Source organism: Tympanuchus pallidicinctus, unplaced genomic scaffold, assembly GCF_026119805.1.
Source record: "Tympanuchus pallidicinctus isolate F22 unplaced genomic scaffold, pur_lepc_1.0 scaffold41, whole genome shotgun sequence".
Lineage (NCBI taxonomy): Eukaryota > Metazoa > Chordata > Aves > Galliformes > Phasianidae > Tympanuchus > Tympanuchus pallidicinctus.
In genome coordinates, this window is record NW_026294760.1 from 179,706 (window position 1) to 318,897 (window position 139,192).

At 49.7% G+C, this 139,192-nt stretch overlaps 7 protein-coding genes and 1 non-coding gene across 10 annotated transcripts; 4 read left to right on the forward strand and 4 right to left on the reverse strand.

Moving 5' to 3' along the window:
- The first annotated feature begins 42,307 nt into the window (after positions 1-42,307).
- Positions 42,308-55,057, forward strand: LZTS1 (leucine zipper tumor suppressor 1). Its single transcript, XM_052701827.1, has 4 exons — positions 42,308-42,415; positions 51,568-51,986; positions 52,125-52,946; positions 53,200-55,057. Exons 2-4 carry the CDS (start codon positions 51,639-51,641, stop codon positions 53,842-53,844), a joined length of 1,815 nt encoding a protein of 604 aa, XP_052557787.1. The 5' UTR covers positions 42,308-42,415; positions 51,568-51,638; the 3' UTR covers positions 53,845-55,057.
- A 3,543-nt stretch (positions 55,058-58,600) lies between these two features.
- Positions 58,601-67,259, reverse strand: ATP6V1B2 (ATPase H+ transporting V1 subunit B2). Its single transcript, XM_052701828.1, has 14 exons — positions 67,117-67,259; positions 64,768-64,823; positions 64,218-64,316; positions 63,455-63,548; positions 63,277-63,354; positions 62,922-63,061; positions 62,709-62,810; positions 62,532-62,629; positions 62,148-62,271; positions 61,606-61,756; positions 61,130-61,212; positions 60,935-61,039; positions 60,438-60,567; positions 58,601-60,315 (listed from the first exon to the last, which is right to left on the reverse strand). The coding sequence occupies exons 1-14, from the start codon at positions 67,223-67,225 to the stop codon at positions 60,173-60,175; spliced, it is 1,512 nt and encodes a 503-aa protein (XP_052557788.1). The 5' UTR covers positions 67,226-67,259; the 3' UTR covers positions 58,601-60,172.
- Positions 67,260-69,590: 2,331 nt separating this feature from the next.
- On the forward strand, positions 69,591-76,866 carry SLC18A1 (solute carrier family 18 member A1). Its single transcript, XM_052701835.1, has 16 exons — positions 69,591-69,665; positions 70,591-70,767; positions 71,027-71,384; positions 71,640-71,698; positions 71,903-71,986; positions 72,069-72,161; positions 72,369-72,458; positions 73,243-73,286; positions 73,378-73,438; positions 73,539-73,634; positions 75,086-75,164; positions 75,244-75,295; positions 75,428-75,491; positions 75,568-75,687; positions 75,863-75,996; positions 76,201-76,866. The coding sequence occupies exons 2-16, from the start codon at positions 70,644-70,646 to the stop codon at positions 76,312-76,314; spliced, it is 1,572 nt and encodes a 523-aa protein (XP_052557795.1). The 5' UTR covers positions 69,591-69,665; positions 70,591-70,643; the 3' UTR covers positions 76,315-76,866.
- Positions 76,867-77,225: 359 nt separating this feature from the next.
- On the forward strand, positions 77,226-80,361 carry MAK16 (MAK16 homolog). Its single transcript, XM_052701831.1, has 10 exons — positions 77,226-77,349; positions 77,646-77,695; positions 77,768-77,877; positions 77,995-78,059; positions 78,177-78,328; positions 78,656-78,710; positions 78,795-78,869; positions 79,078-79,188; positions 79,410-79,466; positions 79,742-80,361. The coding sequence occupies exons 1-10, from the start codon at positions 77,335-77,337 to the stop codon at positions 79,928-79,930; spliced, it is 879 nt and encodes a 292-aa protein (XP_052557791.1). The 5' UTR covers positions 77,226-77,334; the 3' UTR covers positions 79,931-80,361.
- TTI2 (TELO2 interacting protein 2) lies at positions 80,323-83,878 on the reverse strand. 2 transcript variants are annotated; one of them, XM_052701829.1, is made up of 7 exons: positions 83,233-83,877; positions 82,685-82,871; positions 82,107-82,199; positions 81,607-81,791; positions 81,378-81,521; positions 80,723-80,885; positions 80,323-80,458 (listed from the first exon to the last, which is right to left on the reverse strand). In XM_052701829.1, exons 1-7 carry the CDS (start codon positions 83,799-83,801, stop codon positions 80,378-80,380), a joined length of 1,422 nt encoding a protein of 473 aa, XP_052557789.1. In that variant the 5' UTR covers positions 83,802-83,877; the 3' UTR covers positions 80,323-80,377. The 2 variants fall into 2 exon arrangements, with proteins under 2 accessions (XP_052557789.1, XP_052557790.1); XM_052701830.1 differs by lacking the exon at positions 81,607-81,791 and having other exon boundaries at positions 81,378-81,541; positions 83,233-83,878.
- Positions 83,879-84,196: 318 nt separating this feature from the next.
- Positions 84,197-84,291, forward strand: LOC128090014 (small nucleolar RNA U13). The gene has a single exon (XR_008210761.1). It is a non-coding gene; the product is annotated as a small nucleolar RNA U13 (small nucleolar RNA).
- Positions 84,292-84,511: 220 nt separating this feature from the next.
- RNF122 (ring finger protein 122) lies at positions 84,512-89,910 on the reverse strand. Of its 2 annotated transcripts, none has more exons than XM_052701834.1 (6): positions 89,784-89,910; positions 86,634-86,790; positions 85,768-85,813; positions 85,361-85,402; positions 84,980-85,059; positions 84,512-84,906 (listed from the first exon to the last, which is right to left on the reverse strand). In XM_052701834.1, exons 1-6 carry the CDS (start codon positions 89,806-89,808, stop codon positions 84,792-84,794), a joined length of 465 nt encoding a protein of 154 aa, XP_052557794.1. In that variant the 5' UTR covers positions 89,809-89,910; the 3' UTR covers positions 84,512-84,791. The 2 variants fall into 2 exon arrangements, with proteins under 2 accessions (XP_052557794.1, XP_052557793.1); XM_052701833.1 differs by having other exon boundaries at positions 84,980-85,062.
- A 750-nt stretch (positions 89,911-90,660) lies between these two features.
- Positions 90,661-94,834, reverse strand: DUSP26 (dual specificity phosphatase 26). Its single transcript, XM_052701832.1, has 4 exons — positions 94,585-94,834; positions 92,434-92,706; positions 91,945-92,153; positions 90,661-91,424 (listed from the first exon to the last, which is right to left on the reverse strand). Exons 2-4 carry the CDS (start codon positions 92,610-92,612, stop codon positions 91,225-91,227), a joined length of 588 nt encoding a protein of 195 aa, XP_052557792.1. The 5' UTR covers positions 92,613-92,706; positions 94,585-94,834; the 3' UTR covers positions 90,661-91,224.
- Between the last annotated feature and the right edge of the window lie 44,358 nt (positions 94,835-139,192).

Sequence of the window (139,192 nt, forward strand, 5' to 3'; positions counted from 1 at the left end):
ATCACCCTCCCTGCTATAAGCACCTCCAATGGACCCAACTCCCTGCAGTGTGACTGCATCAGGCTCTGCCTCCCTGCTCAGCAGCTAAATAATCTATTTCTTGTTCCCAGCTACCCCAGGGTCTCATCTCCCCCTCTTTCTGCTGCCATGCCAGCTGCTGGCAAAGGGAGAAGTCAGGAGGCAGCAAGCAGCAGTGGCTGCTTCACCCCGTGCTGAGGGAGGTCAGCAGGGAGCTGGCAGCACCAGGAGAGCATCAGCATTGCAAGCACACCGCTGCCCTCACCTCGCCTGCAGCAGGTTTGGAGAAGTCATGCAATTGTGCTGAAGGAGGGGTTTTTCTAACAAGCCTGGGCTAAGGGGAAAAAAAGCACAGCAAAAACAACAGACATCCAGATCCATCCTAAGGTATAAAAAAAAATCAGCGCAGCCGTAAAGAAAGAGGGAAAAAAAGAGAAAAACCTGAGTGCCTTTGCTTCTCATTGGGGCGTCAGGGGTGTCTTGGCTTGCTGGCTTTGCCTTGTTGCTGGTGTTCTGTACAGCATAAATACATGCTAAGGGGCCAAAGTGAGTCTGCAGCTGGAGCAGATGGCTGGGAAGGGAGCAGGTGGAGCACACTGATGCATCACATCCCCTTGTGCATTGCATCCTCCCCAGTGCAATGGCACAGGGAAGCAGAAGGGCTGGTGTTACAGGCTTGGAGGTGGAGGAATGCCAGGGCACAGCTCCCTGGGTGCTTGGCTGGCACAAAGCAGGCTGGCAGCAGCCAAACTGTACAAGTTGAGACCCTCATGCATCCAGCCTTCAGTGCTTGGATGTTAAGCTTCATCTCAGAGCCAGCACCCAGGTGGCAGAGCAGAAAGAGACCCACATCTGGGCCACGGGATGCTCTGCGCCCAGCAGATCTGTCCCCTTCCTGCAGTGACACCCAGGGGCAGGTGGGATGGGGACAGCAGACGGTGCCCACCCTGCTCCCCCCCCTGGGATGACACACACAGGCTTTGTTTCTACGCACTTCCCTCGAATCAACTCGTTATTTCCTATGCAAACATAATAAAGACGGCATAATGACTTCCTGGAACATTCGCATTTTAATAAAAATTATAGAGGGGAAGAGATATGATGTGGCACCTGAAATTGAAACCCAGCTATTTCTTCCATCTTTATCATCCCCCAAAAATGTAATATTTTGACATTTATAGAGAATTGCAGCGTTGTTATTTTTTTTTTCTTCTTTTATCTTTCCCAGTATGATATGAGGCAAACTCTTCTCCATTTTCTAATTTCATTAACCAGCGCTGAGAATAAACCCCTTTATTTCCACCTGAATCCACCCACTCAACATTTTCTCCTTTCAGCAGAGACCCACACACACGTAAGGCATTTTTCAGTCTGATTGCTCAGAGAGAAGCAGGCGGAGAGCAGTGATGTGAGCCCATGGAGCATCCCTGGCACCAGGGCAGGACACCACAGGGCTCACAAGGAAAAGATGAGCTCATAAGGAAACAGTGCCAAGCTCGCAAAGCACTCTCTGGAAGGGGAAAAAAAACAACCCAAAACCAATCCAACCCCATGCCAGGAAGCGATGGGACAGGGAGAGCAAAGCAGCAGGAGCCTTATCTTCATGTCAGCCCTGCAGAAAAGCACTTGTAAGGGCCCTGATGTGTAAGGAGCTCTGTGATATATGGCAAGGGCTGAGAGCACCGTCTCATCTCGCTTGTTTGTGTTTAAAGGAGAAGTCGCAGCTCTCGGGGATGACAGGTTTTATTTTTAAGCTTTGGCATAGCAGGATGGCGCGGCTGCTCCTGTGGGGCCCCGGAAAGGCGCAGACGCACGGAGTGCTGCCTTGAGCTTTAATGAGGGGGGACAGAGAGGAATCCTTCACAGGAGCACTTTTATCTGTGGGATCTTCAGCTCTGGAGCTGAACGGGTGGTAACAAAAACAAGCCTGAAGCAAAACCCGTCGTCGGCGCTCACCGTTTGCAAGGCGTTTCAACACTGACATCCATCTAATAGAGCCATCCCTATTGGAAGGGCCTTATTTTATGGGATGGGACCACAGCTGCGTGACGTTTTCCATGCTCAGGACCACACAAAACACACACTGCAGCATCCCCAGACCCCTGCACGTGTTTGCTTAAAAGGGATCAGCTACTGAACTCCCTTTGCTTTGTGGCTGCGCAGCGGCTGCAGATCTCAAAGTACGACGCATCCCCAACCCAAGGTGGGATTTGGCACAGCTGAGCTGCAAAAACCCACCTGCGCTCCCCAGATCCACATTACGCCCATGTTCGTGGCTCGGCAGCCTAAAAAAGACATCAGGGAATTAGGAAGAGTAGTGAGCTGGGAGGAGGAAGGAGAATGATTAATGCTGCGGAGGGGACGGGGTATGATATGGTGAAGTAATAAAAGAAATACAGATGGAATAAAATCCTCCCTTGAAGTCTCATTCATCCAGATCTAAAAAGGTGGAACCTTGCCACTTAAATCATGGGTTTCTTGGCCAGAAGGGCAGAAAGATAAGTAGATGGATAAGGTTCCTGTTCTATCTCTCTCCCCTCCCTCCTCTCCCTGGGTCACAGTGAGGTTTATCATGCACACTGCGCCAGCTCCTGCGTGTCCCATGTTATCCATCACTCCAAAGCAGCACAAAATAGCAGCCATGGTTCTGCCACTGGCAGAATTTTGAAGGATTGCTGCCTTCAGACATCGAGCTTTGGCCAAGAGTCCAAGGATGGGGTAACAGGGCAATCGGAGGGGCAGTTCATGCTACATCAAGGAGGCCTGGCAGCCTGGGAAGTAAACAGATCTCTATTTTGTAGGAAATCATGGTATTCCAAGTCATTCTCTGGCTTCTCATTGAAATAAGTTAGAAATTCCCATCCTGGGAATGGATCTTCTGGAAGAGCAGGGTTGGAAAGTTGGGATGGGAAACAGTAGCATCAACCCTTCTGTTCCTGTTCAAACCAACTCAGATTTTCTAAGGCAGCATCAGATGGTTGGACCTGATGGTCTTAGAGGACTTTTCCAACTGTAATGATTCTATTTGGAAACCCCACTCTGTTTCGGGGCTATTTTGAGAAAGCAAAAATCCACGTGCTTCCGATGTAACAGCACTAACCACAAACAGCCAACAGACACCACATCTGTATTCCTCTCTCACGGAATCCCTGAGGTCAGAAAAAACCTCTAAGACCATCAAGCCCAACCATCCACCTACCACCAATACTGAGTGCTGAACCTCGTCCCTAACGAGAACGAACTGAAGCCACGAAGTTGAAACAAAGCATTTTTGTTTCCTATTGCTTCCACTTTGGGGTTTTGAGTTGAACCTCAGTGGCCGGGCTGTGGGAGCACAGCAGTGGGATGAAGCATGGGATGTCACCACTGAAGAACCCCCCAAGCCCTGCATACAGGCAGCATTTGCCCTGGGAACCCCATTGATTTCTCTGCTCCGCTTTCTGATGCTACACACAGCAGCGCTGGCGTGGGGATGGGGATCGATAAGACAAGGAGCTTCTATTAAAGCCAACACAAAAAACTACATTTTTGAGGCAGGGGGTGTGTTGTTGGTTTTTTCTTTTGCACTTCAGGAAAAGCCTCTTTTCCACCAATACCAAACAAACCGTGGGAAGAGACGCTTTGAACGGTGGCAGCTGAGGAAGTGTAATTTGCCAAGCAGGAGGAAAGAGACATGGAATGGAATAAAGCAAAATAAAACAAAACCCAGGTTGACAGAGCAGGCTTCCTGCTCACCCAGCAGGTGCTGCCTGCCTTCTCCTGCCATAGAGCTGCCAGCCCAGCACCCCACACATCCTCACACTGAGGTCTCCCTGCAGGGGTGCAGGTTTGGCTCTCACTCACACACATCCTGGACAGGTGTTTTTCCCAGCAAATCAACAGCTTTTAACCAATTTGCTCAGATTTTTCCCAATCTGCCCAGCCCAGAGGGGCTGTCCCAGTAGGAAAGGGCAACAGGGGCTGCAGTGTCCTGCTGAACGCTGCCTGTTGGTTTTGGTGATGGGGTGATTTATTGCCACCATTTGTGTGGTCGTGGAAGACAAATGGAGTAAATAAAGCCACCCATCTCTACCAGGGACATTTCTTGCAGTGTTGATGCAATCCTTCCCTTAGCTGGGATGCAGCCAGAGCCTCTCATCCCCAGCATCCTCCCACCCCCCACACTCCCTTCAGCATGGGGATCCCCCTGAGGTTGTGCAGAAAGCGACGGAGCAAGAACAGAGTGGAGCACCAGCCTTTCCTTGCTTCTTTTCAGAAGCCTGGACTCACATTTTGGCAAAGTGTGAGAGCAATTTGGCATCGCTCTGCCCACGCTGGACCCAACAGAGGAGCTGAGCCCATTGCTGCAGCTTTTCCTGAGACAGAGACACGACAATAGCAGCGCAGCCCTCAACAGCCTCCGATAGGGATCTTAATAATTCTATTCCCACTAATCCCCACGAATTAGTAAATACAGCTTCATCCTATTTGGAGATATTGCACTACCCAGGGGTTTCTAATAAGCTGATAGAAAGAAAGAGCCAAAGTAGCTCAGCTAACCGTGCTTCTGAATAGCAGCATCAGGTAGTGTGTCTAATAAGCCCTTCCTGGTCCAAAGGGAGCCCCTGATCAATCCACATTAGGCAATTCCCTGCGTTACTTTCCGTTTACCTCTTCAATAATCCCCTCCAGCAGTTAATCAGTGCTTCTCGTTCGGAGTCACTTAAGTTCCATTGGCTTTTCCTAATGTTGCTGGCACATTTATATGTAATGCCGTCGCGCTGCACCTTCTTGGAGCCAACGGATCTGGGATTTTGTTCAACTGGAGCTTTTGTTTCAAGGCAAAGCCAATGGGTCCCAGGAATAGATTCTGGGTACAATGGCAAACAGCCTCAAACAGCAGCCGTGGGCAGGCTGAGTGACCATGGGACTTCTTCAGAACCTTTCCAGGGTTCCTCTGCATCACTCGAACGCCCCACAACGTTGGGACCCTTGCAGAGCTCAGTGACTGCACTCAGACAGGACCCCCACCCCCATTGCTCTTCAGGGATACAAGGTGAAAGAGTCTCAGAAAAGCAGGATTTGGGTGGATTTGTTGCATCAGCGTTGCACTGAGCCCACATTTCAGCATCAGCCGTGCCATCCCAATGGGACACCCCCATCCCTTCCCAAAATGAGAGATATTTAGGGCGAGAAATACATTATCCAGCTGCAACAATGACCTATACCAGATACGAACTGAGAAAATGAACGTTTTAATTTTAGGTATCCCCTCTTTCTCCGTTTCCCCCAACGCTTCTTTTCAAATAAATATGCCAGCATCTTTCGAATGGGGTTAGAAGCGTGGGGCTGAGCAGGTTGATCTAATCTCCAGCTCCCCCCCAATCTTTGCCAAACAGGAAATCTCTCATCTGTGGCTTGCAAATCTTTGCCAAGGGAAGGAGGGAGGATCAGGAGCCCGTCCGTCGCTCTCTTCCTTTCTCATATTCTACTGGAAGTCCTTCAAGGGACGTTCTGAAAGCGTGATTCATTCTTTTTAATCTCTCTTCTCCCCTCCCTGCTGAGTCTCATTAACTCTTTGCCACACAAGCCCTCAACCCCTTCTGCAGCAGCATTCCCCCACTTGGGGTTGAACCCTGAGCTGACGTAGAGATGTTGGGAACAGCAAGATAGTCCAATCCCTTATAAAACTCCCATTGCAAAGCCTGGGGAGCACAGGGAGGAGCCACCAGGACCCCAGCCAAGCTGACCTGCAGCACAGTCCTGAGAGCAGAGCTCAGCACTCAGCTCTGCTCCTGCAAAGGTGTTGAAGAAGGGATGCAACGAAGGAGAATCATTTGTGTTTAATCCCTGCAGGACGAAAAATAAAATAGCAACAGGAATGGAGGGAGAGGGTGAAGAAAGCGTGGAGATCCGTACAGAATTAACAGCGCTGGAAAATCTAGATAATAACCATGCAGCTCGATAAAAACCTGCTGGAAAGCCTGAATCAGCAAAGCCCTTAAGTCTTTGAGTGGTCAGCTGGAGCCAATGGGGCTCTGTGTGCTGAAAGCCCCTCTCAGTGTCAGCTGCTGCCAAGCCGGGCTGGAAGCAGAGCAATCTTCCACTCTTTTTCCTTGGCTTGAAGAAACCTTCCAGGGAATTGCTGCCCATTTTCTCTCCAATTCAGCCAAACGCTTTGGTGGTTTTTTTTTTGTTTTGTTTTGTTTAATTTTACATTTTGCGCTCCAAACCTTCAGTGAAAGATGGGAAAAGGTCACAGATTGGAAACAAAGCACTCTGCTCTGCTTTATGGCTTCTTGCCGCCCCTGAAATGCAAACACTTGGAGTCTTGACCTACCCAGCTCTGTCCATAACTGGACGTATTGCAGCCACTGAGAGCCTTCCTGCAGTAATTGATACCATAAACCATCTGCTGCAGCACCGTGCTAAGAGATCGTTCTGCTGCTGCCCTAATTCTCCAATAGAGACCACAAACAATTTCCTGACCTGAAAGCTCCATGCATGAATGTCACTCTGCAGGGTACAGCACACAGGTGTACAGACAGCAGGTCTGGGGGAAAAGGTCCGAGTGGAAGAGTGCAACTGCATCATCTGCCTTGGGCAGAGGCTCCCATCGCCCAAAAGCAGCTCTGATTTGTGGATTTGGCTCCTTCTACGGTGTGGCAAAGAGAAAAAGGAAAAAGCCCTTTGGATTTGCCACGCTTGAGGCATTTGGGAGCACTGTGTCATGAACACTCGTTGCCTTGTTTTGCACGAGGATGCTCATCTACACTGGGACAGCCCTCACCGGGCAAAGCATCACCTCTGGGTCAAGTTGACAGCATGGAAATGAGTTTCTGTGGCTCAAGCCTGCAAGCTGCAGCACCTTGATTGCATTCAGTTGCGTGTCTGTATTTGCACATCGTTTTGGTTTCCTCTTCTTATTTAAGAAAAAATATTATTGCACTTAATACAAGCTATTTCTTCCTTTCAGTTTATGCTGATGAGTTCCCATTCAGTTCCTGTGGGTGCTTTTACCAAAATGAAAATTACAATATCAAAATAAAAATCAGCTAATGTGGTAGAATAAATGGCCCAGAGAGCATCAAAGAAAACATACCAGGAGCGAATAATAAACCATCATAATTCATCAATTCTATCTGTCCATCCATCTAACTATCTGCCAGCCAGGAGGAATCTCAGTTAGCTGTTGGAAGGACATTGATGATTGTTTCATGGGCACTGCAGTGCTCTCTCCCTTCCCAAAAGCTCTCACAACTCATTCTGAGCAGATATATGGACAGATATATGGAACCTTGGATGAGGAAAGCTGAGATCCCAACCAGGAGAGCAGGAAAGCAAAGAGAAGAACGCAGTTTTCTGCCCTGCATCTCACCCTCACCCCTGAAGTCATCACCATCTCCCAGCCCAGAGGATGGGGAAGCAAACCCCCAAATAAAACCATTCCCCCCCCTCCCCAGAGATGCTCAAGGCTGCGTTGGATGGGGCCGTGGGCACCCAGATCTGGTGTGGGGCAGCCAGCCCATGGCTGCGGGTTGGAAATAGGTGAACACTGAGGTCCCATCCAACCCAACCATTCTGTTACTCTATGAGATGCTCCAAGCCCCCTCCTCATTCATTCCTAATGGAATCGCTCCCATTTATCAAAGAGGACAGAGCCAAAGCAAGCTCCCAAGCGACCCATTAACTCCCGTGTATGCAATTACCCTCAGCAGCCTAACGAGCTGACCTCCTGCCTCAGCTCCCACTGTTCAGAACAATCAGCAGCTGCAATTAGCTGTAATTAGGAAGGATTATAATGACTCTACTGCATGCGTTTCTACACGCACATATCAAAAACCTGAATTTTTATTTATGGCCCCCCTGTACACGTGAGTGTGCACGAGGAAGGAACACAAAAGGACAGGCTTCTTTTTGTCATGATTTGTGTCAAGCCTTTACATCAGGGCTCTCTGTCTGCGGCTGATTATAGACGTCAAATTGAATTCTAACTGGAGACAGAGAGAGAAATTAAGCAAAAAAAGCAGTGGCTGTAATCCCCACTGAACAACCTCCCTGGGACTGCTACGCACTGCATCCATCTTCTGCTGCCTTTGTTTACCTAACAGTTTGACGATGCATATTTATGCGAATTGGAGCCCCGGCAGCTTTTTGCTGTTTATTAATTAGCATCTCATTCTGGCCGTGCAAAGCAAGCTTGGAGAGTTTGTCTCATGTGATCAACAGTTGGATTCCTCCTCCACCACACCCATGGCTTTAATGAGGTTTGCAGGTTGAGGGCAACGTTGACCTGGAGGGGCTCCAGCATTTGGAAAGAGAGGAGGGAAAAGGGGAGGAAAGAAAAGGGAGAATGAGGGAAAAAAGAGGCAAATTTCAGGAGTGAATGCATGAATAGCACCGTGTGTGAGTCTGATTTCCCCCCCATTTCAGATAGGCAACCCTCCCCCATAAGTGGTCATGGAGTACTTGGCACCCGTTGTTGTGAACGAAGCAGTTTTGCAACCGAAATTGCATCCCTGTGCACGGCGCCAGAAGAGGCACCGCATGGCCAACAGCTGCAGGGCTGCATCCTGGGCAGGGATGCTCGAGCCAATAATGGAGGGGATGCACAAAGCACAAATGAGCAACTGATGCTGTGCCTCCAAAAGAGATGCACGTTGGCACCGACGCCTCAGTAAGCGCTCGATGAGAGCACAGCAGAGCACAGATAGGTCCTCACCAGGCTCCTGCCTGCGTTCCCGTTCTCCTGGTGCCTCTGCCCTTCCTCTGCTCCCTTCAAGGACGATTTATTTCGCTCAATTTACGCATTTGTTTACAAATACGTAATGGCTGGGGGGGGACCCATCAGAACAGCAGCACGCCTTCCCCGCTGCCGGCCTCTCTAGCCGCCTCCTCTGCAATTTCTGCACACACACGTCCCTGCAAAATGAGTCTAAACACTGCAATTTGCCAACCATTTTCAGCCAAATTGTCGGCAATTTCCCAGTGGCCCTGGCACCAAATTGCAGACGCACGGTCGGCGGCGCAGGAGGGCAGGGAGTGCAACTCTGCTGGGATGCAGGAAGGATGCAGGAGGGATGCAGGAAGGATGCTGTGGGTCCACACAGTGCCGTCACCCAGCCGCCACACGCTGCCCGTCATTGGCAGCCACATCCCAGGTGTCAAATCCCTGGGGTGAAGACGAGCATCTTTTTGATGGTTTATCTCAGGTAACACAAGCCCACCTGGCAGAGCAGCTCTCTGCATCGCGTTTGTGGCTTCAGAGTAGAAGCGGATCCCAATAGAAGCTGAGCCACTCGCTGGGCTCACACTGTGGCTTTCTGATTCCTTTAGCACCAACATCTCCATCCCACGCTGAGACATACGGGGAGTCCTGCAATGCCTGCCTTAATACAGTGATGGGAAGCCCTGCTCCAGCTCTGCGCTCTCACCTGGAAGCTCTCTGTCCCCATCCCTCTCCCATCACACTGACCTATTTTGTTCTGCATCTATCATAGATTCATCCCTTTAGCACCAACATCTCCATCCCACGCTGAGACATACGGGGAGTCCTGCAATGCCTGCCTTAATACAGTGATGGGAAGCCCTGCTCCAGCTCTGCGCTCTCACCTGGAAGCTCTCTGTCCCCATCCCTCTCCCATCACACTGACCTATTTCGTTCTGCATCTATCATAGATTCATTAAGGTTGGAAAAGACGGCTGAGATCATCAGATCCCACTGCCAACCATCCCCACCCTGCCCACTAAACCGCGTCCCTTACCTTATCCTCTGCCAGATTTCCCCATTAGACATTCATATACATTTATCACAAACGGCCTTCGTTTCAGAAACGAACCTCTCTGCACTCAGAAGGAATGTATTAATAATTACACAGCGCAGGATAATTACTTCCAAAGCAGTCTGAAGTCTTTTGTCTCTCCTGTTCTGATTACGCAGTTATTTCACCAGCGACTGGAAAAGTCAAAAAGTGTCAAGGATGGTGCTTAATTCCTGAGCCGATAGCATTTATTAAAATTGCTAATGAATCTAATAATTAAACACATAAATATAAGTTACCTCAGGTATTAAATCTAATTACTGGGCCTGCAAAAATCAATTTTTGTGCATATGCATAATAATGTATGGGCAAAGTTAATTAGAAATGTCCAGATCAATATTTGAATAATTCTTAACCGGTGGAATCCCTGTCTGAGGAGCGGGGCCAGGCGCTGTGAATAAGTTATATTTCAGAAATGAATGCGTTTTCCTAATGGAGTTTATCCCGGTAAATTAATAATACTCCAGCAAATCTGCAAAATAAATGACAAACCCGTTTGCCTGAATATTGCCCTCGGGGAAATCATTAATATCCTCTGTCAGCCGCCTCCGAGGTCGGATCCTCAGCTCGCAGTCAGCACAGCTGTGCGCCCACCTCTGTGCTGGGGTGGCTTTGGGGGCTCATTTGCAGCATCTGGGGCGCTGCTTTGCGTTGGCACAGCCCAGCCTTTCTTTTCTTTCCTCTGGTGGGAATCAGTGCTGATTTATGGAAATGCAACTGATCCGTGCAGCTCCTCCCCTGGCTCCTAATGTCAAGTAAAGACTGGAAAAAGAGCCCAAGCGCTGCGTGCTGCCTGGAGCAGGTGCTGCAAGACGTTGCAAGCAGGAACAGCACCTCTTCCCCCAGCCTAGCGTGCTCTCCTTTGATTTCCATCTCAGCTGAAGGGAGATAAAACAGATGTCAGGCAGCGTGGGACTGGCGCTCACATCCTAAATCATCCTGTCTCTTTGCACGCTGTACGGGAGCGATGCTCGCAGCCAGCCTGGCCGAGCTGATTCGGTGCACATGAGTGGTTTGATTGCTGGATTTCTCCTGCGTGTTGCTGGCACGGCAAAGGGAAAGTTACTCAGTCATGGGTGAAATCACTATGGGTAAATCTCTGCTCTGAATTACACGGGGGTAAATCCATTGAAGGGTAACTCAATTGAGATCAATGGCCCAAGTTTTTTTTTTGCTTTCCTTCGCTCCGAATAAAGGCCTGTGTGATATTTTTGGAGTCACAAGCCGCGTTCCCCATTTTCACAGCTGATGGGCAGATCTAATCCACCGCCTTTCCAGTGTTTTGCACAATGTGTTTCACACAAGCGGCACTTGGCAGAGATTATTCCATGTGAAACCACCCCGACCTCTCCCCACTGCCATGTCAGAGCAGTGCCAAGGGCAGCTCTGCACCCTAAACGGGCAGACAAACCACGCTGAGCACAATTTCCATCTCATGACCTCAGCCAAGCGATGGCAATGGGGACCACAGGGAGATTTCACCCACCGGGACGCTGTGCCTTGTGGTCATGGTGAGAACAGAGCTTGGAAGTAAAGATTTCTGCCTTTTCCCAACAGAAGGTCACCCAGAGCCCCCCTAGACACAAGCTGCAGCTTTGTTTTATAGCTGCACAAAACCAAAAGCACAAAAATCCCTCTCGTCCCACAAAATAACAGAAGCAGCAAGGAGATGATGTGCCAAACACCAAAGAACTGCAGCTAGCCATGCCCCATGACTGCACACAAAGCAGAGGTCTGGTAGGTGCCAGGGTCACTGCTCTGCTCTACCCAACAGCATCACCCATAGTCATCACCCACCTCTCGCAGCACTTCCCCCTCTAATTGATCCTTTCCAGCTACTTTGCAGCAATTGGAGTTTCTGGCAGTGCTCATTAAGGGAGAGAGGGACAAAGGTGGAGTGGAGATGCTGCTAATTGTATAAAGCCCGAGGAAAAGAATGGCAGGACTCTGGAGGCTGCTAAATTGGAAGAGCGCAAAACAACCTGGGCACAGACGATTGAGCAAAGCCACCAGAAAATGGGTGTAATCCAGGGCCACTTTCTTCTGGAGTGGATTTTATGCTCTATTCAAAGGCAGAGGCACAGCTGCTGTGGCTCCATGTAATTACAGACACAGGGAGCAGGTAATTTGTGAGGAAAAATGGAAACCCAAAAGATGCTCCTATTGTCAAGTGGGCATCGTGGGGTTTGGAGTAGAAGTTCCTGGCATGGGCATCACGGTGAGCAGCTGGAAGGCAGCTCCACTGTGGTGACAGATCCCTGAGAAAGGCAAAACCATCACTTTGTGGATGTGCCAAGCACCGCTGAGGCACAAACAGGTGAGGACAGAAGCTGTTAAGCCTCATTCCGCGGTGGCAAGAAGAAATGAAAGCCCCAGAGACTGCAAAGCAGCAAATTATTGAGCCGTTGGGTTCTCTAGCAACTAATTCTCCATTCATTAAAACATCGTTGGCTTTTATTTACTCTTTGTGTGCTGTTTATATCGCTGTTCCCAACGAGGGCTGGAGGGATGCATGGGTCCTGGCCAGCCCTTGCAGGGCAGCATCCCCAGCTCCATTTGTTTGTCTCTCTTTCACTCTCTCGGGATCACACATCTTTCAATCCTCCCTGACACATTCGTTTCCTGAGGGCAATTTAAGCTGAGAATGATTCCCTGATTGCTCGCTTTTCTTCCTCCTCTCTTATTCTGCAGGGTTGGTTTTATTCTTTTTTTTTTTTTTTTTTTCCTGAAGGATCATAAAATAACACGTTTAGAAATAATTGCATGATAGGGATGTTTCCTTGCCATGTGAGTATTGCTCATTTCCTCTTTAGACAATACATTCTGAGCACATTTTTGCTGAAGTTTTCCCACAATGGGAGCGCGGGGCTGAGCCAGGCGGTGCTGCAGCCTTTGAGGTTTCAGCACTGCCTCCAATGGAGCCAGGATCTGGCCCCAGATGCCTTCCCATGGCAAGGGCAGCCAAATAGACCCAGGAATGAAGAAGCTCAGCTGGATGTGGGATGGACATCAAGAACCCAGCTCCACCACCGCCGCCTCAATTCTACTGCAAAGCTCAAGAGTGCTTGTACTTAGTTGTCAATTTACACGTATTAGATTACACACTGCAAGTGCAAATAAATTCCATGTATTACCCAATGCCGTTTGATTTAGTCAACAATGAGCAGCTATACTTCAAAGCACCACGCAATGCAAGAAACACGAATTATGCACAGCTCTGCAGCTTTTCCCCTCTTTTTCTCTCTCTTTCTCTCTCTCTTTTTTTTTTTAACCTTTTCCAGGCCATTCAGACACCATCATCTCCTAATAAATCTCCCCCTGACACAGCCATCATGCAGCTCATTATGGCCCCTGCAGTGCGTGAATTACATGGCAAAGGTTTATATAACGATGAAGATATTTATGGCAGGCCATCCAGCTCCTTTGGAAAATATTGATTTGTTAACAACCCGACGACTGTATGGCCATTAAATCAGAGTGCTCTATTGCACACCCCTGGGGCTAACAGGAGAACAGGTTTACTTTTTACATTTTCATGCCTGTTTTGTTTTAAACCACCGAGGTGGGAGTGGAAAAGCACAGGCACTGAGCAGCCATAGAACCATCAAATCATTAAGAGCTCCACGTTCATCAAGTCCAACCACCCACCCATCACCACCGTGACCACTAACCTACATCCAGACAGAGGATATTGGGGTTTTATCTTCAAAGCCCAAGTGGGAATCTCTCTGCTGGGGAGCCCTTTGTGTCCCAGCGGAGGGAAGGTCCTCATCTGGGGCAATGGTGATGCTGGGAAAGGCAGAATTGGTCTCAGCCATTGGGATACTGTAGATTTAAAGGCAGCAAGGCTACGTAAAGTCACCTTGAAGAGGACAACGCTGCCATCCTCCACTGATCCTGGAGCAGAGCAGGGAATGTGCCCACGTGGGATATTTTCAGGCACTGAGAGGGAAACTGCAGCACCATCTCAGGATTTCTGAACCACTAAAACAAGGTTTGCATTCACTACCGCAGTGCTAAGGCCCCAGATAAAAGCACAGGCAGGCATGCATTTTTATATTTTTTTAGATATACAACTTTCTTCTTTTATTGATTGCTTGCTTTTCATTTTATGTCCTTTCCCCTTGCCTGAAATGAGAAAAATGAGTCCCTGCCACAGGCCCTAAACTTTACTCTCCCTCACTTCCTTCTCCCTCATTCAACGCCACGGCAGCAGGCATAGGTGAGAGCAAACCATGGGCTGTGCCATAAAACGTGGTGAGAAGGGCAGGGAGCAAGCAGGGATGCATCCCCCTCTGGTCCAGCAATGCTTCCCATCAGGCTGTGCTGCTGTCTATTTCTGCCTTTAAAATTTGATAGCAAAGACAACGTTTTCCTTTGCAGAATATATATATATACACACACGTATTTTGCACACACAGTAACAGTGGGAGAGTGAAGAATGAGGGAAGCACACCCGAGATTTGGGAAAAGAAACAGCAGCATCATTGATCCCAATCCACAGGATAGCTTTGCGCTGCTCTACTTCTTGGCCAGCCAGCATCATCCAGCTGAGAGATCAGAAATGCCTCCAGCAGACAGCACAGCACGCCTATTGATCTCTATTTGTTGTCCTTCTTGACTCTAATTGCTCCCCTTGATTAAGGCATTTCATGCCCAAGCATGCAAAGGGTGGAATGCCATCAGCATGCAAAGCATCGCTCTGCCAAAATCCCCAATATGGGCACATAACCCCATCCCATTGGGAATTGGGGGTGTGGGGCTGGTAGGGGAGGGAGAGAACGTCCTCAGGGGGAGGACAGTGAAAGGACAGGGATTAGCTCAGCCCTGTGTTTACCTCTGCTGTTCGGCTATGAGAGATAACGGCACGCAGATGCAGCTGGAGGGGATATTTGGTGCAAGATGTGTTAATATGGGCCTGACTCTGATGGTCCTTTTCAATACAGGCGTCCCTTGCTTGTAGGGTGCTACATACAGAGGTGTCTTGTCCCCTCCAAGGACATGCAGGAGACAAGAGCAATTATCAAGGCTAGGAGTGCTGCAGTATCATCACTGAGGTCAGGTCAGAGTGTCCTGCTGGCCCTTGCAGAGCTTCCCAGCAGGAAAACAGCCCCCATTTTCCCCTCCAGCACAAAGCAATGCTGCCCATGGTGCAGCTCACATCACACCCTGCATGATCTGCTGATCCATCCCCACGTTTTATCCCACATCACCATGGCTGAGTTCGCTGCAGAAAGGATGGATGCAGCACAACCCATGCAACCACCTCCCAGCAGCCCTAGAATCTGGTTCAATCCCATCCCTCATCCTAGGTGGAAAATCTGGGAGCAGTGTGTTGGAAGCAATCCCTCAGACACCTTGTCCAGCCTTATTGTCCTCACAAATGGCTTTCTGCATCCCTCCCTACCCTGCCTCCTTTCAATTGCCACTCCAAGGTCAGCATCAACCTGCTGGCCAAACCCCTGCAGCCTTTACGAGATGCTCCACTCCAGGTCCATGCCTACCTGACTTTGGCCATCGTCGTGTGAAGCTCCATTAAAATAATTAATCTCCTTCTTTGCCTTTCCCAGAAAGACCCAATTACCAATATTTTCCTCCAACTATTGAGATTCAGACCCTTAGGGCTGGATTGGGACCAGGACAAGGGACAGTGCGTCCCTGCTCTGCACGTTTCCCATTGCCTCACTGCAGCCCAACAGGGATGTCAGCAGCACTCAGACTTGAAGTTTTCCAAACACACGCTTAATTTGGAATTAATGGGAAGATTTTTCTTCTCCCTTATGTTAACGGAAGGGAAAAAAAATGATTATTAAACACAGATTCTCTGAGCTTTGACAACTAGGTAGTAAATATCCACCCAGCACATGGCTGCTAATTCCCAATAAATATGTTTCTTTCAATAACCAGCTGGTTTTAATTTAGCAAACAAATAGCTGTCTGGTAAAATCCAAATTAATTGACTGTTTGGAGACCTTAATGGAAAATAGCAGCGTGTTTCAGCCCCCACCCTGACCTGCGTGACCCCCCCTTCTTGGCACAGCAGAAACACGGGGCTGGGAGGGAAAGCAGAATCACATGGAGCCCCCCAGGCCCCTTCCTCACAGTGCACTGTGCCCATCTCACAGCTGGGGACATAGAAGGACTTCTGGGTGCTGACAAAAACCTGCTTGCCCACACCACATTGCCTCCTGCTCTTCTCTCTGGCTGCTTTATGAACAATGGTACCGATAAATTAACAGTATGCTTATTAGCACGGCACAGGATGCCAATGCAACAGACTGCTGCCAGCTAGAAAAGAATGAAACAAAAGCAAGCCAAAGCATGAGTTATTTTTCATTTATGACTTTTCCAGTAGCAAATTGCAACACTTTGTGCTGTCTCAAGGAGAAAAGTCCCAGCAGTGCCCATGGGCATTCTGACCACACGCTCCTCCCGACCTCTGCTGTTACCAAGCAAAATTAGGGCAGATGAAGCCAAAGTCATTTAGGTTGGTGAAACCCTCTCCAAGCAATTCTTTGTCTTGGCCACAGCTCTTTCCCAATACGTTCTCATTACAGCTACACCAAGGCCCTACCATGCACTATTCATGCTGCCTGTGCATAGGAACCTTGAGAAGCAGCAGGCAGCAGTTCAAACCCCAAGCACATCAGCAGCACTTTGCAAGGGGAAAACAACATTTCCTCATGCAAGAAACAGCCTGGCCCCAAAGTCCAAGCCTTGAGCTGTGGGCAATGCCCTATCGATCCAGCAGCAGCACCAGCACGGAGTGCATTCAGCCCTGGATGATATTCACATCCTCTTTTACAAGGGGAAAGAGCACAGAGCTGAGGTGACAGCAGTAATTCTTTATAATCCTTTTGCTGCGGGTTTGGCTTCACCTCCAAAGCTGAAGCAGAGGTGAAAGGGAGGGAGGGATGGGGCTGAGCACCGCTGCTCTGTGCAGGATCAGTGGATTAAGCGCCGCACAAAAGACCTGCCAGACATCATGCAAAAGTGTTTAATCAGAAAATTGCCTCTTGACCAACCTGAGACTTCCCAGCTGCCACGGAGATCCCTGCCTTTGTGAAAGGGCTGCAGCAGGGCAGAGTTAAACATCTCGTTATTAAATCCCCGTGTCAGGGATACAACGCCTGCCTGTTTGCTTATTGCAAAGAACACGCGGGGACCCTGAGGTCCTGCAGCAGCAACAGAGCTGCGAATGAGTGGCAGACACCTGAGAGCAGCAGTGATGGGCTGTAAGTCAGCACAGACCCCTGCAGCCCCCCCAGGCTTCTGGCTGCTGTGCGAGCAAATAGGAAGGGCCAGAACCACGAGACCCCCCCCCCAAGGGGCAAGATGCCCAAGCTGCTTCCACCAGATACAAAATCACCAGGAGGTGCTGATGGCAGAGAGCAAAGCTTTCCCTGTTTGAAAAACCAATTCTTCTAGCTTTGCTCTGAATTCTATGAAAAAGGTGTAAAAAAAAAAGTCCTGGGGAAGGGAAAAACACAACGTTCCTGTCCTGCTTGCTGAATGTTGCATGCAATGCACTGAACCGCCATCCACCCAACCACAGTCACCCCTTCACCTGGGACACAGCAAAGCTCGTGCCTGGGAGAGGACCCCAAGCTTTCCTTACACCTCATTTAGCAGCTGCAGTCAATCTCTGCTGCAGTTTAATGAACAGCTTGCGTGAGCCACGAGTGTGGCTTGTTAATTTTCCATGGGAAAATCGAAGGTTTGGTGTTTTGGTTTTTTTTTTTTTGTTTTACAATCGTTTTGGCAGAAGGGCCGATCGTAACAATTAGGGTAAATCGGTGAGAAATGGAACACAGCTGCAACAGAAGTTTGGGACAGAAGGACGTCAGTCTGTCCAGACAAGTCCAAAATTGTGATTTTTTGGTAGTTTGCTTTTTCACACTCAGGGTTGGAAAGTGGTTGAGAAGGAGATGTTTGAGATGAGGAGCTTGTATGCAAATCAGAGCTTTCCTTTGCATGCTGCTGCATGCAACCATGCAATTATTTAGAAGAAGAAGGGGGAAAAAAAGCCCAAAAGGAGGCAAAGATGCATCTGCATTAGAAACACCAGACCAATACCAAAAGGGCAGAAATAATTGCTTGATCTGCTGAATCCCTCCTTCTGGAGCAGGTTTTTCTGACAAAAATAAATGCATCTGATGCATGGAGGAGATTTTGCACCGCTTTGGGGCAGGGCACAGCATCCCTCCTTCCCACCAGCAGCTGCAACACCAGCAGGCCCTGAATTCAATGGGATCCCAGTGACTGGGATTCAAAGAAAATTCAGCAAAGGCTCAGAGTGATCAAAACAGATCAGCCAAGAGATGAAAGGAGAAGGGGTGAAGCAGAGGTGTGGTGCTACGTGAGTGGTTTTTATGCTTCTCTTTGGGTTGTTTTTTTTTTTCCTCCTTTGTCTCCATCATTTCTTCTCAGATGATTAAGCTCAATCAGAAGCAACGTGGTGATTTTGATGGCCAGGAGGGCTGAGGTGTTGAGCTGTCAGGAAGCACTCGGTGTTTAGCATCTGTAATAACTCACAGACACTGAGACACGGAGCTGCTGTGCACACACCAGCCCCAACCAAACACTGAGCTTTGTCAGACAGGAGATGCAGATGCTGCTGTTGAGCCTGGTGGGTAATAGCAGGAGATCAAGGGTGAAGGCTTCCCAGGTGGAAAGACGTTGAAATGGGAATTTGTAGCCATATAAGTTTTAAAATGACCCCAAGATTTCCTGGGGAAGGAGGCAGAAAGCAAGGAAAAAGATGAGACACCAGCTTGGGGCCTCAGTGCTGCACCAAGCAACGGCCTTATGCTGCAGATAGGGCAGCCCTGCAGGCAGAGGGGGTTCAGGCAAGGAAACAAACTCACTTGGATATGAATTTAATCCTGAAAGGAATGCATGTATTCCATATAACCTTTTCCAGCTGGTTAAAGCCCAGGAAGTGCCCCATAGCACATTGCTACAAAGACCAAAACACCATTTGACCCCCTGTGAACACTGGGTTAATCCCTCTGCCACCGTGAGCATCACCACATAGATTTCAAGCACAGCCCTACTGTGAAGCTTCAAAGGAGCCCAAATTCACCCCTAGATTCCTCCCAGGTAACACGAGCAACAGCTGCAGGATGGGTATTCTGGACCCATCCACTTCAAATGCAATCTGCTTCATTGCCAGAAATGTTCTGAGCACTTGGATGAATTGCAGCTCTTGGTCACTTTTGCAAGAGTCAGGCAATGCTGGAATTCAGTTGCTGCTCCCAGTGCCACAATGCAGCACAATTGGCTAATATTCTCCATCACTCCACTGGGAGTAAGAACCATCATCACCGTGGTAATAAAAAGGGAGGAAAAAAAGGGTGAGAAAATAAGAGACTTTTAGCAGAGGTTGGCACAGCACTTCCAATGGATGCTGGCACTCGGGCACGCAGCTCAGATGAGTGCATGGAGAACTGCAGCACTGATAAGGGAGCGATGGATGGAGATGGCAGCAATAAAGCAGCGGAGAGCCCCACCTGCACGGCTCGCTTTGACACCTTCTGCATACAGAGATGGGAAGGGGTGTTAGCACTCACCTGGGTGGGTTTGGTTTGGGTTTTTTTACCCTAAAATTTAGAGAAAGCAAAGCCTGGAGATGGTTTGAGCTTCGGTAGAGTGAAAGTCATTGCAATTACAGACAGATGCAATTACACACAGGCAGGGCCACGCAGGGAGAAGCGATGCTCAGGGCTGCTCGCATCGGTGCAACCAATGGTCCTCCCATTCCCATCCTCCCAGAGGGGTGCAACGCTCTCAGCCTCTGATCGGGACTGAGAACAAAACAAAGCTGAATGTCAAAGCAATCCAGACAAAAAAAAAAAACCCAAAACCAACAAACAACAACTCTGCTCAGCCTCACTTCCTTGGCACCGCTTCCTCTTTGGAGGCTTTTGAAGACGACTCAATCATTTCATCTCTCTGTCCAATCTGGCACTAAAAATAAACTGCTATTTTCCTACAGGTTTCTCAGGTACAAAGCAGTAAGCCTGCTTTGTAATTTATTTGAAAGAAAGGAGTGATTTTCTTTTTAATCCCCTAAACAGCGTTTTTCCCCCCTTCTGCAATGTGCCAAATCTCAGGGATTTTTATTTTTTTTTATTTTTTTTATTTTAATTTTAGAAAAGAAATTAATGCACGGAACAAAACACCAGCGCAGAACAAAGCAGAGAGGGTTTATTTGTCCCCAGCAAAGGAGCTGAGATGACAGACAGACGGCCTTCCGCTGCAGGTACAGACCAGATTCGCATTTTTCTCTTTGTCTTTGATGCTTCAAATTAAAAAAAGTGGCAGAAGACTGTAATTAAAAAAAATATCCTGAGAGCCAGCAGGATTTTTTTGCATTCATCTGATTGCCTCAGCTGTTCTGCTTCAAGATTTAACCCTGACAATGATAACTCCCCACGCGGTCACACCTGAAGGTGGACTCACCCTAAGGGACAAGGGTTGCCAGCAGATCTCCCACCCAAATCTGGCCAAGCCAAAGGACTGAAGGTCATTTTCCTCCCCTTCTCCACCCCTACGAGCTCCCAGCCTTCGTGCCACGCGACGCCTTGCTCCCTGCAGCCATCCCTGCTCTCGTTTTCCATCTCAGATATGAGCACAGCCCCTTGGCTGGGGAACATGCCTCGTGCATGGAGCCAGGGATGCTGAGAAGTCTTCAGGCTCTATTTATGGCTCTACAAATGATTCATTGAGCGACCTCCAGGAGAGTCCTTCCCCCCAGTGTGAGTCAAACCCTGTACAAGTGCATCTGCCGTCAGCCTGAGTGCACTTATCCTCAGTCCGTGCTGGTGTAAATACAGAGATAACTTGGTTCTCCTCTCCACTGCTACCCTCTACCCTGCTATAAAATGTGACTCATACTGGCAATTCTCCCAGCGGAAGGTTGCAAGGCTAAATTAATGTGTGCAGAGCGCGTTGAGATGCTGAAAATTGTTTTATGAATGCAGAGTATTAATAATATTAGTGTAGTTACCATAGAAGAGGGAGGTGATTTAGTGCTATTTGTGTCTGAGAATTGCCATGCACAAAAATGATGCCATTACCATAATGAAGAGGGAAAAAAACATTATCGAGATTTATATGGAGCGAAAGGAGGCAAGGTGTCCTCACGGAGTGCCTCTTCCCATCCCTGGTGATTTGCACAGCACAGCAGTGCTGGGAGACCCACCAGAGACCAAAGCCCCATCGGGCTGAGAGCTGAACTGCATCTGCCAGGGACAAACTGCTTCAAAGAGCTGATAAAAGGCAGTTAGAGGGGGCAAAAGCACATTGCTCTGCATTGCAGCAGCTCCCCAAGTCATCCCAAGGCTTCTGAGTGAGACCGCGCTGCTCCAAGCATCACCCACGCTACTGATCCTTGAAACGTCCTTTGTGTCTCTGTCAGAGGTTTTAGGAAGCATTAGTGAAGCAGATAGGGATGCACAGCCACATCCAGCAACGTTTTCCCACCAAGGAATCAACACTGAGGTCAAAGACACAGACTGGGGGCTGCTGGGTGCCCACACTGCAGCACGGGGTGCAGGAGATGCAGGACCAGCTCCCAAAGGTGAACCCCAGAGTGGAAACCAATCCACACGACAGAATGGGAAGAAGCTCTCTGACCGCAGAAACCACAGCTTGCTGAAAGCTGGAGCAAAGCAGCAGGATGAATCAGCTGGGGAAGTTTGCCCATTAATAACTGATACCAAAAGAAAATTAAGCAGAAGATCCGTCTCCTGTTAGCCAGATGCTTCAGCCCATGGCCTGGGGACTGCACAGCAAAGAGGAAATGAGAGGACAAATCATATCACAGGGAGCAGCTAGCCATTATTTATCAAAGCAGAGTGAACAAATACATTTGCATCCATTAATAGCTCCGTGATCAATTACTGATAAGAACAAACTGCTCCATCCTTCTTGATCACTGAAAGCTCGCTGCTAATTTGGTCATAGACTGCACTTTTCAGCTAATGAAACCAAGCAAATATGAATCAATCCGCCCAGGGAAATAATAATGCCTGAACTTCAAATGGAAAAGAAAGAAACCTCCTCTTCTCAATACAGCAAATTGATCATCTGTCACTTCCAAGGAGGTTCTCTGGAGTTAAGGGGATACGGCGAGATATCCTGATACCGAACGGCGACAGAGAAAGAGCCTCTTTCTTAATTATCTCCCATGGGATGGCAGAAGAAAACAGTCCCATAGTAAACACTTAAGAACTACACGCATTCATTTATGCCGGCTGCTGCCTTTGTATTCTGGAACGAGTTGGACTTCATTTTTTTTTTCCTAATTGCTTGATGGAGTGCCCCATCAATGCTGTCAACACAAAAGATGCCACTCCATAACAGATGCCCACGTGCCACCAGCGCTCATCAGAGCCCACATGCAGATGTGGAGGAGACCCCTGCACCTCCCCACCTCAAGGGAAAAGAAGGCAAAGAGGTAGAATAGCTCAATAAAACCAACAATATTTCTGGGTATGTTTCATTTGTGCTGCCTCTGAGTGCCTCCAGTTGAAAGAGGATAATTCATTAACTTGCTGTCTGTACGGTTGGCTTACTCCTTGCTTTGACTGCATTGCTGCAGCTGATTTTTGGCAGCGAGAGCATACAGGTTTATTGCTTTCTGGGAAAGGTAGGCCAGATCATTCTCCTTGGAAGTGGCACTGAATTGATTTGTCATTATTCAAGGGATAATTTACCCAAACGGTGTGGGTGGGGATGACTAAAGGTGCCAGGCCTAGAGCAACAGGGTACTGTGCAACAGGGCTGGAATGCCCAAAATGCAGATATCCAGCCCTAAAATGGGTTCACTGCCCCTCCATCTCTTGGGTCACCATGGAGTACCAGGCTGAGCATCTTCAGGGCACCACTTACAACCCCAAATTCCAATCAGAACAACCCAAATCCTCCACATTTCAAGCCGTTTTGCTCAACTCCAGTTCTTGCGGGCTCGTATCTATTTCCATGTGCTCCAAGATGTAACACAGGTTCCACGTGCTCCACCATCAGTGCCTCCATCCATCAGCATTGCCCAGGGGCAGCCGGCGCTGGCAGTCCCAGTTTCATCTCCTGCTCACTTCCATCCATCAGGCTGCTCCGAAAGATGGTTGAAGGCATCACGATGCACCCTCTGAATGCAGACAGGGCTGCAGAGCAGAGCCAGAGCTCAGGATGGCCCAGAGCACTCAGCCTCATTAGGAACAGCAGCAGCATCCACACTCCTTACCTGTGCATCATGCTGTCACCCGGAGAGGAGCCCACGGACTGGCACGTGCACCTAACAGAGATGTTGTTTAGCAGCTTGTCAGCAGCTGTAAATTGGCCGAGGAGTGGAGCCGTTTGCATTCTCCACGGGGCTTGAACTGAGAATTAAACAGTGGCAGTGACTGCAGCTGCTGCCTGATGGAGCAAATCAATTCTCTCCCAGCCCGGGTTCATCATGGCAGCAGCCACGTAGGACAACATTAGGCAGAGTCCTTCAGGGCCAGCAGGAAAAGGCAGCGAGATGTAAGGGCAATTAACCTGAAAGGCCCCCTGAGAAAGAAGGAAGGAGGCTGGGGCAGAACTCCGGATCTGAGCCCTCCATCTGTCCGCATGCTGCTTTAATTGATCTGGGAGTCAATCAAAGCAGCAGAAGCTTTTACTCAGCTCAGCTGAACTCGGTGCAAAGCAAGCAAATAGAGGGCGAAAGGGCAGAAGCAGACCCTCAGCATCTCTGCCCATCACAGCCAAAGGCTCTGACATGGGAAACAAACCCATCAGCTGTGTTGTGCTCCGTGTACGTTGATACCAGGCTTATAAAGAACTTCAAGTACACCTCTGCATCCAATCAGATTGGCAGCATCTGACCACACACCATCATTCCATCACTAAACACCTCCAAGATGTGTCCCAGTGGCTCCTGATCTGCTGTCCCCACACCACAGTGGGTCAGGGGCTTCAGCTCCTCCTGACGGCCCCTACGCAGCAGCGCAGCCCTCTGCCCTCTCTCCCCATCCATCCCTGGCAGCCGTTCCCAGAGCCAAAAGTAATTAGGAGGAACGGTTTGTGAGGAGGGCCATCAATAACCCACCTTAACACGGCGACGCGTGGGAGCCGGGCAGTCCGTCACGAGGCAGTGACAGATCGCCCGGCCAGCAGACCACAGAGAGAGGAGTCCTCAGGCACATTAATCATCCCCAATCCCAGCATAACCCCAGAGACCTCGCCAAACATTAGCAACACTTGCCTTCATCCCTTCCCTTTGCTCTCCCTCATCTTTAACGTCCACTTTTTCATCGCACCAGCACTCCCACGGTGCCTCCTCAGTGAGCCAAAGCAATAGGTGCAGTTGGGAGCGCTGCCTGTGGGCTGAACCCCACGCTATTTGGGTTTCCCAATGCTCGCCCTGCAGGAGCTCAGCTCCTCATCCCATCACTACTGCACTCAAATCATGGCAAGCTGCTGCCTGGCTCGCTGCTGACCCTGCAGCCTTTGTGCCCTGCACCACGCAACTGCACTCAATGCCCTCCGCAGTGCCTCCAGCCCAGAGCCTGCAGCCTCACTGCATCCGAACCTGTAATTAGTTTGGGGTGGTTGCCTTTTGTTTAGCAACACCTGTTTAGCAAGGGTGAGGGAAAAGGAGGGAAGTGGTAAACATATCTTTAGTTTAGAAGGCAGGCAAACATTAAAAGCCTCTGACTGCCCCTTCCAAAGCCCTGTGGCTTTCTGATTTCTCTTCAGAAGACAATCCTGTTATTGCAACCAGCTCCGGGGAGCTGTTTTCTTCTTGTGAGTGGTGCACATGCAGAGAAATTACGCTTCTCCTGAAGAGCTCTTACGTGCATAGAGCTGCTCTGTCAGTGCCCAGCCTGGATGATTAACCCCGGGCTGTGGCTCTCCCATTCACTCTCAGATGCACTCTGGAGGCATCCGCTCTCCTCCTGCTTCAGTGAAGGGAGCAGATGGAGCTGCTTTCCCTCTGGTTCTTTATGCAAAGGTCAGCTCCAACACTGCTATCACCATGTGAAGGTGCTGATGGGGGTAGGGGGGAGGAGGGAGGCTTCCACAAAAGAAGCCATTTCACCACCCTACTCCCTAATTGGGAACAGGAAGAACACAGCTGGGTAACAACCTGTAAATGATGCTTCCCAGTTTAGGGATCTCAAGGCACTGAGTCAGGGGGGAAAAGGTTCACAGCACCGTTGTCTGTAAGCACTTGTGCCTGACGTCTGCAGGTCCCAGGGGATGCTTTCTAGGGACAAGCATTCAACCACCTGCACACGATGCCTCTTTCAGACCCCTCAGGCAAGGACCAGCCCCAAACCAAGCACACAACCATGCCCTCCGCAACCCACATTTGTGTCCCCATCCCTGCAGGGAACAAACACAGCACAGCCTGACATCTGGGAGCCTATAGGCCTTTATAATAAGTGTGGTTACTGCAAGATGAAAGATTGCGTAGCTAAGATCACAGGTCTGCTTCTACTCCTGCACCACCACCCCTCCTGCATCCAGAGCTGCTCACAGAGCTCCCGGCCTTGCTGAGAAGCATCAGGTTTAGAGATTATGATGGGGCTAATTCCTTCCCAGAGGAAACATGTGCCTGGCTGAAAATAAACATCCCATCAGCAGCAGATAGAAGCCTGTATCCTGCAATGCGATTCCTATCAGGTTTAATCTCATTCCTCAGGCACCAAACAGTTCATATGCCTCCTCCCCTTCAGAGGATGTCTGAAAACTGCCATGCAGCTCTGCCTTTGCTTTTCAGCACAGAGAAGGCTTCTGGGGAGGCCGTAAGCTCTCAGCAGTGCAGTAGGACAGGGGACGGCTCAAACCCTGCCACAGATCCTGGACTATCCAGGAGGGTTTGGAGTGATGGAAATTCAGTCTCAGATGCTCTGTGTTGTGCTCCCAGTGTGGGCAAAGGGAACATCGTTTTACCATTACTGGTTGACAAAGATTAGACAGCATTAGAGGGGATAACTTGTCAGAGCAAGACTTGGAAGCCTGGATTAGCACCAGAGGGTTATCTTCTCTTAGGGCTGGCATGAGAGGAACAATTAGATCATTAGCCATCCTTTCTAATTGTGCTCTGATGAAAATAACACCGGTGCCTGATGCCTCCTGAGCATCAGCTGCAGGGGACAGCACAGCTCTTTGCCTCCCAGAGCACAGACCAGCTCACGCTCACATCACAGCATCTCCTCTCCCTCCCAAGAGGAATCCTCAAAGGCAGAGAGTTTGAGGAAGGAAATGTTCCTTTTGTTGCTACTACATCATTTGGTACGAATCTTCTCTTTTCAGGTGCTCCAGAGATTGATTTTGCATCATCTGTCTCTCAAACCTCAGGTTTCTGGCCTGATAATACCACGGCACAAGCAACAGAAAGGTTACAGCATGCTCAATAGGAAACACCATTAGGGAGTGGGATGTGACAGCTGCTGCCTTCCTGCTGCTGCCTGCAGCTGCTCCTTGCCACCAGAGCATCTCAAACAGCAAAGCCACAGCACGATACAAGTTCCAGGACTTGGAACAACATGGTGCAAGCAAACAGCTGTCAGGCTGAGCTGCACACAGCAGTGCCCCTGCAGATCCTGCTCCTCGATTTGCTGCTTTGGGCAGAATTGCAAGAGGTCCAAGCAAAGGTGGGCTTAAGATGTTATTTAAATGGAGAAGTGGGATTTGCAATAGTGCCCACCCTGGGTTTAAGTTCGTTAATAAGAAGGACACAATTGGTATCTCCTGCCTAAAGCTGCAGTGAAGGATGAAGGTATTTCAGCTCAGTGCTCAGCACCATCCAAGTGATGCAGGAGGGCTGCACCTCACCTCATCTCCTGCCTCCCCTCTCCAAATAAAAAAGAAATCCTCGGAAGCAATCACAAACCCCCAAACTACACAGCAATGCCACATCCAAACCCTGTCCATTACGTGATGTTATGATGCAGAATACTGAAAACCAAAAAACATAAAACCGTGACACCCACCCTCTGAGCACACCCAAGCCTGCATTCAAACCAAGCCACCCTTTGTCCCAAATCCTCCCCAAATCCCTCCATCCTCCAGCTGAGCGCTTCGGGATTTGGGGAGGAATGGGAGACACCGTCCCAAAATGCGGCTGCAAAAGGGATTTTGGCACAAAGCCTCTCCGGGCTGAGCTGCGTTTCTCCCATCCCGAGCTCCGGCCGTTCCTGAGCAGCTCGGGCTCTGCGCGACTGACTCGTGCCACCTAGCGCTGCCAGCGAGGCGATACATGCGGAGAATCGCGACATCGGGATGCGGCTGGGAGGCTAAAACCCCAGAGAGGCACTGGGAGATCAGACAGAGAGCAGAGGTCAGGGGAAAAGCGGCTTTGTGCCGCTTTGTTGTGCGTGGGATGGACAACAAGGGCTCTTTCTCTGCTGGATGCTCGGCGCAGGATGCGGCGCGGGGGGGAGGGGGAGAGATGAGCAGCCCCAGAGATCCACCCCTGACCCCTGTTTGATGTGGGATTATAACTTGTGTCTGGAGGAAAAGCAGCCACCAAACACCCCAGGCTCCCCACCACCAGGAGCCCCTACACAGGGCTGACACCAAGGAGGTTACAAACCTGGGGCAGGGAGACCCCCGGCTGCACCTCCTCCATCCCCCTGTGCACTCACACCTGTTGATGCACGGCTCTGTCACCACAGATGGCAAGGGCTGCAGCCATCCATCCATCCTCAGGCTGGGTGCTCACCTCTCCCCATCCACCCCACGACCACCTGGACACCCTCAGCCCACATCCACACGAACCCATCAGTCATTCAGATGCAATGAACCACCCAAGCACAGACTTATGCCGGTCAGTGGCTCACCTCAAATCTCCCCTCTAATTGCCCACCTGCAAAGCTCTCAGCCTTTTCAGAGCCACAAGATTACAGGGGTCAAAAGGGACCTGTGCAGATCATCAAGTCCAACCTATCTGCTTCAGAAGGTTCCCTACAGGAGATCACCCTTTTGGGATGCTCAGCTCCTTCCTCACTGACAGGTTGGCAGAGCCTTTCTCCCAGTGCTTCCACTGCAAGCAAAACTATTAGGCAAATTTGTTATTGACTGTTTCATATTAGGCTATTTATATTTTTTTTTTTCGGTACTTTCATGGCAACACAACTAATAAAAATGCACTTTCTGGATTTATGGGTTCGTAAAAGTGCTTTTGTGTACCTCGGGGAATCAGGGGATTAGAGCTGTATTAAACATCTCCAGTGAAAGTGCCACTCAGGTGAAAAAAGGGGGAATTCAAGGGCAAGGAACAAGTGAGAGCAAACGCGGCGAAAAAAAAATATGGTTTTAATATATTATCTAAAGAATAAAAAGCTCATAAAAAGTTATCACCAGGCGGGAGGAATTCATAATGCCACCGCTTGTGGGCTCTGCCTGAGAGCTGCCTTGGAGATGAGAGCCATTAAGGGAAAGGAGGGCACCAACGCGCTCCAAGCTGGATGGAGAGGGAACACAGACATTCCTCCCTCCTCAAAATGAAGGTCTAAGGAAAGCAGCAGGCAGTTCCCCATGGAGGCAGAGTCAGGACCCAGCACAGCAGTAACCCAGTGCTGTGGGTACCACAGGGTGCCATGCTCAGCTTGCAGCCTGTTGGAAGTCAATGTGCCATCTCACCTCTGACCCACAGCCTCGAGTTTTGCCCGGGGAAATTCTCATTCTAAATATTTAAGGCTTCTTCCTCAAAAAAAAAAAAAAAAGTAGAAATGAAAAAAGCCTTTGAGAATGTGGTTGAAAGCATCTTTTTCACCAAGCAATCATCACTGCTGACATATCATCGTGAAGGCTTTGATTTCAGCCAAACTGCTTTTCCACTCTGGTTTAAAGAATTCCAAGCTCTGCCCCCATAGGTGATCTCATCATCAATTCAGGGGAGATAGCTGGGATTTGCTGATATGAGAGCAGAATCTACAGCACTCACTACAAAGAGCTCCAGGATCTGTTACCACCTATTAATTTTCTTTATCTTCCAGCCAGTTTTCGCATCATTTTCTATTTTCTTTTCCACCTATTTATCCATCCCTCTCAGGCTTGAACCAACTCCTGCTGACAGCCCTATGCCCACCTCTGGCATGGAGGTCAGCTCCTACAGCACAGTGCTGCATTTCCTCCTCCCTTCCCTTCGGCAAAGGGAGGAAAGTTGCCCACAGAAAACAACTTGATTTACTCCCAGACATCTGAATAGAGGGATGTACATCGCTGTAATTAATCCTACGGGGGCACTAATGGCATCGGCAGCACTGCTGGCATAAGCCAGTTGCTACTAAACAGCCTGTGTTATCTAACAAATGCATTGCTCGCCCAGTAAACATCCCTTGTGATGAGTGCCACTAAACTGACTGTAAATCTGCCCCCACCTCTCAGCACACGCAGACACGTGCATGGGAGCACACCCAGAGCAGCCCTCCTCTCTGCATCCATTGCTTTAACCAAAACTGGCGTTTTTTCTCCTCATTTCACCATCCAGGAAGGTGATGATTTTGCTGCTGTCACTGTAAGCTCCTTTGGGCAGGACACAGCTTCTGCTACTTGGGGACAATTATCCCCAACATACCACAACTAGGACAAAATCATCTCCACCACAGCTGCAGTCACACCCAGCAGCAATGCACCCCATCCCCAGACTGATGCTTAAGAGGAATCTATGCTCCTTTTCCTTTGGAATCCTTGAATTCTACCTTCCTGAGGCCATCATGCTTTGGTACCGGGATTTTTCCCAGCCCGTTGAGCACTTGGCAGTGATGTGAGCAGTGTTCCAGCCCCTGTGAATGCCACCCATCCAAACACCTGCACGCAGCTGGCTGCTCTCAGCTCTCCAGCAGAGGCCCTTTACAAATCTCAGCTGGGCATTTCCCTTCACCTCCGCGTGCGCTGTCACAGCACTGCACAGGACTTCCCACTGAGCAGCACGATCTCCCTCTGAGCCATATCTCATGGAACTCACAGGGATGGAGAAAACTCCCTCAGCCTTTTTTTCCTCTGCTTCAGAAATAAGACAAAAGACCACGTTGTGCTTAAACCCCACGATGCAGTAATAACAGGCTTTCTGATGATGAAAAGAGGAAGAGAGAACTACATGAAACAGCAGGTGAGAAGCATCCCTTCTCAGCCCCATTAATTTCGCTTATGACAGCCCTATCGTCCCCATCACAAGATGAACAATAGGATACACTGGGAAATATTATCTTCCTCTTGCAGAAAGACAGTGCGAATCCCAGAGGCATCTCAGCCATTTGCCAAACCCCCCCAATAAAGAGAAAATCTAATGCAGGATTGGTGAGAAGTGCTTCCCAGAGCCACCGCTGCATCCAGCTCCCCCGCAGCACATGGCCACAGCTCTATGGAAAGACTGGAGCAGGCAGTGGGCTGCAACAGCCACCCACATGGCTGCTGTCAAGGAACGTCATGTATCTTTCCATTTTCCCTGACTGTATGTTAAGAAAGTCCCTGTTTGGCCCGTGGCAATAACCAGTGTGTGCAGAGGGAGCCATCTCCCCTCCATCGCTTCTAAGATGGGAGCTTCTTAAAGCTGATCCCGAGCTCTCTAGATCTGGAAATGCCTCTTGCTCACCTACAGCCCTGCTATGGTGGATTGGGGTAAAGAATAATTCAAGATGGTGTGAGGCTCTGCTGTGTATCTATGAATACAGCATAGCATCCAAGCTCGTGCCTTCCCCAGTGCAGACACTGGAGGTCAAAGGGAAGGGAAGAGTTCTGGCGGATGTAACACAGCTATGGATTATATTAAGGGAGACCATCAGCTGTTGGAAACAGGGATCTATTTCAATGGCACTGCGCTGTCTTACACCTCAGACATGTCAGTTATACATGTACACAGAATAAACGGTGGATTAAAAATCACTAGGGTATTGATTTTCATGTTCCAGGCCATAAAAACCATCTGGGGTGGGAATTAATATCTCCCAGCTGCACTGATGTCAGTGCACGGAGGACAGAGTAGGGCCTGCCCTAGACCTGGGCACTGATGGACAGCAGTCCTACGCACTGCTATGACATGGGGCAGCCACCAAAGGGCTGCAAATTTGGGGGAAAAAAACACTCAGATTTGGTCTGTGTGAGGTTTAGCAGGGAGATCCCCATCGCGCACAGCACAAATCCACCTCATTATCAAACTCGTGGGCTTCAGAAATGGAAGTCCTGGAGCAGAAGACAGGCAGAGAGATACCAGGACTTCCACACGCTGGCAAGCAAGTGTCAAACAGAGCGATAAAAAATGGAATATGCAAATAGTTGTCATCAGCTGCAGGCAACCAGCCGTGCTGACGCCTGTGCCGCAGTTCTGCTCAACTTCCAAAATCGTTTTCTCGAGTCTCTTTCTCTACAATTACCTTTTCTTCCTAACAATCAGCAAACAGTCACCCAGAGGAAGAGCTGTGCTAAATGCAGGATGGGACTAAGAGAAATTTCTTGTTAAAACATGACATCACTGCTCAGATAGGCACAGTGCCACCAAGAACGCTCATAACGCAGCGACACAGGATTACAGAGAACCACATTTTGCTCTCCAGATCAGAATCCCACTGTGTGCATGCACTGCTTTATTGCCCGATTACTCCAGCAACACCTTCACTCTGGACACACACAGAACTGCTTCAGAAGCCTTGAAGTCGTACACCATTACAACTGAAGACAATTCCACTGGGGGATTTGGGTAGCAACGTGCATTTTATGTGCAGGTCTGAGGTGCTGCCTCTCCAGATGGAGTTTCCTTGCATTGCCAGCTAGGGGGGTATTGCTGAGCGTTAGTTTAACTAACAGCAAATCTGCTGCAAACGGGTGGCTGTGTCTCTGTTGCAAAGCGTGCAGGAGCAGCATAGGACCCAGCTTGCAATCTGCGTGCACCAGCACTGCGCCGAGCGCTGATGCAAGCATCGCGCACACGCGATCCTGACACAACAGCAGCCACTTCGCTCGAGAAACGCATTCTCTGCTGGTTTTCTTTCTTTTTCATAAGCGGGAACTTAATTACAGGCCTTGCAAGCCTTTGTGAGTGCTAAACCCCCATCCCCGTTAATAAAAGAGGAGTCGGAGGTATTTGCCTCCAGGGGGTAACCGCGGGGAGAGGAGAGCTGGGAAGTCCCAAACACTGCAGATAAAGACTAAGGGAGCAGTCACTGCACCCGGCAGGGAACTTCCCTGCTGCTTTCAGTCAGGACTTTGCCTCTGGGAGCTCCCTTTGTGGCTTCACAGACAGAAACGGAGGCTCCGCTGGTCTCTCCCGGAGTAAAAGAGCTCTATTGCCTCCTGGAGACAGCTGGAACAGTTTCTAAATACAACTGCCTCCCTCTGTCACATCTCTCTCCTTCTTGTGCTTCACAACAGGCAGAGCATCACCGCCCCGTGCTGCTCCAGGCACGCACCCAAATGCTGAGCACGTGGATTGCAAAGGAGAGGGGATGGAGAGCCCAAAATGCGACCCTGAGATATTAATACAAAGAATCGCTCACTGATAACTCCCATTATTTCCATGTTATTGTAATTTCATGCAAACTTCTCACTGACTGCCACTACACTTGTTCAGAGCTGGAACTGCCCCCCAGCAACACTAATAATGGCTTCCGGATCATTTTTATTCATTTTGTGTGTTTCACTCACAGCACTTCATGTGACTTATGTATCCCCTGAAGCTCATATTTCTCTTTGAATTGCAGGGCAAGCCGTGGGTTTTAACATTCTGACTGCACATGCATTCTCTCCTCTCCCTCAAAATGAAAGATCATTTGAACTTTGAATTGCATTAGCACGACATTTTTCTACTAAATTACCCTGGCTGAAAAGCAACAACCCCCTTTTAACTCCGTTACACCAGCATCTAAACACAGAGGGCAATGCACAGAGGGAAGGGAGAGGTCTGAAGCACAGGGGAGAGGTTTAGCATCCTCAACCCAGGAAAGGTAAAGGCCATCTGTGAGCCTTCCAGATCTGAGCCAGGCTTTGTTTGATCCTTATCCAGGACAGACTTGGAGTGCTGAGGTCTGAGCATCACTCACTGACTGATCAGCAGCTCCAGCTCCATGCAGCTGGGATGGCTTCATGCCCGACTCCTAGAGACCTCAAACACTGCATCCATTCTCCTGCCCCTTCAGTGGGGTGGCAAACTGCAAACACCACTGAGACTCCACGCTAAATGCCCACTGCTTGGGCTGCAGCTCTCGGGTGGTAGGACGCCAAGTCCTGCTCAGAGGCCTCTACACACATAGGAACCAGGACAAGAACCCCATGCACCAATCCATACCATAATCTGTACCCAATTCAAGACAACCACGTGGCATCAACAGGTGACCAGTGGTCCCCAATGAAGAGGACATCTCACCCAGCTCTATCCCCATCCTTCACTGATAGAATCCTATGACTCAAGCACTTGACCACCACATTTTGTATGAGGAGACATCTCCACCACCAGACTGCCTCCTTTCAGATGGATCTCCTGGCTCTGCAGACCTCTGCCTCTCACATTTACAAGCAATGCATTTCCATCTGAAGAGGAATTTAAAAACTATTAGTCAGGGAACACAGCAGATAGTAACTATAGCAATGCATCAATCACAGCATGGTAATTACACACCACCGAGTTGCCTGTAAAAGCTGGTCTACCTGGCAGAAAATGGCAGTAATCAGCCTATTGGCAGCAGACAATACAGCATCATTTGTAATTCTTATGGCTGCGTGTTCCTCATTTCGCAGGGGCTGGATGCTAATCAATGAGTTGCCATGGTTACCCGACATCCCCAGCCATCAATACACAATGAGATGCAAGGAAATTAGAGGGGCTTTGAGTCACCGCTGCTGGGGCACCTGGCTGGCTGCAGGCTCCCTTCCGTGCCACGCACACACACAGGTTGGCAGCTCAGAGCACGGGGAGATGGATGAGATCTGGTCCTGGCTGCTACATAGTGAGCAGAGCAGCAGGGAGCCAAATGAGAACAGCACAACCATTGCCCAGTAGAGGGGTTCCTTGGAAGAGGTTCCCTAGGACAGGGTGAGGGTGGCAAAGACGCAGAGAGGGAGCAAAGCATGGCCTCCATCCTGCACAGTACAGACAGGCCTGGGGCTGGAAAATTGAGGAACAGGGAATAAATGGTGTTCTCAAGGCCTCGCAAGGAACCACAGTAGTAGGCAGCCCACGGCCTTTGTAATGCAATACAAAGCACAGCAATAACAGCAGAGCAGCAAGGTCCTAAGCTACAACAAGTGTGAATTTGCTCAAATGCGAAAAGTGGGGGAAATAAAGAAGTTGCTTACCTTCACAAGGCCACAGGGAGCTCCAGCAAAATCCCCTTGCCTCCACTGCCAACCCCCAAATGAGGGCTGGGAAGGGGGTGGATCCTGGCTCCAGCCCTTCAGGTCAATCAGTGCACTTAATTGCATGCAGCTGAGCTTCCTTGGGTTGGTCCTGCCTTTCCACCAGGTGCTCCATCACTGCTTCAAGCCATGACTTAGCATTTCCACTACAGCCTTGCTCGGGTCTGAAGTAAGACCTACTCCAACATCACAGGTGTTTCATCCCAGGCAGGCTCATATTCCCAGGAATAGCAAGGCTTTTAGCTAATAACCTAATTACTTTAATGTGAAGCAGTATTAAAAGAAGGAAAATGACACTTGGAAGTTTGCAAAATTCAAGCCTAGTTAGGAATCAATTTCCCAGGCTGTTCTTATTAAAGTAATTAAAATACCTGTTGCATGCTGGAATCTCCTGGGAAAACATGACTGTATTTCATCAAGGGGGCTCGGAGGTGGGACCACAGCACCAACATTGCCCAGGGCAGCTCCTGCTCCAGCACTGGGAGAGCACAGAGCAGTTTGCAGAGCAGTTCACAGAGACTGAGTGCTTTTTTCCCCTCCACCGTGGTTTTAGGATTGATGCTCTCCTCTTACGTGCCGTCGCTTCTCATCTAAAATGAAGGCCAATTTCCACGAAGCTGCTGGCCACCACGAGAAAAGCAAGTTGAGCCCCATGCCGGGTCCTGCTGCTTTATCACCCGTCCGGCCCAACCTATTCACATGCAAAATGCGTGAGAGCTCCCTCTATTAGCGGTGCGGCTCTCGGCAGCCTTTTGGCACAGCTCGAGGACGTCGCTATGCAATAACAAGGAGCAAACACATCTCGGTATGCAATGAGGAGCAGAATCACAACCCACTCAAGGCTTTGGCCGTCCTCACCTTCCAGCCAAACCCTCCACAGCGTGGCTTTGCCCTCCAGCTGCTGTAAATGGGGGTTTGGCTTCGGCAGAACCACTCGGGCTGCTCAGAGGTGGAGAAGGGACTTTCTTCTCTCCCTCCACCCTCGTGGAAATGTAGGTCCCAGATCCTGAAAACCCTACAGAAATCAGAACAAAATGGAACAGCACAATTTGGGATCCAGCCCAGCTCCTGTTCACCCAGCACTCAGTTGCTTCACTCTTTATACGGAAGCATTTTTCCCTTCCTGAAACGCTTCCCCTCCTGTCCATCCCCCAGGATCACCCCCACATTCGCGGAGCGCGCCGCCTTCCCTCCCACATTTGGCCAGGAAGCGACTTCTTCCTTGCTTTTCTGACTTTGTTTTGTTGTCATCCTTCGGTTAAAGCAGCTGGACGTTTGCAAACAGCACCAGCAGCCTCTTGCGGGCACGGCGGGTCCTGCAGCCAGGAGCGCCCGGAGGGTGCGGAGCTGTTTGCTCTCTCGCACGCTTTGGGCAGGGAAAGGCAATGCAACCGGGCAACCCTCCCCTCCCCTTCCCATCCCCCTGCGCCACTACACAGCTGCCCAGATCTGATCAGCAAACTAACAAAATCAACCAGGAACGACCTGACAAAGTTACCTTGTGACTAAGCAATTAAGCCAGCTCCCAACGAGCTCCATCCCCACTTGGTTGCTGCAGCTGAGTGCTGATTTGAGCCACTCTGTGCTGATAAGCCAGGCTGTCTTCTCAGCGATCCTATTTTCTCTTCTGGTGTCTCTGCTCCAGCACAGCACAGCCAAGATGTTATCTCACAGCAAAGGGCTGCTGAAACCAGAAGCAGCTCAGCCTGCTCCCAGCTCACCTGGGACTTACTCAGAGCACTGCCTTTAATTTGCTTCCACTTATTAAGCATAGATACAGAAAGAGATGACCCACAAGTGCATTAAGGACCAAGTAGATGTGAAAGGGGTAGAACAGCTTGCTAAGTTCATCCAGATTCAAGGAGTGGGCCAAAAACAGCACAGCACACTCATAGCTCAGCTTTTTGGGGATCACCCAACTCTGCAGAGCAGTTTTCACCCATTGCTGCTGTGCTGTGCTGGTCAGCTGCTGCTTCCCCGTTCAGGCTTGGTGCCAACGAGCCTGGAGCTGATTCAAACTCTTCTGGAGTGAAGACAGAGAGGAATGCTGCTTTGGGTCTTGTCTTGATTTAGTGAAACCAGTTTGTATTGGTGTTTACACAGAGCCTGCTCGAATAAACCTCCAGATTACCACCCGTGTTTATAAGGGTTTTGAATTGGTTTAAGGGATTCTGCTTTGCAACAGCAAATAAATAGGCAAGTGCTGGAGGAGAGCTCTATAGTCACTCAAACTGATTTCAGGTGTGCTGCTCCAGGAATTCAACATGGGGGGAGGGGGGTGGTTCCCAGACCAAATCCCCCAGATGTCCCTGTGAGCCTTTCAGCCCAGTTTAAGCATCCTATATTTGAGCTGGGACAGAAGCTCATTATGAATGCTCTTCTCAAAGCCCAGCAATAACCTGTTTTCTGTATTTTTGCAGCGCATGCACCACAAATGCGGGTGGAGTTGGGGTTAAGCAATGCCCACAGAGTGCCCTGAGCCCCCCAGGAGGCTCAGCATAGGATGTGGTGTCCATGAGTGCAGGGAAGGACAAATGTTTGTTTGTTTTATGGGGGGCATGCACTGAATTAACAGTTCACAGTTCCCCTTTGGGTGATCTCTGCTGTTAGCTCACCTCTGCTGAGGTCTGAGCACTCCTGAACTCTGTGCTGGAGCAGAGACAAGGGTTGAGTCACAGTGCACACAAAGAAACAGCCCTGCATCCTTCAGCCCCAACCCAAAACTCAGCACTCCATTTTGGAGCAAAGCAGCCCCATCCCAATGCAGTGCTGCTCCCCAGCCTGGTGCTCCCCAACAGCCCCCAATCCCAGCCACCCTGCTGCGTCGGGACCACGTCCTCCATCAGCTGCTCCCATCTCGTCTCTGCGAGGTGCTGAGCTGCACGAACCACAGCCCTGGCACCCCATAAAAGCAAGCAGAGAGACGCATGTGATCATTATGCAAAGGACTCGCTCCTTTATGGGATTTGGATTATGGTTTGTAACAGACAGAGCTTAACAGCAGAGCGCGTTTGGTTTTATGGGCGCCATAAAGACGAGCGGCCTCACAGCTGGGAGAGAGCAAAACAAACTGGGCAGAAGCAGCGGGAGGGCATTGCAGCCCAACAGCAGGGCAAGGGGTGCCAGGAAAACCCAAAACCAGGGATCCCAAAGCCAGGGTCCCAAAGCCAACGGTCCCAAAGCAAGGATCCCAAAGCAAGGATCTCAGAGCCAGGATCCCAAAGCCAAGAGTCATACCCAAAGCCCAGTGCTGCAGGAGCTCTGCAAGCATCGTGCCAAGAGGAGCACTCCCCAGGTGTCTGTAAGGCTGGGAGGCTGAGCAGGAGGGTGACACGGTGTCAGGCCTGGCTGCAAATCCCTTTTATTGTGATAATTGCCAATGCTCCCGCTGCTGTGAAAATCAAATTACGCGGTGCAGAGATAAGGGTCCGACCCACGCTGAGGGAGGAAGGGGTGGTGGGGTGCGGGTGCGTGGCAGCTGCTTATCACAGGGATGCAGAAAGGATGGAAAATACAAGCAGAGCAGCTGGGGGTGAGGTGACTTTTGCATTTCTTGTTGGGAATACGAAAAGGACCTGGGGATGATCGGTATCTCATTGCCACGCTCGAGCTCTTTTGCTCCCTCTAAGATAAACGTTACCCTCAGCCCTTCCTCAATCCCAGCCTTGGCCCTCCTCCCCTTGGCCTGGAAGAGGTTTGATAAATATTTAAGCAAAATGCTTCCAGCATGATGCGTGCTACGACACAGAGCCCTGAAACCACGACGCACGGGGATTGCACCGCGCCGCTCCGCTTGCACAGATGCCCTCTGCAGCCACTCCATCCTCAGCTGGGCTGATCATCGCTGCTTTGCCCTGGGAATTTTTAATTGAAACAGCCCCTTGGAAAAACAGCCCATATGTCTGCTGTTCCGGAGAGCAGCCGGCTGCTGGCAGGAGCTGCTCAGTGATACCCCATGGGAGAAGTCAGCTTCGTGAGCAGGGTTTGCAAACACAGCACTGCGCTGTGCCACACTGCTGCCTGGCGGCCCCGACCCCACCACAGCTGCTCTCATCCTCAGCCCCAGGAGAAAATGGCAAACAAACCTAAAAAGCACATCCCTTCTCGTTTTCTTCCCTCTGTCTCCTGGAGACGGCCCAGGCAGCCTTTGGTGCTTTTAGGATGGAGCAAAGGAGCATGGAGTTGTTCCCTCTTTACTCCCCTTTACTGCCTTTTTGTTCCCTTTTGCTCCCTTTGCTCCCATCCCCGATGCATGAGGTTGCACAGAACTCCACTCCTCACAAAGCCCTCAGCACAAGCAGAGCATCCTCTGATCAGAGGAAATCTGCTCAGGAAAGGCACAGGGAGCCCCAAAGCAGAACTCTGAGGGGTGATGTAACCACATTTTCCTCCTCAAAGCTCCAGGATGAATTATTTAGACATGCAAGCAGCAGCTCTGCTGAATTATTGAGGGGGATTTGGGTTTGGAGGCTGATGAAGCAGAAGCAAACGGAGCTGAGCTCTGTGCTGAATAGTCCCCAGAGGAAGCTGGGTCCTTTTTTTCTTATTATTCCCCCCATGCTCAGTACAAAATCCTAAGCACTAGAAACTTTGTTTGCTTTCAGAGCCCCTGCAGTGAAATGGTGCTAAAGAGGAATCCCTATTGCAAGAGACCTGGGCTGGGAAAGCAGGACCTGGCAGTGTGACCAGCACAGATCCTCAGATTAACACCACAGATCAATACTGAGAAGCCATGCAACAACATACCCATGTTTTGCAACATTGTCGGGCAGGGAGAAGCTGCTTTGTTTAACTGCAAAAGCAAACTTTGCTTTGAGGCTCTGGGGATGTGGTCTGGGCTTGTCTCTGTTTTAGCATCGAGCAAAAGAAGAAGCTGCTGAGAAATGGATGAGCTCTTATCATTAATTTTAATGGGAAAGGAACGGATGAATCCCAGAAGTGGGAGAGGAAATTTAAGGCTGTCTTTACGAGCTCAGCTGTGATACCATTTTCTCATGACCTTTGGTCTGTTTGTTACTGCTAAACTGCCTGGGAGCGAAACCCCTGAGCACAACGCAGTGGAATCAGGGTCTGAACGGGGCTGGGGTTGAAACTCAGCCTTCATCTCCCCTGATGAGAGCACTGCTGGGCTGGGAGAGCCGTGCTAAGCTCAGTGCTCAGCACAGCTGCCATTGGGAGTGCTGAGCGTGGTCCTTGCCCTCCCTGTGCTGCCCAGGTTGGGTTCCTGCACCGCTGCTCAAAAACCACAAGCTGAACACCATGAGGGTTCGGTTCCTTTTCCCATCCTTGCTTCCAGTATTGCTTCCTAGGTCTGTAGGGAGAAAAGCCATTAAATACACCTACTCCTTGATTTTAGTGCTGATCTTATTCTCTTGTAATTCCCTTAAATTGGCACAAGCTTTTTTTTATTATATTATACCTAATTTCAATGGATTTGTAAATAATCTGTTACCAAAAACAACAACAACAAAAACCAAACCCGCTTTATGATTACTGCTTATCTTTCAACCTAAAAAGGAAATAGGACTTGTGTTCACCCTACAAAATCACTTAGGGACTCAAGGCTGTGTAGGGGCAAGTATGCAGGAGGGTGAACAGCAGCATCTGCCCAAGCAATGGCTGGGAGTGCCAATGAGTGCTGCAATGATCCCTGCAATGATCCTTGCAATGATCCCTGCAATGAGCCCTGCAATGAGCCCTGCAATGATCCTTGCAATGATCTCTGCAATGATCCATGCAGTGATCCCTGCAATGAGTCCTGCAATGAGCCCTGCAATGAGTCCTGCAATGATCCATGCAATGAGCCCTGCAATGAGTCCTGCAATGATCCTTGCAATGAGTCCTGCAATGAGCCCTGCAATGAGTCCTGCTCCACGAGTGCCCTTTGCTGCTCTTCCCCAAGCTGCCTCATGCTGGGAAAGATTCCATGTGGCTGAGAGGTGAGGTGGCCCCACGAGTCAGACTCGTTTGAGGGGGTGAGGGCACAGCAGCTGGGACGAGTGCTGGCTTGTGCAGGACGGATGGGTCGGGGAGGGCAATTTACAGCCCAGGAGGAGCTGCAGCCAATGGGGCTGCCATGTCAGTGGGACAGCGAGGTGACACAGCATCCCTCCTCCAGGAGAAGGGCTGCACGCTGAGCTCCATCACTGCCCAATCTGCCCCAAGTCAGGACGATTCCTGAAAAGCTGCAGACACAACCGCTGCCCCATCTGGTACAGATAACTTCTTGGCTTCGCTGCCTTGTTTTGTTATGACTTACTGTAGAAACATGAAGCCCCATTCGCACAAAAATGAATCGTAATTCTTTTTTATGCCTTTTTCCCTTGACTGAAATCCTGTTAAATCATTCCTCTGCACTCACAGGAATACACTTTTCTTCTTCTCTTTCTTCTCCGTCTCCTTCTTCTTCCTCTCTCCAATTTCTCGCTCCTAAAATAGCAAATTCCAGCTGACTGCTTTCAAGGCAACGAGGCGCCTGCAGGATTGTGGGAGCATTGCTCAAATCAGCAGAGAAACTAACGAAGCTGCCAGGAAACAATATTAAAAAAAGACAGGGTTGGGGGGGGGGAGGGGGTGGATCTCATCTGCCATAAATCAAAGCGCTGCGGTCTGAGCGGAGCTGAGCCCTCATTGCTGTTCTGCTCCACCCCGTTGCTGCACCTCTCCAACACCTGAGCACGGGGCTGGGCTGGGGCAGAGCTCACCGCTCCGGTTTGCAGTGTTTGCAGCGTGTGAGCAGGGACTGAGCAAAGCTTGGCACGCAGCCTGGGCTGTCCTTGAGCTGTGCCAAAGGCAGCGCCAGGAGTCTGCTCCCATGGGATGCTGTGGGCAGATGGGAGCACAGTGCGCAACCGCTTTGGGACTGACTTCATCTCTGGCCATGAGGCTTTAGCAACGAGCTGGTTTGTTTTCTGTTGCCCCCAACCCATTTCTCGCGTTGACACAAGATTGGGGACCCACTTGTTGCTCCCTCATGCCATGCTGGAGCAGCCTTGCTCATTGCACACCTGGATGAGATGCAGCCACGCAGCTCCTGTGCGTGGGGCAAGTCCTGATGTGCTGCCAGTCAGTGTGTGCATTCCTGAGTGCTGTGTCAGCCTGAGGCACGGCCAGCAGGCAGAAAAGCTGCCCCAGGTGGGATGAGATGAGTGACCCAGGGAACAAGGAGGAAGCAAACAGACTACCCAGGGGAAGACGGAGAGGAGGGATGTGGGAATGTAACCAAGCCTGCAGCACAGCTCTGGCCACAGTGGAAGAAATCAGTGCTGGAAAAATCTTCAGGGAGGAGATTTAGCACAGCTGCTCAGATTTTTTTCTGTAGAGCATCCCTCCCCTCCATCCAGCGTGAAAGAGGAGTCAGGAGTTCTCAAGGGCCTGATTCCACAGTCTGCCCCATGGCACAGTAATTCCCAGCTCTCTGCCTGTGCTGACCTCAGCTTGCTGTGTTTGGGGCAGTTTCGCTGCCTGAAAGTCAGGTTGGGCACAGATCCCTGCCAGGCCCAGCACTGCAGGAGCCAGAGTGGCAGTGGTGTGCATATTGCAGAAGCTCAGCTCCTCACATCCTGCATTTATTTGCCTTTCCACTCAGTAAATGCATGCAGATGGGCATGTATGAACCTTTATGGAAGGGGTTGTTTGTAGAGCCAAAGCCACTTCACTGAGCATCGGGCTGAGCAAGGCAAGGCTGCTCTGCCACTGCTGGGCAGCTTGGCTGGCCCTGAGTCTGTTGGAGCTGGTGCAGATCTACAGGTACCGTGCCTCAGTTTCCCCTCCCAACTTTTAGGCAGCTCTGGCCACGGCCCCACAGCTCAGTTTCCTGTATCTGAGGATGGGGAATGTGGCTGGGGAATGGTGCGATCCAGGCCGAGAGAAAGCGGAGTCTGCCCTCCCAGCCGCTGCCCTGATGGAGGTAGAGCAGAGCTGCACGCCCCGCTGCCGGCTGCTGCTCGGAGGTCCAGGCTCTCCACGGTGCCAGGCGCTCAACCCGAGCACCTCTTGTCCTCCTTTAACCCCTTCCACGCTCCAAGACTGGGGAGCAAAGCAACCTATCCCTCCCCGAACACCCTGCGCCGGCCGTGGGGCGGGGGGAGGTGGGGGCACGGCCGGGACACAAAGGCCGGGGGATGCAGCGGGGCGGGCCGATGCGCGGGGCTCCGGGCTCCTCCTCCTCCTCCGCCGCCTCCGAGCGGGGATGCTGCTGCCGGGCACGCACCGGGAGCCCCGCGGAGCTCTGCGAGCTGCGGCCACCCGAGGTGGGAACCCATCGGGACCGGAGGCTGTGCGGGGGGACGGGGAGCCGTCGGGGGACGGGGAGCTCCGGGGAGGGAGGCGGAACGGAGCGGAGGGGTTTGCGGCGCGGGGGAAGCGGGCGGCCCCGCACGGCGGCGAGCATCGCTCCCAGCCGTGAGCTTCGGGGTTCGGGTACCCTCACGTCCGTGGGGTTTCCTGCGGGTGTCTCCGGCCCCGTAACGCGAGCGCGGCCCCGGTTGCGCGCACTCCTCCGCGGCTGCTGTGCTCGGCTCTGCCCCATCTCTTCCATCCGAAGAGTGGCAAACTTCAAGGAGAGGGGGAACCGTGCGTGCTCAGTACCTCGGGTCGGGCTGCTGCTGGCTGTACAGCCCTCGAGCTCTTTGGGAAACGTGCAGATGGAGGTCTATCTGCCTTCGGTTTGTTGTGAGCATCGAGCCGTGCTGGCGTCGGATATTATTTGCTGGGGGAACATGGGGAGAGCGTATGGGCGGCGTGGGTGCAGAGGGCTGCTGTGAGGGAGGCTGTGGTTTGTGCAGGTGCTGGGTTCTTCCGTGAGCGAGGGCTGATGGTGTCAGGATGCTGAGTGCGAGCCTGCAGCTGGGCACTGCCGGTCGCGTGTCAGCCTTTCCTTGTGCCGGTGCTGTCCTCTGTGTGTGTGTGTGCACGTAAATGCACGGGGGAGGTCACGGCTGAGCAGAGGATGCAGTGCTCTCAGATCCTGAAAAGCCAGCGATTCATCTCTGCCCTTAAAAACGGAGCTCAGGCACTCGTTGCTGTGGCTGTGGCAAGCTTGGGTCTTCCCTTCTCACCAGCTCCACAGAGCCTCACAGGGACAGCGTTCAGCCCCAGCGCTGCACTCCCATCTTCCCTGGGAGTTTGCACCTGGCTGTCTCCAAAGGGCAGGATACCCACAGGGACTCTCCTTCTCCAGGTTCAGGAGTATTTATCTGCTCATTGGTGCAACTCCCAGTGGGACCAACACGCATTTGTTGACCCAGGGATGCGGAGAAGCCCCAACCTGTACCTCCATCGCTGACCTCCCCCGGTCCCATCTGCATCACTGCTGCTGGGCACTCTGTTTGGTTTCCTGTTGTTCCCTTTGGCTGACCCCCCAGCAGTGCTGTGCCCCATGCTCCTCCTCACCACTGCACGCCAGTCTGAGGGCCTTTTTGTGCTGACAGATGAGCTGAGACCTGGGAACTCAGCACAGGGAGCAGCACCTGATCCATTTTCCTGAGGACACTCGTGTTCATGCAGCAGTTCCTATGGTTGTCCAGATTCTTCCAGAGAGCTTGTTTTCCTCCTTGAAAGCTGCAGCAAGTGCAACACGAGCAGGAAACAAAGTCTGTGCTATCAGTCTCACTGATAGCATCGCTCCAGACGCCAACGAACCTTCCTTTTGAAATAATCAGCACGAGAGCCTGCCTGGCTGCCTGCCCCCAGCCTACCCCGCCAGCTGCGCTCACGGCCATGGGCTCACACCTCCATCCAGCCCAGGACCCGCAGAGCCCCCCTTGCCATTAATCACCGGGGCCATTAATCAGCGGGACAAAGAATTACAAAAGCAAAAAACCATCGGCGCAAGCAATCAGCGGAGGGGGCAATTAATGGCAGCTGCAAAAGTGAGCTCGGGAGCACAATCGGGAGCTGCGGGGGATGCTCGTGGCTCCCACTGGGCTCTGTGTGCCCCCAGCTGTGCCTCTATTGACCCCTCCTCCCAGCACCGGGGCTGCTAAATCAGTCCTGAGCCGTTCCTACCACCCACCCCTTAGTCACTCTTCCTTGGCACTGCGGAGAGGTGGGAGGCGAATGAATTTGAGGCTCAGGGAAAGGAGATTTCAAGAAAAGGGATGGGTGTAAGGAACCAACAGGCAGAGCAGGCAGCCCATACAGACAAGGGCAGACCCAGCCCCAAGCAGAGGGACGTGGGAAAGGGACACCAGCAGATGCTGGGATGCAGGCTGGGGCATCCCAGAGCTTCTGTCCCATCTCGTCCCTCCTCACTCCCATGATATCGTTCACCCTCAATCACTGTTTTCCCCTCCTGAAAAGCCTTTATTTGCTGCAGGCAGGTACAGTCATGCTCAGCACACACTCAGGTGAGGCATCTGAGGCATTCAGGAGGTGGGCAGCCACCAAGCAGGCTCTGTGCAACCAGGAGCAGAGGGCTGGAGCAGCTCCCCACCTCTTTTGGGACCATTCAAAAACCCATCTCCATCTGCAGCAGTGAGCGCTCCCTGTTCCCCCCCCAGCACCTCAAAGTGTTGTGTGGATAAGTGTGACAATAGCACTGCTGCAACAAACTGCTGCTAAAGCCCCTGAATGCTGCGTGTACTGATAAATAGTTCTGCTGGAGGTGCTGAAACCCCTCTGCCCAATTCACCATTGCAGTCTGGGGGCTGTGAGCTGCTGCAGGGCTGCAGGCAGGCGGCAGTGGGCAGGAGCAACGCGGGTGGTTGGGGCTGAGTTAAAAATAGCAGGGAATGCATGAAGGTTTGGCACGTGGGTCACAGAGGATTTCCTGCAGGGGCTGTTTGCCAGCAATGGGTGTTAAGAAAAGGGCCCCCTAGAGCAGGAAGGCTCAGTGGGTTGGTTGTGGAAGTGCTGGGTGTGTGCACGCGTGGCCATTGCTTTGTTAGGGAGGGGAAAAAAACAGGAGCAAGGGGCACTCTGTTACACAGGCAGGGTTGGGATGCTGTACTTGCAGCACCCTGCAGCTGGGAGCTCTGGGCAGCAGCGCTGTGTTCAGATCTTCCTCTTCCTCCTTCAAAGTTCTCCTCTTGAGCTAAAAGCAATCTCTGGTATCCTATTGCAAGGCCTCTCCAAGGCAGCTCCTTCCAGCAGAGGGTAGCAATGCATGAGCATGCTGCCCTACTTGGGATAAAGGGGTTCTTAATTATTTGTTAGGGATTCTCTCCTTTGGAGCAAGCATCTCCCTCCCGCTGCACAGCGGCATTTTGTTGAGGTTTCCTGCATGCAAAAGGGAGAAATGCATCCACTTCCAATCCTGCAGAAGCAAAGAGAATGGTGTCAGAGGGAAAGTTGGAAGGTGTATCTCAATATTTCATTGCCTTTCAGCAAAACATCAGCCATAACAGCAGCAAAAGGCAGAGCTGTACCACAGGAGTGCCCCTCTGAAATGCAAGCGGCTGTGTTTATTTTTTTTAACAATTAAACGCCATCTCCATCAGCCACTTGTGGATGATCTTATTTAAAGGTTAATTGAATATTCCTTGCAACTTTGATGTGCATTTCTCTTTGGAGAGAGCTGCTCCATTTGGCAGCCAGGCATTAAAAGGGTGGAATGCGCAATGGGCCAATTTGGGAAAAAAAAGAGGAGGAGGGAAATAGGAAGCGAGAAATGAATTTGCCTTTTCTTTTCCCTTCTGTGGCTGCTGCACTGAAGCAGTTGAGCAGGGCAGGGATGGGGGAATGTAATGCTCTGGAAAGCAAAAGGAGCTGAAGGAGATGAGCAGGCAGAGGCAGCACAGCAGATGCTCTGCACGGCAGGGACGGAGCCTGGCTTGTTGTCAGCAGGCAGAAGTTGCCTTTTCTCAGCTCCCTGTTGGCTGAGCACTGCGTGGGGTACAAAAATACCCAGAATGAGAGAAATCACAGCACAACTGGTACTGCAGACAGGGAAGGATGGTGCAGAAGGAGTGCGTGCCTTTGCTCTGGAGCTTGGGTGCTGGGAAGGTGATGTGGGCTTAACACAGAGAGCCTGGGTTTTGGTGGCAGACATGAAGTCCTGCCTTAAAAAAATTCTTTCCCTGATACTCAGCCTTCTTGCTAAGCTCAAGGGTTGAGAGTGCTCAGCTATCCAGGTCAGTTATTTCCCCTCCCAGCACTTAGCAGAGCACTCAGAGTATGTGGATTTGCTTTTGTAGCCCCAAAAGGTGCTCAAAGCCCATGGGAGGGGAAGGGGCAGCAGCATGGAGGCAATGAGGGCTCCTGGCTGCTCCTGTGCCTGCTGAAGGGGGGGAGGCAAGAAGAGCACTGCAGATGGAGCCTGGTCTCCATGGCAGCCCGCAGCTCCAGTTCTAAATTTTTCCCTGTCCATGGAGAGGATGCTTCTCCTCTGAGTGCTCTGGGGGGGGTGGGGGAGCTGCAGCAAAAAGAGCCTCAGTTTGGGTTGTTTTGGGGTTGTTTTTTTTTTTTTTGGCAGTTTGAGGGAATGGGAGAAACCCTTGGTGCTCCCACTTTGGCAGAACCCAGTGGGCAACAGACACCCCATCACTCATTCATGCTGTACCCACAATTGGGGGGGCAGAGGAAGATGCACGCAAAGCCCATGGAACGGAAAGCCTGGAGGAGCCGTATTTAGGGCACATCTCTGGTTACGTGAAGCTTTTGCTATTTCTGGCTGCATCCTTTGCATCAATGAGATCCTGGAAAAAGCTCACGGAAGACGTGTGGGACAGGCACTCTCTGCTGAGCTGTGGGGATGGAAGGACAGCATTCTGCACATCCCAACCAACGCTCAGGGGCACCTGCCAGGCGAGGCAGCCCCTTGCCAGCCCCCTTTTTTTGGGTGCCCACCCCCTCCTCCATTCTCACACCCTGACAGATTGTGTTTTACAGGGTCGGAAATAGATGCGCGAGAAGGGGCCTCGCAGATCCCAAGTGAAAGCCATGCTCAGCTGTCACCCACCCCAGCACCAGCTGCCGGCCCCAGACGGTTCCCAAAATAAGCAGCCCACAGCTCCCAGCCACGGCGCGGCCGCTTCCCACCTGCCAACCCCGTAGGGCCCTCTCAACTCCCATCCAGGGGGTGCAAAATCCCCACCTCACAGCTCAATAGAAGAATCCTGGGTGCCACCAGACCTGAGCATTTCTGCGTTCCCAATTAGCAGGGCTTTAATTGCAGCATTCGTTGCTTGTTAGCAGGAAAAGCCAGATGCTCTTAGGAGTGAAGCGAGCTGAAAGGATCTTTCTCCCCACCCAAGGAATATTTAAGTATGTCTCATACAAACATTTCCTTTGTGCTGGGAACATGACTGTGGGGACATGTGGGTGCTGCTTGGCTGCTGATTCACCAACAAGTGCCAGGGTCCATCCATTATGGGAGCGGGGCAGAGCTGGAGCAGCTCAGGGAGCTCCTTTGTGGCACAGCTGGGGTTCTTTGTGCACGGCCAGGTGAAGGCTGGGAGATGGTCCTTCACCATGAGCTCACGTAGCAGTGCTACAGGGCAGTGCATCCCTGAGCTGGGGAGCTCTGAGTGCAGTAGTTCAGGGCAGTCCCTTTGGGAGCCCTCTCCTTTGGGCACCTTCTTTGGGCACCATTTCCTATGGGAACCAGCCCCTTGGGCACCAACATCCTTGCATACCATAAATCAGAGCCTTTCCTGAGCCTAACTGCTTGCTGCAGCCATCCAGCACCAAGTTTGTCTTGCTCTTAAGTCCCTTGGGCTAGAGAGACAAATCTGTCACTTCTGTAGCCCACACACCTGCCTGTGCTATTAGCGTAGGCAAACTGTCCAGTAAGCATTAGCTGCAGAGAAAGCACAAGGCTCTGCAGGAATGCAGACACTTGAAGTCCAGGCTCTGCTGACTTGTATTTCTGCAGGTTGTGCAATCGTCCCCAGCAGTGCAGGAGCCTCTCCCTGCCTCCAGCAGGGTTTCTGCTCAGAGAAACGCAGCGGCTTCCCCACATAGGGATCAGACAGAGTGAGAGGAGGCATTGCGCAGCGGGTGTTGAGTCAATATCCTCTGCAGCTCGCTCTGCCAATATGATTCATTGTTAATTCAAGAAATTCCTCTCACCCTAGTACTGGGTTCCCTAATCGTGGCTTAATCCAGGTGCCTCAATGCCACCTACATCATCACACCAACGCCCATTAAGGCCACTTTCGGGCTCACCCTAGGTCAGGACCAGGCTGCACGCTACACAGGTACCTGCAGCTCCTTCTGCTCTTCCCAGTGCTGATGCTGAATTCTGCAGCAGAAATAAAGAGCACCTGAGACATTCTGCAGGACCTGGGTGCAAGGAAGCAGCACTCGGTGCTGCCAACGAGCTCCAAAGCGGGTCTGGATTTCTTTGTAGTTGCTCGATGCAACAAATCTTCACCTCCAGGAGCCCAGCTGCCAGGGGACACTGGCACAGCACATGCTACGGCTGCCACTCTGGCACTGAGCCCACCAAACCCTCTGCCAAAGGCATTGCTGGCTCCTCTAACAAGCACCAGCCAGGGGGTGTGAATTCTCCCAGTGTTCATTGAAACAACATTAAGTGTGATGGACTCCTGGGCTATTAGAGTGGATGTAACATGTAATTGAGGCTGGTTATTCTTCATCTGGAGTGTCCCCCTTCACTAATGGCAAATCAGGGCAGAACACATGGTGCGCGCTTTGTGAGCCCCGCTGCAATTCACTCGCTGCCTCCGATCAAAATGATCCCAATGAATGTCAATGAATGAGCAGGGGGACAATGAATTAGAGTGAATGAAAGCCTTGTCGTGGGGCCCTTTGCCAGCACCGAGCCACAATGCAGCATCACAAGGACAGCGGCTGCCTGGGCTGTGTTGAGTTCATTCCCATTAGCGCGATGAGGGTGAGGATCACGGGGTGGGGGCAAGGTCGGTGCTGCTGATGGGGCTCTCCAGGCCTTATAGCTGCCATTTCCATGGGGACCAATGTAAAGGGGTTGGAGGAGCTGGGCACGGGGAGTTGGGTTAGGCATAGGCATGGATATGCTCACCCCATGGATGCTCACACATGGTCTGTCCAGCTTCCTGGTTTGGTGTTTGCTAGCATTGAGGATGTGAGGTCAGCACTTTGCTGACACTGAAATCCAAACCATTCAATCCCAGTTTTGGTTCCAGATCTCAATCCCAGCCCAGTGAGACTGCTGCTCACTAAGTTTTGGATTGAGCCGCCTCTTCATGAAGTCGTTAATCAGATGCTCCAGGCAGCACGTGCATTGCTTTTCACCATAGAAATGCCCACGTTTCCCCCCCCTGGGGCCACGTTCTGAGTGTCTCAAAGACCCAAATCATTGATCACAGAATCACAGAATCACAGAATCACCTGGGTTGGAAGGGACCTCAAGGATCATGTAGTTCCAACCCCCCTGCCTAGCAGGGCCACCAAACACACACATTCAGATCAGGTTGCCCAGGACCCCGTCCAACCTGGCCTTGAACACGTCCAAGGACGGGGCATCAAAACATGGGCACATCACCTGGCAGTGATCGACAGAAAGAGGAAAGATGCTGCTCCCAGATCCAGGCTCTTGGCAGCTGCTGCTTCTGTTCCTGTGCTATCCGTGCACCTCCCAACTAACACCCAAATGTGTGGGCGCATCTGCACAGAAATGATGAATAATAATGTGAGAGGGAAAAAGAGTGGGCGAGAGGGTGCAGGGGAGAAGGAAAAGCTCAGATACTGGAGGGGAAGAACAGGATCAGCAGGGAAGGAGCGATGCTGCGAAACCTGGAAAGGAACGAAGGCTCTCACTAAGGTGAGAGAAAGCAACTGCCCGTGAAAGCTTTGCAGGGAAGAGGGAAAGGCTTCAAAGAAGCCGTGCTGCCAGGAGATAAGATTAAATTCCTGCAATCTGCAGGGAGAGCTGCCCTCCTGCGCGTGATAGCAGGGCAGGCATGATTGGATTTTGGAAGGAATGTGGCATGCCATTCATTTTTTCCCCTCTTTCTGCAAAAAATAAGAGCGGGTCCAACCTCAATTCATCCTATCTGGGCAGCCTGCACTGCTCACAGCACTACAAGCCCCTGCACGCAGCACTGCAGTTGCTGAGCACTGCATGGGATGTGCATGGTCCCCTGTAGGGCAATCCCCTGGCTCTGAGCATCACCCCGACCTTCACACTGCTGTGCTCCCATCCCGCTGCTTGCAGAGCCTTTTCCTTCCTGCTCACACTGTGTGCTGAATGCCAACACCTCCACAGCTTTCAAATTAAACCTACAGGGAAGGGGAAGAAAAAAGCCGTGCCTGACCCTCCTAGGCATGCGTGGGTTGGATGGAAACACCTCCTGCCAAGAGGCTGGAAAGTCCCAGCGCTCCCTCCCCAGCTGCAGGCACCCACAAATCCATGCAGATGCACACACAGTGCTGTTATCCCGTTCCCTGCAGCAATATTTCCTCCACCGTTGTGCCTCTCACCCTGTAAAAATGAATGAACCCAAACTCATGGATTACTTCCAGTGCATCAGCATCCAGACGGGCTGCTGGCTCACTTCTCTTAATCTCCCCAAAAATGGATTTAGGGATTAAAGCGGATCTTCTGTCTTGCTGGGACTTTGGTTTGACACTTAATCAATGCGAGTCCTCGGGGCACAGAGGAAAAGCAAAGAAATCAAGCTGAGGGATGGGCACAGGCTGCAGCTATCGAGCTCAGGGTGCAGAGGGGCCGGACAGAAAGCAGAACATGACAAAACATGGGGTTAACATCAGAGCAGCTCCTACCAGGAAGGCAGTGAGGGTGCCCCAGTGATCTGTGCTCTGGGCACCCCAGAGCAAAGCCAAACTATGCAGCACCCACAGCACCAAGCAGGGAAGCGTGCAGCAGGTTGCATGCAGCAGGTTGCATGCAGAGCAGAGCATGCTGCTTCCAATTGCTCACGCTCCCCAAGTGATTCAGCCATCAAACAATTCCTCTTTCTCTGACATCTCGCTGTGCAACCCAAATTTAGCTCACTTTGGTTATGCTCTCATACCCGCCCACCAGCAGCTTGTCCCCCTTCTCCCCTCCTCACCCTTTAATTACCCCATGGAAGGCACATCTCCATGATCACCCAAGCATTGCGAGGGCCCCCAGGAGTCAGGATTCGATCCTTTTTTGCTTTTTTCCCCCTTAGCAAAGAGAATTAATGCTCTGCATACCTCTGAACGCCAATCACAATGCTCAGCACACACACAATGCCTCTCCTCTTCTTAAGTGCTGCACCGACATTAAGCAACATTAAGCGTAATTAAGCCTCGCAGCATCCCTTTTCAGGTGGGTTAAGAGGAGCACTGAAAATTGAACAGGAATCGGGGAGAACAGGGCGATGAAGCACCCTCACGTGCGGGGGATGCCCTTTGCGTGACCCTTTCCATGCTGTCAGTGTTACACCTCCAGGAGCAGCTCCCAGCGCTGGGTGCAGACTGCATCCCACCTCCACCCTGCGATGCTCACTCTGCTCTTTGCCTCCCGTAGGATTGCAGCTCCCGGGCACAGCGAGGGCTCTGCTATGATCACAGCCAGCTTGCCACCTGCCCGGCAGCAGCATGGGCAGTGTCAGTAGTCTCATCTCTGGCCACAGCTTTCACAGCAAGCACTGCCGTGCCTCGCAGTACAAGCTCCGTAAGTCGTCCCATCTGAAGAAGCTCAACAGGTACTCGGACGGGCTGCTCCGCTTCGGCTTCTCCCAGGAATCCGGACACAAATCGGGTTCCAAAAGCAGCAAGAATGAGGATTTCTTTTACATCAAAGTCAGCCAGAAGGCACCCGGTCCCCACCGCACGGACTACACCGCGCTGGGCAGCTCGGAGCTGGGCCAGGCTGGGAGCAGCGGGATGGACTTTGGGACACCCACACCGCAGAAGCTGATGCCTTTCCCCAGCCAGCTGGAAGTGGTGAGGAGGGGAGACGGGGCCCCCTTCCCTGCCCTATGGGGTGCTTGGGGTGGTCACCTTTGGGGTTTATGGCAGGGCTTTGGGGGGGCAGAAGGGATGGGGGTGGGTTTATGCTGATGGGCTCTGCTCTTCCCCCAGGGTGTGGAGAAACCCACGGCACGACCCACCGCCTTCAAGCCAGTACTGCCCCGCTCCAGTGCCGTCCTCCACTCAACCCCAGAGAATGGAGCTCACCTCCCCACACAGCTTCACCCCTTGGACAAAGGCAAGGAGCAGGAGCTGAAGCCAGCGCTGTGCTCAGGAGGGCTGTCTGACTCAGGCAGGAACTCCATGTCCAGCCTGCCCACCCACAGCACCAGCAGCAGCTATCAGCTGGACCCCATCGTCACTCCCGTGGGGCCCATCAGCCGCTTCGGGGGCTCTGCACACAACATCATGCAGTGTGCCATCATCCAGGACAGCAACATGATGAGCCTCAAGGCCATGTCCTTCTCCGACGGTGGCAACAAGATCCTCAACCCCAGCAAAGCCCCCCAGCACCGCGCCGCCGAGAAGACTGCGTGCATCCGCTCGCCCATCTCCACAGATGAGTCCACCATCCAGGAGCTGGAGCAGAAGCTGCTGGAGAGGGAGGGAGAGCTGCAGGAGCTACAGCTGAGCTTCGAGGAGAAGGAAGCCAGCTCCTGCCAGGTGTATGAGGAGAAGCAGCGGCGCTGCAAGGAGGAGCTGGAGGGGCTCAAGCAGAAGTGCAACAGCAAGCTGAAGCAGAGCTCGCAGAAAACCCAGCGCACGCAGCAGGTCCTCCAGCTTCAGGTGTTCCAGCTGCAGCAGGAGAAGCAGCAGCTGAGGGAAGAGCTGGAGAACCTCATGAAGGAGCAAAATTTGCTGGAGACCAAGCTGAGGTCCTACGAGAAGGAGAAGACCAGCTTTGCACCAGCGCTGGAAGAGACCCAATGGGAGGTAAGGCCCAGGGGCACAGAGCTGTGGTGCAAAGGTGTGCATGGGAAGGGTGGCAGCAAACCCTGCAGCTCTTCTCCATTAGTATCCACACCATTAGCAGCCCCTCTGGTGCTGGATGTAGTAGCTGGCAATCAGGCCTTGGCAGGGGTCAGAACCTGATGGTCTTTGAGATCCATTCCAAACCAACCATTCAATGATTGTGTGATAATCTCAGTGTGACTAGAGCCCTAATGTGAGAGCTGTCTTCCCCCAGGTGTGCCAGAAGTCAGGGGAGATCTCCCTGCTGAAGCAGCAGCTGAAGGAGTCCCAGACCGAGCTCACCACCAAGACCACTGAGATTCTCAGCCTGAAGGCACAGCTGAAGGATGTGAGGGCCAAGATGGAAGGGCTGGAGATGAAGACCCAGGACCTGGAGGGCTCCCTGCGCACCAAAGCCATGGAGCTGGAGGTGTGTGAGAATGAGCTGCAGCGCAAGAAGAACGAGTCCGAGCTGCTGAGGGAGAAGGTCAACCTGTTGGAGCAGGAGATAGTGGAGCTGCGGGCAGAGATGGCCATGCTCCGGGCGCAGCTGAGCGATGCCACCCGGCCCAGTGAGGTGCAGGCATTGCAAGGTGAGGTGGAGAGGCTGCGGGCTGAGCTGCAAGCTGAACGGGACAGCAACGAGCAGATGAGCTCCAGCTTCCAGCAGGAGCGGCAGACGTGGAGGGAGGAAAAGGAGAAGGTGATCCATTACCAGAAGCAGTTGCAGCAGAGCTACCTGCACATGTACAAGAGGAACCAGAACCTGGAGAAGATGCTGCAGCAGCTCGCGGCGGGGGAGGATGGCAAGGAGCCCATTGAGCTGGACATCCCCGGCGCTGACGTGCCCTACGAGGACATCATAGCCACTGAGATCTGACCCCACTCCTCTTCCTTGTACTGTTTGATGAGCCATGTATTTATTCAGAGGAGCCAGCGTCCGGCCAGCTCCTCACTGCTGCCTGTTGTGTTCGAGGCCAACAAGCCACTCGTGCCAATGGTGACGTCCTGCAGCCCCTCCCTCTCCCCCTGACCCTTATAAGACCGGCAATGAGGGCAAACAGGGAATGGGACTTGGGCAAATGCTCGGTAGTGGGATGATGCCCTTGGCCCCAGCTTCCTGCTACAGCCTGGACAGGGTATAGAGCTGCTCTCCCCCGTTATTTATGGACCCCACATGACCCACTCCGGCCCTCCAGCTCCTGCAGTGCCTCGGGGAGGACCCTGCACACATGCACTACTTCACACCCATGGGAGCAACCTTCAGTGCGCAGGGATGGTGCCTTCCAGCTCCAGGGAGCAGAGGTTGGGATGACCCAGACATCAGGAGGGGATATCTATTTTATACAGAAAATCCAGAGTTAACGCTTCCTGCCTCCTCCCTGTCTTTTTAGAATCACAGAAACCAAAAATGCATTTTTTTTCCCCCTTCTCCCATCACAGCAGTCACACAGCCCCAGCCTGAGTCCCCAGCCCATTACCAGCACCCACGTATCACCACTCGCTGCTGGCCATACATCCTTCCTCCCACCACCGTGAGCAGGATGAGCTCCTCCCTGCCACGAAGCACGGGGGCACTCCTAGCACAACCCAACACCCCTCACCCACAGATGTGACCCACAGAAACCAGTCTGTGCCTTCTGCACTGCTCAGCAACCACCACGTCCCCACCGAGCCCACGGCTGAGTCCCGAGGTTGCAGATCAAGGACCCTCACCCAAGCCAGAGCCCCTCTCCCATGGGCTCCCCACCACAGGAGCAGAGCTCAGCACCCCCCAACCCCACTCCTGCCCCCACCATCCCAACCCCTCATCCCCAGCACTCAATGCTGTATGATGTGATCGCCCAGAGGTGCCCACTGCTGCCTTTGCACAATGCTGTGTGTGACCGTGAGCATTGCAGGTGTGTGAGATGTGTGAGCTGGCAACCGGCCGGCCACAGCCTGTACAGATAATTATTATTTTTCTGCAGGTTATATTTGTTTGTTTGTATTATTTGTTGGTTCTTTTTTTTTTTTGATGTTATCTCCAGTGACTGATGTAAACTACTGGTTAATTTTATGGTTTTATTTATAAATAATTTTTTTCAAACTCATCTCTGTGCTCTGCAGGGGTCTCCAGGCAGCGGTCAGAGCATTTCCACCACATCCCTAGATAGCACATCATCCACCAACCAGTAAGAGTCATTCATCTCAGCATCACCAAGGTCCCTTCTGAGCCATCCTCCCACACAGCTCTGCTCACCTCCAGCCCTTTGCTAGGTGGGCTGCCCTGTGCTCTGCTTAGCTGGGATAACTCATGCACAGAAAAGCAGCAACTTGCTGCAAGCATGGAAAGGAGAAGACAAAACCCCTGTGCTCTGCAACGGGTTGGTTTTCATTTCCAGAGCAGCCTCTCTGTGAAAACAGGTAGAGATCACAGAATGGCCAGGGTTGGAAGGGACCTCAAGGATTGATCATGAATCTCCAACCGCATACACGCAGGGCCACCAACCTCCACATTTAATAGCAGACCAGGCTGCCCAGGGCCCCATCCAACCTGGCCCTGAACACCTCCAGGGATGGATGGGGCATCCGCAGCCTCTCGAGGCAGTCTGTTCCAACACCTCATCTCTCTCTCTGTAAAGAGCTTAGAAGTGATACAGGGCACACAGCCCAGTCAAAGTCAAGGGAGTGTTTTGACTGTAATACATTGTTTTCCCCTTCCAACTGGGAGGAGGAAATAACATCACAGAAAGCTGGGGGCATCCTCTGCTACATTGAGGAGCAGTGAGCCCTGGTGACACTGGTGGTAAGCAACACAGCACCGGTGTGTGCTGGGGACAAAGCAGCAGCAATGGTTCCGTGCAGGACTGCAGGTTGCTGTGGGGTTGGTGCTTCCCATTAGCTCTGCCCCAGCTGCTCGAGCCTAACCCTGTTCAACAGAAGGAGCCAGAATTAGCTGTTGAACGAATCAGCAGATGGAAATAAGCTTCGAGAGAGAGGAAAGCTGATTTACATCTTTTCTTAACACCTCGGTGCCACTAGGCCACTTTTCCGCTATGGGGGGGGGGGCTCAGTCAGACCCAACATCCCAGCAGAGACACGACCGGAGCTGCCTTTGAAAGAGCAATTAGCCCGAACCGCCCCGCACACAGGGCGAGGAGGCAGAGCTGCTTTTGATGTGCAAATCCCCCGCAGCAGCTCCCGCACCGGCCTGCCTCGCATCTGCTGCTCCGAGGGGCAGTGGCCACTGTTTGCTCTGCAGAGAGGCAGCAGCTGCCCTGGGGCTGAGGCTGAAACCGGGGGGTAGAGGGGACGGGACCCCCAGGCAGTCCTCATTAGTCATTGCTGAAGAGGGAAATACTGTGTAAATGCACCGAGGCAGCAGCTGTGAGATCAGCACGTCCCATTTAGCATGGTACCTGCTGTCACCGTGCCATGAAATATTGGGTTGTTTGTTCAGCTCCTTTTGTTCCCAGTGCAAAGCATCCCTCACCTGCAGGGACTGCTCTGACCACCACTGCTCCTGCTGCGGGGTTCCTAAAGCACGAGGACACCTCTCTCCTCATGTCCCAAGTGCCTCTTTGCTCCCCCTTGTTTTCTTACCTGTAGGAACAGCTCTGTTCTCAGCACAGTGCTAAAATAGCTACACGGTGCTAAAATAGCTGTGCTGCAAGCCCCAGCCTGCTCCCAGGGCCTCGGGCTGAAACTATTTTTGTTCTGCTGCACTATTTGCTACCTGGGAGCTGCCTGTCTGCAGGATCTGCTGGTTTCCTCCAGCAGCTGGGGAGCTGCAAAAGGGGAAGGTGAGGATCTCTGCCCAGCAGGCTCTGGCCTCACAGCACAGCCTGGCTGCCCCTGTGCATGAGGGCAAATCTAAACTGGATACTGTCACCAAAGCTCTGCCAGGCAAATGTACCCCATTAAAGCAGGAAGTAAGGCTGAAATAACTCACACAGGTCAGAGCTGAAGAGTCCCAGCAGGCTGCTTTAGTGCCTCTAAGCACAGCCCTTGATCTTAGAAAGCCAAGAGAAGGCAAAGCAGCCCTGCCCCGCTGCTCAGAAACTCACTGCATTTACAGGTGCTGGCAGCCAAGCAAGCCCGAAATCACTGCTGTGCAATAGCTGCTTCCAATGGGACCAATAATTTCTGAAACAGTTTTTGCACCGCTGAATATTTAATAGCAAAACAACCATTTCCAGGTGATTTAGAGTCTGAAGCAGCCCTGCTCATCAGGAGCACAGTAACAGGGCTGATTTGGAGCCACCAGGCTGCAGCTCGCTCCATCTTCTCTCCACTCACTTGGCAGCATGAGCAGATCAGGCAAGCAGTGCCACTACATGGCTGTGGGGCCGAGCTGCACTCAGCAGCTGTTTCATCCTCAGCACAAAGCCACCCTTACTATATTTACATTCAGCCCAAACTTTTGTCTGGCCTGAACCAGCCACACTGTCACCAAAGGCTTGCCTGCATGTCTGAGCCTTGGGCCGGAGCAGAGACATTCGTTTTCCCCTTTGCTCCCACCAGCTGCAAAGAAGTAGAGGTGATTTGCAGCAAGTACAGCAGCAAAATCCCTTTCACTTTGCTCTACAGGGTTTGCAAGGACCAGGAGCCCTGTTATCCATGCACATACTTGCAGGTACCTTGTGAGCAGCAGCTGCTCGCTCCGCCGCGCTCACCGCCCGCAGGAATGCTGCTCAACCTTTGTCCTCAGCCCTCACCACCACTGAAGGGTTTCAGGAATCCACTGGACTTTGGAATTTCTCCTCTTCCTCGTGTTTTCAGCTTGCTGCCCTCTGTTAATGCAGTTATTCGCATGCCTTAACCACAGGCTCTCTCTCAAGACACAAAAAAAAAAGTGACCGTGGCTGAATGTGTAGAAAACACTGAGATTTGTTCCCAACCTTTTTGAAGATGTGTTTTTAGTATAATACATTTTCCTTCCTCTGTAGCATCAAATCTCTCTCAACCCCTGTGGAATAATTACAAAGCCATTCTTAATGCTGAGGAGATGGGATTTCTAACTCAGTCTCTCTCCTAGTGAAAAAAAAAAAAACCAAAACTGTCAGAACCAGCCTGGACAGTTAAATGAGTTTTTAAAGAGTGAAGTAATGTCTTCATCTACCCTCAAGGACTTCTTGAGCTTCCGCACAAGCAGCAGCTTGAATTGCAGCATGGGTAGAACAGCTAACAGGAAAAGACTGAAGACAGCTTCACAATATCAGAATAAACACACCCAGGACACAGCTCCCCCTTGCCCTTCGTAGCACCGCTCATACAGAAAAGCTCAGAGTCAACACACCCCTTCAGATCACGCTTAAGCAGTCTCTTGAGGAGGTTTCCCAGTCTCCTCCAGCACAAACTACCGATTGAGATTCATGTGGAAACGTGGCATCACACAAAGATTGCACCAGCCACCCCACTCAGCAGCACAAAGCATTCAGCCCTGAAGTTGAAGGCCAAATCTCCAGCCCTGAAAGCTACCAGCTCTAACAAGGCATGTGGCTCCAGTGGCCCTCACTGCAGACAGCTGAAGTGTTTGCTTTCAGCAGACTAGCGAGCAATTTCCTTTGTGTAAACAGAAACCCTGGTGGCAAAGGACAGCTCAGCCATTGCAGAACGACCCCAAGTTGTTTCTAACCACAGAATAACAGAAATTTGTTTTGTTCAACACCTTCCATGTTTAATTTATTTAGATATTCTCTACATTAAAGTATTCTCATGCCAACACTCGCAACCTCCCACCCCCACCTCAAGAAAAAATAGACGTGACACAGCTTTAGAGTGGAATGCACTGGAATAAAGTTACTGTTGTGTCCAAGTTACAGAGAACACTGAACAAACCATAGAACTGCACACAGAAAACATCAGGGAAAGCTGGAATTAGCACGCTATCATTCGAGTCATGTTAGCACCTTCCTAGACAAGCACTGAAGGCGTTCAGAGAGGTGCAACATGCTTTGGTGAGCTAGACCAGAGATAAGTTTACATTAAGCCTGAAAAAAGAAAAAAAGCCAGCAAGCCTGCCAGCACTGGGCTCTGAGCCTCGTCTGAACTAATTTAAAGTAAGAAATAACACTGAAGAGACCAGCCAAGCTCGCAGTGTTTGGGAATGCTGAGCTCTCCTGGCTAGCCAGATCTGTGCCTGGAGTGCAAACCACAACAGCTCTGAACACGACTCGGGACCCAGCGCCACCTACAGCATGCTTTGCAGCACAGTTCGGTATCCATTCATCCATCAGCTGGCTTTCTGCTGTTGCATTGTTTAGTCCAATGCATTTTAAAAGCTGACCTCCCACCAGTACAATTGTGTCTCTCATAAAGAGGGTTTTTTTTGTTTGTTTGTGGCTTTTCTTTTTTTTTCTTTAAACATCTCCTATAATCCCCTTCAGTAGCAGCGTGGAGCCTTGAATTACCCAGTCTTAACCATTGGGACACTACTGATCTCAGAAGGCTTTAGCTGCTGTCACACATTGCTGGCATTGCCAGAATGCAAAAGAAAAGGTTAAAGCAGGAATCTTTCTTTGCAAACTTCAAGGTACAATTTGAAACCTTTCATTCAGCCATTGAGCCATAACATGCTGCCTTCAGGTAGCGACCCACTGGCCTGTGACCTCTGCAATGAGCCCTTGCCAGCAGAAAAGCACTTAGCATGCTCACTAGTGTCCTTACTTCATGCATCCCTTTAAGGATTTTAAACCACAGATACATCAGTGACTTGCATTTTTCAGAGATATGCCATTTTGCACCACGTTTTCCACATGTTAGCCTGGCCTTCAGGCACAGCAGCAGGACAGCAGAGAGCCATCTGTTCTACCAGCAGCAAGGCAACTGCACGTGATCAAACTGAGCAGATGCTTTGAACATGAAGTCACATTTACTCTTTCATGTTTTCTAACCCACGTGCTCCTGATTTGAAATTAAAGATTTGCAGTAATCCTCAGACATTCATTTGAAGTGTCCACAGAAGGTCCAGTTCAAAAGAAATAAAGGAAAGCTTAACAATAGCTATTGCACATACATAAGAGCTGGCCTAAAAGTCTTCCTGATGATCCAGGCTTTGGAAGAAGGGATATTTTAAAAACTGGTATCAGTGTACATTGGAACACTGGCACAAATGTCACCTATTCTTGGTTTTAATTATAAGGGCGACAAGTAAACATCAACACATGAAAAAAAGGAAAACAAACAGCTTTTCACAGAGCAAGGAGTTGGAGATGAAGTTGTGGCTAGTGTTTTGCAGTCGAATCTCGAGGATAGAATTCAGCCAGTGTTGTCTGGGGAATTCTCTTCAGCATCTCCTTGGGGAAGATTCGCAAAAGCTGCCATCCGATGTCCAAGGTCTCGTAAACAGTACGATTTTCATAAGGACCTACAGAAATCAACCACAGACTGAAATACGGGGCAGGAAAGCGTCTGAGGAGCAGGGATCTCTCAAAACGTGACATTCTAGGTGTTAATATGCACTGCGATGCTCTCGAAACCGACACTCACCCTGAGCAATGAAGTTCTTCTCAAACTTCTGCAGAAACTCCAGATAAAGAAGGTCATCTGAGGTAAGAGCTTCCTCACCAACTACAGCCTTCATAGCCTGCACGTCCTTCCCGATAGCATAGCAGGCATACTGAAAGGGACCCAAACAGAAGAGCTTTTACCTTGGTAACTAAAATACATCCTTAACGGCAGTTGAGGTGGTCGCTTGGAAGGATGACACTGGAGGTCACTTACAGAGCTCAAGCCAACCTCATTATAGTATTACACAGTGACCAATCAAATAAGAACGACTCAGACGTGGTTAATATAGAAAGGAACAATCTCTGCAGTAACTGCTGAGAACATGAGGTGTTGTACATCACACAGCACGCTCATTTCATGCTGGGGAGAATCAAGTGAAGGTGACTCAGAAGGCTACAGAGCACCCAGGTGAAGGTTGATTAGCAAGAAGCCCGTTTGAAATATGCCTCTCCCTTCCTGAAGGGGTTTTTACATACCAGTTGGTTGGATACATCTGCATGATCCTTCCTGGTCATGCCCTCTCCAATAGCTGACTTCATCAGTCGAGACAAGGAAGGCAGTACATTAATAGGTGGGTAAATCTGAGGAGAGAAACAAAGGAATTATTAATAACAATACTTTAAAAAGCAAGCAAGTGATCTTAAATGTGTTCCAACTGCTGTGGTACGCACCTGCCTGTTGTGCAGCTGCCTATCCACATAGATCTGTCCCTCAGTGATGTATCCAGTCAAGTCAGGGATAGGATGAGTAATATCTTTATTTAAAAGAAAAACAAAACAAGAATGACAGAATGACAGTGTTCAAAGCTTTTCTATTCTTTCCAGCAAAGAAGTAGCAGTTTTTTTGTTTTTTTTTTTTTTTTTCTTCCAAAGAGTTAAATGACTTCTGTAGCAAAATGCCCTCAGTGAGCACTGCTATATGACACTAAGTGCTCTTACACAAGAGCTGTAAGCTCTCCTGACAGGGGGCAAGAAAACAGCCCTGAAGTCTTGAAATGACAAAGCATTCTCCTTAATGATACTGAGACAGCAGCCAAGAGCTGCGAAACCAAACAAAAACCTGAAGACCCCTATCTTTCTGTTTGGGCTGAAGGAGTCATTTCAAGTATACTAGTTATTTAAAAAAAAAAAAACACAAAATAACTTACCATCATTGGGCATGGTAAGAATGGGAATCTGAGTAATTGAGCCATTTCTGCCTTCCACACGCCCAGCACGCTCATATATAGTAGCCAAGTCAGTGTACATGTAACCTGGGAAGCCACGACGGCCAGGCACCTCCTCTCTAGCTGCTGAAACCTGAGAGGATTGAGAAAAGAGTTTCCAAGATCATGCTGATAGATCTGCTGCCTTCCCTCAATCTACACGAGTTCCTCTTCCTGCAAGCAGTACTGAGATGCAGGCACATAAACCCCTACAAAGAGAAGTACGACAGCCCAACTGTTGCCAAGGCGAATCAGAAATGTTAAACTGCTGAATGTCATGAATTAAATTCAAATATGAGAAACAGTAATAGCTCTCTGACTACCAACCATAATTCTAGGTGAGCAATGAGTAACTAAAGGCCTCACTGGCTAATTTAAGAACATTAAGGAATACTAATGGTAACAGTTGGAGCAGAAATTTGCATTTTCACTTTATACTACAGTCTTTCTGGCAACACTCAGCATGTGAGCTCATGAACACATACCTCTCGCAGAGCTTCAGCATAGGAGCTCATATCTGTCAGAATGACCAGCACGTGCTTCTCACACTGATATGCCAAGAACTCTGCTGTTGTTAGAGCCAGACGAGGTGTGATAATGCGTTCAATGCTGAAACAGAACAGCATGGCACATTTGTGACAGGTACTTCAAGGCCACAGAGGAACAGCCTGAAGTCACAAACACATTAAAACCCTCTGAAAAAAAAAAAAAAATCAGCAAGGTGCACCAACTGGAATACCAGCATTTCATATTCCACTTCACTGCACAAAGCCAGCATCACAGATCAGTCTGCAGATCAGTGAGACTGTGGCTTTCAGTTTATTTGTTCTTTTCAGCTTTCCCCAACCAACACAGCTGTAACTACTTACGTTGGGTCATTGGCCAAATTCAAGAACAAACACACGTTGTCCATGGAGCCATTTTCCTCAAAGTCTGATTTGAAGAACCGAGCAGTTTCCATGTTCACCTACATCACGAAATTAAAGCATCAGTTTCAGACCAGACTTCAGCATTCTGCACTTAAATCCTTCCTATTACTGACTTACACCCATAGCAGCAAACACAATGGCAAAGTTTTCTTCACTGTAATCCATCACATCTTTGGATTTCTTCACCAAGCCAGCTTGGCGACAGATCTGAGCTGCAATCTAGAGGGACATAAAAAGCTTCAGTGCTTTGGATGAAGAATTTAACTTGCTTGCTCTTTAACCCTGGTGAAAACGGCTTCAGGAGTTTTAAGAACAGCTCTGAATACCCACCTCATTGTGAGGCAAACCAGCAGCAGAGAATATGGGGATTTTCTGCCCCCTGGCAATGCTGTTCATACCATCTATTGCAGAAATGCCAGTCTGAATCATTTCTTCTGGGTAGATTCGACACTGAGGGTTGATGGGCTGACCTGTCAGATTTTTAGAAAGCACACATTGTTCAACACTTGATCAAACTGCCACTGATTTTGAGCAGTGATCCAAGGCTTGTGTCAAAAGCTGCAAACCAAACCTTCAGGCCTGCAAATCTTTGGAGCTGACATACATTTCCATGAACAGATTCCAAGTATCACTTAAGACAGTTATTTTCTTCTACCTCCATACCAGAAAGAGATGAAGAACTTACCCATTATGTCCAGGAAATCTTCAGCCAAAACAGTGGGGCCTCTGTCTATAGGTTTTCCTGATCCATTAAATACTCTGCCTACAAGAAACAGCAATAAAATAGAAGTGAAAGTTACTGAGAAAATAAGATAGCAGGCAATAAGCCTGTTCATTCTTTAAAGAAAGAAACAAGTGCTCACCAAGCATATCTTCAGAGACAGGGGTGCGAAGGATATCCCCAGTAAACTCACAGGATGTTTTCTTAGCATCAATACCTGAAGTGCCTTCAAATACCTGTAAAGATAGCGGGGCAATTAAAGAAAAACAACCACAAAAATAACCAGGAAGGAAGAAGAACTGTGCTTCACAAAATAATGCACCAGAATGCTGCTTCACAGCTTGAGAACTTGATCAGCCATAGGGGACAAAAGACAAGGCAGTCCCCTGCAAGCAAAGGATTTCAAAAGCAGCTCACTGGTACAAAGCATGACATCAAAACTGACTTTAACGAGCTCATGAGGTGTATCAGCAGCATCCAACAGACCCAGTGCCATTCTTTTGATCTCAGGTGTTTTCCTTTGCCAGCAGGGTAAAGTTATTCAGATAAGAATTAGCATTAGCAACAAACAGTGGCTTACAAGAAATGCCTACATGCACACAGCATAGCAGCTGATCCTGAACCTAATATTGTACAAACATAGCATGATTCCCTTCATCTAGCTGCAAATTAATCAGGGTCTTGAGGGAACACAGGAAAAAGTCATTCTATAATCCAGTTTCCAGCCTACAATTATTCATACTGTTTTAAACTTGGAATTAGTAGCATTTTATTTTATTTTATTTTATTTTTTTTAAGCTTATAGCACCAACAGAATGCATCACAAGACATCTGGCAATTCAGACATGCTGATTCACAAAGTATTCTTCTGTTGCATCAAGAGATGATCCGGTCCCCACACACACCTGAACCACAGCTTTGGAGCCACTGACTTCCAGAACCTGCCCACTTCTTCTGGTGCCATCAGGAAGAGTCAAGTGGACAATCTCTGCATACCTAGGAAACTGAAAACGAGGAAGAAAACATTAAAAACTCAGAAGTACAGCTGTGAAACAGAAGGCATCAGCTGCAGACAAGCCTAGCTTAGCACTTACCTAGGGTTTGTTTTTTTGTCTTAATAATTTTATCATCAGAAAAAAAAAATCATTCCAAAATGACTGTGTGTGTTTGTCTATTTAAGTTTAGATTACATTTTGAGCTGTTTCACAGAACTAGAACAGCGTTTCCTTTCTTTCCCCAACAGCCTCAGCCATTCATCCCCTTCTTCTGACATAAGTGCAACTCTTCAGCTGTACTGCGATTTGTTTTCATTTATTTCAGCAGTCGGAAACCAACCTTGTATTTAAATTGCTCAGGAGATGCATGAATTTCACAACAGTCAGCATTTAACCTGTTACAACTCTTCCTGCAAAATCTCTCTCGATAGCTTCATTCATTAAGGTTCTTCATCCTTACCTTCACTTGATCCAAGATAACCAGGGGGCCATTCACACCAGACACAGTTTTATAAGCTGGAAGAAAGAGCCACAAATCAGATACTTCCTTGGCACAGCACAAACTCCCCATACCCAGCTTTCAAAGTTTCAATGCCTATCATCAGTCTCAGGTTCGCAGCTGTGGGGCTGAGCTCCGTATTGCTCTGTTTCTTAGGAGCCCCACAAGAAGGATGAGGTGCTGAGTTGTGTTGCCAACATTTTTGCCACTGCTGCAAAGCAGTCAAGGTTAACATTGAGATACGAGCTTGACTCTTTCCTGTCTGTTAGGAATTCATGGTTGGAAGCCTGTATTTGGGTTCATCAGAATGCTGCCACCAGAAACACCCCTACAACATAAAGCTGAAATACACAGTTGCAAGATATTTACATAGCAGAGATAACGACGACTGTAGCATGTGATAAAGTAGTCATGGTTGTAACTGTAATTTGTGCCCAACAAATGGAGACATAAACCCTCACACCAACACTGAACTTCCCTTTTTGTTTTTTCTTTCTTAAACCACGCATGAGTCCTGCCCCATGACACTGCAATGACCCAGATGAAAGCCATTCAAGCAGGACTTGCAATTAAAAGTTGATCAGCAGAACTTCTATGCTAAAGCACATTTTTTGGCATGCTGAAAACAACACTGCTGAAACAAAACCTTTTAATTCCTGTCTCCTAGAAAAGGCCAACGGACTACACTACAAAATGCTGAACTCCACTTTAGCCCAACTACTCCTACCCTTGGGTTATCCCAAGACACCTGATACATGACTACAGCTCACCATAAGGCTCACACCTGAAACATCAGCAGCTCATGTCTTAGCACTACACATCGTCCCCTGAAATACTTGTGTGCCCAGAAATTAGAATTCATTCCTGTGTTATCAGCACAGCAGAAAAGCTGGGGAAACACAGCAACAGCTCTGCCCTATGGACACACAGCATCACAGTACAGCTCAGCATCGCCTACCCTCAGACAGAAGTAACACTGAGTCAAAGCTTTATCAGGATCATGAGGGAGCAGTGGCCACGAGTGACTGTTAATCACTTTTCCCTCCAATGGAAAAATGAGGCAGTGGAGCCATTTGCAGAGCAGAAAAGAGCAGCTCTTACTGCTGGCATGCTGTAAGGCAGAGGAAAAGGGCACAAACCTCACCAGCGGGGAGCTACAGGTAATCACCTGGCTGGGGCACAGTGAGAAGCTGTTCAGTTTGGCACACACAGTTCGCATTGTATACTGTCAACAAAGAGCAACTTTAAACTGTTGCAATATAATCGCTTAGCAGCAACAATCAAGGCTGCATTAGATAAAGCATGAGGTGGAGGTGCAAAGCGGTCTCAGGAGGAACTCCCGCTGTCTCAGTTATCAAAATCCAGCCAAATACCATCAGATATTTTTGGCAGGAAATTATATATATGGCAGGAAATGGCTGTCAGCAGCACACAAGGCTCTGTCACCTGTGTGGCCCGATGCCCCATCCCTAGAGGTGTTCAAGGCCAGGTTGGATGGGGCCCTGGGCAGCCTGGTCTGGTATTAAATGTGGAGGTTGGCAGCCCTGCATGTGGCAGGGGTGTTGGAGATTCATGATCCTTGAGGTCCCTTCCAACCCGGGCCATTCTGTGGGCCTGGGATTGGCAGAGGGCTCTCAGTGAGGGCTGCAGGAATGGAAAAGGTTCCCTTGAGCAACACAGCCCATCCCATGACCGCCTCGTGAGTGCTTCTTCCTCAATCAGCAGCGAAGGGCAGGCCCCACCGACGAGGAAACGACATCCTTGATACCAAAAAGCACCAATTCCCCTCAAAAGCAGCTTGAGAGACTCAGAGCTCCCATGTGCAGACACCGACCTGTGCCGTGACAACCCCAAAAGCGAGCAAAACGCAGTGTTTTTCACATCCAGCAATGCGACAGCAGACACAAACTGGGATCTGCAGAGGTGCCGGCCTTGCCTGAGGCCGTGGCTTGGGGTCCAGCAGAGGAGCAGATGCTCGAGGGGGGGGGAAGAGCGGGGGAACTGAGGGAGGGGAAAGAATTGCGATGGTTCCTTTGTATTTCACACCAGGTGGTTCAAAATCAAGCAGCAGAAAAGTGCTCGTGACATTCAGCAGCCACGCAGGGGAAAGAAAGGCCCCTCCTCACCCCCCCCCAACAGCCTCAGCCCCCTCAGCCCCCTCAGCCCCCCTCACCCCTTCTCCCCCCTCCCCACCGCAGACCACGCACGGTACCGCCCGACCCACGGCCCCGCTCCGGCTCAACGGCCAGGAAAGATTTCTCCACCACCCCGAGCCCCTCATGCGCCGCAGCCGCTCCCGGCCGCACTCACTGAGGCGCGGCTGGGACAGGAAATCCCTCGTCAAGGCCGCCGCCTGCTCTCGCGCCCCGCCGGGCCCTGCGCCGTTCATCATCCCCCGCACCGCCGCTACCGCCGCCATCTTGTGCGCTGCTCCAGCTGGGAGGTCTGCTGCGCATGCGCTGATATAGAGCCGCCGCGCCCCGCCCGCACGGGGGGATCGTAGGGGAGGGGAGGGAGCTGGCCAGGGTGCTGCGGGGGGGTAGGGAGGGTGGGGATAGGGATAGGGATAAGGATAAGGATAGGGATAGGGATAGGGATAGGGATAGGGATAGGGATAGGGATAGGGATAGGGATAGGGATAGGGATAGGGATAGGGATAGGGATAGGGATAGGGATAGTGATAGGGATAGGGATAGGGGTAGGGGTAGGGGTAGGGGTAGGGATAGGGGTAGGGGTAAAGATAGGGGTAAGGATAGGGGAAGGGATAGGGGTAGGGGTAGGGGTAGGGGTAGGAGTAGGGTAGGGTAGGGGTAGGGGTAAAGATAGGGGTAAGGATAGGGGAAGGGATAGGGGTAGGGATACAGATAGGGATAGGGGGAGGAAAAGGGGAGGTGGAGAGAGTGGGGATAGGGATAGGGATAGGGATAGGGATAGGGATAGGGATAGGGATAGGGATAGGGATAGGGATAGGGATAGGGATAGGGATAGGGATAGGGATAGGGATAGGGATAGGGATAGGGATAGAGGTAGGGATAGGGATAGGGATAGGGATAGAGGTAGGGATAGGGATAGGGGTAGGGATAGGGGTAGAAAGGGAGAAAAATGAAAAAAAAAAGAACAAAAAAAAAGGAAAAGAAAAGAAGATGGAAAAATAGAAAAGAAAAAAAAGAAAGGAAAAAAAAGAAAAAAAGGAAAAAGAAAAAAAAAAAGAAGAAAGAAAAAGGGGAAAAAAAGGAAAAGGAAAAAAAAAAGGAAAAAAAAAAGGAAAAAGAAGAAAAATAAGAGAAAAAGAAATGGGGAATGGGGAAGAAAAAAAAGAGAAGAAATGGGAATAAAGGTGGAAAAAAAGGAAAGAGGAAAAAGTAAATCAAACCTTTAATTTAATTAAAAAAATAGCCAGTGGGTTATTTGTAATTGCCTTTCGCCCCCGCCCCCCAAAGAAACCATTAGTGTGTCAACTTCTGTTTCCTCGTGGATTATTTCTCTCCTCATACACGTTAAATTTTAATCACTGGTGTTTGCTCTCTCTGCTCAGCAGGAAGGTGGATTTGATGCTAGAAACCATGTTCCATCTCTCCCTGTGCTAACACTGAAATACTGGAGATGTGTTTCCCTGGAGCCGCTGCAGAGCTGTGTGTGTTTGGAGGAGGAACGAAGCGCTGGGGGCTGTGAGAGCGATGGAAAACCTGAAGTGGGCACTCACTGCAGCTGCCCCAGGAGAACTGGTTGTCGTGGGTTAAAAAATGAATTAAAAAAAAAAAAATGGGTTAAAAAAGGAAAAAATGGTTAAAAAGAAGTCAACGGAAAAACAAAAAAAAAGTCTGATGGATGAATGGAAATGCTTCCAAAGCAGAAATGAGCAAACATTCCCAATGCAGATGGATGGCATTGCAGTCTCTTTAGGCTGTCGAAGGGATGGTGCCCTGACCTCTGTGGGGATGAGGAGGTGGCAGTGATGGCCATCCCTAGAGGAGCTGGAGCTCCCAGCAGTGCTGGCTGAGGGTCTGAGCTCACCGGTAGGTGGGAGCGGAGCTCTGCGGATGGTCAGAAAGTGATTTCCATGCTCAGTTCTCAGTTCATGAAATGTACTTAAAGACTTCAGCTCCTGCCTTCGTGTTTGTTACTCAGAGGGTTTTGGCCACTCAGAAGCCAGGCAAATGGCTTCAATGGCAGAGAGAATCACAGAACCGTGGAACCACAGAATAAAAGAATCGCTGAGGTTGGAAAAGAACACTAAAATCATCAAGTCCAACCCCAACCCATCCCATCATGCCCACTAAGCACATCCCTCAGTGCCACATCTGCACAGTTGTTGAACATTTCCAGGGATGGTGACCCCACCACCTCCCTGTGCAGCCTTTGCCAAAGAGACAGACAGACAGACAGACCCTTCAGCAGGGTCTGTTGTGATAGGACAAGAGGAAATAGTTTCAAACCAAAAGAGGAGAGAGATTAGATATAAGGAAAAGTTTCTTTTATGATAAGGGTGGTGAAGCACTGGAACAGGTTGTCCAGAGCAGTGTAAAATGGAGACAGCCAAAGTCAGGCTGCATGGGGCTCTGAGCACCTAATGGAGCTGTGGGTGTCCCTGCTCACTGCAGGGCGGTTGGACTAGATGGCCTTTAAAGATCCCTTTCAACTCAAACAATTCTATGATTCTATCAAATCCTGACTCACACAGAAAGGAGCCCCCGTCCCCCCGTCCTGCTCTGACGCAGGAGGAGCTGCAGGGCTGCAACTACATCTCCATGGGAGACAGATGCTCATAGCCTCTCCTGATAAGAGCTGCAATAAATTCCCTGGGAGCAGCAGCTCCGAGCACTCTGCTGTCAGCTCTGCACACTGGGATGCGTCCAGGGGTAAGGGCTCTGTCGCTGTGCTACGTGCAACAGGTTTGCACTGAGAGGGATGGGGTTTGGTCTTGAGATTCAGAGCAGCTTCAGCCTACTTGTCTCTATTTTCCTTGCTTCTTTACTTCTTCTTCCTGGTGATTTATACATAAATATATCTATTTTCTTGCATTAGTTATATTATTTGGTCCTTGCTATTGCTTGGAGGTACTTGGGGATGATGAGAAGCCCGCTCTCTTTTTCAAGTTAGTGACTTGCATGGTACTCACATCAGATGATAGAGGGTTTGGAGGTTTTGCTCTTTTCTTCAGGAATAAAATGATAAATGTCATTGCCTGGGATGTCAGGAAACCACAGGAGTGTTGGAGGCAGCTGTAGCTCACACTCTGCTCATGTTGCTGCTTTACTGCTGAAGCAGCCACAAGCTATAGGAACCCAAATGCTAACTGATAAGTTGGCTCAGTACAGACTTCTGATGGATATTTCAGTATAACTGAACAAGTCCCAACCTTAATCCTGTACGTTAGGCTTTTAAGTCCTGCATGTTGCTGTGACATTTCTATTAGGTCAAATGAAAAGACATGCAAAGTGAAATAAATTTCCTTTGAGATCCAATTTAATCTCCAAAGAACAAACATGGAATACAAGATGTAGAGATTAGTATAGATAAGCTACCAGCTTGATTTATGCTTTGAGTCTTCTAAGGAAGACTGAGATGATGTTTGCAGTAGGGACAAGATGTCTCAAGAGAATGGAAAAGGCTGGGGAGCCTCCATCTCTTGACTGCAGCATTAAACGTGAGCTGGATAAAAGTGGAGTCTTTGAGAGCAAAACTGGAACTCTCTGCTTCTCAGAACGGCACCCAGCTCACGTAGGGGATAAGAAGAAGTCATGAACCTGAGCGAAGTGCTAACCCACAGCATCTTCTCCCAAGGTTGCAGGACATCGCTGGCCCTGACAGTAGAGCCAGGGGACCAAGCCCCAGCAATGCTCCCAGCAGCCATCCCCACGTCCCAGAGCTGGCTGGCACGGGGCCGGGCATCACGGAGGCTGGCACTGGTGGTGGTGTTCGTCGCACTGCTGCTGGACAACATGCTGCTGACTGTTGTGGGTAGGGCGTGAGCTGCAGGGATGGCTGCAGAAAGCTGTCAGCACGTGCTGGGGACAGACATGGGGATGGGTGTGGGGACAGGCAAGGTAAGAGCAATGGGGACAGGCAATGAGACAGCAATGGGGACAGGCGTGGGGAAGGATGGGTGAAGGAGCGTCCAAGCATCGACACCGTGCTAGCACCATCCAGTTCATATGCATGCTGAGCCACAAATTCAAGCAAACCCACTGATGAACACTCTCTTTGGCTTTTTTCCCAGTGCCTATCATCCCCACCTTCCTTTATACAATAGAATATGAAGGTGCCAACAGCTCTGCTGCCCTGCATCAACCCGAGTCACCTCCCTCAGCCATCGAAGATCCTCCTTTCTCCCCCATGTCCTCCTATTTTGACACCAGCACCACGATGACCTTGGGCTCCCCCAGAACTATGGAGCTGCAGACAGGGACCAGCGCCAGGCACCCACAGCATCCCCCTATGAGCTCCCCATCACCCAATGACTGCCCACAGGGTGAGGAATTCCTCACGCAGGAGAACATGCGTGTTGGGCTGCTCTTTGCCTCCAAGGCTCTCGTCCAGCTTCTGGTCAACCCCAGTGTGGGGCTGCTGACCAACAGGTACGTCTGCAATCTACTGCGTTCTAGTCAAGTGGCAAAGATCTGCAGTCACATAATGATGGGATCTGGTGAGAGAATAGCAAGGAGAAGAGTGCAAGCATCACAATAGGAATGAATTTTGCCTTTTTGAAGAGCCTACAAATGGTTTGCAAGCTTGCATTATAAAATAAGCCTCACCTGTTGTTCGACATCACATCAGAACATTTCAATGCACATAGGCATAGCTCTACCAGACATATTTTTCTCTCATTCCAGGATAGGATACCACATTCCCATGTTCATTGGTTTCGTCATCATGTTTCTCTCCACGCTCAGTGAGTACCACCCCTGATTTGCCCTCCACACACAGCAGGATGTCCTAAAATGAAAGCAGCAAAGGAGACAACCACCTGCTCTGTCCCTGTGCATGAGATGCTGGGGACAGGGAAGGACTCACCTGGGCACAAGTGGTTGCTGCTGCACCTTAACAGGGTTTTAGATGTGCAGCTCTGCTGGGCACTGTGTTTCTCCTCCTGCAGTGTTTGCATTTTCTGGCACCTACACGCTGCTGTTCATCGCTCGTGCTCTGCAAGGCGTTGGTTCCTCCTTCTCATCAGTTGCAGGTGAGCGTGTTGGGTCACTGCATGCTGTGAAGCCCTATGCCAGCTGGGTTCAGTCATCACTTTCGATTCTCTCTGCTCCCAGGCTTGGGCATGCTGGCCAGCATCTACACAGATGACTTCGAGAGAGGCAACGCCATGGGCATCGCTCTTGGAGGGTTGGCCTTGGGTGTGCTGAGTAAGGACCTGTGGCTGCCGGGGGTTTTACACCCACAGTATCCCCATGCTTTGCTGCTTGGTGCTGCTGAGCAGCCCTGGGGTGGGGGGTCCCAGTCTCTGCTCCCCATCCATTTCCAGCAGCTCCACCAATACAGTCCATCATTAGACGTGGGTTTGGGCTAAAGCCAGTTGCCTGCTGCATGGTGACACAGCCTTTCCCTTGCAGTCGGGGCCCCATTTGGCAGCGTGATGTACGAGTTTGTGGGGAAAGCCTCCCCCTTCCTGGTCCTGGCATTCTTAGCCCTGCTGGATGGAGGTGAGGGACCACGTAGTTTACCCAATCCAAAAGCAAACAACTCACCCAACCATTAAACCAGAGGACATGAAAAGAGTGAAATGCAGCCATCTCAGAAAGAACTTCTCAGAGCTCTCACAATTAATACAGCATCAGTTACTCTGTTATTGCTAAACCATATGCTTCCCACCACCAGACGTGTGACATAGCAATACAGTAAGAATTAGTCCCTCATTACTTAATGACCCCCTTGATTGCTTTAATGGCTCAAATAGCACATCAGTCAAGCTCTCTGAACAGAATTTCTCTGCAGAAGGCACACGTGGTGCTGCCTGCAGCATCTTCATCATAATACAAAGAAATGGGATGTTGCCCATGAATGGCAATCCCTATTCTCTCTCTGTAGCTGCGTTACAGATTCAGGCCACGACAGCATTCAGAATTACAGATAGCAGAAACACACATTTTTAGTGGGAAGTATTAAGCTAATTAAATTACAGTCACAGTTACCATCTTTGCCTAGATGTAATGTAAGACATCTTTAATGGAGCATGTAAGAGATTTTGGAAAGTGAAATGTAGGTTCCCTATGCTTGAAGGTTGTTTTTTTCATCCCATTCTTTTCCATGTCTCATTTTGGCTATGCCCCATTTGAAATCCCCCAGCTGACAGCTCCCTGGATGACGCCCCAAAAGCATTGGGGCTCAGCCAACGATTGATGCCCCTCTGAAGGAAAACCACAGGGAAATTTAGCTTGGAGCAATACTAACAGCACTGTTACCCTCCACCCCCCTTTCCCCCACCAGGTTTGCAGCTTTGCATTCTGCAGCCCTCCAAGGTCTCCCCTGAGGTGAGCATGGGCACAGTGCTGGGGCAGATGCTGCAGGTGAGGGGTGGCTCGGACCCCCACCTGCAGCTCCCTAAGCCCCCATCTCAATCAGAGCACCAGAGGCACACCAGTGCTCACCCTGCTGCGGGACCCCTACGTGCTGGTGGCTGCAGGTAACCTCTGCATTCCCACATTGCCCCATTTCCTTATTTCTATTCAAAACAGCAGCAAAAGAAGCCTTAAACAGATATTTTTCCATTTTCTCCCCACCAGGAGCCCTCTGCTTCTCCAACATGGGGGTGGCCATGCTCGAGCCCACCTTGCCCATCTGGATGATGCAAACCATGTGCTCCCCCAAATGGCAGCTTGGTAGGTGCTTCACTTTGCAGTCCTCACTCCTCAGCAGCAGATTGATGCAGTTTGGTCAGAGCAGGTCCTGCTGGGCACTGCGGGATGGGCTGAATATCTCTAATACCATCTTAAAAGGAAGAAAACATATTCCCACAGAGCGATGCCAGGCTGTGTGCTGCTCCAATTTCATTTGGAAATGTCCTTGGTGGTAGCTATACAACGTGCTTTTCACTATTATTGAAAAAATGGTATAGAATCAGTCTCTCTACCACAGCAATAATGGTGGAAGAAAGGCTGAGTAGATCAGTGTCATGCTGGGCTGAAGTCATAGCAGCCAGCTGGGTTTTGCAGAGGCAGCTCTCAGTAGAACACAGCCATTTAGAGATGGTGTGTGCTAACTACCAGCTGCCTTGAAAATGTGATATGGAGATAGCACTGTCCTATAAAAAACAAAAACTAATTGTTCTAAAATCCAGTTGGCTGGGAAATAACCTGGGGGACACCCCAGGCAACACTTAGAACCCAAACTGAATTGCCATCTGGAAGCAGCAGTGCTGAGATAACCCTCCTAATCAAGTTATTCCCTGGTCAGGCAGCAGCATCCGTCCCAGTAAGAGCTCAGGGTGATTTGTGTGATTGAACACAGGTGGGTGAATGTAAGGAAGCACCTCAGGGCACTCAGAGCTGCTCTGGTCACTGTTGAAATCAAAGGGATTTTTGAAGTTACCCAGAAATGGGGAGAGAGCAGTAAGCTGGCAGCAAGAAACCCTCAGACGCACTGTACTCAAGATTTGGGAGTGGACTGCATTTAGATACACTTCAACCAAAGCCCTCTACCAAAAAACCTCTCATAAACACAAATAACTTCATTACTTGTATGATTTCGTTTGCCCACTTCCATAATTCTGAGGAAAATGAATAAATAAAACAGAAGAGCTTGGACTAAACCTGCAGAATGAACAGTTCTGTGGCTGTCAACAAGGAGAAAGGAAGTTAAATACAATTCTGTGTGTCTCAACGGGGAAGTTGTCTCAGTGAAATATAGCTGATGCATTTTATCTAAAGTCAGCAGGAGAGTATATTAAAAATAAACAACTGGTAAATCAGCAAGCAGTTCAAATATTGACTTTTGACTCATAACGATTGCTAAGCTTTACATTCAAGCAGCTGTTTTATCCCTCTTTATTTAGCCAAAAGCAGAAGGCAAGGGGAGAAAGATGGACAAGGAGGAAGTGATGACAGCAGAGAAGGATGGGCACAGAAAGCTCTGCAGTTGGTTCAAATCTGCAGTTTCTCACCCTGCAGAAAGAAAACTCACTTTCTGTGCCTCTCTCTGCCTTCACAGAGGAGCAATGGGGCTTTGACAGAGGACAAGGAGTAGCAACATAGAGCCTAGAGACACCTTCTGTGTGTGCTGGATCTCTGCATTTGCAGAGAGATTGCACACTCTCTCTTATTCTCTCCCCTAGGGATGGCATTCCTTCCGGCCAGCATATCTTACCTCATTGGCACCAATCTCTTTGGGCTCCTGGCTAATAAAATAGGCCGGTAAGCGAATAGCAGTAGCCTCAGCAAAGATCCTGCTTGCACACACTGAAGGAATCACCCTCTGCTGCCCTTGTTGCAGGTGGCTATGCTCCCTGATTGGCATGGCTGTGGTGGGGATCAGTCTGCTCTGTGTGAGTACCTCAGGGCAGCTCTAAGACCTGCTCAGGGATTGCACCACAGATCTGTTCCACAGAACTATGCTGTGCCTCCTCACCTTGAAGCTCTTCTGGCCTCATTCACACCTTCTCTCTTTCCTCTCTAAGGTGCCCCTGGCAAAAAATATTTATGGGCTGATTGGCCCAAATGGTGGGCTTGGCTTCGCCATAGGTAAGTGGTCAGTCTGTACGATTCCCAGCACTGCCCTGAGAAAAATACCTCATGATCTCATGCTTGCTCCAAGCAGGAATGGTGGACTCCTCCATGATGCCTATTATGGGTTACCTCGTGGACCTTCGCCACACCTCTGTCTATGGCAATGTCTATGCCATTGCAGATGTTGCCTTCTGCATGGGCTTTGCAATTGGTATGGACCCGTGGGGTGTTGTTCTCAATGCTTTCCTCCATCCAGTGTCCAATGGCAGCAACTGGCACTGAGTCTGTAGCACAGCCATTGCAGGCTTTAGATCCCTTCCAAAGTGGAAGAGCACCTTTTGCTCTTTTCCTGCCTCCTGAGCCTTTGTTCATATTTAAATGTGCAGGTCCCTCAACAGGCGGTGCGATTGTACGAGCTATTGGGTTTCCCTGGCTGATGGTCATCATTGGAGTTACCAACATTGTTTATGCTCCTCTCTGCTGGTTCTTGAGAAGCCCTCCTGCTAAAGAGGAGAAGATAGTGAGTGTACTTTACTGCCCTAAAGTATAGGAGCTTGATAATCCAGAGATATGTGGAAGGAATTAGGATAAATTAGCCAGGGACTGGATCCTCCTACTTCACAGCTTGTATTCCCTGGGCTTTCTCTAAAGCTAGTAACGCTTCCATTTATTATTAAAATTAATGGCCACTTTTACTAAAACATCGCTTCTCTCCTTTATGTAGGCAATTTTAAGCCAGGAATGCCCCATGCAAACCAAAAGCTCCACCGCTCAGAAGCCACTGCGGGATTTCCCTCTCCCAGACAACAGTGATGTGGAGGCAGAAAATGTGGAATAGCAGCAAGGCTGCATGTCTTGCTTGAAGCTATGTTAAGTTCACAGAGCAATGTATCTCTCAGCACCCAGGAATAACCCAAGACCTGTAGGCACAGGACGGACATGGGCTGAACGTTCAGCTGTTCTCCTGGCACTCAATCTACATCAGGGAATGCACTTGGAGGCTTCCTGCCCAACTCTGCCACCCCTTTGCTGGGTGACATCCAGGAAGATCACTCAAAATCCACCTCAGATGTAAAAAACATACAATGTAGAGAATAATGCCGTGCTGTCCTGGGCTGCCAGCCCACACAACAGGGATAAGACCAACACCTCTCCCACACGAGTTGCATTCGTTAATGTCTTTTAAGTGCTTATTACTTTTGGAAGAAAAGCACCAGAGAAAACCAAAATGAAGTCAGCAGCTTCAGGACATCCCTTCCTCCATAGTTCTGCTGTAATCCCCAGCACAAAACCTTTCTGTATCAGCAGGATCCAATAAAGACAGCTCTGTCCTGTTCATGTGCTCCATGCTCACTTGAAGGCAGTAAAAGTTCCTTGTTGTCTCGGTACAGACTGTGCTTTCTATTTACGTGCTATTCACGTAAGGGCTGCTTGTACTGCCCTTCTACCATTCGTGAAGAACTCTTGAGAAATTCACTTAAATATAAGGCTGAAAGTTTTAAACCTTTAGACGCTGCTTCAGTCACTGAGTTCACCTGTGATTACAGTGACAGAGCGTTACCGCAGACGCCTTTAGCTGAGATGAGGTCACGGGACGCCTGCGATCCCAACCAATCGCAACGAGTAGCTCCATTTAACGTCCATTTTTGCAACATCCCAGCCACCAGCTGACGGAACCACACCGCGCAGCGCTTCCCGCAGCCCAGCAACGCGCCTCACACCGCCTCCATGACACCCCGCAACTCTCGCGAGACCCTCGCAAAAAGCCTCGCGACACTCACGCGAGACTCTCTCTTCCCGGATGCCCCGCCCCCTTCCGGTGATGGCGGCGCTCTAGGCCGCGCGGTTCGGCGCCGCCATGCACTCGGATGATGTGAGTCCGCCGCGCGGTTCGGTTCCGTTTTATCCGCCCCCGCCGCAGATAATTAGCGGCTAGCCTGGGGCTGGGTCGGTTCGTCCGGCTCAGGCAGTCCCTCCCGTCCGCGGGAAAATAACACGTGGAGGCGGCTGGATCGAGAGGCAGGAGCTGGGGCAACGTAAAGGGGATTTGGTTATGCTGCATCTTCTCCCTGCAGTGTGGGTCCCCTCTGTTACAGCCTTGCTTGCTCCGGGGATTGGAGGGGTTACGGGGTCCTAGGGTGCTTGCTGACCTGTGGTTTGTCCCTGCAGATTGTCTGGGACACGCTCGGAAACAAGCAGTTCTGCTCCTACAAGATCAGGTGAGTGTGTGTGCATGTAGGGGTAGCGAGCCCAGGCAATGCACAGCTCCATCTTACAGCTCTCTCTTCCAGGACCAAAACCCAGAGCTTCTGTCGCAATGAATACAACCTGACTGGGCTGTGTAACCGCTCCTCCTGCCCGCTGGCCAACAGTCAGTATGCAACCATCCGTGAGGAGAAGGGTGAGTGCTGGGACAGCCTCTGCTCACAGCCTTTGGCCTGTGGGAGCAACCTGGGGGCCTGGCTCTGTGCCCCACTCCATGCTCAGGTCTCAGTGGGGGTCATGTTCTTCTCTATAGGCCGATGTTACCTGTACATGAAGACCATAGAGCGCGCTCCGTTTCCCCGTCGGCTGTGGGAGCGGGTGAGTTGATGAGAGCAGACTGCTAACCAAGCACATTCCACCATCATGTACCTACAGGCGGGGGGCAGTCGAGCTCCTTCCAAGTCCCCTTCGCTCCACCCTTCCCCTTTTCCCCAGGTCCTGCTGAGCAAGAACTATGAGAAAGCACTGGAGGAGATAGATGAGAATCTCATCTACTGGCCACGGTTCATCCGACACAAATGCAAGCAGCGGTTCACCAAGATCACCCAGTACCTCATCCGCATCCGGAAGCTGACTCTAAAGAGACAGTAAGTGACACCCAGAGTGATTGTGTTGGTTTGACTTAAGGCTGTTGCCTGTGCACTGAGCTGCTGCCACAGGCTGTGTGCAGAGCCCTTTCCTGGCTCCACTGCACCTGCAGTGTGTGCTGCTTTCCTGCTGGCTTTGGCCAGCTTCTAAGTGAACCAGCTTTAAACTGATGTAACAGCATCTTAATATGCATAGATAGATGCACCTAAACTCGTTACACCCGCATTTCTAATGATGCAGCTGCTGGTTGTTGTTCTGAGCAAGCATTTGCCCATCTGCTACACAAGAGGCTGAAAGGTTCATTAAGCAGCTCTTGTTCCCTGCAGGAGGAAGATCGTTCCATTAAGTAGAAAGATTGAAAGGCGAGAGAAGAGGAGAGAGGTAATGACTCTTGTCATCTCCTGTCTTGCTTCTGTTTCTCATGCCTTTGAGAGAACTGACACAGGTCCTTTTTTTCTCTCTTAGGAGAAAGCCCTGATTGCTGCTCAGCTAGATAATGCCATTGAGAAGGAATTGCTGGAGAGACTGAAGCAGGACACGGTAAGAGTCACTGCCTTCAGAACACAGCAGTATAACTGCTTCTACTGCCTCAGTCCTTTCCCAAGATGCTGAGCTCCTCATTCTTCAGGAATGCCTATTTCAGCCTGCTGTGGTATAACTGTACAGGCCTCAGATGACTCTGCTACCAATGCCTGCTTCTCCCTGGACTTATAGAAAGTATTTTTTGTTGTTGTTGTTTTCTTTTCAGTATGGAGACATTTACAACTTCCCCATTCATGCCTTTGACAAAGCCCTACAACAGCAGGATGCAGAAAGTGAGAGCGAGTCTGACATGGAAAAGGAAGAAGATGATGATGAGGTAATGCTTTCAACCAGAGCATCACAGCTAACCCTCCCTTGAGATGCAACAGCTCTAATTCACTTGCAGACTGAGTGTTCAGTGTTAGTGCCAAGGGAGGGGAACAGATCAGGAGAGGTGAATACAGAAAAAAACATGGGCAGGTCATGGTCTTTTTGGCTGCTACACTGTGAATTGTGATGGGGTATTTCTCAGCCTATTTCTGACTTTGTTTCCTACAGGACAAAGATAAAAGAGAGTTTGTGGAAGCAGATGACAGTGACCTCAGCGACTTTGAGGTAAGCGAAGCAGCAGGGATAAACTGTCAAGCTAAACTGCTTGAAAGTAATCTCTGCCCGCCTGGGGGCTCTGGTGATGGGATAAGAGCCAGTAAATCACATTTGTGGGATATAATGATTCAGTTGGAGGACTGCACAGTGTCCACCATGGCCTAGTTGCTCTGGCTAGACAGCTGGGAGCCAGGAATTATAAAATGGAATTGGATACACAAGATAATTTTGCAGGAAGGGGAGGCTTAGTTGTACAGTGTGCTCTGATTCTTTTCCTTCCTCAGGACATGGATAAGTTAGAGACAAGTAGTGAAGAGGAGCAGGAAGATGAGGAAGAAACAGAGAAGAAAGCATCTCGCTCCACATCTAAGGGGAAAACTCCTTTGAAAGGACCAACCAGAAGAAAACGCCCTTACATTGAAATAGAGTATGAGGAAGAAACAGAGCCAGCCACCAAAACAAAAGTGTCCTGACTCTCCTGAACTTGCATTTTTTTGCTGAATGACAACACCAGATGTGTCCATTAGAACTACTGCAGCTTTCACCACTTCAAACAGGATTATCAAAAATTGCTTTTTCAATATTGTAGCTTAATAATTTTTTTTTTTTAAAAGGAGATGAGGATTTCTGTCCTGAGCCCAGGCGATCGCAGCAAGTCTGTACAACTGTTGTATAAAGTGTAGTTTTAAGACCCCAACTTCTGTACAACCACGTGAGGCTCAGCAAGGACTGCTCCACAAAAGAACCTGGACTGGAGACAATGCTGCTTTGTTCTCAAGCTGGAGAAGCCTGCTTGGGGCTAGGAGAGCACTGAAGCAAACCTTGTTTGAGGGAGGTGTGAGACAAAAGAGGAGGACAAAGTAACTTAAATAAAAAAAAATATTTTACTGTACAAAAAGCAGAATGAACCTTGTCTTGCCTCACGTGTTCTCTTGCACTCTCCTGATGCATTCCCGCACACGGTTCTCCTCACAACAGCTGTACACGCCTTCCAGCAGAATCTGAAACAGGAAAAGCATCAGCTTCCATTGCCCTGGCACGCTGAGATGTATGGTGCAATCAGCTGTGCTCAGATGCCCTTGAGATCAATACAAAATCCATTGCTATATATCAGGTCCTCTATCAATTAAGCCAAGTACTGACAGGGTGGGTGGAAATACTGTTGGATTTAAGAAACAAATGGGCTCTTGCATGCACCATGTTGTTTTGTTTGTTTGTTTAAGGGGGAAGAGCAGAGAGAAATTATTGCTGGGTCCCCAGCTCACCTTCACTTGTCCTTCAGAGCACCGATCCAGCAGGATGAGGCACTCGGTGGCTCTCTGGAGCAAGGCAGCTCTCACTGGCTCTGGTGTTGAGCCCTGGTCAGTGTGGACATCCCAGATCATCTTCAGTAGGGCTTTGAGCAGCACAGGGAGCCTGCATGGCATTCTGAGAAAGGAAAGAGTGTGCATGCCTTAATATAAAACCTCTTTGTGAGCCAGGCAAAAGAACAGCCTTGCTTTGCAGTTCCAAGCAGAAGTTGTTAGTGGCTATTTACACGTAAATCTGGATTACAGGAAACAAATGCTTCAGTGATGAGGCTGAAGGAATGCCCACCAGAGGAAAGACACAGGCCCTGAACACAGAGGTAACTTTAATAGTACAGGACTTGCTCCACAACTCTGCCAAACAGAGCGCATAGATTGACTTTTTAGGCAAGGTTACACTTTTAGAGCAGGAAAAAGATAAAAAAAAAAAATAAAGATTTAACTTTTGGGCAGGGTTTTTCAGGAATGCAGTTGTGCTAGTAATTGCTCCCTGTGAGAAGCTTCCCTCCAGGTTTCAAGGTCTCTGCCTCAGATAACACTATGTGTAGCTCTGAAAGGGCCAATATCCATTCAGGAGATGCTTTCTGCAGCATCCTTCACCCCAGACCAGTACCTGGGCCAAGCATGCTCTATGGTGCACTGCAGTGTCTCCAGTATTCCCAGTCTGGCTTCTTCCTCAGGGCCATCAGAGACTTCCAGGTAACCCAGGATAACCCTCTCTAGCCTCTTCAGGTGCCGTGCTATCAGGATGCCAAGTCTGTCAACACAGAGCACGCACTGAGGAGGGAGATGTATACCAGGGACAAAACAAGGTCCTGCAGGGTTGTGGTTGCTGCTCTCACCTCTGCACAAAGGCAGGCAGGGTTTTGGCATACACTCGCCGCAGTGCGAGCCGATGCTCTGGCTCCATGTGGGTCAGAACCAGCTGCAACACCTCATCACAGGGTGAGGTTGGCCTGGGTTGCTGCCGCTGCCGCTGCGCTCTTTCCAGGACAGGCAGCAAGTCCAGCAGGCACAGCAGTACTGCCTGGTGCAGGATGGGAAACCTGTGCAGTCCCTCTGACATAAATTACACGCAGTTTCCAGCCCCTACAGCTGCAGCCCCCATACACTTTCTGCCTGCTTCCCCCCTGGCTGGCCACTTCAGCAAGGCTGCCGCCACCTTTGACATTGTTCCTGAAATCTGCTGAGTTACTTTGTCCCCTGGATGCAAATACCTGCTGTTAACAACCTGAACTGTGAGCAAACAGGTTCTGCCTCCTCATGCTTTTAGCTGCCTACCCCACGTAGGGCTGATATGCAACAACATAAGGCAAATTAAAATTAAGTTCTGCTATCTTACCTGGATGAGAGGAGCCTCTCGTGAGTAGAGGTGATTGTAAAGGGCATGGTACACAACCTGAGCCCTGTTGAACTGGCACAGATCAGCACCTGGCTGAAAGAGAGCACACAACATTATTCCCAAGCATCACCTTCTGCGCTCACTTAACCTACTCAGAGGGGAAGTATTCACAAACCTAGGCTTTGTGAAAACAGCACTCAGGAACATTGCTTACAAGAAAGTGGGACCAGGTGCCATAGCAAATGCAGCTTGAACCTTGCCATGCACAGGAGCAGCCACTTTCCCTTGCCTCCCCAGCTGCTGCTTAGCAGTTCCTTTGGCATTAATTTAATACCCTGTCCTGTAAATTATTGTTAGGTTGATGCATGCATCATCTGAATTCAAAATATGGCAAAGGAAATCTTTGCTTGCTGCAACAGATAGGAGAAATACAAGCTTAAAAAGAGACAGCATGGAGCAAGGGGGAAAATTACAAGGTTAACAGAATAACCATGAACAAAAATTTTGGAAACCTGACAGGTATCCAAAACCACCCTTCCTTCAAACAACAGCCAGGAGGAGATCCAACTTCCCCTTACCACATTGAGAACGATGTGGTGCAGACAGTGCACACCCAGGACTTTGTTCTCCTCCCGAAAGTCATCCGAGATGAGCAGCGATGCGGGGAGGACGCGCTCCAGGTGCTGGCTGAGCCATGGCCGGGTGATGTGCAGCAGTGTCCAGGAGAAGACGTGCTTGGTGGCTGGGTTGCGCTTCCAGGTGTCTCTAGGAATACAAACAGGAGCCCAGAGAATCATTGAATAGTTTGAGTTGGAAGTTGCAATAAACTTTTTCCTTATATTGAGCCCAAATCTCCCCTCTTTTAGTATGAAACCGTTTCCCCTTGTTCTATCACAACAGACCCTACTAAGGAGTCTGCTCCTTTAGATACTGAAAGGCTGCTTTGAAGTCTCCCCAGAGCCTCCTCTTCCTGAGGCCGCACACCCCTCAGCCTGCCCTCACAGGGAGGCCGTTCCATCCCTCGGATCATTTCTGTGACCCTCCTCCTAACGTGAGCTCACCCTGCATGAAGTCACACACCAAATCTCCCCACGTTTTCCACCCAGGACCCGCTCCTCCCACTCACTTGCCCAGCCGCGGCCTCAGCAGCCTCATCACCGCCGCGAATCCTCCTTCCTCCTCTTCCTTCCTCCCCCGAAGGAGCTCCGCCACAGTCCCGCAGCCCGAGGCCCGCACCAGAGCCCCCAGCAGCTCCGTGGCCACAGCGCGGGACCTGGAGCCGGTCCAGGCGGCCTCCTCGATGTGCGTCACCGCCAGCACGTACATGTGCCCCATCACACGCCGCAGGACCGGCTCCACGGCGGGCCCCAGCGACTCCTCGGCCTTGGCAGCCTCTAGCTTAGCGAGGAGCTGCAGGAACACAACGCCGACATCGGCTGCTCTCTCAGCTGCGGCCGCGTAGGCGCCGTCCCCGTCGCGGAGCTCAACCGCGTCCTGCTCGCGCTCCGGGAGGGCCGCGAAGGCGCTCAGCGCGGCCGCCAATTCACCCAGCGCGGCGGGGCTCCCAGCCCCGAACAGCCACCGCGGCTCCGCGGCCTCCAGCAACGCCCCCAGCTCCGTGATCACACCGGGCCGCTGGGAGAGGAGCTGGCCGAGCTGCCGGAGCACCTGCTCAGCAGGCGGCTGAGGCTCCATGGCACCGCGCGACCTACGCCGCTCCGAAAGCCCCGCAGCGCCTCACAGCGAACAGCAGCTGCCTTCACGCTGCCGTAAACCGCACCACGACCACAAAGCGCGCTGCTGTCGTAAAACCAGATTCCCCCGCTGTCGTAAAATCAGATTGTGCTGTAAATGGCGAAGTGGGCGTGGCGCTGCGCGAATAAATTAGCATAGCTAATAACTCCCTGTGCGGAGTTATCATGCACACCCGAAGACGCGTAGAAAGGCGATAAGAGCCGAATTGAGCTGCGTCCGTAGGCGGAGGACGAGAGGTGCAAAAGACAACAGGAACAACGAAAAGAGGTCGCCTCGCCGTGAGCTACGGGTGAGGTGCGCGGCAGTACGGGCGGGCGCGGAGGAGGGCGTTTCTGATCCTTCCGGTTCATAGCGAATGATGAATGGGAGTGGCACGCGGCTGCGTGACGTGTGCGCCCTTCTGTTACGACGTGCACAGCCCCTTCTGAGCGCCGGAGGGTCGCGCTGACGAATCAGCAGTTTGACGAATCAGTAGATGTGTTTCGTTGCAGGTTTTAATTACGAGAACGAAAATAACGAACTTCGTGTCGGTTTTGGGTTCTGTTCGCGGCTGGGTTTTCCCGTTTTCAGGGTAATTTAGGGCGCTTCAATGTTATTGCGCAGCCCGGCTGTTTTCTGCCCCGCATTTCATACTCGCATTTCAGCCCGACTGACAAACATCCGTTTAATCTGTTTTACGCAAACCTGTACATTTCTCCCCCAAAAGGGGGGGAGGCTGAGAGTCCGGAGGGTTGGGGTACAGAAAGCTCTGAGCACGGAGCAACTCAGCTCCACCCAGGCGCTCCCTGCAGAGCACATTGGGGTACAAACAAACACCCCCTCCCCCCCTCCCCAAAACAAAGCGACGCACCGTGAGCCAAAGCCCAGCTCACAAACCCCAAATCCTTCAAGATTAAGCTTTCATTTTCCTGCGAAAACCGGCGGGGCCGCTCACACCATTTCATCCAGCAGAGTGCCGATGCTGGCGTGGGGCTGGGCTGGACCTGCCATTGGTTTGTTGCACATGGGGCACACGCAGCGCACTTCCAGCCACTTCACCAGGCACCTGCGGAGCAGAGACGTGGGAGGATGTAAATCCTCAGAAAGGAATCCCCTGCTGCCCACACACCTGTACTCACTTTCGGTGGAAGGCGTGCTGGCACGGCAGCACCCCCAGCTCCTCCTTCACCTTGAAGTCCTCCAGACAGACTGCACAGGTCTGCTGCAGGGGGTGAGAAAGAGGTGAGGGTGAGCAAGAATACATGGAACCCAAAGTGATGTCCATGCACAGCCCCTGCTAGAAATGCTGTGGCTGGGGAAGCCCTGCTGCTGGAATGCCTCTCCCCAGGTATTCCCAGCCCCACGCTGCTCAAGGAAGGGTTTTGCTTCCTGATTTTCAACCCAGAACTATTGATTCCAGCCTGATGCTGACACATCCCTGTCCAACTCTGTCACCATAAAACCTCAGGAGCCCCACGTGAGACCAAAGGATGGAGCTGTGATGAATGCACCATACTCACCCCATGCACATTCAGCCTCCGGGCATCGCCTTTCAAAACCACCTGGGAAGGAGACAGCAGATGAGTATCAGGAGCAGCTGGGGACTGATCCAGTGGTAGGTTTCTATGAAGCAAGCATGGAGCTGGGAAAAGTCCAAGCTGTGGGACAAACGGTGCCCATGTGCTCATCAGCCACCTCAAATGGGGCTCCAGGCTCCTGTGGGACAGACCCAGCCCTTAAGCTTCACTGAAATGAGCCAGGCAGGGGCAGGTTGAGCTGGGCACTGCAGCTGTGTGCCCAATGTGTTGGTGGGTAAGCTGGGGACAAGAACCATCACACCCTGCTGCATCCCAACCAGCTGCTCCCACCTCCTACATCGACCCCCACATCTCTAGAGGCATCTGCAGAAAACAGCCATCAGCCTTACCTCCTTGTACCCGAATCTCTCACTCTGTGCCTGGTGCCGCAGTTTGCTAGAGATGGGGAGAAAAAAAAGCACCGTGAACTTTACAGCATCCCCAAGAGGAGCATCTGAACAGCATGGATACAGTTCCAGGATGCTCCCTAAGTTCCCCTCCCAAAGCCCCTCTCCTGCAGAGCCGAGGGCTCTGCTCCACCTGCAGGAATCAGCAGCAGGCAGCGATAAGGGCCGACGGCCCCAATTGTTTGCCTTCGGAAGTCATTCGCGGCACAGGAAGCGCCCTATTTCCAGCACTCACCCACTGGCAGCTCCCAGCCCCACCACGACCTTGGCCGAGACAGACAGAGGAGAGAGCTGCTTGCAGAGCAACCCAGCAAAGCATAGGGGGAATGAGAACGCTTGCAGCCTTCACTTCTCCCCCAGGCCAGGCACTGAGGTGTGCTCCCAGAGCCCCCAAATGGCTGAGGGTTGCAGTGGGGCTGAGGCATCCTGCAGTGAAGGACAGAGCAACTCGAGCCCACAAGAAACACCAGCTGCTGCTGCTGAGTTTAAAAATAGCCTTCCCTGAGCTGGGAGGGGAGTGGAAAGACATCCTTCTCCTGTGCAGCACTGCTCCTTCCCCTGCCCAACACAATGCATTGCTCCGCGTGGTCCCCTGAAAAACAAGAGCCCCTTCCTGTGTTTCCTGCCCTGCTCTGCCACAGGGGACCAGGGGACTGAACCTGGCCCCAATCCTTGGGACAGAGCCTTGTGATGAGCAGCTCTTGTGCAATGGGACAAAGCGATGGGCACAGTGGTCCAGGCTCTGCGGATGTTCCTGGATGATGAGTCCCCATCTGAACAGCAATCAGTGCTGCAGGGTTCCAGCTCACCTGATGAAGTAGCAGCAGAAGATGAGGCTGAGCACGAAGACAAAGATGCCGGTGCCAAAAATGATCATGTAGATGTTGAGTGGCAGGTCCTGGAATGTGATGGGGGGCATCGTGCAGGGTTTACTGGTGTAAATCAGCCCCAGACTGCAGGAGCACCCTTTGAGGGGAGAAGAAAACTCAGTATTGAGATTAGAAAAAAGAGGAAGAAGAGGTGAAGAACAGAAGAAGATGAAACTTACCTTCTGCCATGCCATACAGGGTAGGAGGTCACCCTGCAGACCAGGGCAGGAGACATGTGCAGCTCCTGCTCACTCCCATCTGTACTTTCCCAATGCAATCCTCAGAGCCTCCCATCCCCTAACAAAAGCCCTGACACTGTCTTCTGGGCTGGAAATCAGAGATCTCTGCAGGGGCAGCACCACTTCTTTTGCCAGCACTGACTGCTGCATCTCCACAGACGTTGAGCTGCTCTCCAGCAGCACGATGTGCCCAAGGCAGGGCACGATGTGCCTGCGAAGGATGGGAGGCATCCAGCTCAGGGATGTGCATCAGGTGAGCATCTGGGCTGCAGGAAACAAGGTTTTCCTGCCTACAGAGGGCAGAGCCACTGCTGGCCTTTGCCTCCTGTAATTGCTTGACGCAGCCTATGTGCCACTCATCTATGGAGCATGAAAGGGAGGATTTGTTTGTTGGCTGCTGTTCTCCCAGCATTCTGCTCTCCAGACCACCAGGTGCAGGAAAAGACAATAGGAAAGGGTTGCTTTTTTGTTTGTTTTTTATTTTTTTTTTTTTGGGGGGGGATTTTTTTTTTTCCCCTGCTGGAAATGATTGCAGGGGGAAAAGAAGAAAAAAAAATATTAAAAGAACTATCTCAGCTTTTAAAAAAAAAAACCCCACGGAACAAGCACATGAGGTAATGCTGTGTGCAGGGTGCACAGACTGCTCAGCAGTGCTGAGGGATGGAGCAAGGCTCAATTTGAAGGTGACCAAAAGGAGAACAGTTGTGGCAACGATCATAGTCCATGAGCATGCAGATAAAGCAATGCTCCTTCCATGTGTGAAAAGCTCCACTGCCACAAGAACTACGGCACCAGGAGCAGCCCCAAAACAAGCTAAGGGTTGGGAAGCTGAGTCCCATTTGGCCCTTCTTTTGATGGGAATGCAGGGCTGTCCCCACTCTTTGCCACTCACACACAGGGATTGGCAGAGCAGTAACACGGAGCAGGGGCACAGATGAGGTAGGAGAGGAGAAGCTGTAACTTACAGCCCCGTACCGAAGGAAGCAGAGAGGAGCAGCTCTGACACGTCCCTGCCAGTCGCAACACAGCTGGCAGGGTTAATTTTAGACCCACCAGCTTAGCAAGGTTCATTCCTGCTAAAAAGGCACTCAGGAATTCCCAAGGGCCAGAAGGGAGCACAGCTCTGGGCAGTGCCTGACCCGGCTAGGGAGCAGGATGAGTCCTGGAGCAGCAATCCCAGCCGTTCCAGCCAGACCCCCCGGCTCCTGCATCTCTTCCCAATGGAATTTATTAGCAGGACGGGCGCTGATTTGGTGCTGGGATTAATTAGCACAGCCCTTTGCCTGACAAAGGCTTTTGTATTTTTAGCTCGAGAGGAACAGAGCAAATCTGGTTTTAATATAGCAAAGGCCTGATGGGCACCAAACCCAAACCAACCAATGTAAGCCTCCCCAGGGCCAGTTCTGCACCTGAAGGCAGAGGCCTGGAAAGCAGCAGGCACGAATGGTGACTCTGTCTGTGCAGTGCTTTGTGAGCTGGATGCAGGCATGGGGTTTGTGCTGAGCACAGCTTCTCCCTCACCCCCAATTCTTGTTCAATCAAACAAATGGAAAACTCAGCAGGTCATTAAATAAAACCATTCTTTCCACTCCCGCACAAAAGCTATGAGCTTTGCATCACCAAATTGAATGCAGCTTCCATATAATTTTTGCTGTGATGCTGCAATGGGCTTCCTGCAAAAGCCTGCCCTGTGCCAACAGCTCACAGCAGGGACAGTGCCCACCAAAGATCAGGGCTGGGGACCACCAAATCCCCCAGAGAACAGCTGAGCAATGGGAGGAAAAGCTGTGATGCCAAAGAGGAGCTGCAGTTCCAGGCCAGCGCAGCACATACCTTCTGTTATGAAATGGGGAGCACAACTATTTGTGTTGAAAACTCAGTTTCTTTGCTGGATATCACGTTTATTCGCACCAATGGCCCCGATTCTGCGACGGTCCTCAAAAGTATACAACAAAGCAATTTTGCTGGACACCACTGACTTAAATATTTGTGAGGTCAGGGCTTAAGGCCAAAACACACACGTCAGATGCTTAAGGCCAGTCCTAAACCCACATCCTGGCCTTTACACAAGGGCAGGCTCTGTTCTCAGCGCTGCCCAAAGCCCAAACAGGAGGAAGCTGGGAGAGCTGTGGCCGCTCAGAGCCTCCCAAAGCAAACTCTGTGCCTGGGGCTGCTGCATTTGCTGCTGAGGAGCACTAATGCAGCCCACAAGGGCAACCCATGGCTGGCACACGGGCAACCTGCCTGCCTGCAGGAGCACTGCTCACCCCAGCTGCACAGCACACGCAGGGCATTGCGTTACAGCAGAGGAAGCCACTGGTTGCATTATATTTAGCTTCAAAGGCTGTAACCCCTCCATAAATTAAAAGAACCCGGCCTTTGTTGCTGAGGCAGAGCTTTGATGGTGGAATTCCCAGCTCAGCTTCTCAGCTATTAGTCATAAAAATCAACCACTTCTCGTTTAAACAGAACTCCCTCACATGTGCAAACAGTTCCATGTTTCTGTGAGTTTCTTTCAGCCAGGAGCAGAGCGAGGAGCCGCGCCTGGGCTCCACTAACATAAGTTTATTCCACAGACACGTGGGAGAAGGGTTTGCATTTTGAGCAACACGAGCAAAAACGCTGCAAGTTTCATCAGCAGTGGGCTTGGAGCTTTGGAAGTGAACCAGAAACGAGAGGGAGGTGACCCTGACCCTAACCCTAACCCTAACCCTGACCCTGACCCGAGTCCACAGAGCTCCGGGAGCAGCCAGAAGGCACTGCCCGGGACGCGAAGCAGCCTGGAGCCACCCCAACCCTTCAACCCCATCCCGGTTAGGGCTGCAGCCCCAAACCCCGGCCCCGCTCTCACCGTGGCACCACTGGAACGGGGGCATCCGGGAGCGGCTCCGCGGGGCCGGACCGGCTCCGCCGTGCGTAGCGCCGGGCCATGGCCGGGAGCGGGGCCGGGCCGGGCGGCAGGGAGCGGCCCCGGCCCCTCAAACTCCGCCCCGGCCCACGGAGCCGCCCCCGGAGCCGCCCCCGGTCTCGGAGCTTCGGGTTCTGCTCGCCCCGAGCCCCGCTCTGCGCCGGGGAGGAGAGCACCGTGCATCCCTGCGGGACGTCCCGCACGTTGGATGGGGCTGCTGGGGGATATCCCAGCCCATGGCAGGAACGGGAGCAGAAGGATTTTTAGGTGCCTTCCAACACAAACCCTTCTGTGATTCTGTGCATCAGCCGTCCGGGGAGCTGTGCTGCAGGCGCTGAGCTCCCAGTGACTCTCAGCCTTGTGCAAGCGATGCAAAGGAGATTTGGGCATGATCAGACACTTCCCTCGATGAGCAGCATCCCTCGCTGCTCATCGACCTCCCAGCAGAGATGCCCGGGCACTGCCAGCATTCAGCAATGCACAGCACACCCAGCAATGCACAGCACCCACAGCAATGCACAGCACACAGCAATGCGCAGCACACAGCATATGCACAGCAATGCACAGCACCCAGTGATGCACAGCACACAGCAGTGCACAGCACACACAGCAGTGCACAGCACACACAGCAATGCACAGCACACGCAGTCTGACAGTAATTTCATTCTCTGATTCACCCCTTTCTATCCTGGACTGAGGATCAGGGAGGACTTCTGCCCATCCTAACCCTGAGCACACCAAGGCGATGTTCTTCCACACCCATGGCAAATTTGCAGCCTGAACACAAAGTCTGTCTCAAAGCACACAAGGGATGGCCAGATTTCTTCCTTAGCACTGCCTTTATTTGTACAGGTTATCACTAAGCACAGAGGACACCCAAACACTATGAATAAAGGCCTGTTTGCTGGGGACCATACGCCAGACCTAATTCACATCGCTGCACAGACCGACAACAAATGGGAAACAAGACAAGGAACACACACAGCTTCAGTCTCCTGGGAGGGAGAGATGGGACAGGCTTGGCAGATGCATCTGCCACACGGGAGAACCAACCCTTTGAAGGCTTCCAGGAGCCAACAGGGGTCCAGAATAACCTGAAACGTGGGGCCATGTCTCTCCAGAGGCATCTCTGCACGAGCAGGCTGGGAAGGAGGCTATGCATTAGGCCTACCTAAGTGGCAAGATTGCAGGTTGAGGGCCTATGCTTTACCACTAGGAATAGCTCGCATGTCTGTGGACCCCCTCTGCTGGGGGAGACCGGTTGCATGGAACCCATTAGCTGCCAAGCATCTGCACCAAGAGGAAAGCCCTATCTACCTCTGCCACTCAGTGGTATGGGATGAGCACTGCGCTGCTCCCACCACACAGCCTTTCTCATCCTCCTTCACGCGCTCCTCTTCAGCCTCAGGGCATTGTCCAGGGCGACCAGCTGGCGCAAGAACCCCCGGTTGGGGATGATACCACGGTGATCCTTGACCGTCTTTATGGCTTCTACGAGGGGCATGTGGTGGCGGATCATGAGGTAGGCGAGGACCAAGGTGGCCGACCTGCTCACCCCGACAGCACAGTGCACAAGGATCCTTCCTGTGGGTAAAACACAGGGGCTGTGTCACAACAGGGTGAATATCTCAAATACAAAGTTACTGAGGATCCAAATTTGCTGCGTGCATCCTGGTGCTGAAGTCAGGTGTGCAGCCTCCAGGGCTGCAGGTAGGGCCTCAGCTATAGCATGGCTATGATGCACAGTTGTCCCCTCCTTGGCAAAGGGTATCAGAGCAACAGGGTCTCCCCAGACAGTCTGAATAGGAGCAGCCACAGTGCTGGAGACAGGCTGAGGCTGTGTCCAGCACAGTGTCCAGCTGAGTGCTGGACACAGGCTGAGGCTGTGACCCATGGGGCCAGGGCCCATCTCCTCTTTGGAGGAGGTGATCCAGACCAGAAGATTGTTGGACTAGATTGCCTTAGTGATCTTTTCCAACCTTAATATTTCTATGATTCTGCAAAGACATCAGCCTGGAAGTAGCTTTGTTTCCTAGGATGCCAATCAGCTTTCCACCCACCCTCCGCATTCCCCACGTCTGTCCCAGCACTCTTTATCACTGACCTTCATTCAGCGCCTGGTGGATGAAGTCAGCTGCAGGGTAGAAGTAGGGGCTCATGTCAAAGGAGGGCGAGTCGTGGGCCTCGATGCCCAAGTAGCGGATGCCCGTGCCCTCGTAGTACTCTGCACCCCCTCTCCATTTGCTGTGCGAGGCGTTGAGGATGTGGGTGATGCGCAGGTGAGCCAGCTCACGCCGGTTGGCTGCTATATCTCTGCAGGGAGGGAGAAACAGTGCAGGAAAGTTCCAGGTTAAAGAGAAGTTTCAAATGTCCTGGTCAAGCATTTGCATCTGAGAAAGCCAAAGGAGAAGGAAAGATGCTGAACTCAATCTCACAGTGATAGGTAATCTCACAGTCCATGGGCACATGGTCCTTCCTCCTCCTTCAACCCATGTCCTCCTCTCCCTCACTTTCCCAACTTTCCTCTCCTAGTCTCCTCCATTTCAAAAACCATCCCTCATCCCCTCACTTCTCATCCCCTCGTGATACGTACTGATCTCCCAGGTAGAGTCCCGGCCAGACCTCATCAGCATGGTTACAGGCTGTCTTCCCTGTGTACAGCAACCGTTCGAGCTCGAAGATGCTGAGGATGGGATGGTGGTTGCGTTCCTCCCGCACACCCCGACTCGGTGACCTGGTGCTGTTCCTGGAGAACCGGGACAGGAAAGCCATTGGAGCTGCCGAGACCCACAAGGCATACCTGTGGGGTCTTGAAGGCCGCAGACTGGCCTGGAGGTCTCTTCTGCTGCTGCTGCCACCCACGGTCCTGCGATGGAAGCGGTGGAGTTGCTGTTAGAAGGATGGGGAGCTCCCACTCCAGCCCTGCTGTAGAGCTGCTGGCCTGAAACAGCCAGGCCCAACCTTCCTGCAGAGAAGGCAGTGTACAGGCAGCTATCCAGTGGTTCCCGCTGTGAGACAGCATCACCTATGGTCCCTTCCAAGAAGCAATACTGCTGGGGAGCAGTTTGCAATGCCAGGGCTGAGGAGGGAAGCCAGAGAGGCAGCCAGATTGCTGAGTCTCCATGGGCTGAGGTTCTGCTCCAGCTCCACAACTTTGGGTTGAAGCCATATTGGCAAGAGATGCTCCATACAGGACCACCTTCCTCCTGAGCTGGCTCGGGGGCTTTGCCTGCCAGCGGGACAAAGCCAGCTCAAGAACTGATGCTGCCAACCTGTGATCAAAAGCAATGAAAGGCAGCCAGCTCTGGGCAAGGATTGGGGAGGAAATGCCCCAAACAGGTGGAGGATTCCATATGGCACCGTGCAGAGCCTGGCCCGGGCCCAGACTGATGCAGACCAGGCACAAAAGCCTGCAGGGAGGGAGTGCAGGATTAACCCTTCTGAGCACAGCAGTCCTGCTGCTGCTTTTGAACATCAGGGCTGGTTTCAGGTGGGAAAGAGTTAAGTGGATGAGAAAGCTCATTTTACAGAGTCGGTCCTCTGGGACACAGCTCCACTCTCAGACCTTTGGATCATGGTGATACATGTCACCCATCTGCAGAAAATCTCCCTGGAGCAGTGGCAGTCCCTGCAGCCAGGCATTAGCTCAGAGCTGCCTTCTGCTGCCCAACCAGTGCAACCCCTCAACATGAGCATGCAATCCCCACGCAGTTCCCCTTCCCACCATCTTGCTGCTGCTCTGAGCTGCCTGAGGGACAGAAGGTGTCCCCAGGGCCCTCACCGCAACCCCAGCAGCAGCTCAGTGCTGCCCGCTTCTCCCAGGGACCCTGGGAGAGGAAGCTGAGTGACATTGGGCTGGAACAGATCACACCTCCCTGCTCTGACATTTCGCCCAGGGCACCTGCCAGCAGCCAGCAGCGTGGAAGGGAGAAGCCTCCAACCATTTCTTGGCAATGTGCGTAGGAGAAAAATATTGCAAGGACATAGGGGAGCTCAGAGGGGGTCCAGAGACCCCTGGGTGTTCTCCTCCCCTCGCCCTGTGCCTGGGGTGCTGCACAGAGAGGTCAGTACTGTCTGCACCCTCGTCCCAGGCACTGCTCCCCAGTTCTGAGCAGGGCTGGATCTCACCCTGACACGTCTTCTCTGCCCTGATGAATTTTGGACTCCTTCATGCTGGGAATTCAGACTTGGCAAAGCCCACCTGGAAAAGGGATTCAGTGTGGCTGCGTGCCGGGCCCTTAAACCTTGGGTGACCTTGGCTGCAGCACAGCCACATGCCACCATAGGCAGCATGAGGAAACAAACAACAGAGGGGTCTGAAAAAAACACCACGTCATCATTACGAGGCTGTGCTGAGCCAAACAGCAGACCCCCTTATTGCTGCAAAACCAGTAATCCATACCTATGGGGGGGGGGGGGGGGGGGGGGGGGGATGCAGCTCTAACCTCAGGCCCAGAGCTGGCTTCCAGCATCCCACCCCCAGCACACTGTTGTGCCTGAAGTGCTGCAGGGGAAGAGAAACTGCCCCGCATCCGAGTACTCAAGACAGACCCCACCCTCCCCCTATAGGCACCCCATCAGAGCTCACAGCCCGCTCTGCCCATGGCTGCTCGGAGCCCCTCTGCTTGTCATGCCACGCTCAGAGGGAGGGGAGTAGCAGGAGAGCTGCCTGGAGCAGAGCACGCTCCCGGAGACAGACAGACAGACACGCAAGAGGGAGGAGACGCCCACCCTGTTACTCTACCTTGGTGAGGGCTGAGATGTCTCTGCTCCAAACGTGTGGTGTGCTCAGATCCAGTCGGCCATGTCTTCCTGCTGCTGCCGCCGCTGCTGTGGAAAGGCTGATGTATGAACATCTATTTTAAGGCATGACATGTCCAGAGGCAGGTTTGTTTATATCATGCTGTGCATGGATGGATAAGGGAGGAATGAGGGAGACGGGCACAAACGCTGGCTCTCGTACAGGCATGCACACACCCGCACATAAATGCCCATTACTACGCAGACAAAAACAACAGCAATAATAGCAGCTTTGCTCTCACTCCTCCTCCAGCAAACCAAAGCCCCGGGCAGACAGAGAAGGGGAAAGGAAAGCTCTGATGCAATGGTGCTGGTGGCATGGTTAGCATCATTGTACCTCTGCAGCTGTCTGTGGAGGATGCTCTGTCATTTCTTTGTGATAATTGACCCTGATGAGCTCCCTTGCTGGGGTCTGTTAAGCAAAGCTGGGGATGGTGACAATTTCTTCATTTGTGAAGGAAATAAGCCTTGGGGGGGGGGGGGGATCTGTCTTATCTATTGATACAGTCATGCCAAAGTCAGGGATAAAAAGAGGAAACTCAGAAGACTGAAGCTTTTTGTTTTGACGTCTTCTAAATGACATCGTTCATTTCAGAAGTGCTTCAGTATTTCAGTTGAATATTTCCCAGGCAGAGCCCTTTGAAGTGCTGGTGCTCAATTTAAGTTTGCCACAAATCAGAAAGTAGGAGAGTGGGGGGGAGAAAACAATCTGAGAAGGAATGGAAACGCGCTGTTTCAGAGCATGCAATCACCCTCAGGTTTATGGCACTCCAATTAAACAGAAAACTTTCTGCATAGTTGTGCATCTTAGGATGCAACCTCAGGAGCTCCAGGGCTGAACGCAGCATCCCTGTGCAGCTGCCCTGTGCACTGCTGCCCTCCAGGCACGCTGTCAGCTGCTTCTGCTCCCTTTGGCTCCTGTTCAGCATGTGGGAAGATGCACCCAGAGGCCCCACAGCAGACTCCCAGGGGAGCACAGGTGCCAACAGGGGACAGCCCCAGGAAGCCCTGTCCCTGCTGAGCCAGTATTTCCATGCTGTGGAATGCTGCCAGCTCAGGAAAGCCTGTCCTGTGTTTCATCCTGAGCAGAGGGTTTGGTGCCACTCACTGCAGAAAGGCCCCACTTCTGCCCTCCAAAGCATAGTGGCCAAATGACCTATAAACAAATTTGCAGCTGTTGTGTGCACAGCTTTAACATGGACCCTCTCCCCATTCCTATCCCAATAGTCTAAGTTGTGCTTCTAAACAGAAGTGCCAACGACTTCCATCACAAGAGGAGAAATCTGAATTAAAAAAGCCCAACATGAAATAAAATTAGATGGATAAACGCTTTGGCAGAGCATTGCCTGTAGGGAACTTACTGGCCATTTAAAGAGAGGATTAGTAGTCGGTATGTTTTTATTCCAACAATACTGGAATTGCTTTGTAAAGCAGCCAGAAGTCTCCAACAAAGCCAGTGACTTCTGAGATAATGACATCTCTGACGGTTTGGAATGTCTGGGCAGCTGCAGTGAGGAGTGTCAGCAATCTACTTCTGCAGAAGGGAAGTTTCTCAGACACAAGCCAGACCTCCCTGCCTCACCTCCTCCCTTTGTTTTCCATAAACGGTGGTGTTGTAGTGCAGACTGATTCACTCCTTGCTTCCTGGCAGGATTTATCAGCTCAGTGTCCCTCCTGCAGCACCTGTCCTTGAGGGCAAGAAGCCGAAGCCCTGGAGTTGGGCTGCAGGCTGGGGGGGCTCAGGCCACACTCGGTGTTTGCTGTGACTTGCACATGCCTTGCTCACTTCCCCCACCTCCTGACCACCCTGCTGTTGCAGCTCCATCCCTCACTTGTTTTGCTCAGCTACGCACTGAAAAGCCAAAGTCACCAAGGCACAGGGAGAGAATTGAGAAGACAAACCTAGAAAGCCTTTCACCTGCCCACAATTGCCCCAGGCATGTCCCCCTGGGCAGCACCCAGCTGCAGGACCAGCCACAGCATCCCACAGCTCTGCTATCCTGTCAGCTCTACCACTCCACGATGCCTGAGCCCCACAGCTGCAAAGGGCTTCTGGTGCTGGGCAGGCAAAAGCTGTGCGGGTGCATGGCTGGAGAGGAAGGGAGAGGCATGCTGCAGCTTCCCTGAGCTGTGGGCATCGCTGCAGAGAGCTGCTGTAGAGCTGAGCAGCTGAAAGGCAGCACAGCAAAGGTTTCCTGCATCCCATGGCTGCAGACCTGCTGCTGAGGGGGGTGCTGCCATACAGCAGGGGTGGGATGCTGGAACAGGCAGTGCTGTATCCCCATATCTCAGCTATTGTCAAAAACTGCTGTGCACAGCAGGCCTTCGGCGGCGAGGGCAAAGCAGCTGCTTTCAGCTCAATTAGAGGCAGAATTGGCTCCCAGCAGAATAAGCAGCACGCCTGCAGCTCCCAGCTGTCCCTCCCCTCCTAAACGGAGCTCAGAGCGGGGAGGAATAGGGGTTGGGGTTCTGCAAAACCCACAAGCAAGCTGCAGAAAGGGCAGCTTGGAAAAGTTTGCAGATCCGACCACTGGAGGCTGCTCTGGTTATACATAAATCACCACTGTGCGCATTGTCAAACATGGAAAACTCAACCCAAGGAAATAAAGGGCAGGGGTTAGAGAGTTTCTGAGCTGCTTTTTCCTGCCTTTATACTCCACATGCATGCAAATGCATCGTAGACTTCACAGCTCTATTTTAAAGATCAGAGATCAATCACTTCACGCAGTAAATGCTGCATGTCCAAAAGCCACCTGGAAGGCACAGGAGCCAGAGTTTATTACACTCAATCACAAACAGAATGGATGTATTTCATCCAACATTCACTGCTCGGCAGACCCACTGCAGAGGAGGGGAGAGAGAGCAGAGGAAGCTGCAGAATACCAGCAGAAAATGAAGCCTCCTATTAACTGGCAGTCGCGGCAAAAAGGCAACATTATGGAGAGGAGCAATGTGGGTGGGAGCAGTGCTGCAGCAACAAACTGAGGGATCTGACAAATGGGGTTTGCTTGGCACTGAGCAGCCCAGGAGGAGCTGTGTGCTCAGGTGGGATCAGCGAGCACCCAATGGGGGAGGGAAATCCCTTGCACTGCTCTCTGGCTGCGCTGTGGGGTGTGCTGCAGGCTGTCTCATGAAGCATCACAGAACATTGGTCTGCAAGAGGCTCCTGAGGCCACACAGCCATCCCAACGTGGTATCAACTCCATCAAAGCAGTGAGGTAACAAAGAGCAATCTTCATTCTCTATTTGCTTGCATATAGGACAGGAATGAAGGTTTTTTTGGGTCTCCATCCATGCTGTAGCTATTCTGGAAGGAAACTGCAAAGCTCGAGGTCACCTTCCCTGGGGGTCTCCCAAATCTCTCCATTCTCTGGGACAGCAGTTGTATGCTGTTAAATCCCTTCTCAGCCCCAAACAGAAGTCTGCTTCACCATAAGAGTGGGATCGAAGGCAACAAACCCTTAGAAGGAGGATGTGCAGGAACACAGCCCCTCTGTGCCCACTCCAGAACAGACATTAAAGCCTCATCGCTTGGCCGGATCAATTCACTGCTGGAGGGGCCACTCGAGTTCTGGCAAAGCTGAGATATTTTCCATTAAAAGAAAGGAAAAGAGGAGGGGGGGGGAAGGAAATAACAGCACCAGACTCATTGTCCGACAGCTGTAAAACCCGCAGAGCCTCAATTTGTGAGGAAGCAGTCCTTGTCCAGAGGGAGAGAGACAGCTGCTCTCTTTGTTGCAAACTTGCAGTGTTTATGATTACTTAGCGGGGAGACTCAGAATTGCTGGTGGACGTGTTTTGCCTGTCATCCGCTGTCTTGTTAATGTCAGGAGCAGCCTGGGATAAATCTGAGTCGCTACAGCATAGAGAGGAAAAAATCACGAAGAAAAAAAATACAGCTGGAAAAAAAAAAAAAAAGTTGCTGGCAAAACACGCTGTGAAATCCTGATGGGCTGCTGTCTGAGTGCTCACTTCAGCTTGTCTCTTCTTGTTAGCAGAGAGGTTGGGGCACAGCCCGAGCCCTATGGAGCTGGTGGGAGGTTTGCTGTTGACCTGATGCTCATTGTGCTTAAATGCTCAGAAGGATGTCAGAACTTAGAGCTCAGATGGAAGAGAACTTCGCACGCCTCCCCTGGAAGAGAAGGCGGCTGAGACACAACGATCCCCATTAACAAAGCTCAGCTCCTCACGCTTTGTAAAGGCTAATCCTTCAAGACGAAGGGCACATCTATCATAGCAAAGCGCTCTTCAGAGCAGCACCAGTCAGCACTGGAAGCTGCACCTTGAAAGCAGCGGGGGGGGTGGGATGCAGTGTGGGATGCTCACCCAGATGTTCCCTCCCCATGGCAGCCGCTGGGACCTCCAAGAGCTCAGCTGCTGCTCTTACAAATCCAAAATCCTTTGGGAAATCTGCTTGAGAGAAAAAAAAAGAAGAAATGATATCAGTGCCGGGGTGGAAATTGAGGGCAGGTCCCTGGCAAATTCACTCTGAATTGTAGGGATGCTGAGACCTCGCTGTGATTATTTCTTTTCTCCAGCATTCTCAGACCCAGGTCTGATCACTATGAGCACAGACACGGAGTGCTGCCTTTCCCATTGCTGCTGCTAACACAATGGGGTTCTGTTCTCTATGCACCCCAACACCCTGCGCTGCTTTCTAAAGCGGGGAGAAAAGCTTAGGGCTCAAATATAAAGTCATTTAGTTGGGTGCCTAATTCCTTTCAATCTTCTTTTTATTTCCTAGCCTCAGGGCTCTGAGGAAGCGGCTGGTTTGATTTGATGAAGAAAAGAGCTGTTCCATTAACAGGTCTGATGTCTGAGAGGGTTCTTTCAGCTGGGGATGGATCTCAGCACCCTTTACCAGGCCACACTTGCTGCTAGATCATATTTTCTCTTCAATGACATTACATTTTAAACGGGCTTTCACTGTAATAACATTTGCAGTAATGAAATCACTCTGCTGCACGGTCTTCTTTTAACAGCACAAATACCTGAGTTGGCTACAAAGGGAGATTTAAATGTCACAGAGGATGTGCTGGATGTGTCCATCAGGAGATAAGGCTTCTCTTTGTCGGTGAATGGAGACACAACAGTGGCTGCCGGGTGTTCGGGGCACAAAGGCTCACGGCAGCTCCTTCAATAGGAAGAGAAGCAGCTCAGGGGAGAGGCAGATAATACAGAAAGCTTTCAAATCTCGTGCTGGCTATGGGGCTCCTAAAGATGGAACAGCGACAAGGCGTTTACATTTGCAAATGAAATGGCTCCAAAGCAGCTCCTCTCTGATCTCAGGTTGCCAAAGGAGGTTGTGGATGCTCCATCCCTGGAGGCATTCAAGGCCAGGCTGGATGTGGCTCTGGACAGCCTGGTCTGGTGGTTGGTGACCCTACACATAGCAGGGGGTTGGAACTAGATGATCATTGTGGTCCTTTGCTACCCAGGCCATTCTGTGATTCTCTTGCCTCCCGACTTCAGCATTCGCTCTGAGAGCAGCAATGCAGGGCTGGGAAAAGGGAGGAAAGGCCATTGCCCTGGACCAACCCCACCTGAACCACTGAAACTGACAAGCGAAAAATGGAGCTGCATCGTTTCCCTGTCGTTGGTTTGCTTAGAACAGACAGAGGCTCATTATGTCTCCCCAGCAGATGGAAGTTCTGGTTTCTCTTGCACACACTCACGACCATTCGGGCCTGATTTGCTGCAGCTGGTTAAACCCCCAAATTATCTTCCAATTTAGACCGTGAGAAATAGATCTCCTTTGAAACATGTGGCTGCTGGATTCCATCGCTTTGCTTATCTCCAGAAAAGCTCTCCTTTGGTTGGTTGATTTACTACAAAAAAAGGGCTACAAATCCCTGCTCCCATCAAAACCAGCTGTAAAACTTCCAACATCTTCAAGGGAGGATTTCTCTGTTCTATCAGGGGTGTGTGGGGGGGTTTCCTGTCCTTTTTTTTTTTGTTTTTCCATAAGTGAAACTGCTCTGTCAGTGTGTTGAAGGGCTACATGAGAAGCCATTGCATTTTGCTGCTGGCTCTGAGTGGTGATGCTGCCTGTGCCTGCATCATGAGCCCCACTGCCACCAGCAGAGACAGCAGCATTGCACCTATGTGGGAAGTGCTCCTTTTTCAAAGTGAGGATGGTAATGAGGAGAAAAGGAAAACGTTAGGGCTGATGGTTTAAGGCAGATCACATCATCTGCTGTGCCACCTAACACGGCTATGAGAGGAGAAGCCTTTCCCTCTGCAGTGATGTTTGGTGCGGTGGGGAAAGGGACCAATTTTCCACCTCTGTTTTTTGCAGAAATGTTAATTTTAGCCAAAAAAGAAAAAAGAAAAAGGTCACGAAGGACAAAAGATTGGGAGGTGGTAAAAAAAAAAAAAATAATGATCCTCCTTCTCTTCCCTCCCCAAAGACACAGCAGTCTGAAATGCTTTGCCTAATGGAAACAGGCAGCAAAGGGTGTTTTGGCTTTAATAATTCTAATTATTCCACAGTATTGTGAAATAAATTAGAAACCCAAATGAAGTCAGTGTCCCATGGCATTTGGAAATGTACAGTCACAGAATGCAGGTATCTACATCTATCCTGAGTTCTGTCTCACATAGACAGGGCAGAAAATAATGGAAAATACACTTGGAAATGGGATAGAAAATTAAAGCCCACACCTCTGTACGCTGAATGCTGCATAGATATGTGGGGAGCTGAAGGAAAGCAGCCCTGAAGCCTCCTGCACACTGCTCCCATGCCTTATCCTTCCTTTTCCAGACGTGTCTCTGGTGAGGTTATTTCACTGTTTCCCCCTCTCCCCTTCTCCTGTGGGAAATGCATTCCCCTCACTGCAGCTGTTGGTCTCTCAGGAGGGGCTGGGAAATGCAAAGGGAATGGGCACTTAATGGCTGTGAAATCCATGCAGGTTTGAATGGGAACCCCTGGGGGTGTTTGTGGGGCTTCCCTGGAGATCCTGCCCCACGGGAAGGGTCTGAGTGCAAGCAGGGAAGGAACTCACAGTTTTTCACAGCAACAAAGCAGGAAATTCCCAGCCCCTATTGTATGGCACAGCTTTTACCCTGGGCACAGCATCCAATGAGCCATAAGCCTTTAACAGGTGAGCAGGAAGCAATTCCTACAGCCAGGTATGAGAGCTGGGGACTCGGAGCACTCTCCTATAGGGGCAGCATAAATATCAGCATCCTCACCCATCACGCTGAAGCAGGAAAGGCCAAAGCAACGCTGCTGCTCCAGGCTGGTTATTGCAACGCTGCACACAGGAAAGCAGATACCCTGAAAGCACCAGGCAGAGCCTGGGAGCAGAGGGCAGAGCCTGATGGGCTGAATAGGATACGACAGCAGGTGTGTCCAGGTGAAGCCGTCCTGGTTTGGGATGCTGCTGTGCTACAGCTCCAGGTGATTTACACTGCCCAGAAGCAGGAGGAAGAGCTTTGTTGCACCTCCACACCACACATTTTGCTGACAGCAATGCTAACCCTCCTCAGCAGGCTGTTATCTCCCCACACACACCCGGGAAAGCTGGTGCTTCAGCAAAAGCCTTTCCCCTCCATTTTTCTCCATGGAGCAACAAAGCAGAATGAGTAGCATTTGTTTGACCATGGCCATCTCAGTTGTGCCAAGGGGTATTTTACCCCCCCCCACCTGGAGCCAGGGCAGAAATCCAGCAGCAGCCATCATTGCAGCACCAGCTTTTATCTGCTCTGTGCACCTGGAAGGCATTCAGGGTAATATCCTCACAGCTGAGTTGCAGCAGGGGCAGCTGAGCCACCTGCAGCAGGTGTTCAAATGGATGCCCGTGGGGAAGAGGGCCACCAGCGAGTGCTGCCATCCCATCATTAAAATACAGACACCGAGCCATTAAGGGAAAAATACACACAGATCATCTGCAGGTCCTAAGTTGTACCAGATGATTCTCGGAGGGAAGCTATCTCACTTTGGAAGTGCTGCCTGAAGGAGTCCTGCTATACAGGAGCAGTGAGATGGTCCCTGTGCGCTCTGGGCAGTACCAGCTGAGCGTCACACAGTCCATCTATCTTCATGTTCCTTTCTTCCAGTGATTTACGATGTCACATGGAAGCTCGAGGCTGAGCAGGAAATGAAAGCAGATTTCCCACTGTGACCCCCGTCTTTGAGTTCCTCCGCACCTCACCGGGTCCTCATGCAAATCCACAGTGATGAGATCTGATTGGACTCACAGGACCACAATTCTGAGCTGCTATACAGTGGGAGATAGTGCCTGCCCCAGGGAATTTCAATATAAGCAGCCAAGAGAGGGTAGAAAAGTATTTCTGACATCCCCTACCTGCATCCACACGGCCACACCAGAAGTGCTTCCTCTGCTCTCTGCAAAGTATTCAGCAGCCACAGCTCTGCACAATGCAGCCCCTTCCCTGGTGTTGCTGCCACTGCACACTGATGGAATCCCTTCTGTTCTTAACCACTTTGCTGAGCAAATGGAGGCAAAGGGTGAGCAGAGCTGGGGCATCTCCCAGCAAGGCTCAGCTCTGCTGGGCTGCATCTTTTGTTCTCCCTCATTGCTTCTGCTGGCTTTGGCCATCTTTCTTCATAAGTTTCCCAAAAGTGACAAGGGCAATTTATTATGAGTGCACAAGGCCTTGGGAATCTCCTGGAGACATATCATTCCTGCTATTATCCTCCTCATACGAGGAGCCGTTGTTCTTGTCAAGTTTGCTCGCTTCCTCCCCTGCAAAGAGAAGAGAGGGTGCTGGGGATTTTTCATTAATCATTCTTATGCTGAGAGCTGTAGCTCCCGTCTGCATTCTGATCACTTCTGATCTCTGCCACCATTTTTCATGGTAGCACTTATGAGGATTGTTTTATGCTGCTGACTTGAAGTGCGTTAATGACCAACCGTTTGGTTGGGCCAGAGCAAAGCCTTGCATTTAATGTATGCTCCAGTGGGGAAAATCCACTGCAGGGATATGTTTTCTTTCTTCTGTTTTTCAAAGCAGATGCCAAGAGTTGCAAAGAGTGAGGGGGGAGCGATGGGAAAGGCCAGAAGAGGGGGTTTGGTGTGATGGAAGTAGATGGTCTTAAAAGGTCCTTTCCAACCCAAACCATTCTATAATCCTATGGTATGGTGAAAGGAAGGAGAAGTGAGCAGATATTTCTGTACCTGAGCTGGGAGCAGCCTGCCCTCCCTCGGGTTCCCAGTTCTAAAAGCTTCACTGATGAGTGCAATAGGTGATAAGTAATCATGACAAAATGTGTAATTTCTCCTGTCACTTTTGTTCTGAGTCCTTTTGAAAGGCAGTGGGACTGGGCAGCGTTGTCCCATTTCCTCTCTGGAGAGCAGTGAAATGTGTGGTATCCAAATATAACAGCCAGAGTGGGCCCTGGGTGAGGTCCCTCTCTGCACTCCCCATCCCTCGTGCTGACCGTGGGTTGGCTCCCAGCAGATCCCAGCACAGGGATCACTGCTCCTTCCCTCAATGCAGGACTGGCACTGCAGAATTCATCTCAAATGTAATCTCATCCTTCTACACAAGGGTTGGGTCCGGATCCAGCTTGTATCCGGATGCACAGTGCATTGTAATTCTGACCTGCTGCCATCTCATTTTAATACAAAAAAGCATAAAACATAGGAGGAAGAGATTGGAAAAGACTTTCTGGACCATGCAGTTCAGCTCCTTGAGATAAGAGCTCGTCCGCTCCCTGTCACGTTCTCTCTTAACACCTGAATGCTCCCTGTGCCACTACCTGTGGTTCAAGACCAGACTTTTCAGTGCTCACAGACCTCTCTCAGTGTGTGTTTACTCACAGCACGGTTGCTCTTGGACTAACAACGTCCTTTAGCTTAAATAGCATCTCCAGCGCTAACACTAACAGTAATGATGGCTAATTACGAGCCCAGAGGGGCTGTTGCTGGCACCAAAAATAACCCTGGTAATAACCCAGTGCATTCAAGCCGGGGGTAGTAATAAATAACATCTCGGATTCATCAGCAGTAGAAATGCATGTCCACGTTCGGGACCCCGGGGGGTGAGAGCTGCTGTGGGAGAGCAGGAGGCCCCAGGGCAGTGCTTGCTGTGCTTGAAGGAAGAGCAGAATCCCCATTCCTCCACGTGCTGTGATTTTCAGACAGCTGCTCGGCCCCCAGGATGGGCAGGGAGGGGGGGAGAGCCGTCCCTGCTGCCTTTCAGGCCAGACCTACATCAAACTCGTTAATGTCAATAGGAGGGAAATTGAACTGAGCTTTGTTGTAACCCTAATGAATCCTTCGCCGGTTACAGTAAATTTATTCTTTTGATTTCCTTTTCTCCCCCCATCTTGTTTCATGTGGGCTTTTTTTTTTTTTTTTTTTTTTTTTTCTTCTCCACTTTTATTTAATGTTCCTTTTCTGGCAGCTTCTTCTTTTTATTTCTCTCCAATTTAAAACACAGTTAAAAAGCTGTGGTTGATTCCAATTAAATACCCCCTTTGGGATTACTAAAACACACACACTCACACGCACACAAAGACCCCCTCTTTGATTGTTTCCACAGCAACGTATTTAAATATCTCATTCACTGTGTCCAAGTGAAGAGCTGAAGGATTTGGTGAAGCTCTTTCCTTTCCCACTCCCTCACCTCTCTCCTCCTGCAGTTACTCATGCAATGGCAGTAATGGTTTGGCCAGAATGCAGAGTGGATGTGGAAGATGTGTATATATGCTCCTGGAATTCCAGAGGAGGACATGAGCCAATAACATGCCCAACTATAATGCAGAACTGTTGTAATTACTTACGAACAGTGAGAATGATAGCAGAGCATTGTCAGTAATCACACATCAAATTCTGCCATTGCCTAAAATAGTGCAACCACAGAGCAACTCTGGTGGGACCCATAGGGCTGTGCTGGCTTGCTGGCTTGGAGCTGGTTGGGAAAGAAGGGGCTGATCTTAGATGATGCAATTACCCAAAAGCAATGGCAAACCAAAGGCAAGGGAACTGCTCTGGGGTGTGCTTTTCCCTATGCAGATATGGGATTCATTTCCCATTCTCTTTTGGTGATTTTCACCAAAACGAGTGAGGATCTGAAGGAGACATTTGGGTTGTCAAGCAGAGGTGTGAGGAGGTAAAGGAAGTTTTCTTTCCTTAGCATGGAGCTCTCAGTGCTGAGTGCTGACAGAGAACACAACCCAGGCATTGAAGTTCCCATGCTGAGCTCCAGCCCATCCCAGCAGAGCTGATTCAGGAATGCCTATCAGTGCCAGAAGTTCCTTCCTCCTCTGCTCACAAAGCTCTCACAGAACACAAAACTGCAGTGATTTTTCTGCTTGAAAATTTCCCAGTGTTTTGTCCCATATTTCTGTAGGAAGCATCCGCATTTTCCATTCCTCCATTGGCTCATCCATCTGCTGTGGCCTCTTCCAGTGCCAATAACCCTAGGGCTGCTGCTTGCTGGGACTTGCACACAGCACAGAGCTGTGCACACACACAGTGCTGGGTCTGCAGTTTGCCCGTGCAGGGACCCATCAACCAGCCATCAAACACGAGCAGTGAGGAAACTGCAGCACCTGCCGTGCCCTTGACATTTCCCCTTCCTCCTCTGCTGAAGAAGCAGTCTGCAGTGTGAGTGGGTTGCTTTGCAGCTGTTAAATATTAGTTCTGCTTTAGCAAAGGTAGTATTTTATCATTAAGTGTTCTGTCTCCAAGGAGGGAAAAGGGCTGAAAGCGAAGTGTGTGAGCCCAGCCACCATGGCGGTGACGAGCAGGGCTCCTACAAGGCGTTCACTTTACCCCTTCCTATTGCTTTGTGTTCATTCTCTTCTTGACTGCAAGAAATGCAGCTTCTGGCTGAGCTTTCCACACCCACACAGTTGGCCAAATTTAGGGAATGGTAATTTATAACTCTGAGGTGCTGTTGTATGCATGGCCAATGCAATTCCTCTTTGCTTTTGAGGATTCGTGTCATAGATACGGTCTGTCTCTCACTTATGCAGTGTTCTTCCTTTGGAAACGATTAGCAGATCTGAGCACAAAGCTCGCTGTTCAGAAGGAAGCTATCCAACCCCATTGGGTTCCTTAAAAAGGGAGACAAGGGAAACACAAAAGCTTGAAACCATGACGTGAACAACTTGAAGAGTCAGACAAAGGAGGACGAAGTTGCCACATGCATCATAGCATTGCTAAACTTGTGGCTTAAAAAAATGGATGGAAATATTTCTGGATGACGCTCATTTCCCAACACTCAGAAGAAACCACAGAATGTTGCAAAATAGTTCATATTTGTCTATGTTTTATTCCTATGTCTAAAACCCATGGGATTTAAATGTGTTTCTCTATGTTTTCTTGCAAGGAATGGGTAATGAATGACTACGTTAGGAACCATTTGGCCAGCAAACAGATGAGAACAACATCGGTGAGCAGCGTCTGACCATGAGGAGTGAGATGAAGGAGGGAGAGAGATGGAGCACTGATGGCTCATTGCAGATTTACTTGGGAAACTCAGCAAAGATGGCACTTTGTGCATCTTTCTCCTTCACCCATTTTATTTCTGGGCTGTCATTTCAGCAACATCTTTAACAAATGAAAACCCTCTGCGCAGTCAATAGTAATTACAGGAATTTATCACAATTGCCAATCAAGGTGTGTTGGAAAGACTCATCATTCTCCTTTAAATTAGCCTTCGCTGCACACAGACCACAAGTTATCTTTAGGAAATCAATTGTGGGAAAATCACAGCTTTTGTGGTGTTCTGTGACCTCAGCAGCCATCACACAGCTGAGTTCCTCCCCCGGCTGCTTGTGTGGCCTCGTACAGCTGTTTGCTGGGGCTTTAGCCCTCAGCACAAAGCCTGGAATTGTTCTTTATGCATCTGGAGGCAGTATAAGGGTGTCAGACAAAATGCAGGTGTGATTTGGGCACTTTTGTTAATGAATAGGAGGAGAGAAGGACCTGGCCATATTTGCACCTTGATCTGTTTCGCTGCTCCGAACCAGGCTGGCATGAATTCTGCCTTCAGCAGTGCTGATGCAGCTCCCATTGGAAATGCAGACCAGGCTGACACAGCTCAGGGCAAAATTCAGCTTTGTGTGGAGCTGCAAACGCTCCCATATGATTAATGCACATTTGTAAGGAGTTTCTTCTCTGCTGATAATGCTGCCATGAGGAAGGATCCTCAGCTGCTATATATCAGCCTGAGTTCTGACTGTAGGTGAGTACAGGTAAGTAATTCAAACCAATAATGGGGCTGATGGTTTCATTCTGCTGATAGAGTCTATATTCCTGTCTCATCCAGAGTTATTCTGCCACCCACATACTCCTATTTCTAGGTTTTGGCCAAGTACATGTGTCAGAGATTATATGAGCCACAGACTGACACAGTTGAGAAATTAAATTAGATCATAAAACTGCCCAGAGATTGCTGACTCCTTCCCTTGACCTGGCTGTACATCTGGAAACAATTCATCACTCAAGTTTTACATCTGAGTGCGAACCTTTAGCTGAAGAAGAGTCTGTCCCACGTTTGCTCATGCAGGCATGCAGTGAGGCCAGGGCAGCATGAGAAGGAATCAGTGGGGCCATGGCAAACAGTTCTGTGATTCCACTCTTCATCTCCACCTGAGACCAATTTCTGTTGCAATCCCCAGGAATTTTTCTGCTGACTTCTTTGGCTTTCAGCGGGATCTGCTGCTCCTGCACAACCTGTGCTCCCACTGATTGGTTTTGGCTGAATCTGACACCTACCCTGGCAGGGGAGTGATCCATAAATGGGGCTCATCATTCTTCAGGAGCTGCATGAGCATCCTTCCTTGCAGCTTTGCTTTTCCAGAGGCTGTTGATCCCTCTGAGGTACCTAAAGGATGGCTGCTGAACAATCCTCCAGTGTCTAGAAGCTCCAGCAAGGGCTGCTGCATCTCCTGTTGTGGTAGCAGAAGTGAATGCACATAAAGATTTCCCTTCCTGGGCACAATATGGAACCCGGTGTGAACAGTGGTGATAGTGATACAGAAGTACAACTTCAGCCTGCTGGCATGAGTTGCTAATGGTTAAAAACTCAAAAGCCTGAAGGATCAGGAAGGACATAGGGTGAAAACCAAAAGGGAGTTTATGGAAAAGTCACTCCTATCCCTCCGTGTCTGTTCCAGAGGATAAACCACATCAGCCCTTATAAACTGCCACAGCTAAGGGAGTGATTTGGGATTGCAGTGGAGAAGTGCAGAAGGAGTGTGAGGAGCTGTGAGTGATGGCTGCTGGGGATGTGGGCTCTGCACTGCCACTCATGTGGGGCTGCTGGGGGTGGTTCCTCTTCCCCCTCTGGAAGAACAACTGCAGACTGTGATGGTCATGGAAAGAATCAGAACAGGGACTGTGTGTGGCACGCAGAAATCACAACCCTTCTACTGAACTGGGACTTGCTCCAGAGAGCCTATGCGTTCGTGCTTGTGTATAAACCTGGCATCAATTTTGCACAGATGTGATCTTATGGGGAAAAAAAAAAATGAGATGTTGGAGGTCTTTGTCTGCTTCTTGGCCCTGCACCAAAAACACTCAGTGAGGCACTGGGAGGCACCGACACCGACTGTAGGGCAGTTCCACAGACGGATTCAGTTTCAAACCTTCATATAATCTGAGTGCTGCTCCCCATTAAATCCCAGTACACATTGAAGCCTTGATGAGATATTCCATTCAGCTCTGCTTTGACGCTCGCAGACAGGCTTTGTGACACCCATGGCCCCGTTCTGACCCTCACACCCACCTTGTCCTCCAGCCCCACGAAGCCCTGCAGCCCCACTGCTTGTCTACTCCCTCAGCTTTAAGCCATGAGCTCAAATCTCACACAGTCTGCATAGGACCTGGTACTGTAGGTCTTGTTCTCAGCTGGGGCCTTTAAACACCATTGCACCATAAATACTACTGCAAACCTTGATGGTTTCCTCTAAGCCATATAAGTACAGAGCATTCACAGGTCAGGACCATAAAATTATGGCCTCTGTTGGGCAATTTCTTTCTCGGTTAATGAGGTATAAAGCAAACAAGTACTTTAAAATGGAGTCTGATAATCAAAGGAGCTTCACAGCAGCAAACAGCAGCAGGAACAGTACTGGGATGTGCAATATTTCACTGAGTTCACTTTGGTCCCCAACTCCCAACATACCAACTCCCCAAGCCCTACAGTGCTCCCACCGTCTGCATTCCCTGCCTGCAGCGTGGGGGATGGAATCCCTTCCTAATTAAGGGTAGCAAAGCTGTAATGTCCATTAAGCAAAAGCTTTTCAGTTCAGAGCATGGAAGTGCAGACGAGCAGGTGATGTATCTCTGGAGATGAAGAGGACTCCACGTTTGGGGATGGGGAGGGAAGAATCCCTGGGATGTGAGATTGAAGCTCCAGAACAGAAGAGACCGTGGTTTAAATTCACCCATTCCAATTTTGCAAGGTGCTTCTTTGCTCCTGCTAAATATTCTGAGAGGAGCTGGGAGACAAATGGGTCAGGCTTAGCCTTTGTCAGCACTCTTGCATCTCTAAATCTCCATTATCCTTCCACTGCTGTAATTATTTGCTGGGTTCCCAGATTTCAGAAGGCATTTCCTGCATAAAAACCAGCACCTCTCTTTCTCCACACTGGTTTTTTTGGTCAACAACCGTTAAGGATGAAAGTTATACCTGTAAATAGATGACATCCCCTCACCCTAAAACACCCCTCAACAAATAGAAATACAGTGAAGATTGCTGGGATGGGGAGAACCATGGAGGCTGGGGGAGAAGAAGCAGAGATCAGTGTCTCCTGGTTGGTGAGAAACGACCTCAGATGTGAGGATCCAGCCCATAAGGCACCCATTGCTGGAGTGGGGTAATACAGGGGAATGGAACTGGGAAATGTAAGGGGTTAGAGAGCAAAACTGCTCTCTACTTGTAGCTACTGCTGTTATCCAAACATGATTCCTCCATCTTTTAAGTACTGAAAAGGTCTCCAGTTCCGGAGGAGCACAAATAAAAGTTGTTCAATCTCCCAAGCATCTGCTCTGTGTGCTGGCTTTCTTGGCTTGCTTTAAATGACTATCTCCTGCACTTTGTTAATTACATGATTACAGCATCCACTGACAATGAGAAAATTACAACTCCATGCCACCTTTCAGACAACACTTTATTACTGTGCAAAAGAGGCTGCATGCAATTTAGCGAAATGCTGCGCCGAACAACCGGAATTGTTCTCTTCCATAGGTTTCCTCCTCCACTCCCACTGCTTCCCCAGAGACAGCGGTGTTTGCAGAGGCTTAATAAAGCAGGAAAGAGAGCAGGTGTGAAAGGAAACATCAATTACCATTAGCCCTGACAACCCTGGACGATCCCACCCATGGTGAAGGCACGATGACAGTCAATTATGTAGTTCTTTCCATGCACATCAGTGAAGTGCTTTGCTTTTCTGGTGAGGGTGAGGCTGGTGAGGGCACTGGGACAGAGGAAGGTGTGGATTTCTGTTTGTAAGGTCTGAGCTGTTGTTGTAAGCGGGCTGAATTCAGGCTTCCACAAGGAATTCCTCCCCTGAAGACTCTGCAATCTGAACACATGGGAGAACCAACGGTTCTGCTGCACAGCACTCATTGGAGGTGAGGAATTCGTGGCCAGGTGTTTGAAGGTGCCCAGGAATGGGCCTTCTGCTGGAGCAAACACTAAACCATCAGAGGTGCTGAGCTCCAAGTGGGTTCCAAATACAAAGCAGGTTCTGCTCTGATGAGCTGCTTGCATTGCTCAGGGCTCTACATGCTGACCCCAGAGGGGCAGCCTGAAGCCTCAGCAGCAGTCCTCAGTGCTGCTTCCTAATTATCACCCTCTTCCCCTCGGACATCTGCTTGCAGTGAATTTCACAGGTCCTTCAATAGCTAACGGGTGGTATTTATTTCCATTCCTTCAGTGCTTCAGCCTTAAGAATAGCGATAATTCAATGTATCTCATTTTGGGGGAATGAAAGATTGCCCTTATTTTCAGTTCATTTTTTGTGTTTTATTTCTCTCTCTCCCTTTTTTATTGAGCTCTGAACATTAATAATCAGCCCTCATTAACTCAGTTAATTCTTCAAATCCTCATATTCTTCATGCCCAGCACCATAAAGCCAAAGAAGGGACTAATGAAAGCTGAAGAGATGGTTAGAGTTATTAAAAATCAATTTTTTTTTTGTATTTGGTAACCCTGGGGTGTTAATATTCTCATCTCATGTCTTCTCAGCCTCGTTCCTCCCACAGGAACTCTGGGTTTGCAGAGCACAGGAGGACCTCAGTGCAGGATCTTCAGGTTTTGAGGCCGTCCCGTGATGCTACAGCGCTTCTCCTGGGAGACTGCTGAGGTCTCTGCAGTGCAGGAAGGAGAATTTTGCAGTTCTGAAGACAGTCGTGCATCGCTGGGCGCTGCAATCAGCGTTAGATGAGGGCAGGGTGAGGGCTGTGCAGGCGCTGCTCCTTCTTGTGCAGGCAGAGTGCTGCTGAGAAAGGGCTGGGAGCAGCCTGAGCTCTGCCCTTCAGCTCAGATTAGTGATAATAGAAAATGCAGAACATTAAACAGTGGCGTGATTGCATTGCGGAGGAGGACTGGCAAACAGGTTTGTCCTGATGCAAGGGTGTGAAAAAGGGGTCACCAAGATGCGTTTACTTCAGGCTTAAGAAGCGAGAGAAATGGTTTTGCAACAATTTGTTCCTGCCTTGTTTTTGATCTGACTTCCTTCCCAAAGCCTTCCTCTCCTTTCAGCAGTGTCTTTAATTCATGAATTCATTTGCACGCCCTGTTTTCCTGAATTACCCTTCCCGTTTCCTTTACTGGGGTGAGTCCAAATGTCCCCCTCCAAACCAAACGCTGCCCGTTGGAACACAGTCCTTGGTGCTAAGATCCCTGTTGCTGATGCAGGGCAGGGCTGCTGAGGAGGGAGGGAGGAGAAGGGGAGCAGCAGAGCCAGCAGAGCTGGTGATGTGCAGCTGTGGAGCTCCTGCTGGGCACCGCAGGGCTGAGGCTGGGCACCATGGCAACCAGGATGCTGCTCCTTGGAGACCCTGCTCTGCTGAATGGGTGGCAATCTCTTTATGAAAGCTGGAGAAAGGTGGGTTTTTTTTCCAACATTTTCCTTCCTCTAATGCTGAGAATGCACCAAGAGGAATAAAGCAAGCTTCTGGAGCACTCAGACCCACTGCCATGGGATGAGGTGGTGGTGTGGGTGGCTGTGCTGCTGAGCTGTGTTCCCTTCAGAGCATCACTGCCTCCTGTGCTCACCCAGCAGGCACCTCTCAGGGGGATCCCATTGTGTATGCTGCCCGGGTTCCTGAGGGATTCGCTTTTAAATCTCTTTTTCAAACAGATAATTAAAACATAATGGTGTTTACATTACAGATGGAGCTGAGAGAAAAATAATAATAGCAATAATAATCGTAATAAACACGACTTTGCCACTCAGGGGAGTTTGTCAAATGACTCTTAGAGAGGCTTGGCACACTTTAATGAGTTTAAAGAAGAGGATTTACGCTGAACAAACTCACTCCACGGCTCACACATGGCAATGGGACAAGGGAGCACTCAGCAGTACTGAACCTGCAGCAGGACGACATGGAAGAAAATAAAGGAAAAGGTATTAAAATCCCATAATTTTTACTGCAGTGGATATGCAGAATGAAATTGCAGCTCTGCAGAGTCCAGAAGCTATTCTAAATTAATGGCTTGGCTTTTCCAGTCCATTCAAACGAGCTCATTTCATGCAAGATAAATTACAGGACCTGCCACCCGCGCTCCCCAAAGAGAGCTTTTCATAATTCACGATGTGTGTATAAGAGAATGGGCGGCTGTTTTTCTGACAGATATCCTGTGGCACAATGACCCACTCCTGAGGCTGCAAGGTTTGATTCCCACAGCGGCAGCCGTGAGTAAATGCTGCAGGAAAAGGGGGAAAAGACCAAAGAAAGGACCTGGTTCAATCAACCCAAACAGACCCCCGTGCTTCTCCCGCCCCGGAGGCACTGACAAATCCTCTCTGGATGCATCCCCTCAGCATTCCCTTCCCTCCTGCCAACATCATTGCTTGGTGTGTTTTTGTCACCTATTTGGGCCACTTAATTACGTTCCCTTTTCTTTTGGAAAAAGCTGACATGTAATTATTTCCATGATTAACACTCTTGTGCAGCTAATTGTAATTACACCTTCTAATCACAGTTACCATCGTCAATTACTCATCTTTGCCTCACTTCAGTGTTTTTCTTTATCTGAGTTTCTGGAAGTTTTCCTCACCCAATACACACTCACGATAAGCTTTCCAAACTTCTGTTTTCCTCCACAGGGATCAATCTGAGGCTGCAGTAAAGGCTGCATGATTGGCTGCTGTAAATCATGACAGCTTCACCCGTGCCAATGCAACAGTGCTCTGCAGCAGCCGAGATGTCAGGCGTTTCACTAAGAAAGCAATGCCATCTGAGAAGATATGTCTGCCTCCAAGTCCTTTCTTATATATTTTCCACATATTGAGTAATGTGTGTTTCTCCTTTTTGTCTCTCTAACCCTTTATATATTTTAGGGAACTAAGAGAAATCAAACCAGCATGAATACTTGCCAGCTTGTACGTTATGCAGCGTTTTGAAGCATGTTTCATCCTATACCTTGAACATACACAGGGGACTGATTCTCCTCCTGCTCAGCCAATGTTGATGTGTGGAGCTGTCAGTGGGAGCTGCGTGGCTCCTGGGTTACAGCCCAGTCAGTGCAAACAGCATCATCATGGGATGAGGACATTGTTTTTACAGGGAGAATTCCATGATAAATCCAGCACGTTCAATAGGCAGAGTCCTGTACTTAAAACTTATGGAAAAATGTGATATCCAACTCAGAACACACTCAGAGTTTTGCTAAGCTTGCTTTCAGCCATCAACAGGTGACAACAGATTTATTAACTAGAATGGATGCCCAGCAGCTCAGATTCATGACTTAATGGAGCTGGACTCTGCTGGGTGCTGTGGAAATACAAAATGGGTTCATAGAGAAGTCTGATGGAAACTGTTCCCTTGCTCCATCCTTGCTTCAGCTTCGTGCACAGTGCTGCTGCTTCTTTCCAACCAGAGCACATCAGAGCCAGAGCAAAGCTGCTGCCTTCATATTCATCCCCATTCCCAAAGACTTGGCTGAACGAACAAGGAGGTGAACTCCCAACCTGGAGATTACTGCTGCATTAATAAAGCAACTGTGAACGAACCGCTTCAGCTGCCTGAGCCAACCAGGATTATTAAACCAGCTCCCTGATTTAATTAGAGTGCGTAAAACTCATGCTAAAAACAAAAATGCAGCTCTCAGCTGGAACGTGAGCTTTGTGCAGGAGGGGTCACTGCGAAGGTCAGCTCTTCCTGCAGTTTATTCACGGTGATTGAATCAAACACTGAAGTGGAAGCCAACGGCCCCTGCAGAGCTGCTGTCCTGCAGCAAAGCTCTGGGCACTGCCTGAGGGCAGCAGGCACTGCAGCTTTGTTCCACCTGCCTGGCTCCTTGTGTGAAAGAACAGGATCTGTATTGGATTACAGAAATAAAGCCACATGCATCAGCACTGCCAGCCTTGCTGCATTGCACATGGTGAGAGCTGCTCCCTGCTGGGCAGATGGACATGGAGACACTGGGACATGGGGACACAATGGGACATTGGGGCATGGGGACACACAGACATGGGGATGCATTGGCAGAAGCTACGCAGCTCACACTGATTGACTCTGCAGTTCCTCTTTGCATCAGCAGAAATTTGTGACACCCTGAACTGGCACTGCAGCTTCTCAACGGTGCCAATTCAATTAGGTGCCCCTTGCCTGACCAGCAAAAAATGGACCTCCGTCTGCTTTGTGACTGACTGAGCATCACACACCAGTTGTTCCTTAACTCTCACTCTGGATTTGAACTGTGACTGCAGGAGAAAGCCACCACTGCTCGTGGCTGTGGCTGTAAGCTGATAGGAAGCTTTTTTCTTTTTGAAGAAAACCAATTTCCAGACTTCAAAGGCTCTGTACCTCAGCTGTTCCCTGGCCTCAGACTACTGCACGTCACTCCTCAGCTGATGGCAACCGTCAGCACGACCTGGAGGCACCACGGCGCCTGCAGATGCTTGTGCCCTTGGTGTGCTGGTGCTGAACCTCATCCTCTGCCACACGCCAGCTCTGAGAGCAGAGCACAAACTGCTCCTAATACTGGCGAGCGTTGATAAGAAGGTGCAGGCAAATTAAGCTTCACAAAAGAAAAGTTAAATGATTCTATTGTTATCTGAGTCGTTTCCAAATGGACCCATCAAAGTCTGGAAAATTGTTTTAATTGATAGCGAGGTTGACAATAAGATAAATAGGGAGATTAGAAAACACCCGTTAGACACAGCTGAGGCTGTAGGAAATTTTCAGCCCCAGCTAATTGTTCCAGCTTGCAGTTTTAATTAAGTGCAGCCTCCCAAAGCGCACCGCTCAGCCAGGAGCACCCCAGCATCCTGGCTGTGCCCAGAACTGCCTGCAGCAGCTCATGGCTCCATGTGTGCATCTCTGCGATGCTCTGAAACCACTGGGTTTGTAAGTGCAGGAGATGATGCTGTGTCTCATGGGGAAGAAAAAGCTATATTAGCAGGCTGAGCCCAGCACTGCTCCTGGATACCACAGCCCATCACTGCTTGCATTGGTACCGAGCCCCACTGTGTCACCTTCTGAGCTGGCCCCATGCTCTGGCTGTGCCCACTGCATTACAGCAGCCACCCAACTGCATGGCTGTGACACAGTGAGCTCATTCTGCAGCCCACTGCTAATAACCACAGACAGAACGGCTGCTCATTGAAGCCAAGGGTTCCTTTTATTCCTGCAGTGTTCCTTGGAGGAGAAAACGCTATATTTAATTAAGCACCACGTTATGCTGGGCATGGAGGATGAAGCAGCAGGGCAATTTTGGGATGCTCGACACAGCACTGCCAAGAGAGGTGTTGGTGCCCGGGTTGCACAGGATCCTCACTCCCCAGGATAGAAATGTTTGAAGCTCTCTGCAAGGCATGGTCTCTGCTGGGAAGCACGAGCTCGGGTGCTTGTGAATACTGATGGCATATCCGTGCAAATAACTCCTTTTTTATCTTGCTGGCAATTAGATGTGCAGCACGCTGTGCTTTGTTTTGACTGGCTACAAGAGGCTCTTTGCCGTGTGGGGACTTTTGTCTTAAAATTCTTGCTGCATCCAAAATTTAAAAGGGTAAATAGTTTGGAGGGCAATGAAATAGCAGCAACTGACAAACAGTGGGGCAGTCATAAGGGTATGGAAAAAGAGGCTGCTTTTTGTTTGAACAGCTCAGCTCCTGGCTCCATATATCTATTTTTAATAAATAAACTCAACAGAAGCCCTTGCAGACCACCTGCCTGATGCTGTTTGGTCCTGGGAGTTAAGAGTTTTTCCTAATTTGCCTTTCACTTAATAAATGACATTGGTAATGTACGCATTCTTGTCCCCACTGCCATCTGTACAATGCTTTGTGCTCTAGGGATAAAATAACCTCTTCTCTTTCTAATCTTTCAGCCGCTGGAGCTGAGGAAGAATGCACATCTCTGCTACTGGCTGCAGGACAGGAATAGGGCTGTAAATTTATGCACAGTGGTCCTGCAGGACACGAAGGCTGGTGCACAGGGGATGCAGGGCGCAGTGCATGGCTGGGTATGGCAGTGCCTTCCCCACCACGTGTGTTAGAGAGAAGATGCATCCCAGAGTGAGGATGTGCTCTGAAACAACAGATCTTGTGATCTTCCTGCTTGGCAGAGATGAAAAATGAAAACAAATGGGGGTGTTGGCCTTATCACCTCTGCTCCTGGTTCTGTGTGCGCAGCTCTCATTTGCAAAGGATGATTACAGAACAGATAGGGTCTGCTCCTCCTCACTGCACAGCTGCCCCTGCTCCTACAGCAGCTCTCGTGAGGAATTTATGAATTTATCTCATGGCTGTGAGTGGGGTCTGCAGGGACGTGCTGGGAACCAGAGCCTTTAGTGAGGGGAGAGCACGAGGCAATGGAAATAACCCGCTGCGTGGTTGTATCCTCACATCCCTTCAGCTGCTGGGGCTGATGGTCAGGCAGAGGACATAATTGCAGTTAAGAAAGAATGAAATACACAAACCTTGCAGGAAAAGCTCCTGGGAACAGGGGTAGCGGGGAAGGAGGGCTGAGATACACGCTTACAGCTGACATAATGAAGGGAGAAAAGCAACTTGGAGGTGACAGGGAGGGAACAAATCCGCAGAGCTCCCACAACAGCAGGGAATTGCAGATTTGGTTATTGCTCTCCTCTTTGCCCATTCTCTACCACAGAAGGTACAAATTTCACCTTTCACTGTAAATGAAGATAGACACGGATGAGTGCTGGCAGGCAGGGTCGCACAGAGGACACTCCTGCTCATTAATGTGCTCCAAGGAACCCTGAGTTTGCACTTAATTGGAGGAAAAGTGCACCAACCCCCATATCATGTTGTTGCTTCGGGTGACCCTGGCAGAGCCAGCAGCTGATGGAGAGGCACACCTGCTGCTCCTCGTTGGATGGGATGGCAAGAGTTTGGTGTTAGCACAGTAATTCATGATGCTGTATTTAGGAGATGACAGAGGAGATGCAATGTGTGGTTGTAATGCACCTTTTGGTATGCATTAAGGGAACCCATCAGCGTTCAGCAAAGTTTTGAACCGTGCCCTTCTCTTCAAATAACAAATCAAACAGAGCCATCAACAGGAATCCTTTGTGTATTTATGCACGTGGTGACGGATCTTTTTATGGAACATCATTTAAAGCGCTGTCATGCCAATAAAATGCCTGAAAAACTGCCTGGGGACGAAGCCACACCGCATTTGCATTTCCTACCTGCCTGTGTTACTGATTCCTTGGGACATTTTGCACAGCCTATGCATTAGGTGTGCAGGGAACCAACAGCACGGGTGTGACCATGTGGGCACACAGCTTCCACCTCCAGAACTGACACTCGTGTTCCATCACTCCTCCCCAGCAATGCTTCTTTGATCCCACTAAAATCAGAGACATCTTCCAAAAATTCAGGTTGCATTAAGAGTCTTATCCTTAATCCCTCAACTTGAGTGTATTGATAAGGAAATACCAATTAAGATCCATATTCCCATGCTGGACCTGTAGTCAGAGATTAAGGAGATTAAGTGATCATTCTAATTTCACACCCAAGAATGTTAAATAGTTATAACTTTATCTCCTTCAAACAGCAACGGCCCATGAGCTCCAGGGTCCTTTTGGCCTATTTGTTGCCACCACTGCAGATGTCCCTTGACCTTCAATTGAAGCGACCTGGGTTGACTCTGTGCCCTCCAAAGAAGGATTTCTGCAGGAAACAGGAGCTATGTTCATTAGCAGTCTGGTATCAAAGTGCCCCACCTGAGTCCTCAAGACAGATCCAAGCACGGACAGCAATGTTAATGAGCAACTGCCAGTGCCAGATACTATAGTTCTGCTGTCTGATTGCATGGCACAAGAATACAAGGCTCTGTTTGTAAGACTGCAGGAGATGGAGGGGTTTGTATACAGCTCACTCCACCAGGCACACCTGAAATCAGGCAGGAGTAATAAGGCCTCTGCAACAGAGACCTCCAAAGCACATGAAGCTCGCAGCTGTATGATGTTAAGTTTGATGCATGTTTACGCAAAGTGAAATGACAAATGTGGGCTGGGGGAAGTTTTATCAGCAGATATCTTTAACAGCATGGAAAAACGGATTGAACTAGGAAACCCCACAAAGCTTAACCCTTTTTCCTTATAAAATCCAGGTAAAAGCATTAGATCTGGGAATTCAGACAGACAGACATACGCAGAAGCTCACAAGCCTGCTGACACTGACTGGGCAGAGGATGAACCTTGTGCCATTGGTCAGTTTAGTGCATCTCTATTAGGTACCTAAGGCTGGATGGAAAGATAACCAATCCGATAATGCTTTCTCCTCATTGCTCTGACATCTTCCACCCCTTCATGCAACCACCCCGTGCAGCAGCACAGAGCTGGGTGAGCAGTCTGCTGCCTCCTGCTCCTCTCTGCAGCCCCCAGCAGAGCCGGGCCCTCAGGTCTGTTTGGCAGTGATGGAACATGAAAAGCAGCCATAAAAAAAATAGCACCTCCAGGCTCTACAGATGTGGGAAAACTGACTCCAGCTTTAGTTGTTGCAAGCCATTATTTTTACAGGAATAAAAGAGCAGAGGGTGTTTTGTGAACAAGCGAGAAGACACATTCCCTGGCTGCAGAATCTTGCAGTTTAAGCCCAAGCTCTCACTTGGCATTAGAAGGCAATGAGCTAACCTTTCCATTTCATTTCGGAAAACTCCAAACTAATTATCTTTTCATTCTTCTTCCATCCTTTTCCTGCCAAGGGAGAAAAATCAGGACAGCACTCCTGGGCTTTCTGGATCTTGCAACATTTATCACCTGAAGTCTTGTTCCCAACAGGAGCTGAATGTTTCGTGCTTCAATGAAAGCACAACAGGATGGGCGCTGTGCAGGCAGCCCTGCAGGGAACCCAGAGGGCAGAGCCAGAGCACCCACTGCACATCACATATTTGGGGTTTTGCTTTTTTAAACAGGCATCAGAAGCGGGAGATGGCTGTGGGGAAAGGGTGGAAGAAAAGAAACAAGAAAAAGCATTAAAAAAAAAGAAAGAGAGAGAAGGAAAAATTGAAAAAAACTTAACATACGAGGGATTAGGATTCAGGCCAGCATTGTCTGCAGCTTCCAAACCATATGATATATCTAAAGAAGAGGCAGACAGAACATCTGAGTGAAAATTACAGGTGGCTGAATTAATTAGCTCCAAATCCCAACACCCCCAGACATCAGGCGCTGGGATTAAGGACTCAGAGCTAGTTTGCTGCTGAATCCCAAACCTCAGATAGTATTTGGATTCAAATGGAAATGTTGCAGATAGGTTCGTTTAGGGAAGGAGAGAGCCGTCTTTTCCCACCCTCCCTTCAGCTGAGGCAGAAAGGCACATTTCTCTTTCCCTCTTCAAAACACCGTATGAAAATCACTGCAGTCTTTGCTACCACTGCCTGTCCTTGGCTCCTGTTGATCTAAAGAAGCTCTCAGCTCTTCAAATACCCCAGTGCTGCAAGGGGGGCTGGCAGAAATGTACATCACAGCAATGGGAAATTCACCTCTTTCTGTCCTCTTTGCTTGTGGGACATTACCTGTAAGGAATTCACAGTCTTTAAGTGATGATGAAGTCCTATTGCGTGACTAACCAATGGGGCTCAAGGACAAAAAGCACCTGATTTTACCCTGAAACGCTGACAGAGTGCCAGTTTCACTTCATTTTGAGGCAAAGCTCCTAAAATGTTGTCAACAACTGTGTGCGTGTGCATTCAGAGAGGTTAACAGTTAATTGCCATCACACGAACTAGATTCATTTCCTGGTCCCACCCCCTGTGCTAAGTCAGTTCACATGTTGATGATTCTCTTCTTCCTATGAAGTGGGAATGATCCTCATTTGGCCAATGGCAGCGTAGGTAAAGCACTCCTGCTGGTGAGACGTTCAGATGTTATTGATGGAGAATCTCTGTAGGTTGAAGAGTTCATGAATCTTGCAACGAACATAACCTGCATCTCCTGCTAGATCAGGTATATCATTATTTGCCAGGACCATCTTGCACAGGTTTAATTATCTGCTGGCAAAAGATGTCCAGAGGCCCAACTGGCAGTTCACTTGCTTCATCCGGATGCTGCCAAACAAGCCAGTAAGTTCATCATAGCCCATGTAAAGCATCCAGAAGTAGTACACAGGGAGACAATTAGTGTTTGTGTGGCTTTCATACTGAATGCGATCAGAGGGCTGGAAGATATCCACGTTTATTACAGCACCGGGTACTCAGGGCTGAGAATACAGGGAAAAGGATTTGATGCAAGAGTTTGAAAAAGCTTGAGCAAGGAGAGAAAGAGAAGCAGGTTGAGAGCACTGGCAGTGTGCAGCCCAGTTGTTGGCACCACAGGGATGCCATCTGCCTTCTCAGTGCGTTGTTCTCTGCAGTCCCCCCAGCAAGAGCCATGGGGCAAACACACAGCAGTTCTGTGCACAGCTGGCACAGCATCACCTTAGGTTGTGTGAAGAGACGATATCCTGGGTGGGTGGGGGGAACAGGGGTGTATGGTTCCATGGAACTTCCAGGAAATTGGCATGCACCAAAAAGCACAGCACAGGATTTCCGACACTGAATGAACAAAAACTCTTCTGCCTCATTCAAAAACCCATGTCTTCAAACCTTGGAAGGTGACAGATGAGCTTATGAATGGAACTCACTGCCTCAAGACTGCTAACAACAGTGTGATGTTTTCTGCCAAGTTAAATGAGGGGGGAGATTCTCCATTACGTCGATATGTGTTAGCAGTGATGGGAGCAGCAGTGCGTAGCGAGGAGCGAGGAGCTGACCTGGGAGAACCACACAAGAGATGGTGTGATGACAGAGCTACAGGATGGGGACAATTTCCTCCTGCAACTGTTGGAATTGATGTAAGTGTTTGGGAACTGGCACTCTCGGTGCTGCTGTGTGCTCTTCTGGCATCTGGGACAACACCCCATCACGGTGTGGTGGTGAATTCCCCTCCTCCCTTTGAAATCAAACAGTGCTTTCATTGCAAATCAGTGCAGCTCGATGTCTCTGTTGCTGCCATGGCTGCAGGGGCTCCAGATGGTGCCCTTACAGCTCCTCTTATACAAGCTCTTGGCACAAGAGCAGATCTTCCTTGGGCTATAAGAAACTCGGCAGTGGTTTCTCTGGGAGAGATCTGGCTGTCAGGAAAGAAATGCTCTGTCACAGTTTCTCTGACAACAGCCAAGGAAGGCACAGTTCTCCCTGCTGCAGGCAGCGTTGATCCAAGATCATAAATGAGGGGGCTGCCAGGGATGGTTTTGGTCAGCTGTAGACACTGCAAGGCAGCAATTGGCATGAGGGGCAGTGCATTGGAGTGTCTGCTTCTGCAAACTGCTGCAAGAGCTGCTGCCTGTGGAAGTCCTGAGGACAACCAATGCTGTGGATATCTGGTTCTGTGAAGGCTTTCAATCGTATTTGTGATAGATTCCTTAGAATTACATGAGTGAGACATGGGGCTACAAGGTTCTCTTTGTACAGAGACGTCATCCCTTCTCTCTGTGCACTAAGTAGCACAGGCTGTTTCATAACAGTCCAGTAATATTCTATGGAATCTGTTATTCCCACCAATACCTTTGGTTAACGATTCCTGCTTTAGCTGCCTTGCTCACCATGGCTGTGTAGATGCTGTTCTCAAGAGCTATCTGCAAATTCCGATGAAAAAAAACCCCACATTAATAGGAAGATTTTCCATCAAGGGAAATTAGTTCCATTTCCTCCATGTATCCCTTATTCAAATGGTGCTGAGAGGCAACAAAACACAGGAGCACATTCCTCTGTCTGTCCTTGCCCATTTGTCTGTCTGGCCCTCTCATCTGTCTCTGTTCTCTTGGTTATGGGGACAGCAGGTGGCAGAGCAGGTGATGGATGGGCAGAGAAGGAGCTGGAATAGGATCTACTCATCATCCATTCGTGCACCACAGCAAGATAGATGGTCAGGAGGAGTTTTCAATTTCTTCAAAGGCTGAGTCGGAGCCCCATCACGTGTTCTGCAAGGGCCCATCTTGGAAAGGGGGAAACTAATTTTGTAGCCTCTGATGGGCAAAGCACCGGGGAGGGCATGAATACACAGAGCTCAGAGCAGCGATCCCATCTGAGCAGTCTTGTATTTGGAGGTCATGGATCTGTAACTGAACCACAGCTCCACCTGAGCTCCTCACAGATTGCCATGGCCTTCTGCACAGGAAAAGTCCTGCAAAGGGAAAGTAAACCTTGCAGAAGGGAATTCCCGTGGCAGGCTGTAGCCTGGCTGTGAGATCCAGATATTTCTGTTATTTACAGCTGCAGTTACAGACCCCAGGCCTGACCCTTGCACCAGGCACCATGCAAACATATATTAAAAAATAAACAGCCCCGAGGGATGGCCAGGCCAACAGAAGTCTGTGTGGGCAGAAAACACGGGTCAAGGTGGGCAAATGTAAAGCAATGCAGGGACTCAGAGCTGGGAACTGCAGTCCCAGTGAGCTGTGGGGGAAGAAGCAGGAAAGGGACCTGGCTCTTTCGTGCAACTTTTGCTGCAACTGTCAGCAAAAACAAGTGGGCAGAGGCGCTGATGAGAAGGGAAGTAACTCTGAACAACAAGAGTGTGCCCAAGAACTTTTTTTGGTGAGTTATTAGTTATTTAAAATTTGTCCCTACCTCTGCAGCTTCCTGCACTTTTTCTTACGATTAAAGACCTCGTTCCATGCCAGCATTCTCCTATTCATTCCCTCTTGTATACAAGTGAGCAAATTCAATCTGTGAAGCTTTTGTCATTCCCTGACTTCCACTCTTTGCTTTGCAAAGCTTTGCAGCGTGCCTGGCACAATGATAAAACGCATCCTGTTTATGGGCAAAGAAAAATCTACCTCAGCACTTTTTCCATAGCAGGAAAAGGGGAGAAATAAGTATATTTTAAAGCATTTTAGATTGTGACTTCTGCAAATTAGAAAACGCATGCTTTTTCCCCAGATAGAATACAGGCCATTACGCTGTGAAAGCAGATGCTATTCCTGTCCCTTTCTCCTAGCAGTCTTCCTAATGCTTTTAAGATGCATAAAGATACATTTGTTTGTGGTGAAGAGATGACCACCTTCAGCAGTTTGCATCTGGTCTGTGAGGTCAGGGAATGAGGGAAGAGCTTTGCTTTTTGTTAGATTGCATATGAGTTAAATAACATCCTTTGAAAGCCTTGGAGGATGAAGTTTTTTATCCAGAAAGGCCTTCAAACTTTTCTCCATGGTTCTCTTCAGGTCCAGAGCTGCAGTAGATATTGAAATAGACTCGGCTATTTGCAGTGCCTGGTGTTTGGAATACCAATACCAAACTACCCTCAGCATTAAGGCAGTTATGTCAGGTGTGGGTGGCTTTGTGTTCACTCCAGACCTTGCTCAACCATCTCAGGGCACAGAGAAGCTGTCTTGTTAGTAATATGGCCTCCCTGGTTCCATTTGTTCTGGCAGGATTGAGAGAAGACATATGTAAGGCAAGCAAATAAATATAGGAATAAATGGATGGCTAGACATATGGATATATAGGCAAACAGACAGATGGACAGATCAGATCTGTCTGGCATATGCCTGTGTATCTCTCTGCAATTGCTCTTCATTCAAAATTGAGACCATGCAGACCCGGCCCAACTGACTCCAAGCAGCTCAGGGCATCTCTGCCAGAGGAAGAGGTACGAAGTGCTGACCTGGATGCCATTCCTCCCCTCACCTTACCCCTTTATACACAGAGGGGTCTTCTTGTTGAGTGTGGGTGTCTTCCCCCGTCACAGACTTGGCATTTCTCAGCTGCAGGTTCTTTGCATTAGCAGAGTACTGTGTTCTATTTTGTCCTCCTTAGCTAACCTTTTATTGCTCCATATGCAATCAGAGGAGCTATCTACCAGCAGCATATGTGTTTAATCAACTTTAATATTTCCACAGACTATAAGTAAGCAAAAATGTTCTGGATGGGGAATAATTATCATTTCAATTATATTAGAGAAGATAGTTGCAATGACAGAGAGTGAGAAGACCTGTGCTCAGCACGCTGCTAGGCTGGCTACCAGCAGCCCAGCTGGGGAGAGGTTGTGGCTGTTGGGGCAATAAGCAATGTGGGGGCAATAAGCAATCTAGGGGGCATTTTAGGAGCAGGTCTGAGCCACCAGCAGTGCTGGTGCTGGTGGCAGAGCTGGCTGGCACTGCTCTGCTGCACCTCTATTCCATCCCGTTAAGGCTAAGGCTACCGTGCGTCCAAGGCATATGCAAAGTCCAGTTCAATTTATGGAATATCTTTAGACTTGGTGTTTGAATTTCTTTCTATTTGCTCCAGGGTACAGGCCAGGCATATTTTCCATTTTTTCTCTAAATCTACGAGGGTTTAAATATTCCTTTTTGTAAAGAAACAAGTGCATAATGCTGAGATTCACTTGTAATCGCATCTCTGCAAGAAATGCAGCCTTAAGAACAAACAGTAAATATTGAGAGACTTGTACTGATGGAATCGCAAAAACTGGCAGCGTTATAAATCCCTTTGGAGACTGAATATCACCTGCCTACCCTTAAAAGCTTGCAATCCAACTGATATTCGCTCAGTAAATTTTACGCCGCTACCCGCTGTTGGTGGTGGGAGATTGGTTGCTGTCTTACCGCTCTGTTTCCTAACTAGAAACTGGAAGTGATTTAAATAAGAGAAGAGAGAAAAACAAACGGTGTGTGGTGCTCCCACAGATATGCACTGCCTTGGATTTCTGTGGTTACATTGCAAGAGCTGAGCAACGAAACCGAGTTCTGCAATCTGTTTCCCCTCTTCCAGCCCTGGGCTCCTCGCTCAGCAGAGCTCCTTTCCCTCATACTGTAATTAGTGCATTAATGGGCTCTGTCATCAGAGTGATGTGGGAGCAACCAAGACGTGGATCACACCGGGTTAGCTCCTGTGCAAACAGCATAGCTCCTTTTTGGAGCCCGTCTCGCTTGCTTTGGCAGTTTCACAGAAAAGCTCCAAAGTCATGAAAGGAAAAAGGGAGCAAGAAATGCAAACAAAGTGCTTTCATTCATTTTGGGTTTGCATTGGGGTTGTTGGCTGTATTTAACACTTGTTTCGTGTCAGCCCACACTCATATATCCATACAGGTATTCAAATACAGCTCACTGGCAGGATTGCCTCAGCCGTCTCTCCCTTCCTCCTGCTTGGGATTAGTATAATCACGAAAGCAAGGAGGATAATGAATACTGAAATATGAATTATGCTCCTGGGGCCAATTTCATTAGAGCCATCTTCTCAACACATGTATACAGCACCTTAGATTTTAAGTGCATGATTATGCTTGGGATTTAACATTCAGCTTGAGACACGCTCACGTGGACCCAGTGATACCAGCAGCACTTCACACGGTGTTTCTTTGCAGCACTAAGTACCAAATACACGTCAGGTGGTTATTCAAGCAAGGAACAATGTTTTTCTTCCCAGCTCTTCTGTTGCAGCTCAGTGCTGACCCAGGGCAGCCTGTGTACTCCAGTTCTGCTCATCAAGATGCAATTGTGTTTATTTTGGCAGTGTCTAAAGATACAACAAGAAATGATGCCAGGAAGACCAAGGAGAACAGCAGTCCTTGCCCCCACATGCTTGTTATATCAACCATATTCACCTGTGTGGATGCTTTCTCCATTCTAAGAAGGTAAAGCATGTTTGGAACCATCCATTACGTAAGATTTTTGAACAGTAAACTCTCCCTGATATATTTAATTTTTACTTAAAGTTGATGAGAATGCACATTACCCAGAAGATTGTCTCAGTCACACTTATTTATTTCCTCAGACAGGTAGATATCCAACCCAGCAAGAAATTGGGCAATGAAAACAAGATTGCAAGGAGAGCAGTAGCAGAAATGCGACGTGCACCATTTTAGCCTGTGTCACATACTACCTTTCCAATTCCTTTTCTTCCAAAGTTCCCAAATCCATCACACTGTACATTTCCATCCCAAGCAGTGCCTCTTAGCAGCTCTGTGCTGTGGTGCTGAGCTGGATCAAGGCTCTGGTTCTGCACCGGGGAGGATGCACACACCATCCCACTGCATTCATCCAGCAAGGAGCAACTAACCTCCTTCAGAGCCTGCTTGCATGTTTGGTTGCAAGTGTTACCAAAGCTAATTTGCTGTAACTAACGTGGTCCTGTCGGTTGTTGTAATGTTCTATTTGCAGTAAAGAGGCCAGCGGCAAGCAGGCAGCGCCCTAAGCAAGGGAAGATCAGCTGCTGTTAGATAGGGGCAGCTCTGGGGCTGCTCCCTGGGCTCCCCGAGCAGAAGGAGCACACAGGGTTGCCTGAATTACCACTACAGAGAGCTGGGCACACTCCATGTGGTGAGGTTGCCAGCTCATGGGGCTCAGGGCCACAGTGTTCTGCAGAGGTGACAGCACTGGGATGTCATGGACATGGCTGTGTTCAGGGATGTGCCCAGAGCAAAAAGAGCTGCAGCAAGAGCCAGCTGCTGGATCTGTGCTGCACCCACCTTGAGCCACAGCTCGCTGTGTGGAAAGCACCAGATATCCCATAGAGCTTTTTTCTTCCTTCCTTTTCCTTGTTATGGTTGATATCAAAAGGCTGAGGGAAGGACAGACAGCAAAACACAACAGCATACCATGGAAGAACATCTGGTTTCCAGAGCAGAAAAGACATTCTTGGCTGGTGAATGAGTAGCATGGGTAGCAGGTCTCCCTGTTCTGCCCAGGGTTTCCTCCAGAGAAATGCCAAGATTCTTAGCAAAGTTGATCCTAATTAACTAACGAGGTAAATTTAGAATGATGTACTTAAACGCCATTTAACCTCATGGGCACATGCACAGACGTGACTGAAGTGATGTTAATTCCACGTAGAGAGGAAGAGAGCATTGGGTTACCTTGCACATCAGACTGCTCAGCTCTCTGCCATCCTGCCCACAGAGCAGCAGGGCAGCTGCACCCCACGCTGTAATGCCATGTCGTTAATCTACTTTGAAAGTTAACTTGGATTAGTTTTTCTTCAATTACAAACTCTTAATCTTTGTTACTCTGTCAGCAGCAGAAAGCCCTGTGAATGCATGTTGTGTGCACGTTTCAGTTCATAAGTCCCAGCTATAGATTATAAAGCTTGAGCATGAAAAATGCCGGGGTTTAATTTCAGTAGGAAACTACAGGTGCTCCCTTAATACAAATAATAATCAATAGGAGACGTGGAGAGAGGCTGTTGGGAAAGCTGCCCTCTTGTTAAGTTTTCATATTAATTTTGCATTGCAAAATTGATTCAGATAATCATCTGAGGTTTTGTGCTTATCTGAAACTCCAAGCCTTCCTACAGAGGCAGCATTGTTAGCAGCATTCAGCACACTGAGGGCTGTGAGGTTCACGCCAGCTCTGTGCTCAGATTCCACCACATACTGGCTGAGAATTGCCCCACGCGGGAAGGAAACCTGAGGTCAGCGGCTCATTCAGCTCTTAAATTCTTAATGGCATTTTTTCAAAGCGGGACAGTTTTACCTTTGGATCTTAGGAATGAAATAGGAAAACACAACTGGATTGTACCGTGCTGCTGTCCTGCTTGCTGTGTCCTTGGTGAAGTCAATGGAAGCTCACATACAGCTGGGTATCTCATTCTCTAACATCAAAAAATCATTGCTTTTTTAGAAAGAGCACATATAGTGGAATATTAAGAAGTCTTTCCTGTATTTGTGATTTGTTTTGCTTATCGTAAACATGCTGCAGACAAATACTGAATGGAATGCATTGGACTCTACAGTAGACTGTAGAGTTCAAAGAATGGACCTTTTTCTCTGGTTGCAGGCCAAATGTGCCACTATTAGTCCTAAGCCCCAGAAGGGCTGAGCAGAGGGCAGAGATCAGTCACCTCATTCAAACAGAACATTCTTTCCCTCAAAGGCCTTTGAGTTTGCTCCATCCTTCCCATTTTGTCCTTTGGCTACAAAAGGATCACAAATGATTTGGATCAGATATGCTTTTGGATGCACATAAAGTAATCATTCCTGAAAACAATCTCCCCGTGATTAAAGATCCGCTACAGCTAAAAATATTTAAAGCAGGAATCATCCCAAATAATAGACTTGGCAACATGCGCCAGAGATGACAGGAATTGCTGGCACTGTGCAGAAAACAAACATCAAAAGACGAAATAGCATCAGACGCTGAAGCACTGGATTGTTTTTTCTTCCTTTTTTGCTCTTTGCCATTTTGCCAAGGTTGTTTGTGCATCTTTGTGTAATTCCAGCTAATCGCATAAATTCTTCCATTCAAGATGTTCTTTGAAATCTCCCTGGGATGGCACCTACACTTGTGTGTCCCTCATTCTACTCCCATTCTGAACCTCCCTCTCGGTTCCAAATGAAAAGCAGTATTCAGTAGCAAACTATCAGGGGTGTTTCTTTTTGCAGCTTTCATTCCACTTCATTTGCTTTCTTTTTTCCCCTGAAGAGGTGTTTTGGAAGCAGCACTGCTTGCTCCCTCCTCCCTCCCTCCTCCCTCTCCAACAAGGGAACTCTCTCAAGACATCTCCTTGTTAGCTGCTGTGTCACCCTGCTGCCCTGTATTGATAACTCAGCCAATAAGCAGTTCTGATGGACACAATCCGGAAGCGGCGCTAACGAAGGGCTGCACAGGGAGCAATTACCTGGACATCTCCCCAAGGGTGCAGCCATCAGGGTGGGAGAGCTGGCAGCACCGTGCTTTCAGGGAAGCCATGGCACTTGGCAGGGCCAGGCTGTGTCACAGCTAGATGCTGCTACCTACTTTGTGTGGGAACTTCAAGTTAACAGTGTGCCACTGTCCATCTGCCTGGTGCTCTGCACTCAGGCACAGAAATAGGGAACAGAACCCACGGAGCTCTGAGAGGAGAATGAAGGCCATGCAAAATGTCTCAGGGCTGATCTGCAGCACTGCTCTGTGCTGGCAGCCTGCTCCAAGAGCTGTTGGCAGCTCCCAGCCCTCCATGTGCCTCAAGGAGACTCAGAGGGGGCTGACAAGATGTGGATGAGGCCGCAGTGCTGATCAGACAAGTTTTTGTGGTATCAGAACTGTGCTCGGTCTGACAGTGACAGAACCCATGGGATCCAAAAAGAGCAGGGCTGGTGTAAGGCAGAGCCATCCAGGTCTGGGCTGTGTCCTTTCTGCCCCAGGGAGTCCACCTCTTTGTGTGGCTGTGGATACGCACATCCTCACCTCTTGTCATTGGATCTAAGATATGTGGCAGGGAATGGATAGGCCAAACCCGCCTTCACTGATTTTGTTCCTTTAAGCATTATAGCAAGTGAACCTCAAGGAAAAAAAAAGATATTCCAATTACACTTGCATACAGTGCTACCTCTTAGGAGCCTTTTCAATTAAAGGGTCGTTACAAGAGCCTAGCTGGAAAATGTTAAAAGGTGCATGACTGACTACAGCATGTTTGGCAGGATCTGAGAAAAACCCTTTGGAGACTGGAGAAACAGAAGTGAAATCAATTGCATCAAAGCAAGCATGGAAAGGGAGAATGACAGGACGTATGAAGGGTGAGGAAATGACCTTGCTGAGAGCTAAGCAGACTGAAAGATAATAGTACTGCAGGACTGCACTCCCAGGAGCATTGAGTCCGAGCGTAAAGGGATCAATTCATAAGGCTGGATGCAAACATGAAATGCAAAGAGGTGTTTTGCAGGTTGCTAAACAGCGGGTCCTGTGGACATTGCATGCAGAGGATCAAAGTCAAGGCAACATTTCATCTGCACAAATGCCACCAAGAAGAGAATTCTGCCCAGTCTGCTTTGAAGCGTGCTGGAGCCCAGGGGAGATTTTCGAGTGGCATTCTGTGGGAGATGAGGCTGAAGCCATCCCTGAGATGGACGTGGTGCAAGCTGTCCCTGGTTCTCTAATGGCACATCAAAGCTGAGAGAGCATCTGCAGCTGTGCAGCCAGTCCATCAAGCAGTGTCAGCTGCTCCTCTGCACACCTGTGCATCCAATTAAGTGAGACCTGTGCAGCCAGCCCATATGGATATCTGGTAGGGTTTTTTTTTTCAAGGTCAGAGGATAACGACCCCTGAAGTTTAAAGATCTTCAACACAGCAGCACAGCAACCCTGCCAAACCTGCTGTCAGTTTGAAGGCTTGTTAGCAGACCTCTCTGCTTTATCTCGCTGTGATTAGCAAGTTCCAGTCTCCTACACCACGGGAAAGGAGTAAGAGCCAGCAAGGTTTAGATTTCACCTTGCACATATGAAAGCAAAACACATTTTTACTTCATTTACTTGGTTGTTTGGAGCTTTTCTTTTTCTTTTTTTTTATCTAGAGGGAATAAGTGTTCTGGTCTGGAATCTCACGCTTATTATTGTCAATGCATTCAGCAAGTATCTGATTACTTCGACTGGATATTTTTTTTAAACTTCATTGGTATTTGGGCAAACACTCTCATGTATTGTACACAGAATTGTATAGGGATCTCATTATTAAGCAAGTATGATAAATATTTGTGTGTACAGGAGCGCTGTCTCTAGATACAGCCATGCAAACACAACCAGACATCAGAGCATCACCGAGAGCACACAGACACACCAGCAGCACGACAGCTGCATGAAGGCACGTAGATACAACCACTGCCCCATGCAGGTGCCTGACTGCCCTATGGGCACGTAGGGGATCTCAATCTGATGGCCATGCCTGTGAGCACACAAGCATGCAGATGCGGCGGTTTTATTTGCACAGCACTCATCTGATTCAGTCTCAGGCATGCAGATTCTGCAAGTGAAAGGTTCAAAACCTGCTTTCAGCAGGAAAAAAAAACCTGGCTCACATTCATGCAGCTAATCTCTCTAATTACAACGCGTCTGGTCAAATGCATAACATTAGCATAAATTATTACCAGATGCAAAATTAAGAATTAGAGGTGGAAAAATCCACCCTAGCCTAATTCTGGGTTCTGATATTGCCTTCAGTCTGACTTTGGCTCTGCATTCTGAGCTTACCATCTGACTACCAGCATCAAGACATCATGTACATGATAGCTATGGACCTACCATTGCTTCTACCCTGTGATAGGCTACTTCAGCACTGCAGCAGTTCCTCCCCCCTCCCCAGTTTTACTATTCATATTAAATCTTCATCAATGCAGCAGATAAGTCTGCTACACAAAAAACCTGGGGAAAAAGTTGTGGCCAAGGCGCATTTTGTTCCAGGACCCAAAGGTGGAGCTATTGCATCTACTGATAAGGGCGCTGCTCCTCGGCAAACATTTCTTTTACTGAAGAAGAATCTTAAGTTGCCTGTGGATTAAAATGGTGTATTGTTTAGCTACGCGCATTTAAGTCTGACACAGGCACTTCTGCCTTTGCCATCAGTGTGTCGATGCATCCCTGCTGCTGTGCTCAGAGGTGCTGCTGGCTGTGCATCCCCACCCAGCAGCCCAAGGGAGTTTTTAGCACAACGCATAGCAAAAAGTCCAGACCCTGAGTACCACTGGGCACAGCAGAACCCACAGCTGCATTGCTTCACAAAGCCCTTTTCCATGTGTCTGTAACATCAGCTGCACATACTACAGCACATCCCAGCATCAAAGCCTTTGAACAGGAGGAGGCAAATGGCACAGCATGGTGCAAAGAGCACAGAGAATAGCAAGGAGAGGCTGTGGCTGTGGGAAGCACAAGGACTGCAGGAGGAGAGCTTGGCTGGGGTGCTGCAGGAAATGCAGCCCAGGCAACAGTGCAGCTGAGCACAGCTGGGCCTTCCCAGCAAGGCACAGACAGGGCAGCCCATGGGCACAGAGTGCTCGGCAGGACTCAGCCCACAGCACACCAGAAGAATGATTCAAATACCAGCAGAGGTTGGAAATGCCAACAGGATGATGCCATCTGGGGAGTGGAGGATTCGTTCAGCTGATGTTAATGGATGATTTCTGTCCAGTAGTTAAAAAGAATGGGCCAAGGTGAAGCTCTGTGCTGCTGTACCCCGTGAGGATGGCTGCTGCTGTTCCTGAGCAGGACAAAGGGAAGGGTGAACAGAAATGATAGGAGTTAAAGCTTTGAAGCCTAGGTAAAAATAAAGACTAAAGAGAACTGTGAAAAGCAAAGAGAGAAAAAAAAAATCTATGTGTTATCTTCTCCAAAAGAAAATGCTATTAATTATTTTTTAAATCATCCACTTGTGCGGTGACACCCACAAGAAATGAGTTGACTAAGTCATCTCTACTCATTTGTTCCATGAATTTGCCTGATGAATGAATGAATTGCTTGTCTTTGTGAAGGAAGGAGAAAACACTGAAGCTGGAGTACGGAAGCATGAAACAAAAGGAGAGTGTGGGATGAAAGGTGGAAAAACCTGGTGGATATTACGCATTTCATGTATTGAAATAAGTACAATGAGTAGCAAAGAAAGCAGGCATACACATGCAGGCTATCAGCCTTATCTCCCATTTCAAATACCTGATGTAAATTCCAGGATCTGCCAGAGTTGGGGCCAGCTTTTGCTAATTGCAGTTTTGGGGGCAGATATAAACCTGAATTTTAAGAAAATAAGTGCAATAGAAAACCTTCCCCCATTCACTGAGTGAGAGCTGAAGTTCTGCCTGCTGAGCTCTCACGGAGCCCTCAGTTGAAATAGTTACAAAAATTGGCCACAGTAGTCATTTTGTCCTTTAAACTGATGATTCTAATAACATAATTCAGGATAGTACGGATGAAAAAAGATGGGCACGGAAGTAAATGATATCAATTTCTGGGCTGGTTCTCTTGTGAGAAGTAAAGAAATACAAAATGACAGGCAAGATGCTGTTGATCAGCAGATAGATGTCCACTCAGCCTGACCACACAATTCCTCTGTTACATTTTTCCACATTTATCGATAATTCTACACAACAGCTACTGAAATAGAAATGTAGTAAGTTCCAGGAGGAAAGTTATTCCTATCTTAGTATGCGGGAAGACCATCAATAGAAGCATCTGAAGAGCAAATATGGCACACCATTGTGTATTGGCTCCTTCCAACCACAGCCTTTGAATATTTTATGATTCCTTTGGTTCCACCTTTGCCTTCTCATCTCTTGATTGAAGTAACGGCTGATCGTCAGTAAAACATCCCTCAGCAACTTCATAAGGCAGAAGTGCCTGCAAACACATCTCTGTTCTCAGCATCCTTCCTAATGAATGTGGAAAGCTCTCTCTTCAGAGCTGTAAGTGTGTGAGATTGATAAAGATTCTATTTACTTTTTTTCCTTATAAGAACTTAATGAGACAAAATTGGTAGCTCGTAATCAGACGTTGGCCTTTTCATCTCTCTGGGTTTTATTTACAAAAGCTTATTAGAGCAAAGCACACTAAGTGATATGCAGTGATAACAGGAGTATTGCTTAACGATCCCTAGCAGGCAGCACAATGCACAGAAAATTAAATGGAAAAGGTGATTGAGGGAATGTGACTTCATGTAAACAGAACCCTTCCCACCACCAGGAGCTCCAGGTCTGGAAGCTGCCCCAGCTCATGGTGTGCACTGCTGCCCATTGCTGCTCAGTGACCCCTGGAGCCCAAGAGGGGAGACACAGAAATGCTGAAGGCAAACACTACTGCTTGGGTGCCAGAACTCCTCCTTGAAAACAAATACTTGACCAAGGATGAGCTCTCCAGGCAGTTGCCCAAGAGGGGTCTGGCTCTGCACCTCATTTTCCTTATCAGATTTTCAGTATTAAAAAGAATGGGATCAACCAATGTTCACAGATAGAAGCTTCTCTCCATATACACTTTTTTTTCTCTGTGAATGGGAATAATAGCACTCAACTCTTCTAAACTTGGCAAGAGCTTGAGAAATCTTTTAAAAGCAAATGAAGAACAGGAAGTGAAAGCTAAAGGAGTTCAGCGGGGAGAAAGTCCATCACTTGCTTCCAACAGAAACTGTTGCTCCTCTGCATGCACTGCCAGTTTTGCTTACAAATAGAGCAGTGCAGTTGCTCCCTTTCCATCTCTAATTTGCTGCTCTGGTTTCATTGTGATAAATAGAAACACCATGCTTGCAGAACGAAAGAGAAGTTCCCGTATCATAGGAAGCAATCACATGAACACAAAACAAGCACTCACAGTAATTAAAAGTGCTTCCAGCCCCTTTCTCTGTTCCTTTTCAGCATTGCACCGATGGATGTTTGGTGCAGCAGAAGCGAAGGAAGCAGAAAGATGTTCTCACAGCAATCCGCTCACAGGAGGAGGGGAGACACAGAAAGGCTGAAGGCAAACACTATGGCTTGGGTGCCAGAACTCCTCCTTGAAAACAAATACTTGACCAACGATGAGCTCTCCAGGCAGTTGCCCAGGGGGGTGTTTTGATAGAGGCTTGCTGACTTGCTCGCTTGCCATCTGAAGGGCTCTGTGCTCTATGCAGATGTTTCTTCAGCGCTGTAGCTGTGATCCAGCTGTGCAGAAACTTGCACCTTGCTCTACTTTTTCCATCTGAAATGAAGTTTTTGCATTAGAGGCACAGAGCTGTGCTGGCTGAATAAAGAACAGTGATCTAAAACGAATAAGCACTTTGATCGTGGGTGAATCAGACGAGAGTAACATCCCTCTTGCTCAGCTGGGGTGACAGTGAGCTTCAATGACACACACACGATTCCACATCAAGTGGGATGGGAATTGCCTTCCAATGTATTGTCTTTATGCCAGTATATTAGTTACAAGGCCAACACTTTTATTCGCTTATTCTTTGTATTCAAATTCTTCAGGCTAGGGACTGCCTTTTCTGCCTTTGTTCAATGGGGATTTGATCTCAGCTGGGTTCCTAAAACAAGCAAGCTGAAGGAGCCCAGGATAGGCTCTCTGGATCAGAATTTTCTATGTGCAAAGGCAGAGTTGGGGCATCTGCTTCAGTTCCACTGCTGCAAATAACTGATTGCCAAGTCTGGATGCAAAAATAGATCCTAGCAGGCAGAGGTTAGCCTACATTCTCATAGACCACACTTTGTAGCTCAGTTCATGCCTGACCCCACCTCAAAGCATGTGGTTGGTGGAAATATGGGTCTTTGGCTTTGTGCCTGCTCCCCATTGGCAGACACACCGCTCAAGTGCTCTCAATTTGCATCTGTCATTATCTTTTGTGTGCTCCAAGGTTTAATGTGCAATAAATGTAAATGGGTGATGTATATTCTCCGTTTTATTTAGCTCTCATTTCTCTTGGCATTGTACACAGCTATGCCTCACAAAAGCTGTTTTCTGGTCTACCAGAAAGACCCCCAAGCAGACATTAGTCGCTATCAGTACTGGATATTTCCTTCTGAAATATATCAAGCCTACTCAAGTCAATTTCTAATTACTGATAAGATCATAAGCTCACTTCACTCCCTGCTCTAACTTACTTTTCAGCAGCTTTGCCTTATGACACATCTGACAGTTCAGCAGAAACTGACCTGAACAATCAGGACCGTGGTCTGACCTGGTCAAAGCTCACACAGGTAGGCTGTTCTCAGGTATATTCCATCCGCCATCAGAGAGCAGTGCTCCTCTGTAGTCTTGCTCAGTTTTCACCTTAATTAAGACAAACATCCTTTGTGTACACAATAGTAACAGAACGTTCTGTTCCTGCCTAAATTCCCCACTGGTGCATGAAATCCTTCCTTTCATCTTCTAAATATTCAAGGATGAAGGGGTAATATACAAAAAAACACAGCTTGCTTTGAAGCTGTTCAGACTAAAGACCTATAATTCAGGTAATGGTGATGGCCACAGACTAGCTCTTCAACAGATAATTTATGCCACTCTGCAGGGAGGTTTCACACCCCTTCTCCCAATATATTTTCCCATATGCAAAAGCCCTCCTGTACTTCCATGCACTCTCAGCACAGCAATGGGAGCCATGCGAGGGGCTGCTTCAGGAGAGAGGCTGCCAGCTGACTTGTTCTGCAGCCTTCCAGCCCTCACTGAGCACACACACACCAGGGGCAGCCATGAGGGATCTCAGGTTGATCAAGTGTGTGCAGGCACTGCTTTGTTAGCTCCGCTTGATGCAACGGGAAAGATCTTTATTAAATGTGCTGAAAGACTCCAGGCTCACAACCATCCCCTTTTCCCAGACCATACTTGCACAGGCACATCTAACACAGCCCCCAGCAGCCTTGCTGTCACCCTCCAAGTCCCTCCACCCAAATGCAAACATCAAAGTCAGAAGACTGTACATCACCTTGCAGTTGCAGGCACAAGCTGCACTTTCCTCCCATAACAACTGCAGGATGGATGCATCTTCATTCATGTCTGGTGAGATTTTTTTCAGTGCCAATGTGGTTTGGGGAAAAAAATCACTCAACCTCCACTGCATTTCAGATTTCACCTGTGAAATGGGGATGATAACCCTACCTTTCTGTTCTCCCTATGTATGCATTATGCTTTTAGCATGCCATTGCATCAGGCAAGAAGCTAGCTCTCAGGTTATAGAAAAGATTCACATTCAAAAATAGCTACAATGGTTTAAATTATTCCTCTCACCAAAAATCACTCTGCTTTAAAACTAAACTGGTAAGCAGAAGACTCTTTTCTTATGCTTTAGTACAAAATTTGGCTTCATATCGCTGCTGCAGGAGGTACTAAGGGAGAGCCACACTGCTTTGGAGCATTCCTACATGCTGGGACACCAGCAGGCTGGTGGTGATAAAGGCAAGGCAATGACATTTGGAATCCATTTTGGCAATGAACATCTCATGGTCTAATCCTTGTTTTTGGAGCATTTGGCACTATGCAGTGTCTTAAATACGAGGCCTTCTCTGTACCTCTGAAAATAGCAGTGTATGCAGTGCATGAAGGGCATCCAAAGGGTATCCAAAGAGTATCCAAAGGGTATCTAAAGGGTATCCAAAGCACCAGCAGCACTTGAGCCCTTGGCAAAAGTGAAGTCATGTTATGGCACCATGAACAGTCTGGCAGTCAGTGACCAATTAGTGCCTCCAGCTTGAAATGATGCCTACCATACAGGCCAGGGAGAGTTCAGAAAGCTCAGTGAGGAAATTGGACCACCTCTACGAGTGCCCATAAAGCTGTGGGCTGCATCCACCTCTGAGGGGCAGCTGTAAGGTTCTGTGGTTGGCAGACAGCCCTGCTGTGCAGCAGCTCAGCATGGGGACATTCTGGGCAGGGTCATCACTGCCTTGCTGCTGCAAAACCCTGCGAGCCACGAGGCAGCTGTGTGCTGTGATAGCTGTTTATCACACTAATCACTGCCATCTCACTGACTCACTGCTCCCCACATCTGTCTGCAGAATCCAGCTGTTGCTCCGTGTGTTGGGCTTTGAATATTATATGGGAGAGAGAGCACAAGGCAAGAGTCCAGACAGATTCAGCAGCAGCCTGTCCCTGATCAGTGTGATAACAGAGACCGAGAGTTCATCATTCTAGATACCAATTTAAGAATTTGATAGCTAGATTTTTATCAGTGCTGATAACAATGAGTAATTTTGGATTTAATACTTTCATGACAGATACCAGGATGTCTATCCCCACCATTACTACTACAACTAATAGCAACACAGTACATTTTTACCATCTAATCCAGTATCAAACTGCCTGTCTGACCTGTCAGTCACTTTGGGATGCCTGGCTGGTCCCTCCTAGGGAAAGTTGCCACTGACCTATTGCAAGAAATAATGTTTAGTTTTTGCAGTTATGAAGCCAAAAGGGGAAAATGAACATTGCTCTTTCACTGTGTATGGGTCCTTATGCTATCAGATCTAGAGTGCAGAGGACAGATTTGAGTGGAAAACCATCACCACCCCACATGGGGCTGCGTTGCTTTGGTCCCCATTCCCTTCGCAGTGACTGCAATCTGGCTGCTGGGTGCTTGCCTCACTTCCAGCTGTACCACTTAAATCCTCCTCTGCTCCTCAACAGCAGCACAGAGGAAGTCATCCCTTCCTTGGATCTCCTGAGAGCAGGCAGTCTGCTTGCAGTTACAGTCAGGAAGCCACACTAATTTTCCTGTGCAGCAAAAAAATGTGCTGTGCTGGTCTTTCCT

What these genes read in the sequence shown, in the direction of transcription:
- LZTS1 (XM_052701827.1), top strand. Translation starts at nt 51,639, where the DNA reads ATGGGCAGTGTCAGTAGTCTCATCTCTGGCCACAGCTTTCACAGCAAG. An exon ending in TCCCCAGCCAGCTGGAAGTG is followed by an intron (nt 51,987 to 52,124) that starts GTGAGGAGGGGA and finishes CTCTTCCCCCAG; the next exon opens with GGTGTGGAGAAACCCACGGC. An exon ending in TGGAAGAGACCCAATGGGAG is followed by an intron (nt 52,947 to 53,199) that starts GTAAGGCCCAGG and finishes GTCTTCCCCCAG; the next exon opens with GTGTGCCAGAAGTCAGGGGA.
- ATP6V1B2 (XM_052701828.1), bottom strand. Translation starts at nt 67,225, where the DNA reads ATGGCGGCGGTAGCGGCGGTGCGGGGGATGATGAACGGCGCAGGGCCC. An exon ending in TTATCTTGGATCAAGTGAAG is followed by an intron (nt 64,317 to 64,767) that starts GTAAGGATGAAG and finishes CCTCGTTTTCAG; the next exon opens with TTTCCTAGGTATGCAGAGAT. An exon ending in TTGTGTTTGCTGCTATGGGT is followed by an intron (nt 62,630 to 62,708) that starts GTAAGTCAGTAA and finishes TTCGTGATGTAG; the next exon opens with GTGAACATGGAAACTGCTCG.
- SLC18A1 (XM_052701835.1), top strand. Translation starts at nt 70,644, where the DNA reads ATGCTCCCAGCAGCCATCCCCACGTCCCAGAGCTGGCTGGCACGGGGC. An exon ending in CTCCTTCTCATCAGTTGCAG is followed by an intron (nt 71,987 to 72,068) that starts GTGAGCGTGTTG and finishes CTCTGCTCCCAG; the next exon opens with GCTTGGGCATGCTGGCCAGC. An exon ending in CTGGCTAATAAAATAGGCCG is followed by an intron (nt 75,165 to 75,243) that starts GTAAGCGAATAG and finishes CCCTTGTTGCAG; the next exon opens with GTGGCTATGCTCCCTGATTG.
- MAK16 (XM_052701831.1), top strand. An exon ending in AACCATCCGTGAGGAGAAGG is followed by an intron (nt 77,878 to 77,994) that starts GTGAGTGCTGGG and finishes TCTTCTCTATAG; the next exon opens with GCCGATGTTACCTGTACATG. An exon ending in GGCGAGAGAAGAGGAGAGAG is followed by an intron (nt 78,711 to 78,794) that starts GTAATGACTCTT and finishes TTTCTCTCTTAG; the next exon opens with GAGAAAGCCCTGATTGCTGC.
- TTI2 (XM_052701829.1), bottom strand. Translation starts at nt 83,801, where the DNA reads ATGGAGCCTCAGCCGCCTGCTGAGCAGGTGCTCCGGCAGCTCGGCCAG. An exon ending in CTGCCTGCCTTTGTGCAGAG is followed by an intron (nt 81,522 to 81,606) that starts GTGAGAGCAGCA and finishes CTGTGTTGACAG; the next exon opens with ACTTGGCATCCTGATAGCAC. An exon ending in ATAGAGCATGCTTGGCCCAG is followed by an intron (nt 80,886 to 81,377) that starts GTACTGGTCTGG and finishes TTCCTTTCTCAG; the next exon opens with AATGCCATGCAGGCTCCCTG.
- RNF122 (XM_052701833.1), bottom strand. Translation starts at nt 89,808, where the DNA reads ATGCCCCCGTTCCAGTGGTGCCACG. An exon ending in TTCTGCTGCTACTTCATCAG is followed by an intron (nt 85,814 to 86,633) that starts GTGAGCTGGAAC and finishes CCCCATCTCTAG; the next exon opens with CAAACTGCGGCACCAGGCAC. An exon ending in CAGCACGCCTTCCACCGAAA is followed by an intron (nt 84,907 to 84,979) that starts GTGAGTACAGGT and finishes TCTGCTCCGCAG; the next exon opens with GTGCCTGGTGAAGTGGCTGG.
- DUSP26 (XM_052701832.1), bottom strand. Translation starts at nt 92,612, where the DNA reads ATGGCTTTCCTGTCCCGGTTCTCCAGGAACAGCACCAGGTCACCGAGT. An exon ending in GGACTCTACCTGGGAGATCA is followed by an intron (nt 92,154 to 92,433) that starts GTACGTATCACG and finishes CCCTCCCTGCAG; the next exon opens with AGATATAGCAGCCAACCGGC. An exon ending in CCACCAGGCGCTGAATGAAG is followed by an intron (nt 91,425 to 91,944) that starts GTCAGTGATAAA and finishes TTTTACCCACAG; the next exon opens with GAAGGATCCTTGTGCACTGT.